The sequence below is a fragment of the Pinus tabuliformis genome, chromosome 2_2, assembly GCF_031772625.1.
Source record: "Pinus tabuliformis cultivar Carrire ecotype Pingquan chromosome 2_2, CPIR1, whole genome shotgun sequence".
Taxonomy (NCBI): domain Eukaryota; kingdom Viridiplantae; phylum Streptophyta; class Pinopsida; order Pinales; family Pinaceae; genus Pinus; species Pinus tabuliformis.
Window position 1 is genome coordinate 947371049 of NC_142300.1, and position 144179 is coordinate 947515227.

A 144179-nucleotide genomic window follows, 5' to 3' on the forward strand; every position below is an offset into this window, starting at 1 on the left:
CCGTTTGGAGGCAGTTGAAGCAGGGAGAAGAAGGGATCCAGAGATAGGTGATGATAGTGAAGAGGAAGTTGTAGTGACAACAAATGGATCAGAGGAAGATGGACCGGAAGTGAGGTTGTTGAGACCGGTCTTATTAGCAAGCAACAAACCCAAACCAGAACTCCCAAACTATGACGGAAGTTTGTCCACAGAGGTTTTGCTGGATTGGATTAGTGAGTTGGATAAGTATTTCAAGTGTGAGGAGGTCAGTGAAGACCGTAGAGTCAGGTTTGTTGCAACAAAGTTGAAAGGATACACAACCCTATGGTGGGACAGTGTCCAAACATAGAGAAGGAGGTTGAACAAGTTTCCGATCAAGAAATGGTCTAGGATGGTGGCCAAATTGAAAGGCAGATTTCTGCCTAAGGATTACCAGATTGCACTACATAAGCAAGTGCATAATCTAAAACAGAAGGGGATGATAGTGAGGGAATACAATGAGGAGTTTTACCGAGTGAACTTAAGGGCCGGTTATACAGAGGATACCCCGGAGAAGACAGCTAGGTATGTAAATGGTTTAAGGTTAGAAATTTTAGATGAAATTAGTATTCTTTCTCCAAAAAACATTGAAGAAGCATATCAGAGTGCTATGAAAGCTGAAGAGAAAATTACTAGAAAGCAAAATGCCAGGAGAGGACGAGGAACCGGCAGAGGAAGAGGTCAGTCCTATGGTAGAGGGTGAACTACTAGCAGTAATGAGGAAGGCAACAGTTCTAAAGCTTCCAGATCACCAGAAAAAGGTGACAAAATGATAGGTGGTAGGCCATATCAGTGAGGCAAGGGAAATGGTCGAGGTAGAGGAGCCGGTTATCAATGTTACAGGTGTCATAAGTGGGGACACAAATCATTTGAGTGTCCTGAGGCAGACCAAGCGAGACAGAGGGGTGCTTATGTTGCACAACTAGAAGAAGCAGTGGCACCTCCCCAAGAAGCAGAAAATGCTCCAAAAACAGGGGAAGCCCTAGTTTTGAACAAGGTGTTGTTAAAACAAGCAAAGAAACCACCGCACAAACTCAGCAGAAAGCTTTGTTTCGGACAGTTTGTAAGTCACATGGTAAGTGTTGTAAGCTAATTATTGACAGCAGAAGTACAGATAACTTGGTGGCCACAGAGATGGTGGAAAAGTTTGGGTTGAAGCGGTTGAAACATCCCAACCCTTACAAAGTTTCATGGTTGCAAAAAGGCCATCAATTGTTGGTAGATGAGCAATGTGAACTGGAGTTTCATATAGGTAGATATAAGGATAAGGTCATTTGTGACATAATTTCGATGGATGTGTTATCACTAGAATCTATAGATCATGTATATGTTAATTATCCATAAGTTTTTATAAAGTCTTGAGATCTTGTAAATAAGTTTGTTAACTTATGTCAATTTCAAATTTTGAAATTCAAGAGTTATGAATGAAATTCGTGTAAAGGCAAGGGCATTAGTCATCTTCCATCATGGTTAGTTATGTCATGTCATGTCATTGGTACTTGCGCAGTTTCGCAGCGCGGGTATGATTTCTTAGGTACTTGCGCAGTTTCGTAGCGCGAGTGTGATTGGTCAGTTCTGCTGCTAAATAATGTTTGCGTGTTTTCGTAGCGGCCCGTTTGCCAGCGATTTCGTAGCGCATTCCTTTAAATTTGAACTGCCCGCGCTACGAAATCGGGGTTTCGGGCTGTTGTCTAGCTTTTTTCCTGGAATGTCTAATCCGAGAAGTGGTGAGTCACGAGTCCGGTTATGATTGTTTCCTCACACCATTTACGTGTCATGATTAGCCATTACTTTGCCATCAGGTCTGATTTCATTGAGTTAGGTGTCAGTTTGGAGGACGTTATAGGAAGTGGTCATTCCATAATGTGTTTTTCATAACATATGAATGTCTTCTACTCTATGAAAAGCGTGAGCTTTATTCTAATCAGACTACTGCAAGCGAGCCTGAGTTCTACAGCCAAAGAGTGTTATCGTGCTGCAAACCACCGTCATTTCCTTGTGTAGAATTGTGCAAAGAAACATGGAAAGAAAGGAGCACCGTTCGGGTAGATGTGTGAGAACAGAGCCGGAGGGATTAGATGTAACCCTCAGGGATGAGGAAGTAGCAAAGGCGTTCACAGGTGCTGGTTGTTGGCGGTTCTGTGAAAAACTCAAAGGTGGACATGCAGAAGTGACCAAGGCATTTGCAGTGAACTTCACGGGATTAAATTCAAAGGTGGCTATGCTGGAGTTTCCGGTTTCCCCTGAAGTCATTTCTACAGTCACAGAAATCCCAAGAGGTGGCCAAGAATGGTTCAAGAATTTCAAGTTTGATATGGGTCCGTGTAAGGAGTTCTTAAAGGCACCATATGTAGACGAAGATCTTACTAAAGCTGTCCCAAGGAGCTATCTTAAGGAGAATTATGCTACATTATTGACATGCATCCAGAAGTACTTGACATGTGAAGGTCGGTACAACAAAGTCTACTCATATCATTTCAAGCTGCTACTACACTTCACTGGTAAGAGCTCAATAGACATCCCTTTTTACTTATTCAGGAGTATTTCTAAGATGTGTGACAAGATTCAGTTGAAAAAGGAAGCTTATGAAACATCTCTTTTCCATCATGGTCTGGTTAAATTATTGGTGTTGGATACTTAATAGAAAAAGTGTGTTGTTTTGGGCCACTGTAAGATCTTTTTTGACAGTAATAGTAAAACAGAGTTATACTCTTCTCAAGATTCTCGAAGGATTGTCATGGTCAAATGAAGTGATGATGTGTTATACCTTATGTTATTTTATGGTTTTGTTGTATGCAATCACTCAGAATTCATACTTATATGCTCTGACTTCCTGTGTATACAGCAAGCTATGTGTGGTGGAATATGTTTGACTTGTAATGCTAAGAGCCTTGATTTCTATGAGTTCACTGTGTTTTTCTGGTTTACTTGATATTATAGACTCCATAGCCCAATGAGATATCTTTTGGTGTGTTTCCAACCAGTTATGCTTACATTAAATCTATTGTACAAGAGTTAGCCCTCTTATCAACATTCAAAATCAATAACCTTTTCTTGAGAGAGCCCTCTCAGGCTAGGGAGGCTAATCCTTAGTCAAAAGCTTGGTCTGAAATAGTTACACAGAGTCTGCCTGATCAGCAGCCCTTCAGTTGTGATTTTGTGATAACAGGATGTATGTTACATACTGCTAGGGAGGCCATGATAGTATGACAGGAAAGTGGTACATGACGGGAAGACGAATTGTTATAAGTTTGTCAAGGATGGGTTCAAGCACACACTTGTGCCCATCAAGGAGGAAGAAACAGAAAGGACAAGTGAGATAAGAGTAGTGTTAATGAGCGGAAAACAGTTTTTGAAACAAGTTGAGGACAACAAGGTGAGCTATGATGTTGTAAGAAGAGAAAAGACGGTGCTGCTACACACAGAGGTGTTAGATTTACCTACAGAAATTCAACAGATGTTGCAGGAGTTTACTGACATAGTAGTGGATGATTTTCCAGATAAACTGCCCCCCAAAAGAAGCATAAGTCACCATATTGACTTCATATCTAGAGCAATCTTGCTGAATAAGGTAGCATATCAGATGAACCCAAAGACAATGAGGAGATTAGAAAGCAGGTGCAGGAACTGCTAGACAAAGGATTGATAAGGGAGAGTTTGAGCCCTTACGCAGTTCCAACGGTTCTCGCTCCCAAGAAAGGAGGAGAATGGCAGATGTGCACAGACTCAAGGGCCATCAACAAAATCAACATCCAGTATAGGTTTCCACTACCACGGATGGACGACATGATGGATTGCCTAAGTGGGGCAGCATATTTTTCTAAGATAGAATTAAAGAGTGGGTATCATCAAATTCAAATTCGAGAGGGGGATGAGTGGAAGACATCCTTCAAGACTAACGAGGGACTGTATGAGTGGCTGGTTATGCCATTCGGACTGAGCAATGCACCCATTACCTTTATGCGATTAATGAAGGAAATGATGAAATAATACATCAGAAAATTTGTGATAGTGTACCTGGACAACATATTAATTTTCAGCAAAACAAGGGAGGAGCACCTTCGACATGTTTGGAAAGTGCTGGAAAAATTGATAAATCTGAAAAGGTGTACTTTTCTATAAAAGGAGTTGATTTATTTGGGCTTCGTAATAGCAGAAAACGAGCTAAATATGGATCCGGAGAAGATTGTAGTGATAGACAATTGGCCATCCCCGAAAAGCTTATTTGAGGTACATATTTTTCATGGGTTGGCGAGTTTTTACCAGAAATTCATAAGAAATTTTAGTAAAATCTGTGCACCTATGTTGGACACTATCAAAAAGGCCAGTCAGCCTTTTCGATGGACTGATGCAGTGGAGAGGAGTTTTCAGCTACTAAAGAAGAAGATCATAGAGAGACCAATCCTGAGATTGCCAGATATTAAAAAGCTCTTTCAGGTTCGATGTGATGCTAGCAGTACGGCTATTGGAGCTATACTCATCCAGGAGGATAAACCTGTTGCATTTTTCAGCGAGAAGTTAAATGAAAGCAGGCAGAAATATTTGTCCTACGACAAGGAATTCTATGCTATCGCCCAAGCACTAAAGCATTGGAGACACTATTTGCTGGGAAATGAATTTGTTTGTTTTCGGATAATTCTACACTGTAGTATGTGATGCAACAACGCAAGATGAATCACAAACATACCAAGTGGGTGGAATATGTTAGCTACCTATACCAATAGGTTTCATATTTCATGATTGGCAAAGAAAGTTCCAAATATGCTCTGCTTTGGTAATGCAAAGATCCCATATTTCCAAAAGAAAACAAAGTGTGTATATAGCTTAATGTTGACTCAATTTTGATGGATGGTCCAACAGCCCAATCTGGATCATGCCATGTTTCAATTTTTTGTTGTAGAATAGAGAAAGAAGTTTGTCCAAACTGTTTAATCTTGGAAGACTAGTAGCTTAGGTAGAGAATTAAGGTTCCCAACTGCTTAATCTGGGACCTTGGTAGCAATAAGGGTAGTTCTAGATAGAAAATCAAAAGAAAAAGCAAAGAAAAAGAAAAGGCAAGTAAGGGTCTGCAAGTCTAAGTGCGCCCTCCATGAAGAAACAAAAAATGCTAGGCAAGTAGATGGGTAGGCAGATGGGGTTGCAGAAATGTCACTCCTTTCAAATGAATCTTGCTGGTCTAAGACAAAGCAAACATCAGTGCATAGAGAAGCTCCTCTTCTCCATCATGTTGCAACAAAGCAAAGGAGCATGACTAACTTCCTTTTCCCCCCTTTCACATTCATTACTAACATCCCTTCATCAGTTGTGTTCATGAAAGAATTTAAGGTTTCATGTTGGTTCTTATTCCTTTAAAAGCCACATTTCTTGTCTAAAGTTCTTTTCATTTTGATCTACTCCCTAAGCCAAGTTGTTTTCATATAAACTTAGTGATATCACTCCTCATTCACTTCTTCCACTCATACTAATCCCTAACTTCCTATTATCTAAATCCCCTATGTTACCCTTTCCATATTATTATAAACACTATGGTGTATAAACCCCAAGCATTCTATAAATATCCCTTCCCCTTGGCATTATAGCCATATGTTCACAATCAGGGATTAGATTGACATCTGGTCAGTTTAACAACCCAAACCCTACCCCTCTTCCCCCTTCAGAAGTTATCTAAACCATTAACCCCTTCATTTGCTAAGGAACCTTGTAAAAAACCCCATTTTCACCCCTAACCCGCTTCATTTGCAAAAACATATGAAAAACCCACTTTTTTCATTTTACCCAAAGTTCGGGCGCTATGCGCGTTTTTATGAAAATACATTGAAAACCATATAAATTTGGCTAAAGTCCTAAGTCTCCGCCGAGCACACTTTTCAACGAAAATATTAAAATATTCTCCGCTTGCTACCGTATGGTCCTGGCACCTTAGCGATCCGTCGACCGTCGGATCTGGCCCTTTTCATCCAACGGCCCACATACATATCGGAGCGGCCCCGACGTCCGAAGGATAGCTTCCGAAATTTGTCAGAGGATGACGTCAGGCCTCTGCCACGCGTCACCCCAAAATCATATCGGAGCACCCTCTGACAATCCCGCTTCCGTATATAAGGCGGTGCGATATTATACCGCTTACCGTTTCCGATTTCTGTGAACCCGCCTTGCAAACATCACTACCACGTCATTACCGCGTCACTGCTACATCACCGTCGCGTCAGTGCCCCTGTCTGCCACTTCTCTGACCTGCCCGCCACCTCACCATCCCCGTGGACTACTCTTAAGCCGCCACGTCACTTGATGACGTCATGCTGACGTCATCCGACCTTGACCCCACCTGATGACGTCATGCTGACGTCATCCAAAAAGGCACCAATGTTCCAAAAAATCCATATTTTGGCCAAAAAACCGTGTTTTTCTCACTTTTTGCAAAAAACGACTGTTTCTCCCCCTACATGCATTTTATGCCCAAACTGTCGCCAACCTGCAGAAATCGACTCGAGGACTGTTGGCGCGCCAAATCCACCTACATTTGTGACTATTGCTGACAGTTTACCAGGTATTTATCCCAGTCAAATCCTCCTGCGCCTGGTTTTGTCTATAAATCTCCAAGAATAGCTTAAAGAGGTAAAAAAACACAGTTTACCAGCAAATCCCCTATGGCTAGCCTCCGTTTTTCAACTGTAAAGTCGAAATTCACCTGCAGAGCCTTGTTTAGCCAAATTCTCACAAGACATACGGTTAGTTCGCGCATTTGTGAACTGAGAACCCAAGATGCTTCAATTTACCATGAAGAGAGTCTTTTTTAGGCCGAGCATTTGCTCTAGTACTCCTCTGTGCAGTATTTCAATTGCTGCTGTTACAATTTACCCTCTCTTCCTTGCAATTCACCTCTACATTGCAAAAAATACTCCTCTTTGTTGCTCTGTTCATCAACACCAGTTCACATACAAACAGAGCCCTAAAGTAACCATGGATGCACCAGTAGCTCCTGTAGCCTTGAATATTGCCCCACTAAATGCCCCTCAGAGATAATTGGAATGGAAACCATTAGCAGACCTGGATTATCAAATATCAGAAGAAATGCTGATGCAAAGCAAGTACCACATTCACTTGCTGAACGAATTGAAGATTAAACACGAGGCTGGAACAGATGTATTGGGCATTTGGGACTCTTACCTCCCTATCTTCAAGCTCCCTCAGGTCAATCAGTTTCCTGACCTAATCCACCTATGTGCTGAATGCTATGACCCCACTCAGAGGGCTGTGATTGACCCTTCAGGCTCAGTTGTTTTCTATGTCACCCCTGAAGCCATCAGAGAGATGCTGCACTTCAAAACTGAGAAGAAATTAGTTCCTCTATCACTGATTGATCTGATAAAGCAAGGAGCTAAATTGACAGATGCTCAGATCACCAAACTAAATCAATTGTACATTGGCTCTGACACCGTGAAGTACCCTCCCATTTCTCATGTTTACCTCAACCAATTGGGCAGGGACCTTGTAGACATGATCAGTCCCATTCTGGGCTATAATTCAATTGAGTTTGTTGATGAAACTGTGCTGGTGATGATGCTCATGTTTGCCCCTGGCAAGTCCCCAGTCTGTTATGACTATGCCACCTACATATCTGATAAAATACATGAGCAGTTGATGAACTTGGCAAGAGAAAGGGTGTTCAGATACACCTCCTACATCTACCACTTAATTTTGTATTATCAACATGAGAAATTTCACTTTGCTATGAAGAGAGTGGATGCACAAGGAAATCCAAGGTCAGTGGTTTATTGGTCCTCTGCCTTTCACTACAGATCTTGTTCTCCATACACTTATTGTGAGTTTATAGACCTCTTCATCCACCCAGCCATGTCTTTGCTTATGAGCTCACCTCCTCCAAGACTAACTGATGAGATGCAGAGAGTCCTTCAGTTATCTAAGGTATACAACATTGGGGATTGGTACTATTACCAAAACCACACAGTTATCAGGATATATGGGTGTGAGTTGCCCCCATACAGATTGCCCAAATATGTGCCCATGAGATTATTTGCCCTTGAATACTTCAGGAAATTTGGGAATGCTGATGTGCTACATTTTTCAGGCAAAGGCAAGAAAGCACAGCTCAAAGTAAGAAACCAATTAGGCCACTTCATTTACAACAAAAGAGAGGAAGGTTGGCAAGAAGCAGACAGAATGCTAGAATCCCTTGGCCTATAGACCAGTTTCCTTTGGAAACCTTATGACCCCAATCACTTCATAACTTTAAGAAGGGTCAAATATAGGCTGTCTGGTTATGACCATGTAAGGTTGCCTCACATAGAAAAGTATGCAAATCAAATAAAGTGGAGGAGAGGAACCTTAGAGGAGGCTGCCACACAAGAAGAATTAAATCAAAGAGCAGTTAAAAATCTCCAAAATATGGCTGACTTGGAGCTTTGTTCACATGTATTTGCTCTTCCAAGCACTCAAGTGGGAGTAGCTGCCTCATCCTCTACAGCACAACAGAAAGCAGCCAAAGCTACTGATCAAACCTCTAGCAAAGGCAAAGAGAAAGAGATGGATCCAGAGCAGCCACCTCATAAAGAGGTGCAGCATGAAGAGGAACAGCGGCAGGAAATGCAGCAACAACAACAGGTACAGCAGCAACAAGAGGGGCAGCAAGAAAAGGAGAAATCAGGGCAGCAAGAAAATACATCACATGCCCCAATTTTCACTGAGCAGCAACCACAACAAATTGTGCCTCCTATGCAGGAGACAACAGTGGAGGCCTCGGTCCTCCAAACCCCACAGAAAGAAGACATAAGTAGAAAGAGGGACAGAGAGACTCCCCTCACAACATCAACAACTCAAGGGGAGAAAAGACACAGGATGAATCCCCTCTCTGAGGAGGAAATGCCTATAGGGCAATCTTTGGGCATGGGCCCACCTAGCATGGAAGCATCTGCAAGTTCCTTCCAGCAAGAACAGGAGAGGATAGTGGGAGGAGAAGTCAGCTCCTCCAGCCAACAAAGAGAAGCTGAAGCAGGCATCAAACAGCAATTCATTGATATCAAAAGGAGGAATGAGCCGCTCAAGATACAGCTCTACAATTACTTGTTGAAGATGGCCCCTACAAACCAACAAAGGCTAATGTCTGCATACGATGTACATGAAGGCAAAATGATCATGAGCCACTTCATGCCAACCGAATTGCAGCCACAGTCCCCTGCAGACTACTTAAGGACCAATCTTGAGGTCCTTGCCAAGGACATCCACCCGATGGATCAGATTGAACTACATAAGCAAACAGGTGAGATGGTGTATGCCTCCTTGGCAGACAAGACATTGGTGAACTACAGGCTAGAAAATAGCCTAAACAACACAACTTCCCAACTTGAGTTGGAAAGAGCATCCTCCCAAGCAAAGGACAATAGAATCAAAGCCTTAGAAGAGATACTCATAGAAATTGGGCATGATCCCAAGGACATCAAGGCCATCCAAGCATTATTGAAATTAAGAGATGCAGATATGGCAGCGTTGAGGAAGATGATCAAAATCCCAGCAACTCTTCATGCTCGAACATAAGAGGTTGCCCAGCTGAGACATGACCAAGATGCAGCAGCTATGCTGGTCTCATTATACAAACAACTGATCCTAACACAGGAGAAATTGGGAGAATCAGAGGCTGCACTGCAGGCAGCATTGCAACAAAAGGAAGGAGGTCAAACATCTCAGCCTCCTCCAGAGATAATCAACCTGGAGGAACCTCCTCAAACTACTGCTCCTCCCACTGAACAGACAACACCGTCTACATTAGCACCAGCACCAACAACAGAGCAGGCTCCAAGCCTGGATATGCAGAAGCTAAGGAGTGAAATCCAAGCCCTGGAAGCCCAAATGACAGAACTAAATGAGGCCAGGGAGAATTTAGCCAAGTTGAATGAAAAATATGATAAATCCAAGCAGACTGTAGATGAGAAAGGAAGAGAGATAAAGGCTCTCAAAGAGAGGATAAAGGAGCTGGAGAAGGAGCTCACCCTCGACAAAGTGATAGCTGAGCTCAAGACAGTCTTATGGGCCAACATTGGCCAATCCATCACTGATCAATGGAAATACGTTGAGACCATTCATGAGCAGATGGAGCTCATAGGGAAAGCACAGAGGGAAATCCAGAGAGCAAAGGCATCTCTAGGCAATATGCCTGAGGTTGCCAATAGAATGATTAATGTGCTTAATAACATAACAAGTGCTCAGCTGGCAGCAATGGGAGTTACAAGCAGAACCGAGACCATCCAGCTGATAAAGAGAGAGCCCTCTCTGATTACAGTTTGGCTAGAAGCTGTAATCCAAAGACTGGTTAGTGGTTACCCCGGTCGTATTCCCTTGGGAGTCAAAGGGAACAACCTGGGTGTTAACATAATTGGCGACTCCACTGGGGAGTTCCTCAGGATTTTCTAATTTCTGTATATTTCTTTAAGCTGCCTCAGTCTATTTTCATGCTAGCTTTAAGATATACACAGTCACTCCAAAATCTTGTCTGGCCCTTGTAGACACAAAAATATTCCAAAAAACATACTCAAAAACAAGTTCAGAAGCTGGCTCCCAAGAAGAATCCGCGATATACAAGGTCAAATCCTGACCCCAATCCACCAACTGTTTTTGAAAATCCTAACACAATCCCTAAGATCATTAGGAAGCAGCAAGGACAGGAAACTCTTGCTGATTTAAGTCCTGAGACAGCTTATCCAAATCCTGTTCCAACTCCAATCAAGGTTCTATTTCGATCTACCCTTGATTCCCCCAGTTCACCATCCACATCTCAAAGCCCTTCTTACACACCTCCATCCACTACACATATTCCCTTGACCAACACTCTAGTTTCTACCGTTCCCACTACCCCTGTTGTACCAGTCGTTCATGTTATCCAAGTTATCCCTGTCAATCCTATAAATCCTGCAAATATGGCTAATAGATATGCACCCCTGCAGTTGTCTGCTAATGCTGCAGCTCTACCTCAGGACTACCAATCCAAGATCTCATATTTTGACTCCACTGGCCCTTTCACAGCAATTCAGCACGCCAAGAGAATGCAAGAACATTTTGAGAACTATGAAATAGATGATGATAGTGTGAGAATGAGAATCTTTGTTCAGAGCTTGACAGGGGATGTAAGAACTTGGTTTAGATCACTGGCTGTAAATACCATCACAACTCCTGATGAGCTTTATCAAGCCTTTACTAACAGATGGGAGAAAAAGAAAGATCCCCTGCACATACTTGGTGAATATGATACAATCAAACGAGGTCCTCAAGAGACCATTTTGGAGTATTGTGTAAGATTCAACAACGTATATAACACAATACCACAGAATTTAAGACCTCCTCCTGATTTAGCCTTGTACAAATTTCCTGATGGTTTTGACCCTGATATGGCATATCAATTGAAGGAAAGAGCCCCTGAAACCCTTGAAGATGCCCAAAAGGTTGCTGTCACAATAGAGGCTAACCTGATTTCCAAAAGAAATAGGGCAAGATTGGAAAAAAGAACCACCTTCAAAGAAGAAACCTCAACCTTTGATCAAAAACTGGATGCAATAATCACTAGTATGAAGAGATTGGGGGATAGAGTAGAATCAGTTGAGAGAAAGTCATCATGGGAAGCACCACAAAATAACCCCATCAGGAATCCCAATTTTAGGAGAAATCAAAACCCAAATGTTGGCAAGGTCGTTTCTGATCCAGACATAAGACCTCCTTTCCAGGAAAACTATACTGAGACATCCACTCCGAATGAGCAAACAGATGACATCCACATTAACCTGATGGGCCTGAATGATGAGCAGCAAGTTTTTCTGAGTCAAGAAGATCATAAGGGTGATAACATAATATTTGCAGAGTTTCACCTTTGTGTTGAAACGCATCAGCGAGCAGGCCAACAAGGTGGTGGATGAATTGAGTAGGAGGGCCTTACTTTTGCAAGAGAGTATTGTACAAGTGCTGGGTTTTGAGCACTTGAAAGATCTATATCAGACTGACACAAATTTTAAGGAGGCTTATGAGGCATGTCAGAATCCCTTGGTGAGAGTTAATAGTCCATGGTTGGACTACAACTTGCAAGAGAAACTGTTGTTTAAACGAGGATAGCTATGCATTCCTGACTGCTCGATGAGAGAGAATATTATTCGAGAAAAGCACGGTGGAGGTCTAGCTGGACATTTCGGCATAGACAAGACACTCGAGCAGCTCAACCATTTCCACTTTTGGCCAAAAATGCGAAGGGATGTACAATGATTTGTGACTAGATGTAAAGTGTGCCAGTTAGCGAAGGGCCACATTCAAGACACGGGACTATATACACCATTGCTTGTTCCAAGCAGACTGTGGGACTCAGTCAGCTTGGACTTCGTCTTGGGTATACCAAGGACACAACGGGGTTATGACTCAGTAATGGTAGTAGTGGATAGGTTATCGAAGATGGTGTAATTCATCCCTTGAAGAAAAACGAGCGATGCCACTCATGTGGTCCACTTGTTCTTTACATAGATTGTCAGGCTACATGGTTTGCCTAAGTCTATTCTTTCTGACAGGGATGTAAAGTTCACAAGGCACTTTTGGTGCACCCTGTGGAAGAAGATGGATACATAGTTTAGTTACAATTTTGCTTATCACCCGCAAACCGACGGACAAACAGAGGTGGTAAACAAAAGTCTTGGGAACCTGCTACGAAGCTTGATTGGTGAGAATTTGCAGATGTGGGATCGAGTGCTTGCCCAGGCAGAGTTCACTTATAATGACTCACCCAATCACAACATGGGTTGCAGTCCTTTTCAGATCATGTACGACATGCATTCTCGCAGAGTACATGATTTGCGAGATCTCAGACAACAAGAAAGGTGAAGCACAGATGGGGAAGATTTCACTAACGCGATGAGAGATTTGCATGAGCAGGTGAAAATTAAATTGCAGGACAACAGCCAAAAGTATAAACAGCAAGCAGATTTGAAAAGAAGGGAAGTGCAGTTAAATGTGGGAGATGAAGTCCTCACGCATTTACACAAGGAACGCTTCCCTAGAGGTGCATACAACAAGCTGAAGTACAACAAGATAGGTCCCTACAAATTCCTCTGGAAATTTTCAGCGAATGCCTATGAGATACAGCTGCCACCAGGGATAGGCATTTCACCCATCTTTAATGTGGCAGACCTGTTTCCTTACACTACCGACATAGAAGAAGAAGACAGAATCACACAGCATACACAGAATACCCAGGATGGAAGTGAAGCTTGGATGAGACAAATGCCTTACGTTTAGCCTCCCAAGATGGAGAGAATCCTCGACACATAGGTGGCCAAACGAACTCAGCGGAAGGAGTATCTGCAATACGTTGTCAAGTGGAAGAACCGTCCTATTGAGGATAGTTTGTGGCTTGATGCCAGGCAAATTGAGCAGGCGGGTTCTTCGGTCGAGAAGCTCATGGACCAGAGTCATGATTTCTTTTTGCCTCGGGAGCCTGATGCAGGAGCATCCAGCTAGGGCACCATGACCGGGTGTTGGTCTCTGCCAAGATGGAAGTTGTATTAGCGTATTAGTTTCTTTATGTTCAGTTTGTCAAGATAGGATGTAGAACTTTGTTTTTTTTTTTTTAATCTCAGTATTAGTTAAGGACAGTTTGGTCGATTAGGGTCACAGTTTTGTTTGTCTTGGAAAAACAATAGGTTAATAACTGTTCTGTCATTTTAAAGGAAAAAGACAAATATGTCTAATGTAAAATCTTGCAGTATAGGCAGAACCGAATACATGAATAGTTATGTAACTAATAAGAATTGCAACTGAAAAAGTAACTACACAGTTCAGGTAACTGTGGACAAAAGACATAAATGTAACATGAAAAATCATTGAAAGGGTTCAACATTTTGCATACAATAATAAGAGACGGAGGGCAAGTTTATTATCCATCCATCTGTGAAAATTTCTTTGTACTATGTATCTAAATTTCTCAACCATTAAATAATTTAGAATGATAAACAAAGTGCAGGCATATAGCTTCATGCATTTCCTCTCTTAAAGAACAGAGTACTGACAGATCAATTGCAGACAAGTTTTTTTTCAAAGACGAGAGTGGACAAATAGTGAAAATCCCGTGGCCGGAAGAATTCAACGCAGCATAACCAACTGAACGAGAAAACAAGAACCTGAACATCAAGTTGACAAACCCTGAACAGAGGTAACCCGTAACAATCTATTTAATACAATTTCTTTTCATTTCCAACGAAACAGAGAAAAATATATGTTTTTTACTACATAACAGTTCAGTATTACATTTCCGAAAAAAGTAGAAGAAACAATGTCCATGAACCAGAGCAAACCCTAGTCGAGGGTTGATATAGTGAAACCCTCGTGTCCAATATATGGTTCAGCGAAAATGAATTACAAACTAGAACTGTAACAGAGGTGAACCCAGGTTGCATAGCAACACAAGCAAAGACCAAACGAATGAACGATGTGGTGCGACCAACATAAATTACGGACCCTAGTCACAACCCTACGAAGACTATGGTGATAAAGCCTACCAAAAAAGGAACTGGAGGGTTTGAGAACCAAAGATTTTGAAGCCATCCACGTCCGAGGTCGAACCCTGACCTGTGAGACCAGAGCAGGAAGAGTCTGTCAGTCTAGCCACGCATAAAAGAAAATGAAGGGAAATACAGTTCAAGCAAAAGAGAGAACAAAACCATACCTGGGGACGCGTTTGCACAAAGAAAATGCAAGCTTTTGAGCCATAGAACACGAAAGCCATCTGAGACAAAGGGGCAAGACATTGTTAGCACTGGAGCCAAACAAAAGTAGAATTGAAGCATGGAAGGGTAAGTTACCTGAGGAATAAGGGTTGAACGAGGCCACCGTGCCTGTAACCTGAGCATACGAAGATGATAACAAAAAAAATTAGTAGCAGAACCATAGTAAAGTAAATAAACAGCAGGACAGTAACAGTTGAGGACCAGACAAGACCAACCAATGATCGATTCCATGCTCGAGCATATAAATTAACAAATAGTGCCCAGAAAACGAATAAATCAACCTCCAGAATGCGTGATAGAGCCGCACAACAAAGAACATAGTCACCAACAGCACAGGCAGAGCCTGTAGCTCAATATTCATTCGTAGACAGAACAAAAAAAGACCATTACCAAAGAAACCCTCCTGGATTTCACCTTGCGGATCATAAAGTCAAAATGACGAAAATGCCAAGGGTTTTGCCAAAATGAACTAGCGGGAAACGAGGATCGAGGTAGGACAGATCAGCTGTCACATTAACACTCCGCCATAACTGATTTCAAAAACCATGGAAAAATATCTTGTGATTAAAAGTGTAATTAGTGCCTAATCATAATCCAAATCCGAGTTAACAATCAACACTGAAAAGACTTTGGTTTAAGTCATATATTGGAGTGTGGGTTGGTCCCATCAAATTTTGAAAAACTATTGATATTTAATTATAGAAAAAACACTCCCCAATTTTATCATCTCTTAAACTAAATTCAAGGCAACCAACTCACATGTTTAGAAAAACACTTGCAAAAAGAATAGCTTGTTTTGTTTTTTGTCTTTGGTTTTTTAAATCAATAAAAAAAATTGCATTCACCTCTTCTTTACACACACATTTCTATGCAATTGCAATACAATTTCTTCATCATTTTTAATTTTACCTAATACCCATTCACATGGACATTGAAAAACTATTCACATTTTCATGACAAAAGAAAAACTTCTAAATTATAACATGTCATAAATTCAAGCGCTACAAACAACTATGTTTTTCTTTTAGAAAAGAAAATCTTTCTGATTTTTCAGGGCTCTATGCCTCATTCATGTCAAATGAATACACCCTTTTCTATGGGACTGCATTACAATTTCATCTAAAAATTTTCATTTTACTTACTTTCTCACATCAATTCACATGGCCTTTGAAAAGACATTAATATTTTCATGATCTAAAGAAACTCTCCATTTTATCATCCCATAAAGTCAAGTTAATACAAACAACTCACATACTTGAAAAATATGGTTAGAAAAATACTTCATTTTTTTAAATTATGTTCCCAATTTATTCTTAACCCTATATCCGATTCATATATATATACACAATTTTCTTTACCACCCTTCATTATATAGCTTCTCTCTTAACCAACATTAATATTTATTTAATTAAAAAACAAAAGTTAAATTAATTATCTCTTCAAATAAATCAATACAAACAATCTATATATATACATACACTACAACTCACTTTCAAAGCAAATACACATAAATAGAAATTAAATACATATATAAATAGAAACAAAAACCTACAACAAAAACAAAAAATTTATTCACTAATAGAAAAATAATGAAAATTGATTAAACTAGTTTGAGTGATGGTAGCTCATCGGTGAGATGTTTCACCCACATGCCTCTTGAACTGTATTACAATGAGCCTCAGAGGACTATTTATTATTGAGAAACAAAAAAAAAACCCTAAACATCCAAAACAATAACCCCAGGTGATGAAGTGCCAAAAGTCCATGAGCCCCATTGGGGTAAATTGGTAAATCAACTTCCAGGGGTCATAATTTTGACATATGATCTATGTTTGAAGTGTGCACTACCTCGTTAGAAATATCTATCCAAAGACTACAACTTTTGACCGTAATCCTTAATTCAAAGGTTAGGTTTGCTCGTTTTCCAAAAAAAATAGTTTAGGACCTCAAAACGGCTTCAGAAGTTCAAACCGCGAAAAACAACCAAAAATAGTGAACTCTTCTACAATTAAGAAAACTAAAAGAAACTGTGTTGGGGGTCCAAGTGGAATAGGACCAAGTAAATGTTGCTAGAATTAAGGAGACTAAAAGAAAAAAAGTTTGTGGTTCTAAGTGGAATAGGTGAGTGGCCATCAATATCCACCTAGATCAATCCACCCCCCTTAGGAAGAAATGATCCCCATTGCATTAAGTGTCTCCATGAGATGGGGAAACATTTGCTGAACTTGGTCCCTCGTGAGCCACTTGCCCTAGTGCAGGATTTGGCCAACTTTGAAAACTTAATACAATTGGATCTTCTATTAGCGAGTCTTATTGATCTATGAGTCCATGATTTGATTAGTTTTAGCATGTTCCATGTAGTTTGGGTTGAGCTCTATTGGTGTTAGTTGTTCTACAATGTTTGATGTGTCTAGCAATGGTGGAACGTATGGCTAAAGGTAGTCCACATTGAACACTGGGTGCAGGCCGAGGAATGGGGGAGGGTTGAGCTCAAAAGATTTGTCTCCCATAACCTTGGAGATGGTCTAAGGATTGTATCAAAGTGGTTAGAGTTTCTAATGGGCTCCAGCAAGGCATTCTTTCTGCAAATGCAACCAAACTTTATCATCCACCTAAAACTTATGTGGCAACTGATGTTGATCATGTCGTTGCCTATAATTTATATTGGGCTTATCCAAGATGTCGTGCACCTACTGTCAAATGTGCTGGATGCATTCAGTAAACCTAGTTTCTTTATCAACCTTAGACTGTATATGTGTGGATTTTGGTTTTGTAGTCGCATGAGGAATGGAAACTTCAATTAGACACAATGGTTGAAATCTTAGACCCACATGAAAGGGAGTGTGACCATTCGAGTTATGGAGAGCATTGGTATAACTATGTTGCACATAAGGAAGGCTCTCATCATAGTTTTTTTTATGCTTGGATTTATACACGCATAACTTGTGCACTATCATCATGTCGATGACCTCTATCTGACCATTTTTCTAAGGATGGAATGTAGTTGAATTGGTGAGCTTGGTGTCCAATAATGTCGAGAGGCTTGACCGAAATGTGCTGAGGAAATGGCTATCCCGATCTAATATAATTTTCTATGGGATCCCAAAATGTACCCACACTTGTTCAAAGAAGATTTTGGTAGTGTCTTCTACTGTGATACTCTTCTTGCAAGACACTAATATGGCCATCTAAGAACATTTTTCTACGACCACATATAAATAGCCATTCCCATGCTTGGTAGAAGGGAGGCTAGACAAATAATCCATGGAGATGGATTCCAAAGGTTGGTTGGAAGTATGGATAGGAGTTTAAGGGCCTTGCTTCTTGATGGTTGGCTTGGTGATGGCACAGAGAGTGCATGATCTGATATATTTTCCAACATCCTATTAGAGTCTTAGCCAATAAAAATACTTTTGTAGTACAACCACAATTTTCACCACACCAAAGTGTCCTACGACCTGACTATAGTGCACCTCCCAAATCAATTTTGAATGCTCACTTGAAGGAACACAAAGGTGGCCCATGTAGCATAATAATACATTCTATAAGTGGAAATTTAGAACTTGCTTTCCATTCACTAGCATTTGGTATTTGGTGGCGAACTCTAAATCATCCTTGTACAGTTTTGTTCATACAGAGGTGTCATAGCCACAAAAATTGAGAATAGAAGTTATTGTTGCAACTGGGGCTGATTGAGGAAATATACAATATGATTGGTATTCCCTTCATGTATTTAATATTCAAGTGGAATTGTTACAGACATGTAGCCACTTTTGATGGTGATTGTTTTGCAACTTCCTTTGTGTCTGTATAAACTAAAGAAGTTGGTGATCTATATGGATGACCATCTTCATCCCCAAAATGTATTGTTTCCATTGTCATGATAGAATACATATATTTATCATAAGTGGGGTACTTGAAAATTGTATCAGAAAGTATCTCACTGTGATAGGCCAGCGGATGCCCTTGCTGGGTGAGGATTGCGTCAATAGCAATAATGTGAGTAAAAGTGTAGACCAAAAGTGATTCTTTAGCTCAACAAACGCCTTTTGTTGGGACTCGGACCAAAATAACTTTGTTTTCGAATCTCCCTTGGTATCCTCACTCAGAGGCCAAGTGATATGGGAGAATCCCAATACGAGCCTTTGATAAAAATTGGCAAGGCCCAAAAATCTATGAAGCTCTGTTAGAGTGGTCGGGGCTGGCCAATCCCAAATGATTTGGATCTTAGCTAGATGCACATGCACACTGTAATGGTGTTTTGTTGCTATGGAGTATTGTAGACACCTTCCTTGGAGTTGGTTGTTACCTACAAGTAAAATACAAGACATTGGTTTTCATTAGTGGACAAACTTAGATAAACAAAGCATTGAAAGTAGTCGAAACAATGCATATATAAACATAAACTAAAAACTACACTAGATAACACATGAATGAAGCTTAATGAAGCTAAAACATCAAGAAAGTAATGGAAAAGGGTTCAGACTGCTAAATGTAGAAGAGATACAATAGATGAATAAAAGACACTTGGAGAGAATTGTTTGAGAAATGGTGCTAAAAAATCCTCAACAAGGAATTTCCTTTCTCAATCTCCTTGCAAGCTTCCTCTCTCTCAAATAAGTATGAAAACTCTCTCAATGATGAAATCCTCTTCTCAATGAAATGCTTGATTGCTAAGGAGAAATTTTGGCAACATTGCTTCTTATTTTTTAGTTCTCATTGAACTTTTATTTATAAATTGTCTTGAACACTCCTCCTCCCCTTGGCTCATCAATGTGGTGGTTCACATCATATATGAAGTGAGTTTATAAGTGGTATGAATTAAAAATAAATTGTTGAGTAAGTACATTGAAAATTATGTGTGGGGTATCAATTCAATACATGATGGCCATTGGTCTTCATGGCAAGAGAAAGTGGAAAAAAAGGGTATGTGGTGTTTATAAGTTTTAAAAAGCAAACGAAATATACTTTGCATGGAAGGTTAACTAATCGTATTTCACTTAAAATTTAAGCGAAAATGATGTATATTCCAAAATGTATATTTATTATTGTATTATATATTAATGCATTTAATTATATTATTAATTAATTATTTCATAATAACTTTGTCGAGGATTGAAATGTTACATAGATATTTGCAAATTTTAAAGTAACAACTAAATGAAAATCAAAATTTATATGGAATAAATAATAGAAATTAATTTATCAGTTAATAATTTTATTTATCATTATGATTTAATTTATATATTTAAAAAAATTTAATAATAATTATTTAACAATAAAATTTTACGAGGTTTAGTTTATAAGTGGAGTATTAACGAGTTAGAAAAAGTAATAAAAAAGTTAACGAGGAGTATTGGATTGTCTTTAACTATAATTGTTACGGGGTGGCTATATCTATATATATATATATCCATATATATATATATATATATATATATATATATATATATATATATATATATTTATAACATAAATTTTAGTTAAAAAATAAAAAATTAATACTTTATTATTTATTAAAATTATATATTTTTATTTTAGATTGTATGTTTCTGTGATTTATGATATAATGTCTAGATTTTCTAGAGAAATCACACAGAGAACAAAGGGTCGACACGTTTCGAATCCAAATCTAGGTTCATCATCTGGACCAAGATGAGGAGTAAGATCAATTGAGCACTAATAAATATATCATAGATGCAACGGTATGTTTCCTTGATGTTCTTATCTCAAGGAAAGTTGATGGCTCTTTCTCCCACCACGTTTTTCGTAAGAAAACCCACAATGAGCAATATCTTCATGCTAATTCTCACCACTTTCCAGCCCAGAAACTAGGGGTTCTCAATACTCTAGCTACTAGCGCTATACGAGTTTCTAATAAGGACCATCTGATGGATGAGAAAGACCATCCCTTGAATGTCTTCAAGAAGAATGGTTATAATAAGTTCCAAGGTTTCTAAGCCTTTTTAAAATCTAATAAAGGGCACAGAACTAAGAAAGAGGTTGAGGTGGCCTCTAATGTCCAACTTCCCTTTATCCAAGGGATGACTTAGAAGATTGCTAGGATTCTGAGGAAACAAAAGATTGGCTCCACCTTTAGGCCTTTAAAAACCATTCGTAGCTCTTTAAGATATGTCAAATACCCTATTCATCCCAAATGCATGAAGGGTGTTTATTTAATTCTATGTTCTTGTGGAACCCCCTACATTGGTGAGACTGGTCGTTCCATTTCACAAAGGATTCAAGATCACGTGGCAGACCTTAGACATTGTAGGACCCGCACCATATTTTCTTAGAGGATTCTAAGGTCCTTACAAAGGTTGATCATTTCCAGAACCGAAAAATTAAGAGAAGCTATTGAAATTGAAAAGAGGAGTAAGACTCTTAATAGGGACGATGAATGGAAGTTAAGCAGCTCGTGGATCCCTTCTCTTTGTTCTTAACCCCTTGTTTTTCCTCGTATTTTTTGGGTTGATGGGAGTTTTGTTCTTTGGCTTGGTTTCCTTCTTCTTTCGTGGTTGATGTGAGTTCTATTCTAAGACCTTGCTTCCTTTATTGGTTTTTATTTTTATTTTTTTAGTATTTTAATATTATTATTATGTTATTATTATTACTTTATTTCTTAGCTTTTTAGTATTAATAATATTTTTATCACATTTTTCCTTTATTAATAGAATAATTTTATAATTTTAAACATCTTTTGTAAAATTAATATAATTTTTAATTGTTAATTCATGTGTATCTTATTAAATTAGATAATTAAATATTAGATAATGTTAGGGTCACATTATAAATTAATTGAAATTGTAAAAGTTTGTATTTTTTAACTGAAAATAAAATAAATTAAACTAAAATTCAAAATTAACGAATAAATAAATTGGTTTTTATTCCTTAACATTCTTTTGTATTAATTTTTCTTGTGACCATTGGAAACTTACCATTGCATCTCTGAGATATTTATTAATGGTCATTTGATCTTGCTCCTCATCTTGGTCCTCATGATGAACCTAAATTTAGGTTCAAAACACATCGACCCTTTATTCTCTATATGATTTCTCCATAAAATCTAAATATTATATACTTTTATTTTCACTATTAAATTTCAACCTAAAAAAATTCATATTAAATATTTTTTTCACTTTATCTATATTTTAAAATTTTATATTTCTAAATTATTTTTGATACACACTTATTCATATGTTATTATCAATTCAACCTAAAAGAAATCATATTCAATTAATCTATATTTTAAAATTTTATATTTCTAAATTATTTTCATACACACTTATTCATATGTTATTATCAATTCACACGCAAAATGTTAATTCACCCGTACAATGCAAGTTAACACATGTATTAACTTAAAAATTATATATTTTAAGAATTTTATACTTTTTAAATGGGATTGTTTTAATTATAAATTTTACCATATATAAGCAATTTGCAATTTTACAATGTGAATTAGTTCATACTTAAATATGTATGTCTTACACACAGGGTATAATATTATTACATTTTAAAATAATTTTAATATTTTTATTTTAAAATAATTTTAATATTTTTTTTACTTTAAAAATAATAATGTCTGAGTGAGATTTTGCATTAAAAATATGTGTTTTTTCAAAGAAATTATAGTTTCAAATTTAAAAGGGGTATAATATGCACACTTTAATAAATTTTAGAAGTCAATTTTTTCGTCCTCTCATATACCAATTTGATGTAAACAAGTAACTACATTAAATAATATCATTTACTTTTTTCTAAAATGGACTCACAACTTTTTAACTCCTAATACTTTTCATTTTACTTACTCATACCAACTTACCATATATTTTGAAAAACCACTAATATTTTCACAACTTTATAACTTTCACCATCCTTCATTTTACTAATTCCCTCATAGCAATTCACATAGAATTTGAAAAATCACTAATATTTTATTTTTATCCAAAAAATCTCCAATTTTATCTTCTCATAAAGTTAATTGTTACAATAAAAATGCCCTCTTTTTCTTCTAATTGAAGATTTATTTTCTTAATTTCTACTTGGCCTTATACTCCATTTTTCCGAAGTCAATATACCAATTTCCTTCCATTTGCATTACAATTTCCTCTGGTATTTTTTCATTTTACCTACTCTCTTATTCCAACTCACATGGAATTTTGAAAAATCATTGATATTTTCATTATCCAAAAAAACCACTTCCCAATTTTATCATCTCTTAAAGTAAAGTCAAGGCAACAAACTCACATGCTTAGAAAAACACTTGTAAAAAGAATAGTCTATTTTGTTTTTTTAATCGATAAAGAAGAAGATCACATTCACATCTTCTTTACACACATTTCTATGCAATTGCAATACAATTTCTTCACCATGTTACCTCTTCTTTACACACATTTCTATGCAATTGCAATACAATTTCTTCATCATTTTTAATTTTACCTAATACCCATTCACATGGAAATTGAGAAACTATTGGCATTTTCATGACAAAAGAAAAATTTCCAAAATTTATTATGTCATAAATTCAAGTCCATACAAACAACTATCATGTTTGGGAAATTATTGGAAGAATAATTTGATTTTCATTTATAAAAGAAAATATCTTTGATTTTGCTTGGCTCTATGCCCCATTCATGTCAAATAAATACATCCATTTCTATGGAAGTGCATTTCAATTTCATCCAAAAAAATTCATTTTACCTATTTTCTCACATCAATTCACATGGTATTTGAAAACACATTGATATTTCCATGAGCTAAAGAAACTCTCCATTTATCATCCCATTAAGTCAAGTTAATATAAACAAATCACATACTTGAAAAATATTGTTAGAAAAATACTCCATTTTTTTCTTAATTTATTAGTTAAAGAAATGTTTCCCCAATTTATTCTTATCCCTATATCCCATTCATATTAAAATTAATATATCTATTTTTATGTAATTTTTTTACAATTTTCTCTACCACCTTTAATTTTACCTATTATCTCTTAACAAACATTAATATTTATTTAATTAAAAACAAAATTTAAATTAATTATCTCTTCAAATAAATCAATAAAATCAACACACACACACACTACACCCCACTTGTCAAAGTAAATATACATAACATCAATTCATTAATAACAAAGTACTGAAAACTGTTTAAACTAGCTCGGGCGATGGTGGGCCTATCTCTAAGAAGAGATGTGGCAACTACATTCCTTCTGAACTATGTTACAATGTGGCTCAGAGGCCTATTTATTACTGAGAAATAGTGAAAATCCCTAAACATCCAAAAACCTAACCTGAGGGAATGAAGCGCTAAAATCTTGTGGGCCTCATTGGGGTAAATTGGTACATAAACTTCATGGGGTCGTAACTTTGACATATGATGTTTGTTTGACATGTACGATACCTCATCAGAAAGATCTATCTGAGGACCACATCTTTCATCTGCAAATCCTATCAAAAAATGGAAATTTTCTCATTTTCCAAAAAAAATCGTTTAGGGCCTCAAAATGGCTTAAGAAGTTCAAGACCCAAAAAACTACCAAAAATAGTAAACTATGCTACAATTAAAGAAACTTAAAGAAATAATGTTGGGGGTCCAATTGGAATATGCGGGTGGCCACTAATATCCATCTGGATTAATCCTCACCCCTTAGGAAGCAATGGTCCCCATTGCGTTCAATGCCTCCATGAGATGGGGAAACTTCTACTGAACTTGGACCTTACTGAGCCACTTGCACTGGTGCTAGATTTAGTCATCTTTAAAATCTTGATCTAGTTGGATTTTCTATTGACAAGCATTCTTGATGTAGAAATTAATGTATAGATTTAAAACTGCTCATGAAATTTACTAAATCATAAGACTAGAAGCTACTCTACTAATATGTGGAAGAAAAATCATGATCGAGAACACAAATCATTAACATGAAAAAGGAAACATCACACATGCACAAATATTTGTCTAGGTGAAAGAAACTACGCAAAACCCCTTACTATCTGTATTGCATTAATCAAAGAATCTAGATGAATACAATTTTCTTGATCAAGCTTGAGCACAACCTACACATGCATCTTCTATACTCTACCTGACTAACTGAACTTGACCAACACTTATCCAATTTTTCAAACCTACAAGATCCTAATTCCTTGTGTTGTTCATTCAAGAAATTAGCCCCTATTAAATAGGAAATTCCCTCATCTGGATTGCACAATTCCTTTAGGTCCTTCCTCTGACTGCATGCACCATATGTACACATTGAAATATGCTACAAATGGTAGTACACTGCCTTGGAATCTCCATCTCAACTGGGTAACTTGAATTCTCTAAATGCATGAGCTAATTTAGGTTGAATGCTTAGTTATCTGGATGATCATTGTGTGTGATTGAAGTTACACTACACAACTTGACCTTCCACTAGTTTCTCCAACAGTTGGAACTAGTTTAACTTACCATAACTCAATTTAACTTAACTAAATTGCTACAACTAAAATTAACTCAACCTAGGCTTCTAAAATTTAGGAACCCACTACACACAACTAAAATTCATGCCCCTAGATCGAATTAACTAAGCTAGAATCCTATTTTTTAGTAATCAACTCAAGTAAGCTAAACTTCAACTCATTAACTCAAATTCAATGTTATTAACTGAGTGACAAGAGCCATGTCACCTTAGTTAACTCCTCCAAGTTATCTGTTGATGTGGAATTTCAAATTTCCTCAATTTTAATTAAGGAAAAATCAAAATTGAGACTTTCTTGCTTCATTTTCAACACTCCCTCTTAGCAAGAAATGGATTATCAACCACCCCTATAATGCACCTATGGAATGTAATGCATGCAACACCTCTCACGTTTTCTACTGCTACTGCAACATCTGCAACTGAGAAGTATTCAAAAAAGCATTTAATAAATTGTGTTGGAAATTGTATACTGGGAAATTGTGCTGCTCCTGACTCTACTATTGAGACTCATGCTTTTTTTTCACCATTCCTCTACACTCCTTAATATTTGACTGACACTAATCCTCCTGCTACTCAATACTCTCAGCCCCCCGTAGTAAGGTAATGACCCATGAGGAGAATGCCTCAATGTACCCTGCCCAAAATTTTGCAATTCTTGGACTAGGGAATGAAATCACCCCTACCTCACACCTGGAGGTATGGGTGCATGTGATCCCTCTACACACTTGGCTCAGACTCTCCCCCTACTAGAGGTATCTTCTTGAGTGGATGTCTCCACTTTACCTCCTATTTGCTTCTCCAAAACTTGTTGAGGCTTCTTCTGAGGTTGCATGTTGAGAGATCTAACATGCTTTGTCTCAACCACCATGTCTCTAGTCTCTGCCTTTATCCTCAAGGATTTGCATGCATCTTCTACCTCAACCGCATATAAGTTCTTTACTCGAGCATTGATCTTCTTCACCTGTTCCATGGCTATGTATCTTAGGAATTCCTTTCCTTTGTTGAAGATCACATTGTACCCATGATCTTCCAAAACTACAATGGAGACAAGATTCTTATTTATACCTGGAACAAACATCACATCCTTGAGTTTGAGAGGGGAGCCATACTCCCTCTAAAAGGTGTCTATGTCAATCCTGGTCACGCTGTACCTTCCATCATCTCCCATATCGATGTGCATCTAGAGATCTTTCTCCTCCAAGTCACTGAAAAATTATTTGTTCCCTGTCATGCGGAACGATGCACCATTGTCCAGATACCACACGCTTCCCATCACTGTGATCATCATGCATGCGATGAGAGTAAAGTTAAGCTCAAACTGTGAACCAAATATTCACTTGCTACTACTATTGCAGGCTCCCTCTTGCTTTCCTTCTTCTGTGGACACTTCGTGGCATAGTGCCCATATTCATGATAATGAAAGCACTTGATTTTGGACAAGTATTTCTTCTTATCTTCTTGGCTAGAATTAGCCTCACCTTTGGGCTTCTTCCCTTTCACCTTTCCTCCTTTGCTAACTAATACGAAGTCCTCTTCCTCTTCCTTGGATGAGGTCCCATCTCTGGTATTATGCCTTATTTCTTCCTACACTAGGTTAGACCATATGCGCTCCCAAATTGGTAGTTTCTCTCTACCATTTACCAAATCTTGATAGTTATGCCAACTATTGGGAAGGCCCAAAAGGGCTAGAGCTACCCAGGGACATTAACACCGACCCCACAAAGCTCATCATGACACTGTGTAAAACTACTCAGATACTGCATAATTGTGTCATTCTTTTGCATCTTGATACTTTGAAGTTTTTCCTTGAGTGCTAGCTTCTTGTGGTCACTATTGTTCTTGAACAAGTCTGTTAGTTTTTTCCACATAGCGAACAAATTCACTTTCTTGTGGAGATTCGAGACAATATGATCCCATACTCCCTCTAATAATATTATCCTCACTTTGGCCACATCCTTCTTCCACTAAGAAATAATCTAGGCATCATATGCTTAGGGTTTTTCACAAATGCCATGATGTATTCTAGCAACCCATTTTCATCCAATATTGCCTCCATGTGAATCTTCCATGCAACAAAATTTGAGGTGCTATCCAAGGCCTACTCGAACCTGAGTCCATTGAAATCCATCTTCTTAGTCCTAAAAAAAACATGTAACACTGATCTTCAAATTCGAGTGTCCTACAATGGCAACTTCAAAATCTCTTCTCCACTGGGAATATAGCTCTAATACCATGTAGAAATTAATGAGTACATTCTAAATTTCTCATGAAATTTACTAAATCACAAGATGAGAAGTTACTCTACTGATCCACGGAAGCAAATTCACAATCAAGAACACAAATCATTAACATGCAAAAGGAAACATCACACATGCACAAAGATTTATCCAGGGGAAAGCAACTTCTCAAAACCCCTTACTATATGTATTGCATTAATCAAAAAATCTAAATGAATACAATATTCTTGCTCAAGCTTGAGCACAACCTGCACCTGTATCTTCTATCCTTTTCCTGACTGACTGAACCTGGGCAACACCTAGCCAATTTTTCAATCCTCCAAGCTCCCAATTATTTGCAATGTTCCTTCAGGAAAGTAGCCCCTATTAAATAGGAAATTCCCTCATTTGGATTGTGCAATTCCTCTAGGTCCTTCCTCTGATTACATGCACCATCTGTACACATTGGAATATGCTACAACTAATAGTACACTGCCTTGGAATCTCCATCTTAACTGGGTAACTTGAATTCTCTGCATGCATGAGCTAATTTAGGCTGATTGATTGGTTATCTGGATGATCACTGTGTGTGATTGAAGTTACACTACACAACTTGACCTTCCACTAGTTTCTCCAACAGTTGGAACTAGTTTAATTGACCATAACTCAATTTCACTGAATTAAATTACTACAACTGAAATTAACTCAACCTAGGCTCCTAAAATTTAGGAACCTACTGCACACACTGAAATTCATGCCCCTACCTCGAATTAACTGAGCTAGACTCCTAATTTTTAGGAATCAACTTAAGTAAGATGAAATTGAACTCATTAACTCTAATTCAATGTTATTAATGAGTGACAAGAGCCATGTCACCTTAGTTAACTCCTCCAAGTTGTCTGTTGATGTGGAATTTCGAATTTCCTCAATTTTAATTAAGGAAAAATTAAAATTAAGACTTTCTTGCTGCATTTTCAGCACTTTATTTGTGTCCATGATCCGATCAATTGTGGCTAGTTCCATGCAGTTTAGGTTGAGCTATGTTGGTGTTAACTATTCTTCAATGTCTGATGTGTCCAACAATAGTGGAAAGTATGGTTGAAGGATGTCCACAATGAACATTAGGTGTAGGTCGAGGAATGGGGGAACATTGAGCTCGAAAGCATTGTCTCCCACAACCTTGGTGATGGTGTCAGGTTCATATTGGAGTGGTCATAGTTTCTGATGGGCTCTGGCAAGGCATTATTTTTGGAAATGAAACCAAACATTTTTGCCTACATGAAAATTATGTGGCACCTAATGTTGATCATGTCTCTCCCTATACTTTGCATTGGAATTATCCAAGATGTCGTGCACCTACTGGAAAATGTGTTGGATGCCTTCAATAAACCTGGTTTCTTTATCAGATTTAGACTACACATGTCCAGATTTTGTCTGTGTAGTCACATTAGGCATGGAAACATCAATCATACACACTGGTTTAAATCTCAAACCCACTTGAAAGGGACTACAGCTACTCAAGCTATGGAGAGCTTTGTTATAACGGTGATACACATAAGTAAGGTTCTCATCCCAGGTTTGTGGCTGCTTGGAGTTGTAGATGTGTAGTATCTGCACTATCATCCTATTGAAGAACTTTGTCTGGCCATCAGTCTAGGGATAGAATGCAGTTGAACCCTCTATCCCAGTTTGATATAATGGTTTACGGGATCCCAAAATGTACCCACACACCTTCAAAGAAGAGTTTGGTAATTTCCTTTGTTGTGATACTCTTCTTGCAAGCTGCCAATATAGCCATCTTAGGAAATATGTCGATGACCATAAATACACAGTCATTCCCATGTTTGGTAGAAGGGGTGTCAGATAAAAAATCCATGGAGATGAATTCCCAGGGCTGGATGGGAGTAGGAAAAGGACTGTACGGGCCTTACTTCTTGATGGTTGGCTTGGTGATGGTACATGCAGTGCATGATCTGATATATTTTCCAACATCCTGTTGGAGTCTTGGCTAATAAAAATACCTATGTAGTACAACAACAATTTTTTCCACGCCAAAGTTTCCTACGACCCGACTGTAGTGTTCCTCCCAAATCAATTTGGAACAATTGCTTAAAGGAACATAAAGGTGGCTTGGGTAGCATAAGAATGCATCCTAGAGGTGGAAATTTGGAACTTTCTTGCCATCCACTAGCATTTTGTATGTGGTGGCGAACTTTGTATCATCCTTGTATAGTTGCGAACATCTAGAGGTCTTGTGGCCATAAGAGTTGAGAACAATAGTTAGTGTTGCAACTGGGGCCCGATTGAGGTCGTCTACAATATGATTGGTGTTGCTCTTTTTGTATTTAATGTTTAAGTAGAATTGTTGCAGATATGTAAACTGCTTCTCATGGGGATCATTTTGCAAGTTCCCTTGTGTATGTATAAACTGAAGAGGTCAGTGATCTATGTGGATAACCATCTCCTTCCCTAGAATGTAATGTTTCCAATGTCGGCAAGCCTACATGACAGAATACATCTCTTTAACATAAGTTGGGTATTTCCAGAGTGTATCGAAAAGTGGGTCATTGTGATAGGCCACCAGATGCCTTTCTTGGGTGAGGATTTTTCCAATAGCATAGTCAAAGGTGTTTGTCTCAATTTCAAATGGTTGTTGCAGGTCTATAAATGCGAGTACAAGTGTAGAACAGAGGTGGTGCTTTAGCTCAATGAACACCTTGAAAATTATTTGTTGAGTAAGTTCGTTGAAAATTATGTGGGGTATCAATTCGCTCATATAGCATCAGGTCCACAGTGTTCATCAGTCTTCGTGGCAAGAGCGAAGTGAAAAAAGATCAAGCCTTATCCTCATCAGTGGTATTTCTCGAAAAGGGTGGTTAATTAATCATATTCCAACTTAAAATTTAATTGAAAATTCTTTGATATAAGGGGATGAGAGAATTTTATATAAGTTTCCTATAAAATATAGTTAAACCATTTGGTCATCATAAATAATAAATCTAAAATGCAGACTTCAACTTGAAAATAGAATTGAAGAAAATGGAATTTAATATAATCCATGACACATAAACACAAGTCATGAACACTTATATTTCTTTTAAGTATCTATTTATTGATTATGAAAAAGGGGCACTCCACCCAAACATAGGCTCCTTGTTGCACCAACTCTCATTGTAATAGAGGCCAACACTTAAGCTAAAACTCTAGATCAATGCCAAAGCCATGTGTCGACGTTGCTTCATTATTTTTTATAACTAAATAATGCAAATACATGCCTAATAATCCTTTGCAGTCGAGCATTCTTAGACAAAAACAACAACTTTATGAACATTATTGAGATTTGCTTGAGGTTAGTATCCCAATCCCAACATATTCCAAGAAGGGTCAATAGGATGGACATGACCATTACATGCAATCAACATTGGTGGTAGAGTCCCTAAATGCTAGAGAGTTAGATTGGAATTTAGATTCTGCAAAAATACCATGTGCATCATTAGTGAATTGTGAACTTGTAGATCTAGCTTATTTAAAATACCAATGGTAATCCAAAATTTTTAAGCTATTCTTGATCAAGGATTTGAACAAACAAGGATTGCATTCAACTTACTTCTTTAAGCCAATAATGATAGATTCTGCAAAAATACCATGTGTATTCTTAGCGAACTGTTAATTTGTAGATCTAGATATAAAATACCAATGGTAATCCAAAAAATTTAAGCTAAGATTAATCAAATATTTGAACAAGGAAGGATAACATTCAACTTACTTCTTAAGCCAATAATGATAACTTTCATGGATGTTTGTCTTTCTCTAGGCTTGCAAATCAAGGATGTCCATTCCATATGCCCATGCACATTGCTCTAGATCAAAATTCTTTGATATAAGGGGATGAGAAAAATTTAGATAAGTTGCTTTTACAATATAATTAAACCATTTGGTCATCATAAATCATAAATTTAAAATGCAGACATAAAATTGCAAATAGAATTGAACAAACTAGAATGTAATATAATCCATGACACATAACCACAAGTTATGAACACTTACATTTCAAGGAAGTATCTACTAACTAATTGTGAAAAAGGGACACTCCACCCAACCATAGGCTCCTTCTTACACCAACTCTCATTATAATAGATTTCAACCTTTATGCTAAAACTATAAATCCACAAAGGTGATTTACCTATGGTTGACTTAAACTCTCTTCATATAGTCCAATTCCTCTATTCATAATCAATTTTCCACCTACAACAACCCCAATCCATAACGTTCTTTCTCGTCTACTTGTAATCCAAGGAATGGGATCGGTTTCACCAATCAACAATCCATTAGGCTAATGCACTTTCCTCCAGGGCTCCAACATATGATGGCCAACAATTTTCACTGTTGGTATTCCAAATATTTTGAATTGTAGATAACTTTCACAATGATAGCAATTTTCATTACAGATAGTCTTCATTACATTCATAAATATTGCACTGTAACTCAACATAATTTCTACATCAATTCTATGGTTGGTTATATAGTCAGTGTGTTGTGTCCTTAAGTGGATAGAGTATATAGACTATCTACACTGACCTTAGGCTATAAAAAACTAGTTTCTTTATCCAAACAATTCTCCAAACCCAAAATTTCTTTTTAAATAGAATAATTCATATTCATAATTTAAATATTCAATTAAATGGCATAACACATACTCTTTCCTATGCTATAGCCTTAAGGTGTTTACTTTGTAACATATGGTGCAATTTCTAGTATTAATATTATTAGATTTAATAGCTTTGAATTAATAATTTGAGGAAATGTTTGTATCCAGATGGATTTGATCCCTCTTCGGGCAAGATAGATCTGCGATTAGATGTATCTAGGTTGGTTTTTAACACAAAAATTATAATTATTTAAAAAGACTATTAATTAATATCTATCACATCATAAAAATATATTAAAATAATAATATTTATAAAAAAGAAAATCATTTCTTTAATAAGAATAATACATATTTATGTAAACCACCAAATTCCAAGTTCAAATCTCTCTAGGCCAAACCAACAAAGAAAGAAAACATTCATAACTCATAAATTTTATATATGTCATTACTTACACACATCAATTAAGCAAGTTTCATATAAAAAAAATTAATTAATCAATTTAATTAAAATGAAAAAAAGAGCATAACTACTTTTGAGATAAATCTCAATCTTTTATTTGTGACTATTAAAATATTTTAAAATATTCCAATAAGGTTTCAAATCTCTATCATCCACCTCCTTATTATTGATAATTAAATTAAAATTTTAGATGCCCTATTCTAAAATAGAAAAATCTCATAAAATCTCCACGTATTCCCTAAAATATGTGAATGGATGGTGGCTGAACTACCAATTACAATAGATATTCTAAAAAAGAAAGTGATTTCTCTTCAAGTTGGGATATCATAAAATGGTAGAATTAGATCTTTTCAATTTATCCCAATTGCCTCTCCTATCACTTAAATTCTCGAACATTACATAACAAAGAACTTTATATCAAATCATTTCCATAATTTTATAAATTTAACCTTGTTATTATTGAAAAATAAAAAGATTAGACTCACTCGAGTTCTTCTTACTAAATCCTGCAAAACATTCCAAAAATACCCTACATCTCTTTAATAGGCAATCCAAAAATATCCTACCTCTCTTTAATACGCAATCCAAGGAATAGAAAAGGGAAAAAAATTAATAATTGTGAATTCAAAAAGAAATTAAATCAATTAAAACTATTTTATTTCTATCTCCTTTATATCATATTAATAAAAAAATTAAACCACGTATATGTTTAATCCCCCTAAATTGTACAATTAATGATTAGATGACGTTGAGTGATGTATGCTTATTGATTCAAGGAGTTAACTGAGTTTAAAACTATACTAGCAATTGCGCCAAATGTTGCAAAGGAAATGTTGTAAGTCGGTAGCATATGAGGAGAGAGCATAGATGAAAAGTGATGTGTTATGATATGTTATCTAAATGCAGCCCAATTTGAAGAAAAGAGAAATTTTAATGTTGTCCTCCCTCTGCCTTGTGTCAAAGGAAACACCGTAAGTGGGTAACATATGGAGGATGAGCATAGATGAACACAAACTTATGCATTGGGAATCCTTAGGTTTGTTTTTGGAAAACTCTGTACCAGATCTAGATTTAGTATCACCTTTTCCAATCTCATTCTCTACAACAAATTTGAGATCCAAGAGTCGACAATAGGCCTTATGTTTTCCAAAATTGATTTCAATTAAATGAGCTCTAATAAAATTACTAGAATTGAGTTTTGTCTCATTCATAAAAAATTGAAAGATAGTCATAAACCCCATGAGGTCCAAACTACAAGTCATTTTAAGTTGTTGACCATTAAGGTGCTCCATTAAACCAAATGGTATTGAAATTCTATAGAGAATTTTTCCAACTTCATTTTCATGGGGATCCCACAATAATCCAAGGGTTGTAGGGGCTTGGTACCAAATTGTAAATGAAGCCGAAGAAGTCATGGAGGCTTACATGAAACTATAGAAAACAAATGTTAGTATTAATGAAGCTATGGCACAATAAGTTGTGGATTTTGAGCATTTGAATGTGGATGTTAAGCATTTGAATGTTGGTTAAGAAGATTGACTCTCAGGGCCTGGTTTCCCTCCCTTATCCAAAAAAAACTTCACACGTACCGATCGAATATGGTTTGATGACTAAGTCAAAAAGAGATTAAAATATATGATATATACTAAAAGAATTAAGAGACATCAATGGATTCAAATAGGTGTAAATTAACAAGAAATGAAGATATATGATATATTTCAAGAACAACAATAGAGGGACAAGTTACAAACCCATTCCTTGAGTTCATCCTATCCAATGTGATCAATAAACTGATGCAACATCCACATAAGATATACCCATATTGACCTAAATTAGCAATATCCATTTGAGTATTATATTGTAATCTAGATAAGGATTACAAACACAACCAACATGATGACAAGAAAATAAGCAATAGTAATTGAAATAAATTGTCTACATGTAGATGGTACAAATAATTGTCATAATGAAGTTTTAACAATTATCTTCAACTCCAAGGACAAGGAAAATGTAATGTAAGAACAAATAGATCAAAACTGCAACAGTTGACGAGAGTCATAAATAGATGATTCAAAAGACCTCAACAACGACACATTAGTAAATTGTTTGCTTCCCCAGTGCACCATGCTAGGTTGATCATGAGAATGATTAGTTTGTGTTTCCAAGGACCTATACATGAGATCTATAGTGCCTTGAATATATTGTGAGCTTGCAGCCTGAGAGCCCTTGAAACTTCTCCCCAGCATGCCAAATATAATTCCTCCAAAGTTTCCCATTTCGCCTGCATTGGAAACAAGTGGCTTACCTTGGTGGTGTTTATCCATAGAATTCACAATAGTTGCAAGGAACCCACTTGTTGCAAGATTAGTAGAGGACTGGGGATACATTTTAATAACTTGTTTGTTGCAAAAAGACCAAAGTTGTGTTGTACTCCTTGCATCAATGATGCTTGGGCCATAAGAGGTTAATCCTGTAGCATAAGTTGATCCATTGTGAGACCTGACCGCATGGTCATATCAATTGAAGTTGGAAGTTGAGAGTTTGAATGTGGGTTAAGAATATTGACTTTTAGAGCTTAGTTTCCTCCCTTCTCCAAAAAAACTTCACACGTAGCCATAGAACATGGTTTGATGACTAAGTTCACAAGAGATGAAAATATATGATATATACTAAAAGAATTAAGAGACATCAATCATGGATATTTTGATGAAATGCTAATATACTAAAAGAATTAAGAGACATCAATCATGATTATTTTGATGAAATGCTAATTCTTTGACAGTGCATTTATTTGTTATATTTATTTGAAGGAAACTGGGGATGAAGGTTCCATACCCTTAGTGTAGTTCTGTTGCAGAGAACCATAGCACGTGGGCACATATTCTACAAACAAGCCACCGTTGACCTTTTCCATCTGTGCTATCGATTTTGGATTGATTTATTTAGATGGCTCACAAGGTACCCGGAAAAATGGACAAAATGGGAACAAAGGGTTGGCCACCTAATTTTGGATCTTATGTTTACACACTGAAACTATATTCAAATACTAATAGCGAACTATATTCTTTTACATTGCACATTGTAGGAGTAATTCAAATGTATGGAAGCAAAACTTGTGCCAGAGTCAAGTGTCCTTGAGGGCTTAATATAGATGATATTAAAAAGGCAGGAGAGTGTCTTGCATTTCAGGATGGATGTGCAAACTTCTTTGAACAAATCCTTACTAAGATGGATGTTTTAAATGTGGGAGTTCTTTTTCATCAAGTGGTTTGGATGGTTTACAAATTCATTCAAATAAACTTACCTTTGTGGAATCAGTCTCGATCGGTGGTATTGATAGGCGTGTTGAGTCCCTAGTTGATAAACATGGCGATCTTTGCTTCATGGCAAGAAGCCTCATGCGTTAACCTAAGGCGTAAGTAGTGCAGAGTAGTAGGAAGAGCATGGTCATGGTGGTTGTGTCTCTTTCAAGATTTTTTTTGAAAGTCCACACTCTTTCCCATGAAATCATGTCATGTTCTATGAAATTATGAAATGATACCTATAACAGGACACCTCCACCATATAGATTTGTTTCAGTGCACAAAAATAATATATGAATATACTCACCATGGCACAAATTAGGGACAAAATCCATACCATTTCACCCACAACAACTACCATCCCCTGTATCGTAAATACAAGTTCATCAATCACAAACAATCACATCCACCATACTCTGGTTAGCAAACAAAAGTATTCCATCTTTATGCTATTAAAGTCCCTAATCTCTGCAAAATGAAAAGGAAGCTTATGAAAAAATTTTGCACATTTGTATCTGTATCTGACCTTGTCTTCTTCACTACTATTGTGAGTGATTTCTTCGGAACTATGCACAACATTTACACTACGAAACATTTATAGTCTCAAAGAACATTAAAACCCGAGAGAGATAGTTAGTTAGTTAATTAAGGAGTTGGGTAACACTTGGTAAAGTGTATCTAAGGGTGGAAAACATTTGAATTGTCTAACATCAGACCTGTATAAGGAATATAGGTAAGACAAGAGGGGCCTTCTGGCTTAATTATAACACATATATTAAATTGTTTAAAACTATATTAACATACATATATATGAAACAATATTGAATTTATGTTAAATATTTTTCTTATTTTCATATTTCTATACCTGATAAATAAATAAATAAAAAAAAATATTTATTAATTAAAGGAAGGTAATTACATAATTTTTAAATCTTTAAAATATATAGTTTAATTTAATTTTAGTTATTAATGTTAAAATAATTTTTTTAACATGCAACATGGACCTAATTTGTCTTTTATTTTTCATTATTTTATGCATGACTCACCACATATTTTTTTCAAATATTTGTTACAATATTAAAATGAAATATATTTAACATAATTAAAGTTCAAAACAGTTATCATTTTCATAAATATAATAATTTTATATTTTAACACTATATGTTTGATTAACTTTAACTTTAACTTTAAATTATACTTTATTATTAATAAATATTTTTTTATGCAATTATAATATTAATAAAAATCAAATATAATTAAACTCGCAGATCCTAAATTTTATTAATATATCAACTTAAGGCACTTGTAATTTAGGTTAAAAGACAATAAACTTACAATAAAATGCAATGTTCCTTACTTTATTTATATTAAAACATAATTCAAATAAATAAAATATTGAAAATTTGATAATTGTAATCTGGATGTCCTAACAAAATTTGCCAACCATGCATCGGCGATAATAATGAAATGCATAAAAAATTTGAGATAATCTCTCGAGTTAAAAGTGATAACATTACTTGTGGATTTATGTGGAAGGATCAATCGTAAAGGACACGTTTTGTTTCGTTAAAAGACTTGGGATTTGATGGACACTGAACTTCTTGGTCCGATTCTCCACTAACTTTGAAATGTCATTTTGGCAAGATTATTAAAAAATGGGGCAGAAATTTTTTAAAATTTGTATGATTAATAAGGAGTAGCGCCCATTATTTCTTACTACTAGATGATAAGTGATAGGTTAAATCTTTGTGTGATGAATTTTTCTATCACTTTAAAAAGAAATATTTAAAAAAATACAAAATTTTATAATATTGTTTTTTCATAAAATTTTATTAAATAAAATAAATTTAATAAAAAAGTTCTTTAAAAATAACATATTAAAATATTGATGATGATGATCGTGGTGGTCGTTAACGTCCATTGAGACCAAAACTTTGGTTTATCGGACCTCAAGAAATGAATTATTTAGTTTGATTTAAGATTTTATTCCTATGCTCAAAAAGCTTGGAGAGAAGCCTCTGAGACCAAAACTTTGGTCTATTGGACCTAAAGAAACAAATTATTTAGCTTGATTTAAGATTTTATTCTTACGCTCAAAAAGCTTTGAGAGAAGCCTCCCGAGCTCACTGTAATTTTGACAACGTAAAAGACTAGGAAGGTCAGTATTGCAACAAAGATTTTGAAACTGAGATCTCATGTGGTTGTACGCGGGGCACTCTAAGAGGAAGTGATTTTCATCCTCGATGTTTGTATTTTCACAAAGATGGGAGAACCTTTCCATCCATGTTGTTTGAGGAACTGCCTAAGGACCCATTTCACTATGGAGCTCATGAGAGTAAAATTAACTAAAACATCATTTATCCATTAAATAAGGCATAAAATCCAACACACACATAACGAAGTAGTGTTGTGTTATATATAATATTAATTTTAAATATATGTTAACATTATATGAATTATATTTAATTATAATTAATAATAATATATTTTTTTTAAATTATAATAAAAATTATTTACTTAGGTAGTTTAATTGGTAAGTGTTGTAGAAATGAAGTCTCACTGAACTTGAAATTTTGTGTTCAAATCTTGTACTATTCCAGATCCGGATGAGAAATTGGACATGATGAAAATATAGTCCTACCAAACTTACAAAAAAATATATATAATACAAATTATATTTAATTTAAAAAAAAAAATTATTGAATATATAAAATCTTACTTAATAATTCTATTTCATATTTAATGATATAAAACTAATGCATATTTAATAATATAAAAATAGTATGCTTTGAAATTTATTAAATTAATAAGCATTTTCGACAATATCAAATATTAAGTAATGGTAGGTCTTATCTCTCGTCACAATTAATAAATTTGGAAAAATTATTTAAAGTTGAGAAATTTATTAATTGTTATATGTATTAATAATCTATAATTTTCATTGTGACTTGATATTGTTATTTTATTTGAAAATAATTTTATTTAAATTTTGGACATTTTTATAAAATAGTAAATTACTTTTTTGTTTGTAAATTACTTTCTGTTTGTTTGATTAGGTTATGTGAGACTTGTGATTACTGGCACATTTAACTTATGACTTGAGTAATCGCAATAAGGGGCAATTAAGCCATTAAAATCACTCAATGATTCTAGCAGATATGGGCCACAATAACCTTTAGCATGGCCACGATAACCCTTAGCATGGCTAGATTTTTGCCCACATTATTTTGAATCAATGAAATTTACACTAGGAAATGCCTTAACAAAAAACCCCATAAAAGTCTACTCTACACCCTATGGGAAAAATAGTAAATTATTAATAAAAAAATAAATTAGTATTTAATTTTCTATTATGTTAATTCTTAATCAATACAAATACATCTATCTACATTAGTTTTAGAATAATTAACAATTGTCAATAAATATAATAACATTCTTGTATTGAAAGAAATTATTAAACTCTATTTTACATTCTTCCACAAAGCTAGATAATTTATGTCAACATCCAAACACCATATTGTTAAGTAACAATACATAGACACATACTAAGAAAACAAGGTATATGAATAAAAAACATTCAAACTATATTATTAGGTGGCATTACATACATTAAAATAGTGATTTATAGAGACAAGTTTATTGAATTGTGTTGGGAATCGGTAGAGGTCATAAAAGGGGTTTCTTATCTTGTTGGGAGGCAAACCAAGTACTCAATACATTGCTTTATCCCAAACATTGAACATAGAAACAACCATCGCAAACCCTATCCCAATTCTCATCTCTAATGCTATCAAAGACATCTTTTCTCAACCATCCTCTCTTGATATTACTTTGACTGCCACTGTCTCCACTAGTTGTCTTCATATATTTTTTATTGTATCTTGGAACAGGATATCCACATAAGCACTTATTCCTTTTAAAAGAAGACTCATTAAGAGTGTAAAATTGTGTCCCTAGTGGAATTGACCCACATAGGTTATTAGATGAAACATCTAGATAAGCCAACATTGATAATTGAGATAGGTCTTCAGGAATTTCTCAATTTAATTGTTCTTGGACAAGTCCAACTGCTCCAAATCAGGTATCTCACTAAAAGATCCTGGTATTTTTCCTTCCAATTGGTTCTGAGAGAAGTTTAATAATCGCAAGCTTCTCATGTTGCCTATGCTTTTAGGGATTTCTCCAATAAGATTATTACTAGAAAAATGAAATATAACGTTTGTAATCAAGACATATGACACATTATACTCAATCCATTTTATGTATTCTTCCATTTGAAAAGAATACTTGATCAAATAAAATTAATATATTGCAAAGCCTCACAGTCCTTGAAGATTATATGGTATTCTTCCATTAAAATCATTGTTGGATAAATCTAACAAAAACAAATTGATAAAATTTGTGATCTATTGGAGAATAATACCTTGAAAATTATTATAACTAATGCTTAAAACTCTCAATTTACTCAAATTTACAAGGGTTGAAGGAAGCTCACCTCTAAATCAACAATTATTTAAATCCAATATTATAAGCTTAGTGCAATTAGCAAATGATGAGGTTAAATTCCAAGAGAAATTGTTAAAATGAGCGGAGAAAATATTTAAAGAAGTGGAATTATAGATGCATATACTAGGAATAGGTCCCTCCAATTTTGTTTTGTGATAAATCTAATGTCTCAAGTGAAACCAGATTATTAATATTATTTGGAATTGTTGTTTGAGAAGTATAAGCATTTAGCCTTCTTTAAATTAGCAAGGGTTTTAGGAATGTGACCTATGAGTTTATTTTGAGACAGCTCTAGGTATGACAGATTAGTCAAATTGAAATGGCTGAAGAATGTGTGAGTTGTGCGTTCTACATGCATCTCTATATATACTCTTGAACTTAAGTCGATTGTAGATTCCTCGAATATTCGGGAATCCGCGAAAGAAATAGGCACAGGTCAATTTTTTTACCACGCCCATGTCTGTCAAATTCCTGAATATTCGTGGAATCTGCAATCAACTTAAAAATGCCCTATACACACGAGTACAAGTCACATTGACGAGTGGCATGGTGTCAAATTGAAAGAAAGTGTTGAACAACTCCTTTGGAAATAATTTGTATGCTATCAATTCACTCGCATTTAGCGTTATCCTCACGGTGGTCGTTTGTCTTCGTGGAACGAGAGAAGGAAAAAAAAGGAGATTCCTTATGAGTAGACATGTACTAGAAAATGAAAGGGGCACGAGAGGTCTTTCTGCAAGTTAAAAGAAAAGAAAATATATATGGAGTTAGTGTGTTTATCAACTCCACTGAAAATGATTTGTGTGGTATGAATTTACACCTATATCGCGTTACCCCCACGGCGGCCGTTGGTCTTCGCCGCACGAGAGAAGAAAAACAAATTAAAGATCCATCCTCTCCGTTTTGACCACAGAGTCTTCCAAAGAAGGTGAGCTGTGTGTTCTTGTCTATATATACACGGTGGCTGTAAAGCCGTGTAAGTCGGGTTGAAGATGGAGAAGGAGTGGGCATCGATTGGTGTGGTATAGCATCCAAACAAATTGTTGAATAACTCCATTCTCTCGTATAACGTCAGCCCCACGGTGGCCTTTGGTCTTTGTGGCACGAGAGAAGTGAAAAAGTCTGCCTTTTTAGAAAAGGGGATAAGTCAAGAGTTTATAAGTTTTAAAAGTAAACAAAATATACCAAGCGTGAATGGTTGATTAATCATGTTTCAATTTAATATATATATATATATATATATATATAGTTAGAAATTGTTTATAAAAGTGCAAAGATACACTCAAAGTATGAAAGATTTGGGAAGATAATCTGGTCAAGATTTGGGAAGATTTGTCTTTCATCATTGTGTTTGAAGTAGCAAGCTTGTCTTATGGTTATGAATATAACATCATAAATGAATTATCCCCAAAATATGTGAATTCTATGTGCAATTGCAAAACCTATCCCAAATTTAAGGATTGGGAGTGTGGTACCCCAAAAATTTGCCACTACACATTTTAACCATGGCTATGTAGGGCCAACAAATAATATTGTTAATGCAATATCAACCTCAAAGCAGAAGTGTAAAAGCCATGCTAATCATGTAACTATTAGAAATGGGATAAAAGAACCATGTGATTGTGAGGACATGAATAGGTCCGTGACTTGGCTCAATGTGGTGGTTCCCCTGAAATGGTCCTGTAGAGAGTGTTGTTGCCCTATCATCATTTGAGGCAATTCATAATTGTCTTTATTTTTCCATGTAAATAGTAACAAACAATTTATTCGAGATATGCCATGAATTTGACAATACTTAAGTTGATACTTACAATTTTCTTTAGATAAAAATAATAGTAAAAGTTTATGAAATTTTATTGCAAATGAGCAAGGATATTTAATGGTTTCCTTTTATAAATGTTATCCATGATTCTTTGCTTTTATTCTATCTGAAATGATTTTTGCCTTAGCATTAGGACATCATTTTTTTTTTCCATAAATAGCAACATGAGTTAAACTCCAAAGCACTCATTATTTTATTATGTTCATGAAAATATGCTTCTGGGATTATCCTGTTCTTATGGCACATGTTAAATTTCCTACTTAGAAGGTTCAAAGAATTTATTAATGTTATATTGCCATTGTAATGGGCTATCAAAGTTATGCAGATAGAAAACAAAGAGCTTTGTATGGATGCTTATGATGGAAAACAACTATTGGTAAAATTGTGAGTGCTTTGTATGGATGCTTATGGTGGGAAACAAATATTGGTAAAATTGTCAGTGATTTTTTTTTCACAACATTATCCCAAAAAATCAACTTTGCGAGCTCTCTTGGTATTACAATGCCAATTTCTAATTGTATAGTGTCCCATACTGTATTTATCCAGTGGTGATTGAATGCATTGACTTGCCGCACAATGGCATTAGTAGGCATTGTGTTATTTGAAAAAGTTCCAAGAAATTAAATATTTAAAATATGGCAATAATTTCAAGATCATAAAAAAAAAATTTTTTACTTGCTAAAAGTATTTGGTTGGTTGGTAAAGCAAGGTGATTATTAGTTTTTTTCCAAGAGAGATAATATTTATAATAGATATTTTCTTTTAAATAATATAAAATACTTTATCTAGTTTTTTGTTGTTTATCCATTTAGGGCATTGAGCCACAACTCACTTTTCATAATATTTCTTTTTTTGTTCTCTGAAGAATATTAGTAGGCACTTGAAATGTTGGTGGAAATGTGTCACCCAATGATTTGGATATTGAGGACTTACTGGGTAAACAAGAGCAAGGAGATATGTATGTCCTTGGTTAATTTTCCTCATTGAACTTGCCTTATTTGAATCTTGCCATTGATTATTCTCTAGCTATGCATGGTCATTATTAGTTTTTTCCAAAGAGAATAATCTTTATATAATATATATTTATTTTAAATAATATAAAATATTTGCTCCATTTTTCTGTTCTTTATTGATTTAGGGTGTGGAGCCACAACTCACTTTTCATAATATTTCTTCTTTTGTTCTTGGCAGAATACTAGTAGGCACTTGGAATGTTGGTGTAAATGTGCCACCCAATGATTTGGATATTGAGGACAAGTTATGTAAACAAGAGAAAGCATATATGTATGTCCTTGGGTAATTTCCCTGATTGAACTTGCCTTATTTGAATTCTACCATTGATTATTCTCTAACTATGCTTTATTTGATTTTTAGTTTGTTATCATCCAAAAGAAAAGAAAATAGGCTATATTGAATGAGAAAATTAATTATAAATGGGGAAAACATCAACCTCTTTGCTGGAATTTCGATTTTCTACTCTTGTTAACTCTTTGTTCATCATTTCAATTTAATGGAAGGCTATCTGTCTCTATTTCTCATGGGGCAAAAGCTTAGAAAATTGAATTATGTAGATTTGTAAATTTGTATGGTTATGAAATTTGCTCAGAGATGAGATATAATTTCGCTGATAAGGCCTCTCTTCTACTTCTGAATTTCCATAACAAGCCTTAGTTATATGTGTTGTAAATGCCTTCTGGTTGTAATAATCCCATAGAAACCCCAGTGTCTGCTAGTTCTCACACATGGCATTTTAGAAACCCTACAGTTTGCTAGTTCTCACTCATTACATTTTTTGTCTGTGTAGTTTCCAAGAGCTAGTTCCTTTGAATGCTAGTAATATTTTTTGGTGCTGAGGATAATAGCCCTGTATCCAAGTGGGAAGCTATCATTCATAGAACATTGAATATGAATCCCTAAGCTAAATCGAAGTGTAAATGCTATAGTGCTTCTCCTTAGACGTCGACGATCAAGGCATCTGATTCTTCTAACACCATTGTAGATGAAATACTATCTCTCGAAAAAAGGCTAGCAATGAAGATGTTAATTTGTTGTCTGAAAGCATTGGAAAAGATACCATCAGAGATTGGCTAGATTCTAGTAATCTATATAACTTCAGTAGAGTCTCCATCTTATGAGGAAGAACATGATCAACCTTGCCATAAGAGTTAATTGATTTCCAGTATTATTACAGATCCATTGTGGTACATCAACCCAAACTTACAAATCAATACTATTAGGGCCCATCAAACCCTAATTCAGTTGTTACGTGCCCTAAATAAGTCAACCATCAATATGCCTAGCTTCCCAAGAAGTTCCATGACTGAAATCATCTAGAAGTTGCCTCTAAGAAGATCAATGTAGGCAGGTATTCATTAGTGTGTGCTGCAGTGTAGTCCAGTACACTGTTAGGGTGCTATGTAGCACACTTGAGCCCTCTTTGGCCTGCGCTGGGCGAATTTGAGAAAAAATGCATTGGAGTTTGGGAATATTCTTATCCATTGGATGCATCTAGAAGTTTCCCAAGTTTATCTACTCCTTTGAGCTCGAATTTGGATGGGATAGGGAGTTAAGAAACATCAATCCATTTATCCCTTCCTCCATGGAATTAAATTCTAAGTTTGGGAGGGAATTTATTATCACCATTTATGGCATAACTTCCTTCATTCACCTATAAAAAGACCACTCATCTAAGTGACCAGGAGCTAGAAATCATTGAATTATAGGGAGATGCTACCAGTATGAGACTTGAGTTGATTTCAAGTATTGTAATGATGTCAAAATGTCTTTCTTGTTATGAGGAGAGGATGGGATTAAACTGGAGGAGTGATGTTGAATCAAGCAAATTGGGTTGTAACTCTTCCTTTTACTAATAAATTGTTCAAAGCTTTTTCCATATGCTTGTGTTATTCATTGATGCTTTCATATATGTATCATGTACTTGATTCCATCATATGTTTAATCAATAGATCATTATCATATGCTTTGATCAGTTTTTGTCTTCTATCTGTGTGCAGGTATTCTTCAAGTGGATTAAGTACGGAAAGGAGTGATAGAATTGGTCAAGGGAGATAAGGAGTAAGTGAAAGCTTCAGGTAGGCTTCTTTACCTCTTATTTAATCTATTGGTCATAGAAAAGGTAGAGAATGCTTTGAACTGTTGTTCTAGACTTAGCTACTAGTCTAGGGGTTTAAACGTTTATCTGTAGACACTAAAACTTCCAAAACAAATTGGCGACTCTGATAGGGATAGATTATCCATCTTAGTATCTTAAACACCTCCTTAGATACCTTGAAATACTTTACTTGTTGAAATTCAGCCTTTTGCATTAAATTTTGGTCAAAGTTTGAGGTTAGATGACTCTTGAGTGGCCTCACAGGAATCAACGCAGGCTAGCCTTAGAGAGTGCATTGCAATGCACCCTCCAGTTAGATACAGTGCATTGTAGTGCAGTCACTCACTCTTTAGCATGCGCTGATCTTCCTAGGGCCAGATTTCCACCCTTGGAATTAAATTTTTTTGCCAAAATTCTTTTGATTGCTTGTTTGCTGATTGTACACGGATGTCATGTCTCAGAAAATAGTTTTCCATCTCCTTTGCCATCCCTAATTTTATTAGATTGATTAATGTTTCTTTAATGTTTTCTTTGTCATTATTAGTCTATAGTCAAAGTTAGAATATATTTGATTGGTCTTTGTCGAGAGAAGGTGTCTTAAAATCGTCTTTTCCTTTGAAAATTGAATTGTCGTAAAGTCTTCATTTGTGAAGATTGATTGATTGATGTGTGAATATGATTAGTATTTTCATTGAAAGTGTCGTAATTCCTCATTTGTTTGAAAACGAAAGTGTCATACAATCTTCCTTTCCTTGAAAAGAAATTGTCGCATAATCATCATTTTTATGAAAAGAGTTTATTGATCGATTGTGCATTAGGTTTCCTTTTCATTCATTCACATTAAGGGAAATATAAAAGAAATATATGCATTTTGCATATTAAAGTTTGTGAATTCTTGATAGGAATAGATAGGGAAATTCCATTAGATATGCTCTTTGCTTTTTGTTAAATATATGATTGCTCTATCCCTACTAGCTAAGGATTTTCATTGTTAAATTGAATGGAAACAATGCTTATCATATTAGTTTCATTTTAGGAATTGCAAACATACATCACGTGGTTAAATTTTAAAGGAAAATTATAAAGAAGATCAACTTAAAATTTATCTGAATTTACCTAATGGAGCATTGTCACCTAATGAAAAACATTTAGAGGTCTAGGCTAGAGACAAGTTTCAGCGTCATAAAACAAAGCAGTTGTCGCTAACTTGTCTACAATACATGCAGAGTGTGATACCTAATTCCACGTATGTGAGTATATCATAGCTTTTCCACATACCTTCAGGTATATATGGCAGTGTTATAGTATATAAAGTATATGGGAATGTTCTCACTGTGCGGTTTTGCATTAGACAACGCTTATACGGATTGGGCCTCCATGTACTTTTGGGTACATATGGGAGGAAAACACTAAGTTGCTATCCATCCTTAGGTAACCGAATCGACGACCTTGTAAATTGTGATACACCGAACACAACATTCGGGGAGATTGCTTGCCCATACTTCTTGGTTTGGCAGGAGGTATTTTGCAGTTCACAATTGCTTGGTAAACCTTTTTCCTAGATTATACCTCTTTTGTTTTGTTATGTTACATTCATTAAAATAAATTAATTGACCACAAATAAAACCCTCCACGCTCACTGCTTATTTGATATTATGTTGAAACATATGGTGACAAATCTGGAGTCCACCGATCAAGGAACTTTAATGGGAATCCTAGTACTTTTCCTCCTTTTGGACATATTGGTGCTCTATATATGGCTACATTGTCCCTTGCGGGATTTACAATTGGCTTTCCAGTATGGTTGTTTTTAACCTCCTTGGTTCCACAATAAAGTACACCTCCAACTAGACAAAAACAACCTTTAGTTGATCCTAAAGTTGACCCTTTGCCTTCTTCCTGGATTGTTTCTTCCTCCCCTTCTTCCTCTTCGTCTTGTGAAAGTATTGGTACTAGTAACCAGGTGGCTAAGAAGAAGAAGAAAGGGAAGAAGAAGAAGAAGAAGAAAATTCAGTTGAGGGTCAACCAAGCAACCATTGCCTTGAATGCAGCATCTGATGAGAAACCACTCGTCAAGCCTCACAAAGTTCGATATCCATGCAAAATGTTGTGAGTTATGATCGAAAATAATATGAGGATAGTTCTTTTACTGAGTCAACCTCGTTAAAAAATGAAACAGGTCCATGAGGATAGTTCCTTATCTTCTGTCAACCTCATTAAAAATGAAACAAAGGGTATGAGGACAGTTCCTTGTCTTGTGTTAACCTCATTAAAAAATGAAACAAAGGGTATGAGGATAGTTCTTTTATTGTGTCAACCTCGCTAAAAAATGAAATAGGTCCACGAGGATAGTTCCTTTTCTTATTTCAACCTTGTTAAAAAATGAAACAAAGGGTATGAGGACAGTTCCTTATCTTGTGTCAACCTCATTAAAAAATGAAACGAAGGATATGAGGATAGTTATTTTACTGTATCAACCTCATTAAAAATTGAAACAAAGGGTACGAAGATAGTTATTTTACTGTATCAGCCTCATAAAAAAATGAAACAGGTCCATGAGCATAGTTCCTTATCTTGTGTCAACCTTGTTAAAAAATGAAACAAAGGGTATGAGGACAATTCCTTGTCTTGTGTCAACCTCGTTTAAAAATGAAACAAAGGGTATGAGGATAGTTCTTTTACTGTGTCAACCTCATTAAAAAATGAAACAAATCCCATGATGATAGTTCCTGGTCTTGTGTCAACCTCATTAAAAAATGAAATAAGCAATTTGAGCAAAGTTCCTTGTCTTGTGTCAAGCTCATTAAAAGATGAAACAAGGTCCCAAGTTCCAAGTCGATTCTTTCAATAGACCTCGTAAAATCCTAGTAGATTCTTTCACTTGATCTTGTAAATGAACCTTCATTTCATCCACCTGATAGCCATGAGCAGTCTACTTAGGTGAATGTAATGAATCTTGGGTGCATGCACTTAGTGGTAAAGTTAAGTTTCCTTGTAGGTTATGTGAAGGGAATCACCTCATTCACCTTTGTCCCTATCTGGACGAAGCTAAAAAGGTGTTGGATAACTATCATGCTTCACCGCAATGACTTCCATCTGGTTACAGGAGACTCTCCTCTCATCATGTAGGGGGCATGTAAACCAATTCAAGCATAGTTTTTTGTTTTAAGCTTGTGTAAAAATGAAACTGAATCCAAGAATAGTTTGTCATTTCAATCTTTTGTAAACCTAAACCTGAACCCAAGCATAGTTCCCTATGGTTCAAGCTTAAATGAACCCATTTCCATTTTTCAACCCTTGTGATTGCCATTTTATCAGCCTCTTCCATAAGATGAGCCTTGGTTATTTTCATCCCATCACCCCGTCCCTTTGGCTGATCATATGCTTTCACTTGGTCGTTTTACCCTTTTTGAGGAATAGTTGCAATGAATGGTCTTATTAGCGAGCCTCTTCACATAAATCAACATGTTTTGAGAAGTTCCAATATCACTGTGTTGATGCCTCGAAATTCGTTGCAACAACATCGGGGAAACCACCCGGTCCGGAACTTAGTGCAGCTCCTTTTCCGTTTGGAATAGTGGCTCCGACTGGGGATAACGGGACCAGTTTCCCAAAGATTATAAGTGAACGGGATGGATGGATGATTTAAGATATGAAATGATAATAAACAAAATAACTAAACTATAAAAGAAATACAAAAACTATAAGCTAATCCCGGGACTTATCAATTCAGACAGTACAGCGTTTAATAAACTATGCTTAATGACAGGCATATAGATGACACTAACAACAAGCATAGATGTTTAATCATTTGAGATTACTCTGCGTAAGTAGTTACGCAGAGCTATAATAGCGAATTACTGTACTCAGTCATTTATATCATTGATACATACATGGGTGAAAGATAACAAATCTCAAAACATTCAATAGTGATATGAAATGAAGACTTATTGTTGTATTGCATACATGTATTCAATAATAGCAAAGTAATAACACAGCAATTCATATAACTGAAAAGAGAACAGATACAGATAATAGTACCATGCAAGCTGTTTGATCAATCCAATGTATCAATCGCTATGTAGCAGTCCTTCCTTCCAACCAGAAAGCATTCCAAGCAAACGACAATAGTGCACAATTTACTTAAACAGCATTCCAAGTAAAATTAAGGACTAGTGGTCGAGTTTCAAAAAGAATATAGACTGAAGCACAATAGTGCAAACTTCAGCCTTTTAGTCTTTTACAAAATTTTACGACCCTTTCCAAAACAATGAAAGGGTCTATAAATACTATTCTAATCTAACTACTAAATATCTAAAAACTGAAAACTAAGAAATCGGCATCAACAAATATCATTTTGCAATTTGGGTGAATCGGCAGTCGGCGGCGATGCTTCAGTCAGCTGTCTCTTTGCCTTTACTCTTTCGCTGACATATCGCCAGCATTGGCTCTACTTCAGGTGGAGTATTGAGGCGAGAAGTCAGCTGTGCATCATATGTGGCATCTTGGAAATCGGCAATCAGGTATTGGAGAGCGTCGGTTAGACAGTTGAGAGCCGACCTTTGAGAATGCGGTTTAATCAAGAAAAGCCAGTATGCATCAGAGGTCAAGGTATTCACTCCAGTAATTAACCGCCCTTGTTCTTCCAGCTTAAGATAATTCTTATGCTCCAGCATATTCGCGGTTGTTATGTTTCCAGGTGTGCATTGTGAAATCATGTTAGCCAGATACAATGTATCATTGACTATATTGATCATGTTCGTGGAAATTGTTTTGCATCTGGATGCTGCCCTCTCTGCCTTCATTACCTGTGTTTCCCATTCCATGAAAAGTATGTTCTTGTATGTTTTACTAATTCGGGCTAAATTAGCAGCTTGTCCTTCTGGAGTATCTTGCCATTCAATATATTCTATTATTTCATCTTCGGCCTGATCCAAGTTAGTCCTGGCTTTCTCGATTTGCTTACATACTGCTGTAGATATATCACAAAGTGACTCAGCCTCAACTAGCTGTTGGCACAAAAGTCTAATCTGAGATATTAAAGCGCCATTTATCAGAGTTGCCTCTGTTCTGAAATCTTCAATACTCTTGGCACCTTTAATACCTTCAAGCTGTGCTGAGAGCTGAACTATTTGATCTTCTTTAGATTTCATTAACAGCTCATTTGATGCTTCCAACTGTGATAATGCCTCTGCTAATTCACGTGCTTTAATGTCACTTTGGTCTATCCTTAGTTTTTCAATTTGCTGGGTTAACAAATGATTCTCTTGTTGTTGAGCCAACAATTGTTCTTCCGCCTGTGTCATTTTATTCTTTGCCTCTATCACTTCTGCTTGCAATGCATATACCTCATGCTCTTTAGTCTTCAAAAGAAGACTCACTTCGGATGCTTTGTCAATGGTTGCTGCTGAATAAGCTCCCGCAAATTGCGACAGCTTTGTTAAATCTTCAGAGGGACTTAATTCTCCCTTCCAGACGACATTGCCCGTGACTGTTTGCTCATTTGAGACAGAAGGTTGATCAAGCCTTCGCCTCTTCCTTGAGCGTCTTACAACGGCTTTATGCTTAGGGCTGTAGAAAATGTCTAGAGGAGGAATTTCCTCTACCTGAAGATCAACTTGATCAGATGGATTCTGAGTAACTTCTTCAACATTCTGTACTGTGGGTGGGCCGCTGGTTCCTTCAAGAACCGGAGAAACAGTAATATCGGGAGTCTTTAAGGCATCTGAGTCTTTGGAGGCTTCTTTACCACTTATAATGGAATCAAATTGGTTCCATTCCTCAATCAATTCAGTATCGACAGAGATTTGCTTACTCTGTTCTTTTTCTTTTTCAATTCTCTGCTGTTCTTCGAATGCCTTCCGTTGTTGCTCCTCTTGTACTCTTCGTTGCTGTTCCTCTAATTCCTTTTTCTGCCTATCTTCCAGTTCTTTCCTTATTTTTTCTTCTTCCTCTCGTTTCCTCTGTTCTTCTATCTCTCTTTGCTTTCTCTGCTCTTCTACCTCCCTTTGTCTTCTCTGCTCTTGTTCAATTTGTGCTTTTTGCTGCCTTTCTGCCTGCAGCTTTCTTTGACTTTCCTCCTGTTCTCTAATTGTAACGGGAGGTAAATTTATTTCTGGCTGATCAGGCTCGCTTGAGGATGAAGTTGGGGTTGTAGATAATAACTTTAGAGGCAAAGTTTGCAACCTTTGCTTTCTAAGTTTATTAAATTCAGTTAATTCCATATCTTCATATCTCATCGCAGCAAGTTGTTTGACTTGGCTTATTGAATCAGCGCCCATGAACAGGTCGTCAAACTGGTCTTCTTGGTGAACAACCTTTGTCAGCTTAGCCTGTTCCAAGGCAATGAAAGCAGCCTTGTTCGGGTCATAGAGTCTGTTGGGAATAGAAACTAGAGATAGCATTTGGAGTTTTGCTGCTTCCTTTTCTGCATGTTTATAATTTAGCAGCGTATAAACTCCAATTCTTAAAGGAAACGATGGCCATCCTCTCTTCTTCTCCTCTTTGAGAGTTTGGGTAACACCTTCAGACATTATCTGATAAGAAATTTCTCGGGCCAACAGTTTGTCTGGGATGTATACGGGAAGAACATGTGGCCTGGCCTTGCTTCCAAAAACTCTGATATAAGAAAAACATTCTTCGCCGAACCAATGGGCTACGGCTGGCAGGTCAAAAGAGGCTTCATAGGAAATCCTAGGGATAGGTCTGTCAAAAATAGAATAGTGAACGGGAACCATAAAACCATTGCAAATTTGGTACAAATGGTCTTTGTGAGAAGGTTTCCACAATTTACGATGATACAAATGAATAGGTGTTGGGTCATGGGTTGTCCATCTCCAACCAAGGACAGGAAACTCAGAATTAAAACAAAGGGCATCCATAATGTATGCAGAGTAATAAAAAGGTGGGATTTTTCTCTCACTGACTCTGGTTTTGGCCCTAAACTCACGAATAGCTAAGACCAACTTATCAGACAGGATAGTGGCCCAATCCATAATTATACTATTAACGGCCGCTTCCATTAAGGGAACCATATCAACATGGATATTTGCAGAATCATGAAATCCCCACAATCTACACATCATAATTCCAGCATAGCAGTAAGGTGAAGCCAGAGAGGCATTGGAGTACTTACCCGACATATCCTGTTTGTGTTTTTTTGGATTTTTCCTCCACTCTCGTAGAGGTTCGGCTGGTGATTCATTCTCTCTGGCAAATTTTTCCACAAATGCTCTGTTATAGACTTGCTCGGAATTGGGAAAATGATACATTTGTCTTAAGTCGTCAGGCTTGAAGGAGCCGAAAATCCTTCTATCCTTAGAAACGAAGGTTCTATTAGTGAGAGGAACTTCTTCAATTGCCCAACGTACCACATCAGTATAAGGCAAGACTTGTTCCCTGGCTGCTATTCTGTGCAGAAAAGAGTCAGCCAAATCTTTAAGAGTTGCCTCAGACTTTCTTAATTCATCCACACTTGCCTCCGTTACTATCACTTCTGGTTGTTCTCCTTCTAGCAAATTGTATGTCCCTTGCCCTGTAGTACCAGTAAGACCAGTGCATGTAGTATCTGAGATTAAGCCCTTCCTTGAAGGTGTAGCAGCTTGGCCTGAGGCGGGTGTCGCAGTAGAACCTGCCATCTTCTTGAACTTTTTTCCCATCATATTCAGACTTCTCTCGTTAGTCGAATTCTACACAAGTGCAAGAGAAATCGTAACAAAGAAATAACAATGACAATCCATAACGGGATAAATATATGATTTGAAGCGTGGCGAGATTATTCCTAAAAGAGGCTGCGGATCTAATGATTTGAGCAGGCACCGTAGATGTAATAATGGTGATTTTACGGCCTGCAGCTTCATAAATGACCATTACTTAAGTTATTAAACCGAATGACCCCTTAAAGCATGTAATAGATTTTTCAAAGGTCTAATCGTAATTGCTCGTTAATTCGAAGGGGCAAAGCTTTAAATACGCATACATTACCTTATCCCTTTACTTAACGGCTTTTTGAAATCTGTGATTTTGTCAAATCGATTTTAAATATAACTTTAATGCTTTGAAATAATCACCTTTTGGAACTGAGGTCATCATTATGCGTCATCATATCGCATCGGAAGTGTGTGTGTGGCGTTATCACTTGGGAAAGTTTTTTAGCGAACGCCGATTGCGATATCGCATTCGGCGCGCGAACATAACCCCCAAATGTGTATCAATTGCTTTTAGCGAATGCCGATAGCCGATATCGCATCGGGCCGGAGTGTTAAAACATTTTCCACACGACATAGTGCCATGCCGATAGCCGATCGCCGATATCGCGTCGCATCGAGGAAAAGGTATGTGCCCTTTTGTGTGTGCATTTGCTATTGCCGATGGCCGATAGCGATATCGCATCGGGAAAAACCAAGATGGCAACCGAACTTGCGATTACTTTTTTGGACTTAACCAAAAATTGCTTATCATTTGCTCAACAAGGGTTTTTTGCATAAATTCATTTGATTATCATACCTTATTTGAACAAGTTTATTAATGCCAATTAAAAATTTTAAAAGGGACCCATTTCATATGTAAATTGTTTGTGATAAAAATGTTATGAAATGGGGGGTTGTTGTAGGGCACAACAATTGGCGATTCGCTGGCAGAACCAGTTATCTCTGATCTAACAATCATATTTACATTTTCTCAAATAGAATCTTTATAAAAGAAAGGAAATTTCTAATATAACTAGATATCTATTGATTCTAAATAAAACAGGTTTCTTCATTAAACTTCCTCTTTTTATAAATGCACTTCGAGTATTAAAATAAGTCCTTATTGGTTTGTAAAAGTAAAAATAGAAAACTTTTCCATATCAGCTTTTAAAATAGACTCCTCTGTCACAGGTAGAGCCTCTGCTGCCAGCAAACGTTCATAGTGTCGGCAGGGTTACCTTTTAACCATGTTCTTGTCCATTGTTCCATTCACCTTAGAGTGTGACTAAACAGAATGAATTCAAAAGATATTCTCGTATTTTTTGAATTTCAATTTCTTTTTTCGTTTAAGATAAAAGCCATTGTCCTGGTTTGGTGGCCAGATAGGTGACAATGCCATTCACGGGTAGTAATTAAACTGAACAAGCTGGCTCGTGATGAGACCCCTTGTCTTGAGATTTCAAGCCATTACCCTGTTTGGTATGCAGTTTTGGTAATGTCAGTTAAATTATTTTCCTATGAACATGGTAAGCAGGCTTGTGATAAGACCTCTTATCTTTAATCTTTTATATTTTAGAATTACACTCTGAGTAATCAAAAACTGTTGGTGAATGGGATGAACAATTATCTTATTAAGAATAAATGGATGACAGGTTTAAGAGTTGAAGATGCTGAAGATGAATTAGCTCCTATTTTCGTATAGATAACCTTTGGGGACTAATTTCAACCACTCAAGATGATTCATAGATCTTTGTTCAGAGTGAAATTTACAAAGATAAGTCTGTAATGCTTAGAATAAAAAGACATCTAATTTCCTAGAAATGATCTCTCTTGGTTCAGGATGCTATTTTTAAAAAGTAAATATTAATATTACTATGGCGAGACAGCTTTTATTTACAGCGAAAGGTCAACGGGAATGTCCCACATTCTTATTCCTACAAATCCTACAAACTATGAAAAACTAATAAGCTAGAAAGAGAAGGGGTTACCTCCTCAGTTAAAGAATTTCTTCAGAATTAGACCATTGACAGGGAGAGAATCTCTCACCCCTGATAGATTTTGAAGTATGAATGTGGACTGGCCTACTTTTTCACAGATTTGAAATGGTCCTAGCCACATTTTTTGGAATTTGGAATGTTTACCTTTGTCTTCATGGGCTTTGTCCCATTTCAGGACTAGATCTCCGACTTCAAATTGTCTAGGGCTGGATGAGGCTAGATCGAAAGCTGCTTTAATGACCTGCTGATGTCTTGCATGTGTAGCCTTGGCTTTATCCCTTTCTTCTTCAAGCTTGAGTATTTGATCATGTCTAAACTGTATAGAAGAAGAAGGAGTTTCGTCTATAAATTGCACTAGGGCTAAAGATGGGAGAAGAAGATTGGTTGGTACAACTGCTTCTTTTCCATAAACAAGATTAAAAGGAGAGGTCCCTATGGAAGCTTTCTGTGTGATTCTATCGGCCCATAATGCAAATACCAAGGATTTATGCCAGTTCTTATGATTTTCTTCAATTGTTCGCTTAATGATTTTGATTAGATTTTTATTAGTTGATTCTGCTAGGCCGTTACCCTGGGGGTAATAGTTGGCAGAATACTTTAATTTGAATCCTCTTTTGATAGCGAAATCAATCATTGCATTGCCTGAGAAGTAAGAAGCATTATCAAAGACAAGAGCGTTTGGAACGCCAAACCTGGTTACGATGAACTGATCTATAAATTCGATGATTGCTTCCGAGTTTGTTGTCTTTAATGGAACTGCTTCTACCCACTTTGTAAAATAATCAGTTGCTGTAAGGATATACTTGTGTTGCTTGGAAGATGAAGGATTTATTTCTCCAATGATGTCCAATCCCCATTGTTCAAAAGGTTGTTCAATGTTGATTGGTTGTAAAGGGAAAGCTGGCTTTCGTTGTCTTCCACTGGCAGTTTGGCACTTAATGCATTTCCTTACATATTCATGAGCATCCTTAAACAAAGTAGGCCAGTAATATCCGGCATGAATTACTTTATGAGCTGTTGTATCAGCTCCAAAATGTCCTCCTGCCGGTCCATCGTGTAGCTCCTGCAAAACCTTTTGAGCTTCAGGTTTCTCAAGGCATCTTAGTAATACAGAATCATAGTTTCTCCTGAAGAGTACATCGTTAATAAGAGAAAAACTCTTAGCTTTCAACCTAATGGCTCTCTTATTTTTGTAGGACAAATTGGTAGGTGCATAACCATTCTTTAAATAAAAGATTAGATCTGAATATTGAGATTCGGAATCCGGTATACTTAGCTGATTGACTTCTTGGTTTTGCTCTGTATCACCTGATTCAGGAATGTTTGATGCTCCTGCTAAGATCCTGCAAAAACCTTGACCTTTAACAAATTTTGCTGGCTTTATTTCTAGATCATATTCTTGGAGAGCTGCAACCCAGTTTGCCCTCTTTTCTCCCAATTCCTTTTGAATTAATAGTTGCCTAACTGCGGAGAAAGGAACTATTACTTTAGTATGGGTTTTAAGAAGAAAGGGTCGATAATGTTTGACTGCTTTAAAGACAGCAAAAGCTTGTTTCTCAATTTCTGAATAATTCAATTCGGCGCCTTGGAAGTTAGAACTGAAGAACGAAATGGGCGCTTCCAAATTGTCGTCATTCAATTGAGTTAGTACTGCTGCGTAAGATAAGTCGGATGCAATAGTATATAATGTAAAATGATTAGAAAGATTTGGAGTATTCAGGGCTGGGACATTGATTATGGATTGTTTAATATCATGAAAAGCTTGCTTTTCTTCTAGTCCCCATCTGAAGGTTGAATTCTTTTTAATCATCTTTTGCAGTGGTAGTACAATCTGTGAAAAATCTGGAACAAATCGCTTAACGAAATTAATTTGTCCTAAAAACGACTGCATCGATTTTTTATTGTGTGGAAAAGGAATTTCAGAAATTTCTGTAATTCGCTCAGGATCTACATAAATGCCATCCTTAGATACAATAAACCCTAAGAGCTTGCCTTGGTTGAGAGCGAAAAAAGATTTTTTCGGGTTAAGAGAGATACCATATGTTTTGCATCGTTGAAAAATCTGATTTAAATCATGCAAGTGATTATATCTCTTTTTAGAATATACAGTAATGTCATCGAGGTAGACAACTACTGTTCGGTTAATTAACCCTCTAAAGGCTGTATCCATAGCTCTTTGAAATGTCGCTCCTGCATTTATGAGTCCGAAAGGCATCTTTTGGTATGCGTAAGTTCCCCATTTTGTTCTGAATGTAGTTTTTAATTGGTCATCAGGGTGGACCAGTACTTGATTGTATCCTGAGAAACCATCAAGAAAAGACATCAATTCAGATCCTGCTACCGATTGAAGGATTTGCTCCATGGTAGGCAGAGGGAAGTTATCTTTTAAGCTTGCCTTATTTAAATTTCTGAAATCAATACAGATTCTGATGTCGCCGTTTTTCTTCCTGACGGGTACCATATTGGAGACCCAGTTTGAGTGTCGGACAGGAAAGATAATCTTAGCTTTTAAAAGCTTATTAAGTTCCGACTTTATCTGGCTCTCCAAATTTGGATGGATTTTTCTTAACTTCTGCTGGACTGGTTTTTGATCGGGAAGCATAGGAATAGTGTGTTGTATGATAGATGTATCATATGTTTTAAGGTCATCATACTTCCAAGCAAAAACTTGTTTGTTTTTTCTTAAAAGTTTGATAAATGCTTCCTTTTCTATTGTAGAAAGTCCTAATCCTAAATTTACATTCTGAGGAGTTTGAGCCGTTCCTAAATTAATCAATTCAAACCTAAGAGTAGAGCTCTGGAGTTTAGCATTGATTACAGGTTTAAACCTATCTTTGATGTCATAAAGGTCTTCAAGCTTTACCACAGGTTTAGGAATAACGTTATCTTGAGATGTTTGCTTCATTTGAGAATCATGCTCATCCTCTTCAATGACTTGATTGTCATAGGACTTTTCAGAGGTCAAAAATTGCAGAATATCCTCGTCATGGTTGAAAACCCTCCAGCTAGTGATGTTATCAGGAACTGAAGGTCTAAAAATTAACTCTACAGAAAATCTATCAAGACTATAGTCTTCGGAAGGGAGAAGTTTGGAAGCTACGTTGGCTAGTAAATCAGCTGCTGAATTTTGCGATCTTGGGATTGATAAAATATTGAATGCTGAGAAATGCGAAGTGAGATCTTGCACTAGCGTTTGATAATGCTTAAGGTGGCTTGAGAGGCAATGGATTGTATTCCTTACCTGTTTAACAATGATCTCACTATCGCCGAATACTTTTAAATATTGGACTTTAAGGTCAATTGCCTTATATAATCCCTGAAGTAGTGCTTCGTATTCGGCTGTATTGTTGGTGCATTCAAATTCTAATCTGCAAGAAAGCATTGTCTTTTCGCCTTTTGGACTAACCAAGATACAACCTGCTCCTGAGCCCTCGCTGGACTTAGAGCCATCAAAATACAAAGACCAAAATAAAGGAGAATCAGAAATATTTACATCCTTTTGATCTACATTAAAGCATTTGGATAAATTTGATTGTGAAAAATTTTCTACTTGAGATGTACAATGATTAACTTGAAAAGGGGAAGATTGGGCAACAAAATTGCCAAAGAATGATTGTGAAGAATAATTTCCCAAAATGTTATTGTTGAAAGCCACCAGCTGATTTTCTTGTTCGAAATCGGTTACTGTATGAGTCATATGCTTCTCACGGTCGATCCTTATTTGATTTGGCTTACCCTTGTAGGGGAGCCACATATGTGACCAATCGGTGGAAATGTATCCATGTAATTTCTCAGACCAGTCTCTGCTCAAAATTAAACCGTAAAATTCAGGTATGTCGGCTATCAAAATGTCTATTCTCTGTACTATTCTGGGATCAGCAGACAACCTGATAGTCACGGAATTAATTTCTCCTATGACCTGTACTTTGGTTCTGTCTAACTGTACAATGTGGATGGCTGACTTCTGGGGTTCTATGTTCAGCTTAGAACAAACTGAAGCTGGCATAATATTGGATGAAGCCCCTGAATCAATTAAACAGTTATGCAGATTTCGATTATAGATTTCATAGGTGAGCAAAAAAGGTGGGGTATGAGAATTGGATCTATCTCCAATCAGAACCGAATCGGTAGCCTCGACCATATCTGGAGGGGGTTGTCCTGAATCATTAGCAGCTTTTGAACTGGGAAGAGGGGAAGAGGGAATAGCGTTAAATTCCCTTAGGAGCAGTTTTTGCTGATGTTTTAATTTACCTAGTTCAAACATAGTTATGTTTGCCTTGGTCTTTTTCATGTCATCGACAATATTATACTCCATATGGTCAGATACCACTAGTGTTTTGGATGTTGAAGGAGAATTAGAAATTGGAGGCTGGTTTTGAGGGGCTGCTACCGGAGATTTCTTTGGAAGAACTTTTTCTTTTGGTGTGGCAGCACCTGCACTCCTCTTTTTTGTTTGAGTAGGTTCAGAAGCGCTTCTACTTCTTGTAGTAACCGGAAAGGCTTCTTCTTCATTCTCAGTATCAGAGTTTGGGAGTATAAAATCCCACATTCCATGGCATTCAACTACTTCTTCTTCATCATCGGTCTGTTCAGTTGTTTCACCTTCCTCTTCTTCTTGGTCTGAGTCTGCATTGGATATAACATTGGGTGGCTTTGACTCAGTTTTCTTGAAAGTTCTAAATGGTCTTTTATTTGAGGTTTCAGCCACCTGTTTCTTGATATCAACCATTTCATTAGACAATGTTTTAAGGACCTTTTGTAAACCCTCCATATCATAGGGGTCCTTTGGGGTTTTCTTCTTGGAATCTTCTTTAAACGAGACTTTTTTAGCTTTTCGGTCTTCAAGAGTAGCTTTCTTCTCAAGAGCATTAATGCGTTTTTCAACAGCAAGTGCTTCTTTCATGTTTTCAGCTAAGGTAGGTTTTTCAGCCCTGTCTACAAAAATAGCTATGTTGGCAGGTAAGGCAGTAATATACCATTCGCTTCTGATTTGTTCACTTGGTTTAGAGTCGGTAGGGATTTTATTCAGGAGTTTATTAAATCTAGCATTAAACTCTTTTATTAGTTCCCTATGCTCTATTCTCAAGTTGGAGAGATCATTTATTAAAGTAGCTAAGGACCTATCATCTCCATACTTGGTAAGAAACTCCTCTTGGCATGTGTTCCAACTGGTAATTAAACCAGAAGGTAAGGAAAAATACCAGGATCCTGCCGATCCTTGTAAAGTGTAGGGAAAAAGTCTGACAACAACATCTTGCTCTGTCACTCCTTTCAAGTTGACTGCTAACATAAAATTGTTAATATGTTCTTCAGCTTGGGTTCCGTTATCTGGATTAAATTTAGGCAACCATTTTTCGGGAGCGTCTGGTAGATCATGTAATGGTCCAGGCATGTTGACTGCACCTGGCCTAGTCCATGGATCTGCCATTGTGCTAGCAACAGTGGTTGGCACTGCTTTCGGGGTTCCAGATGTTTGAGGAAGTATCAAAAATGAAGAGTGAACAGGTTGGGATATTGAGGCTCCTATTCCCTGATGAACAACAATATGTAATGGAGGGGTGGATGGTCGACTTTGCAGATGAGGAGATGAAATGGAGGATGTGGAAGAAAAATCTCCACTATCAGATCCTTCAGTATTTTTCTTTGGCCTTTTCCTTTTGGGTAAAGGAAACTCAGTGGGTTCAATACCAAGTTTTTCGCTCTGAAGTCTGGTGAGAGGATGAGTGAGGTTGAACTGCGAAGTCGCACTGCTTTCTGATATCTCAGATTTCTGTGGTGAGATGGAGAAGCTCTGAAGTTTCTGGATTAGAGACTGGACTTCAGGAGATTCAAGACTTAGTTGTTCTGAAATATTATGGGTGTGAGCAGTGGTGGTTGATTCTTCTTTTCTTTGATCATGTGCTGGTAAACCAGCATGTGATTGAGAAGGAGAAGATGGTTTGGAGGGGAATTACTCTTAGAATGGTTTGTGGGGTTGGACCTACTTGCCATTCACAGTTGATGGCCCTCCTTCTAGCGCCAAAAATGTTGATGCCTCGAAATTCGTTGCAACAACATCGGGGAAACCACCCGGTCCGGAACTTAGTGCAGCTCCTTTTCCGTTTGGAATAGTGGCTCCGACTGGGGATAACGGGACCAGTTTCCCAAAGATTATAAGTGAACGGGATGGATGGATGATTTAAGATATGAAATGATAATAAACAAAATAACTAAACTATAAAAGAAATACAAAAACTATAAGCTAATCCCGGGACTTATCAATTCAGACAGTACAGCGTTTAATAAATTATGCTTAATGACAGGCATATAGATGACACTAACAACAAGCATAGATGTTTAATCATTTGAGATTACTCTGCGTAAGTAGTTACGCAGAGCTATAATAGCGAATTACTGTACTCAGTCATTTATATCATTGATACATACATGGGTGAAAGATAACAAATCTCAAAACATTCAATAGTGATATGAAATGAAGACTTATTGTTGTATTGCATACATGTATTCAATAATAGCAAAGTAATAACACAGCAATTCATATAACTGAAAAGAGAACAGATACAGATAATAGTACCATGCAAGCTGTTTGATCAATCCAATGTATCAATCGCTATGTAGCAGTCCTTCCTTCCAACCAGAAAGCATTCCAAGCAAACGACAATAGTGCACAATTTACTTAAACAGCATTCCAAGTAAAATTAAGGACCAGTGGTCGAGTTTCAAAAAGAATATAGACTGAAGCACAATAGTGCAAACTTCAGCCTTTTAGTCTTTTACAAAATTTTACGACCCTTTCCAAAACAATGAAAGGGTCTATAAATACTATTCTAATCTAACTACTAAATATCTAAAAACTGAAAACTAAGAAATCGGCATCAACAAATATCATTTTGCAATTTGGGTGAATCGGCAGTCGGCGGCGATGCTTCAGTCAGCTGTCTCTTTGCCTTTACTCTTTCGCTGACATATCGCCAGCATTGGCTCTACTTCAGGTGGAGTATTGAGGCGAGAAGTCAGCTGTGCATCATATGTGGCATCTTGGAAATCGGCAATCAGGTATTGGAGAGCGTCGGTTAGACAGTTGAGAGCCGACCTTTGAGAATGCGGTTTAATCAAGAAAAGCCAGTATGCATCAGAGGTCAAGGTATTCACTCCAGTAATTAACCGCCCTTGTTCTTCCAGCTTAAGATAATTCTTATGCTCCAGCATATTCGCGGTTGTTATGTTTCCAGGTGTGCATTGTGAAATCATGTTAGCCAGATACAATGTATCATTGACTATATTGATCATGTTCGTGGAAATTGTTTTGCATCTGGATGCTGCCCTCTCTGCCTTCATTACCTATGTTTCCCATTCCATGAAAAGTATGTTCTTGTATGTTTCACTAATTCGGGCTAAATTAGCAGCTTGTCCTTCTGGAGTATCTTGCCATTCAATATATTCTATTATTTCATCTTCGGCCTGATCCAAGTTAGTCCTGGCTTTCTCGATTTGCTTACATACTGCTGTAGATATATCACAAAGTGACTCAGACTCAACTAGCTGTTGGCACAAAAGTCTAATCTGAGATATTAAAGCGCCATTTATCAGAGTTGCCTCTGTTCTGAAATCTTCAATACTCTTGGCACCTTTAATACCTTCAAGCTGTGCTGAGAGCTGAACTATTTGATCTTCTTTAGATTTCATTAATAGCTCATTTGATGCTTCCAACTGTGATAATGCCTCTGCTAATTCACGTGCTTTAATGTCACTTTGGTCTATCCTTAGTTTTTCAATTTGCTGGGTTAACAAATGATTCTCTTGTTGTTGAGCCAACAATTGTTCTTCCGCCTGTGTCGTTTTATTCTTTGCCTCTATCACTTCTGCTTGCAATGCATATACCTCATGCTCTTTAGTCTTCAAAAGAAGACTCACTTCGGATGCTTTGTCAATGGTTGCTGCTGAATAAGCTCCCGCAAATTGCGACAGCTTTGTTAAATCTTCAGAGGGACTTAATTCTCCCTTCCAGACGACATTGCCCGTGACTGTTTGCTCATTTGAGACAGAAGGTTGATCAAGCCTTCGCCTCTTCCTTGAGCGTCTTACAACGGCTTTATGCTTAGGGCTGTAGAAAATGTCTAGAGGAGGAATTTCCTCTACCTGAAGATCAACTTGATCAGATGGATTCTGAGTAACTTCTTCAACATTCTGTACTGTGGGTGGGCCGCTGGTTCCTTCAAGAACCGGAGAAACAGTAATATCGGGAGTCTTTAAGGCATCTGAGTCTTTGGAGGCTTCTTTACCACTTATAATGGAATCAAATTGGTTCCATTCCTCAATCAATTCAGTATCGACAGAGATTTGCTTACTCTGTTCTTTTTCTTTTTCAATTCTCTGCTGTTCTTCGAATGCCTTCCGCTGTTGCTCCTCTTGTACTCTCCGTTGCTGTTCCTCTAATTCCTTTTTCTGCCTATCTTCCAGTTCTTTCCTTATTTTTTCTTCTTCCTCTCGTTTCCTCTGTTCTTCTATCTCTCTTTGCTTTCTCTGCTCTTCTACCTCCCTTTGTCTTCTCTGCTCTTGTTCAATTTGTGCTTTTTGCTGCCTTTCTGCCTGCAGCTTTCTTTGACTTTCCTCCTGTTCTCTAATTGTAACGGGAGGTAAATTTATTTCTGGCTGATCAGGCTCGCTTGAGGATGAAGTTGGGGTTGTAGATAATAACTTTAGAGGCAAAGTTTGCAACCTTTGCTTTCTAAGTTTATTAAATTCAGTTAATTCCATATCTTCATATCTCATCGCAGCAAGTTGTTTGACTTGGCTTATTGAATCAGCGCCCATGAACAGGTCGTCAAACTGGTCTTCTTGGTGAACAACCTTTGTCAGCTTAGCCTGTTCCAAGGCAATGAAAGCAGCCTTGTTCGGGTCATAGAGTCTGTTGGGAATAGAAACTAGAGATAGCATTTGGAGTTTTGCTGCTTCCTTTTCTGCATGTTTATAATTTAGCAGCGTATAAACTCCAATTCTTAAAGGAAACGATGGCCATCCTCTCTTCTTCTCCTCTTTGAGAGTTTGGGTAACACCTTCAGACATTATCTGATAAGAAATTTCTCGGGCCAACAGTTTGTCTGGGATGTATACGGGAAGAACATGTGGCCTGGCCTTGCTTCCAAAAACTCTGATATAAGAAAAACATTCTTCGCCGAACCAATGGGCTACGGCTGGCAGGTCAAAAGAGGCTTCATAGGAAATCCTAGGGATAGGTCTGTCAAAAATAGAATAGTGAACGGGAACCATAAAACCATTGCAAATTTGGTACAAATGGTCTTTGTGAGAAGGTTTCCACAATTTACGATGATACAAATGAATAGGTGTTGGGTCATGGGTTGTCCATCTCCAACCAAGGACAGGAAACTCAGAATTAAAACAAAGGGCATCCATAATGTATGCAGAGTAATAAAAAGGTGGGATTTTTCTCTCACTGACTCTGGTTTTGGCCCTAAACTCACGAATAGCTAAGACCAACTTATCAGACAGGATAGTGGCCCAATCCATAATTATACTATTAACGGCCGCTTCCATTAAGGGAACCATATCAACATGGATATTTGCAGAATCATGAAATCCCCACAATCTACACATCATAATTCCAGCATAGCAGTAAGGTGAAGCCAGAGAGGCATTGGAGTACTTACCCGACATATCCTGTTTGTGTTTTGCTGGATTTTGCCTCCACTCTCGTAGAGGTTCGGCTGGTGATTCATTCTCTCTGGCAAATTTTTCCACAAATGCTCTGTTATAGACTTGCTCGGAATTGGGCAAATGATACATTTGTCTTAAGTCGTCAGGCTTGAAGGAGCCGAAAATCCTTCTATCCTTAGAAACGAAGGTTCTATTAGTGAGAGGAACTTCTTCAATTGCCCAACGTACCACATCAGTATAAGGCAAGACTTGTTCCCTGGCTGCTATTCTGTGCAGAAAAGAGTCAGCCAAATCTTTAAGAGTTGCCTCAGACTTTCTTAATTCATCCACACTTGCCTCCGTTACTGTCACTTCTGGTTGTTCTCCTTCTAGCAAATTGTATGTCCCTTGCCATGTAGTACCAGTAAGACCAGTGCATGTAGTATCTGAGATTAAGCCCTTCCTTGAAGGTGTAGCAGCTTGGCCTGAGGCGGGTGTCGCAGTAGAACCTGCCATCTTCTTGAACTTTTTTCCCATCATATTCAGACTTCTCTCGTTAGTCGAATTCTACACAAGTGCAAGAGAAATCGTAACAAAGAAATAACAATGACAATCCATAACGGGATAAATATATGATTTGAAGCGTGGCGAGATTATTCCTAAAAGAGGCTGCGGATCTAATGATTTGAGCAGGCACCGTAGATGTAATAATGGTGATTTTACGGCCTGCAGCTTCATAAATGACCATTACTTAAGTTATTAAACCGAATGACCCCTTAAAGCATGTAATAGATTTTTCAAAGGTCTAATCGTAATTGCTCGTTAATTCGAAGGGGCAAAGCTTTAAATACGCATACATTACCTTATCCCTTTACTTAACGGCTTTTTGAAATCTGTGATTTTGTCAAATCGATTTTAAATATAACTTTAATGCTTTGAAATAATCACCTTTTGGAACTGAGGTCATCATTATGCGTCATCATATCGCATCGGAAGTGTGTGTGTGGCGTTATCACTTGGGAAAGTTTTTTAGCGAACGCCGATTGCGATATCGCATTCGGCGCGCGAACATAACCCCCAAATGTGTATCAATTGCTTTTAGCGAATGCCGATAGCCGATATCGCATCGGGCCGGAGTGTTAAAACATTTTCCACACGACATAGTGCCATGCCGATAGCCGATCGCCGATATCGCGTCGCATCGAGGAAAAGGTATGTGCCCTTTTGTGTGTGCATTTGCTATTGCCGATGGCCGATAGCGATATCGCATCGGGAAAAACCAAGATGGCAACCGAACTTGCGATTACTTTTTTGGACTTAACCAAAAATTGCTTATCATTTGCTCAACAAGGGTTTTTTGCATAAATTCATTTGATTATCATACCTTATTTGAACAAGTTTATTAATGCCAATTAAAAATTTTAAAAGGGACCCATTTCATATGTAAATTGTTTGTGATAAAAATGTTATGAAATGGGGGGTTGTTGTAGGGCACAACACACTGAAACCAGTTTCTATCTTAGACACCACTCGTTCCTCAAAATGGAGTCCTCTTTAAGCTCTTTTCAGACTCTCTAAATATGAAAAGATTGACGAGCGCTTGTCCTTTCCAACTCGTTAAAGGATTGGAAACAATATCTCTCTTGTATTATTTTATAATTTTTCGGACTTGAGAGATTATTTACGAAAAAGAACTTGTGGAGTTTTCTTTTTATCCCTTTTCAAACTCTCTAAACATGAAAAGGACCGAGTTCTCTTTGTCATTAAACTCATTAAAAACATCAAATAGCGACAAACTTGTCCATCTAGAAAAGACCAAGTTTCACCTTCACTAGACTCGTTAAAACATAAAATAGCGATGGATTCACCTGAAGGGTGAAATTATACAACAAGCATATATTATCCTCCTCAAGCTTGATTAAAAATAAAAAGATACTGGTCAACAATGACTGGGGAAAATTGGAAAAAGGGCAAAACACTTTTTAGTAGCAAGTCGCTCTTGAACATGACACTTTCACCTCATCACCATGACTATGTGGGTTGGGTCATTCAGCTTGATGGTTATCACACCATTGGTCTATCATACCATCCATTACTTTGTTTTGGGTCAATGATACCAATTCATCTTAGTGTCGTCGACATGTTCAAGAGAAGTCATTCAATCAAACTTCATCCTTTGCAATATCGTAAACCTTCATTTTCATGACTGCCATTCCTAAACCTTCTATCGTCAATCAATTTTTCATCTCCAAAATCATTTACCTCGTTTTGTGTCGCTGATGTGGGATACATCAAGGCCCTCCTGTGATGAGTCGCTTCTTGTCGAAATCAGCACAATATACAAGAAGGGGACTTATAAACACCCCTGCAGTACCTTGAGGCTTGCATACATCTCAATGGTAGGTTTCTCGCTTCCAGTGATAGGTTGGCATCACTGGCCTTTGACCGAAATACTTTGTATGGTGTGTTAGAGCCTAGATTTGTCTCAGGCTGAAAAGACAAGGTTCTAGGTCCACATCAAACCATGCTCAGCCTCGTAGCTAGCCCTACGAGGACAGGAGAGGGCTCTCTACGGGTCAATCTCGGAAAAAGGTAATCGATGAGGCTCGAGATGACTAAATTTGTAACTGATCTTAGGCTAGGTATGAAGTACAAGGAGTTTGAATTTGATTTTTGAGGTTTTTGTTGAATCAAAGGAAAAGGCAATTTTGGGTGCGGGGATGAGACTCAGTTTTTGCAGAGGTCTACTTGTGGCAAGGTAGGCAATTGTCTTGATGCTTTTAAAGAAAATGAATGGCTAGATCTGACTGGTGAGAAGCTAAGGAGAGCAAGAAATTTTCAAGGATTCTCCTTAAACAGAGGAAAACATGGAAAATCAAACAAACTTAAAGGGAGAGCATAACAATCTATGGATTCTACCTTAACACTTCATTTGTTCAATTGAAGAAGATGAGAGAAGGAAAATGATACACATAACAACTTACAATTACTGAAAGAAGCACACCATCAACACATAAAGCCACAAGGATCCCAAACAGTGTTGCAAAACCCTGGTCTTTCCTCTGCCAAAAATGTAGAAGTGAATGTACAATAGAGTGTCAAGCCTTTCCCAAGGGTCCAAACTTGAAAATGACTTGAAAATTACATAATATAGGCAAGCCAACCTCTTCCCTTGCCTCTAGGGTTCGAGCTCATCATTCTAGGAGCTGTTTCAACCAATTCTAAACAAAGCACTACAATCTAGGCAGTCAAAACAACTTGCCTCTATAAGGTAGGAAACTGATTCATTCATTAAATTTTCACTCTTTGGTGAATGAATCTTCTATATCAAGTAACTAAGTGTCAAATTACATCATGTTTCAATCATTACATCAAGAAAAGTCAAAAATTACATCACAAATCAAAACTGGTCAAACTAGCTGAGTTTTTGAGCTGAAGGATGAAAAATAGGGCAAAAAAGCTATATGCGCCGTGCTACTTTTCTACTATTTTTGAGGTAGCTGCAGGAGTCAAAATTGAGCTTAGGTCAGCTTGTTAGAAATCCCTGTCTGTCTACTATCCAACCCAAGTGGAATTTTCAAAATTGGTGTCCATTTGCCCCTCCAAAAGTGCATTCTCCCAAGACTGCTTCCTGTGTGTCCAAATAGGGGCAGTGAGGTCATTTTTTGCATGTTTTTTGACCTTTTGAGGAGCCAAAACTTTCCCAAACTTCTTGTCCAAGTACCAAAATTCATGATTTCTCATGAAAAATCCAAAACTGCAAGCCATTTGTGATTTGGAGCTCCCAATCCTATGGGTCGCGCAAGGTGCGCGACGCATATAGGGAAAAAACCTGTTTTTTAAATGCAAAAATTTCAAAATGACCAAAAATGCCCCAAATCTCTTGAAATTTGGGCTGGAGTTCCTTCATCAAGTGTGATGATGAGCTAAAAAGGCCTCAGCCAAAATTTGAAGACGATCGAGCTCCCTTTGCTTCTTTTTCTTGCGGATTGCCTTCTTTAATTTTGCCTTTAGATTTCTTATCCGAGCCTTGCAAACTTGGTTCAGTGCCCTGTAGTGAATAGCCATATGTCTCAACAATGCATTATCTCTATTGGCTTTGCTCAGCCGCTTCTCCAAGTAAATGTTGACCCTTTCGAGATTAGACTCTCGATCCTCATTGACCTGTCGCTCTAGAGAAGTGAACTGAATCCTCCTATGTCGGGCAGCTTGGCGATTCTCTCGGATGTTCTGTAGCTCCATGATTGCATGTTGATCTTCAAGCTGCTTATTTCTCTATTCTAGATACCTGATGTTCCATTTAGCCATCTCCAACTGGATTTCCAAGGCTTGAATGTTTGTTTCTTTATCTTCAATCATCCTTCTATATCTAGACTTCTCTAAATCCGTAGCTGTCTCAACATCAGGAATGATAAAGAAATCTGATGGCTCACCTGAAGGCCCTTTCTCATGCATGGGCTTCTTACCCTTGTCCTGTACCTGTACCTGTGGTGTTGATATCGGAAGCGAGGCCCCTTCGCCAGGTGGAGATAACACTCGCTTTGCTGCTGCAAACAAAGGTCTGGTACCTTTCGGATAGCCTCTCTGATATGTAATGAAACTAGGCCTAGGCTCATGATGCTCATACTGCTGAGAAGGTTCACCCTCATGTTTCACCTCTAATACTTCTCGTGAAGCTCTGAAGAAATCACGTGAGATAAAGTCATCCCAAGTGATGCCCTGCAAACCAAGCTGCTGAACCACCAAAATCTTTATAAGCGCAAAATGATATACACTGTTAAGTTGCTGCTGAGGGGTTCTACGTTGTATAAAGGTTGTCATCCTCTCTATATTCCGGCAGACGAAATACAGAATGTTCATCATCCGCACCCTGCTGAAAAGCATAAGTAACCTAATGTGATAAGAATAAAGATGAGAGAATCGTCCCTCACAGCTGAAATATTTCATGATCAATCTCATGAGAGGAGCATACTCATCTTTCAGGTACCTGAACGGGAACACTCTTTTGAGCTGCCTCAAGCAATTGGGTTTGATATATGGCTCATAATGTTGCTTGTCAATCTGTTGTTTTTTATGCCATAGTTCACCAATATTTGGTATACCTGTTGCTAGCGAAACAGTTTCTGGTGTGAGTGTAAAGGTGACCCCAGCCAAGGTAGATTGGTCTCCGTGCAAATGCAAAACAAAAAGATGAGCCAACTCATAATGAAACTGGACCTCAGCTACCTTTTGACAAAACTCATAGCATGACTGATGCTCAAAGCACTGCATAGCAAGAGGATAGGCATGCAGTTCTATAAGGGTGACTGGTTCTTCCCTGACATGTTTGCCACTTTTACGAGGCCTCCGGGGTTCTTGTTCACCTACGGGAGAATCACTTTGGGTTTCTGCCTCATATTCCGATGAGTGACCAGATGACATCACTGCTGATATATAAACTGCCTCAAACGAATGCTGATAAGTGAAACTGCTGTTTGCAACTGAATATGCACTGTTCCTTTGATTTAAACAATGCTGTGACCAAGGGGAAACATTGTACAAGGGATATTAGGAAAGGGAAAACATCAGGGAATTGGGGAATTTTGAAATGAAATGTATTTAGGGATATGAGGGGAAATGTAAATATAAGATTAGGGTTTTAGGGTTTGGGATATTAAATAAGATTAAGGAGTTTTCTATAGAGGTGGGAGATTAGGATTTCATGGATTGTAGTGTAGGATTAATGAGGGAATTGATGGAGGGAATTAATGAGGAAATATGATGAGTGGATTTGGGAATGAGGAACAAAGGGAAATGGGAAAAAAACATAACCTTGGCAACAAACTATTTTCAAACCCTAGAGCAATTTTATATTGATAAAGGGATGCTTTCAAAATTCGGTCTCCACAGCAATCATCCATGAACCCATCACATTCACCATTAAAAACAAAGCCAAGGAAATGGAGGCGAGCCTACTTGACAAATTGATCTGAAGAGGAGGCGATTTCATGAAGTTTCAGACAAGTTACGGGCTCCAAACTATAAGCGCCGCGCTCCTTACCCAGTGTGCCGCGCAAGTTATATGCGCTGCGCTGGTTATAATTTACACTGGCCTGGATGTCTGTGTGCGCCGTGCAAGTTATGTGCGCTGCGCAGCCTGTTATATGCGTCGCGCAGGGGAAATGAGTACCAATCCGCTCCAAAATGCTCAAACGCGACTTGCAATTGTTTTCTCCTCCTTTGGCATGCACAAATGACTTGAAACTTCATTGAAAACCCTTATATAGACACCAATTTGATTTTTGCCTCTTTCATAACCCACTTTGTTATGTTTTGCCATTAACACTTTTTCAGGATTAATAAAATTTTGACCTTTTTGTTTCCTCTTTAAATTTGGTTGAAATAATGATTTTCTTTGACAATTTTTTGTAGGGATAGCTATGATATGATCTGGCAAGGAGACCAGGGCTGCGCTGGGACATTTCAAGAACTGAAATTTTTGAAAATTTATTACAAAAATGAAATATTAACTTATCTTCAAAACAGAGTTTTGAAGAGAAGTCATAATCAATCCGTATAATGATAAAAATCTTTGAGATAACAATCTAACAAGGACCTCCCTCTGGCCTGCTGGCTTTATTTAAACTTTATCAAAGACCTTATTGACTTAACCCTGGACCTAATGACCGAAAAACTGTTATGACCCAAAGATTGAAACAGGACTGCAAATGACTGTTTCAAGACTTAATTTTTAAGAATAGACCTAAGCCAACAGTGCCAAACACGAGGGGAATGAGTGACACAAACCTCTCCGTCAGATTTATGGCATGCTTCTAACGAAATGCAACTGATCGAAACTGATGAGACACCTAAACATGAAATGAAAAAAAGAGTTTTGATCTCTGACGGAGGGATAACCAGACCGACTCTAACATGGTGTTCAACATCAAATCATTTATTCACACCATATGAAATGTATTGTAGTACCTTGAGCGTCATTATCATTATCGGTGATTCCTCTCATGTTTATTAATGGATTACATCATTGGCTGGTAATCAGACGATGTCTTTCCATGTTCGACTTCAGATCATCTATTCACATGGTTAGACTTGTACTTGAGCAAAATATTGAATGGGATTGAAGACCCTCGATCTAGTTTCATCCATCCGGCTGTGATATTTTCAGGAGTACTAAATCAAATTTACAATGGCCTAACATTCATGGTCATCCATTCATGGGTCTATATCTATATATGACTATATTTGTATATGTAATGAATGTTTATAAGCTTAGCATGGGTATGTCTTCCCTCAACAAGTTCATGAGAAAAAATGAAATTATCATGATATATGTATTGTAATTGATGCAGGTCACCTTTTGCTTCGAAACCTCCTTTCCACATGATAAAGCATTTCACTCGACATACATATTTACGACTTCATGATTTAGGGGGCAAATGTTACAGATCCATTTGGATACATTAACCCCAACTTACAGATCAGTACAATTAGGGTCCATCAAACCCTAATTCACTTGTTACATGCCCTAAAGAAGTCAACCATTAGAATGCCTAGCTTCCGAAGAAGTTCCATGACTGAAATCATTCAGAAGCTGCCTCTAAGAAGATCAACCCAGGCAGGCCTTTATTAGGGTGCATCGTCGTGTAGTCTAGTACACTGTTAGGGTGCTATGCAGTGCACTTAAGCCCTATTTGGCCTGCGTTGGGCGAATTTGAGCGAAATTGCATTGGGGTTTAGGAATATTCTTATTCATTGGATGCATCTAGAAGTTTCCCAAGTTTATCTATTCCTTTGAGCTTGAATTTGGATGAGATAGGGAGTTAAGCAACATCAATCCCTTTATCCCCTCCTCCATCGAACTAAATTCTAAGTTTGGGAGGGCATTCATTATCACCATTTATGGCATAACTTCCTTCATTCACCTATAAAAAGACCACTCATCGAAGTTATCAGGAGTTGGAAACCATTGAATTATAGGGAGATGTTGTTAGTATGAGACTTTAGTTGATTTCAAGTATTGTAATTATGTCAAAATGTCTTTCTTGTTGTGAGGAGAGGATGGGATTGAATTGGAAGAGTGATGCTGAATCAAGCAAATTGGGTTGTAACTCTTCCTCTTACTAATAAAGTGTTCAAATCTTTTTCCATATGCTTGTGTTATTCATTAATGCTTTCATATGTGTATCATGTACTTGATTCCATGATATGTTTAATCAATGGATCGTTATCATATGCTTTGATCGATTTTTGTCTTCTGCCTGTGTGCAGGTACTCTTCAAGCAAATTAAGTACGGAAAGGAGCAACAGAATTGGTCAAGGAAGATAAGGAGTAAGTGAAAGCTTCAGGTAGGCTTCTTTACCTCTTATTTAATCTATTGGTCATAGAAAAAGTAGCGAATACTTTGCACTGTTGTTATAGACTTAGCTACTAGTCTAGGGGTTTAAGCGTTTATCTGTAGACACTAAAATTTCCCAAAACAAGTATGATATTTAAATCTAGTGTCAATTTAAAAAGGAGCTACAATAGTTCTAGAAGAATTAGAATGAAATGGTTGAAGCCTTTGTAGGATTTCTTGACTTTTAAAATGGATAGTTGGCTTTAAACTCTTCTTGGGATATAATATATATAACACTTTTAATAGAAACTAAATATCCAAGTTGTCACTAGATTGCACCAATTTTGTTTTACTGTAATGAGAGAAGAAAAACATCATAATTAAATTAAAACATTCCTTACATGAAATAAAGCTCTGAAGCATTTAATAGCCTGTCTCTATTACAATAAAGATTAAAAATACATAACAAAAACAACAAGGATAAGAAGTAGCCCAACTCAATCTCACTATCAAGATCAATTGGATCCGTCATCAATGAAAAGTTGTCAATTTTTTTTTAGCAAACACAATTTTAAGAAGGCCAAAAAAAACCTTAAAAAAAGCACAATTTAGAACGGAATACCAACAAAAACATGGGGTTTATTTGCTTTGAGTCCATGAGCTCATGGTCTCATACATTTTATTTTTTTTGTCTTTTTCTTAACCATCAATATTTTACAGAGATGTTTAATTATGGAAATATTGATCAATATTTTAAAGAGATGTTTACCTATGGAGATATGAATATATTCAATAATGTTAATAAATTAAATACACAACAATATAATATAATATATAAAATTAAAAATAAAAAATGTAACTCATGGTCTCATAATTTTTTTTTTTTTTTTTTTTTGTCTTTTTCTTAACCATCAATATTTTACAGAGATGTTTAATTATGGAGATATTGATCAATATTTTAAAGAGATGTTTACCTATGGAGATATGAATATATTCAATAATGTTAATAAATTAAATACACAATAATATAATATATAAAATTAAAAAATTAAAAATATAATTAAATTTTTAAAAATTATAATAATTAAAATTATTGTTAAACATATAAAAAAATCTACGCAGATAAAACAATGAACATCTTTCATAAATAGTTTGGCTTCTTATCTAGCTAATCTTATGGAATGTGACTAGTAATGTACTCGATAAAATAATGAACATCTTACACAATTAGCATGGCTTCTTAGCTGGCTGATCTTATGGAATGTCACTAGTAGTGTACGGCTACTATCGATGTCTTAGTGTATACATTCATTCCAGTGAACTGAACTCAATGAAAAGGATAGAAAATATTTTATGTATATGTACAAACAAAAAAATTAGTGTATACATTCATTTTAGTGAAATGAACTCAATGAAAAGGATAGTAAAGATTTTATGTATATGTATAAAAAAAGTTCAGGTATATCGAAGTTTTTGATATTAAAATGATTTGTGAGTTTAAGGATTTATTTTATACTACATAGCTATATATATCTATAATTATAGGTAGATTTCCTCTTTTATATTTTAAATCTAGGTAGTTCAATAATATACTATATTTAACTTCTTATTGGAATGAAAGCACATGTTTCAAAGTTAATTCATAGTTTAAGTTAGTGTTTAATTATGTTGATGCTTAATCAATGATTTTTTTATAAGTTTATGCCACTAATAATTACATGTCATTAAATGTCATAATAATTTTAATTTACAAATTAAAATATACATAAAATTGTGCAATATCCTTCGATACATGTTAGTTAAAGAGAATTCTAAGTACAATGTATTTGAACTAATAATTACATGGCATTACATGTCATAATAATTTTAATTTACAAATTAAAATATATAGACAATTGTGCAATACTCATAGACAATTCTGAGTACAATGTATCTGAACTAATAATTACATGTCATAATAATTTTAATTTACAAATTAAAATATATAGACAATTGTGCAATAGTTAAAGAGAATTCTGAATACAATGTATCTGAAAGGAACATATAATAATTATACTATAATTAAAATTTCCTAATATTGAAATATTATTTGATGAATCTTGCATTATATTTTATTTTTGTAATTTTCTCTCGATCAATGAATTATAATATCGAATGCTAGACCTCAAATTTAAATTTCCAGCTCTCAAATTTGGGAAGAACAATTCAAGTTGTTGTTTGGCTTGTTGTGCTCAACCATTTTTTTTCCAAACCCTCAGCTAATTGAATTTTATGCAAACAATTAAACCTGAACCTCGAGTAAGTAATAAGTAATATATCAACATAATTATTATTCACAATGTATTGGTAGCATTATTTTCTCCTCTAAATTCACCTATATTTTGGGCTCCAAAACAATAGAACTGATGCAAGTATAAGATAAAATCTCAAAAGAGGCGTCTTCACTATAGACTTCTCATGTTACGCCCTTGAGCAGGTTTAGTTAACTTATGGAAAACAACACCCGTGCAATCCATGGCCTCATGAAGTTTTGAAAGTTGTAATAGATATCATGAGGTTGAAACCTTTAACAACCCCAATAAATTAATTATATTTCATTTTGATAGGTAGTGAATTAAATATAGATACCGTGACCTCTGAGAAGGAAACCTTGTTTCATATATCTCTGTAATTAAAAGAAAGTGATCGACAATAACACTAATATTACAAAACTGAACATAGTCAAGTCTTCTGAAACATGTAACTGTTACCTTAAATGCTCTATGTATGTCAAGGTTATTTGGAAGACCATCCTGCATCCATGGATTGCCAACAATAGTTTGCATCTTTAGCCTTCATGTCGAGATTTCTGGATGAATGATGAGGGGCAGTGTTGTTATTGGCATTAGATGGGTGAAAGTTGCATTTGCCTCTTCACCCTTCCTGAAGGTTGTGGAGGTGGAGGCTATCTGTTGGTCATATGAACAGGCTTCCACACAATTATGCCCATGCTAGTTGAATCTAGATGCACAAAGGTTGTTTTCCAGTATCGAGAAGGAAAGATAGTGTTAGCCGCCTAATTTTCTCTCTTTTTTCCATTTTCCCTTCCTAAATCATAACCATTTACCGTTGTTTTACCTCTCTTATACACCCTCATCTTGCACTAGTCCAAGAATGATGACATGTTTCATATAAACTTTATTTTTCATATTTTTAATTCAACTTAGAAATAATTAATCATTTATTACATGATTTCTTGCTTATAATCACTCTTTGTAACTTATCAATATCTCCAATGTTCATTTGGTAGTCAAAGTACTTACTGTGACCGCTGATCCTAGTGCAAGGTTGGATCTTGCACTGTTGCAAGCACAACAGATCTGAACCTCCTTGATCACCGTCTCATTTGGAGTAGCTTCAGCCACAACATCAATATTGATCTAAAGGTAGCCTAGCTTCAACCACGACAACAAGATCGATCCAAAGGCAACCAAGATCTAATTTATGAAGAACGAATAGCTGGAGATTGGCTATGTCCAATTTTGTTAAACTGTCTAATTTTAAAGGCCTAAAAGCTAAATTCTGTGTCTGGTTATGTAATCAGTTCAATGATCTATTTTGGCCTTTGGCCAAAGATCTATATAATGAAGAATGTAAATAGGACGAGGATAGTTTTGGATAGGAGATTTTTTATAGAACAGAGACACAGCCAGAGAGGCGGTAACAGGTTGTTGTATTTTGTTATCGCCTGAATCTAGGTTGGATGATGTATTAACGCATGTATTTGCCTCAATGAATGAATAAAAAGGGAGCTCTAACTCATGTTTTATAAATATCATTTATGTATTTGAAGCTGATGAATTGATTAAAGTACTGAGCAATGTTTTTGTTTAAGAGGGAAACACGTTGGTTGGCTAGGGCCCAGCCAACCCAAAACGTTTGCCCTATTTCCTGTTTCTTGTAATTTGTGTTTATATTGTCAAGTGTGATTTAATTTCAAGCACATGCATTCCTGTCTGAGTGAAATTGGATTTGTTGTGTGAAGTAGCTAAATTTCCTTTTCTTGCACTTGATTTCAGATTGGTTTTCCCCGCCTGGTCCAAGCAGGAGAAATAAACTTGCACCAGTGCACGTTGGTGTGATATTTCCTTTTCTGTAGTTCTGGTTGGTTGGTTTCCCCCGCCTGGTCCAAGCAGGAGAAATAAACCTGCACCAGTGCACGTTGGTTTGATGCAGCAAGCCCTTGTAGTCTACTTCCCGCAATTTTCTTTCTTTCTTTAAACACTTTATGACAGGATAAATGTATATGGATTTTTTCTTTATTTCTGCACTTTGTCAAGATCAGAAACATTCATTTTTATGTGTATAATAGCACTTGTAGTAACCAAGCACTCATTTTAAGAATTAAATGCTAAGTGCAAGAAGCTCTGATCTATTGCAAGAACTAGTTTCTTGCCACGGGATCTGAGTGCTTTGAACTTGGAAAAGTACAAGCCCTTGCAGGAAGTAAAATGCCTTTAACAAAGACACCATTTATACCTTCTGCATAAATCTCTGTTCCTACACTAGTGCAAGAAGACTGCGATAGTGCAGGACTGATTAGCGCAAGAAGAAAATCTCTAAAGGAGCAGGTTTAAAGGGCCCATCTGATGAGATTACTAAGTGTCTCTGCTAAAGAAAAACACACTCTCAGTAGTTAAACAATAATTAGCTAGAGTGATTTCCCTTTATCTTTAATTCCCTCTTGGGAATGCATTCTTCCTTGTTCGAGTCTTATATTATTTTGATGGTTCAAGTTGCCTTTTTCTCTTCTTAGTTTGATTTTGAAATATTTCCTTTAAAGAAAGTAGGGATTTATATTAGAAAGATTCATACCATCTCTGGAATTGCTTGTGCTTCATCTCTAAGTTTACAGATCCCCCGGGTTGACAAATTAAGTGTTGAGTAGTTTGCTTAAGCGTAATTCCTGCACCCAACAGATAGACCTTGTCCTTGCTCCACTTTCACTTCAAACCCTACGATATTGAACAAGATTTCACATTCTTGTTACTGCTATTGTTTCTAGAGAGACGAGGGTGTAGGTAGTTGACATAGAGGCACCTGAATCTACTGAAGCCGATGACCACATATTTCAACTACCCACTCTGAAGCAAGGCGGTCGATAAGCAATGGCGTCTGCAGATGGCTTCCCAGAGATCCTCGTTGTAGCTGACTTGCTTCCATTTATTTCCCACCCAAGAAAGCCCTCTACCTACTCTCCTTACCCAGTCGAGTGCTTATCCTATCCCTTGAAGCGGAGCCTTAGAATTCAAGGCGGAGCATTTGAGAAACTGAATACGTAAATGAACTCTTTGAATCTCACTGTCTCCCTGTGATATAGATAAGGCCGAGTGACTCTCTCCCATTATCTATAAGAAATTCCCCTTCTCAGTCAAGTTTCTTATAGATAACAACCAACATTCATATTATGTATGTAATAAGGTGACGTGCAATTACTGTCGGAGGGAGCGAGCAACAACCTTCAAGGCACTCGCTAGGTGAGGCATGAAATTGGGCCCACATTGGACCATTCATACATTTATTTCCCACCCAAGAAACCATGACCAGATGGAGCATGGTCAGCGCGTAGTGTGTGGCAACGTGCTTTGACAGATCTAACAGGCAAAAATAAAAAGGTAGACAATGGTAGGGAGTGAGCCAATTCAAAAAGAAACACCTTCGGTGTAATTATATATTATTTATTAATATATTAAATTATATTATATACTCAATATTAAATTTATGATAATTAAATCTAAAAAAATCAATTATGATAATTTCATCTATCATAATAATTATTTGGAGAAAGTTTCTTCATACAAATATTCAAGTATTGACATTTATTAGCTCAACTGGAATTGTAGCATTAACAAAAGGATCATTAAGGATGAAACGTTTATTATTAGCTTGAAACCAGTTGTAAGTCGATTAATCTTTGGGTTGGAGCGACAAATGGTTCCTCTTTGAGACTCTCGTCACCCATATTATTTTATATGGCTGTGAGGTTTGGCGTTGTAGTATATCTAGATAATCATGGAGGAAAATTGAGTTGATCCAAAAACAATTTGTAACCAACAAACTCAAGATGAAAGGAAATACTTCCTATCCTATCCTCTTGATTTAAGCTAGTTTTTCCCCCCATTGAAAGCATGGCCATGGTTAGGTATCTAATGTATAAGAAGAAACTTTACAACATGGATGCCACGAGGTTCCCCAAAACTGCTTCTAGCTCTAGCTAGAACCCCCACCTCCGGGTCAAGCCAGGATGGCACAAGGATGCATGGTCTTGGCTAGACCACTGGGGGATAAAGGAGGAAATCAACTTGGAGAATAAGGATAATATAAAAAATACTATTCTTCCAAATTTAAAGATAAGTTGTGGGATGATAAGGAGCTAGAGGGGAAAATGAAGCTAAGGTATTATAAGGAGGTGATCAACCTCACTCTTGCTAACCAAATTCATCATTATGTCTTCAACAATACTAATAAGAAAATGAACATTGTGAAAATAATAACTAATTCTCATGAGCTCCCAAGTGAAACTCGTAGTTGGTCTATTCCCAAAACACCTTGGGATGAAAGAGGTTGGCACCTTTACAATACTAAGAGGGTTCAACATGATTTTTTTTTCTTGGTTTGTTAGGCTATTATCCATTCTCATTTCCAAAACACACTACCAACTTTCTTGACTTGTTAAGTCAACAAAACTATAGTGACCTAGGAATGCTTCTTTCCCTTCTTTTTGATCATAGAAATAAAAAATAAAAGAGTCTCAATTAGTCTCTTACTTTCTTAAGGTTCCATAGACCAAATTGGTCTTAGTGAATGTTATTCATCAACATCATTATCATGAATTAATTATCTCATAGTAATTTTGACAGGAATTGAAATGTTACAATAATATTTACAAAATTAAAATAATAACTAAAAGAAAATTAATTCAATATGAAAAAAATATTATAGATTATTAATTTATTACGTGTTATTTTTATTTAGCAATATGATTTAATTTATTTATTTTTAAGTCATTTTAATAGAGAAAAAAAAAATTGATAAGGGTGGTTACCCTTCACTAAAATTTTCTTCTTGATGATGAGTATGGAAATTAATAGAGGTTGTTGCAGGTAGAGGGGCAGCATGATGTAGAGAAGCAATAATGATATGACAAATTGAAGACCATTTCTCTCTCTCCCACTAAAATATCTCTAACAACATGTGAGTTGTGTGTTCTACATGCATCTCTATACATACATGGTGGTCTTGATAAAGGTACAAGTCACGTTGAAGATGGAGAACGAGTGGTGTCAAATCAAAAGAAATGGTTGAGTAAATCCATTGAAAATTGTTTGTGTGGTATCAATTGAGATAATGAGATTGTCTTTCAAAATAATCACATCATTGAGATTTGGTCGACCTTTCGAACCAACTAATGTGGTTCATCGGTCATGTCAGATCACTTTTATATTTATAAATATATTATTTATATAAACATAAGTGAATAATTTTAAAAAGGTTTTGATCTATTAAGAAGAGTCATGCATTTCTCACAACATAAAATATTCACAATATCTATTGCTACAATGAAAGAATTTGAAGAAGAAGGCTTTTCATGTGATTATGAGATCACTTTTATATTTATATATAGATTTTTATTTTGTAAGTTTGGTAGGACCTTTCCATTATTTTTCTATCAAAACAACAAGTTACATACACATGTCTTAAGGTTAGGTGGCCTTAACCTACCCTGAGGGAAACCGGGTATGTTGGCCACCTAATAGAAAAATAAGCCATCTAAAAACAAAATAATAAGTCTTTCTAGTCACACTATATATGTGTGAGAGTCTTTGTTTTTCCTACTAGCTAGATACCTATAAACATAATGATAATATGCCTGATAATATGCCTAAAATTTTGAAACTGCTTCATACAAAACTAAAACCAGGGGTGCACTATCACTCTACAAATCATCAGCTGAATCAACAGGAGGAGAGTCCTTCACAGTGGAACCTGGCAACTTCGTGTGGGGAATGCATGGGATGTGTTGCTCAATGCGGTTGAGGCATCCATTTTGCTACTACAATTGAAATTGGATCTTTCGAAACTCTTTATTATAATCCAAGTGCCCATGGGAAGACATATGCATGTTTGGTGGAAACTTCTTTAAGGCTTTATCCAGAAGGATCTTCATCATCCAATATAAGTGGACCGTTTTCTTGTATTGAGTGGAAGGTATGGCCAGGGTCTAGAATAAAATTTTGTCACTCATCCAAATCAATTTCCAAACTTTCCTCTATTTGTTTATTCTCCTCTTCCCAATCTATTATGCACTTCTTGAATGAGTTTGAACTTCCCAAATGATATGTCTGAGTGGCTTCCTGGATAAATCGAGATGTTGATTTACAATCCCCATGGATGAGCTAGGTTGAATGGTCTCGGAAGGGGATTCTTTCCTCTGTTTCTCGTAGTCGCGACCTCCCTGACCATTCCTTCCCTTACTAAAGGCACGAACCATTTTGCTACACCTACAAATCAAATAATGGGTTGTCTCAAAATCTGGAGGTTGGCCCAAACATAATCTAGGCTCAAAAGTAAGACAATTCCGAGGGTCGCTACATCCCTTAATACCTACCAACGAAATTGCATAAGAAACCAACAAAATAAGGATCCAGTTAGAAAACTTGTTATCAACAGGCGACTGCAAGTAGTTACAGTCCCGCATCTACTATTGCTCCACCAATTCGTGAAGTCGGGCCTATACTGACAGACTGAAACATCCACAGGAAAAACACCAGAAGTGGCCACGTGAATCTCATCTGTAATTAATTTGAGCAACAAAATTGTACGTCGGAGAAAGAAAGAACAATTGAGTCATGACCTACCCCTAGACCAGGACCCACACACAACCATGCGCCAAAACCATATACAATATACCATTACCACAGGGACAAGATTGACATAACTTCATTGAAAATGATTTGTGTGGTATCAATTCACTCCTATATAGCATTGGTATCAAGAGATATATGTGGAGTTTATATTTAAATGTGAAATGTGCAAAAATGTTAACACCTTTGAGTTGTGTGTTCTACATGGATCTCTATAGATACAAAATGTTTTGATCAAGGAAGAGTCCTGTGCATAGAAGTCACATTGAGGATGGAGAATGAGTAGGCATTGATTGATCTGGCATGAAATGGAAATAAATTGTTGAATAACAACTCCACTAAAAATGATTTGTGTGGTATCAATTCACTCCTATATCGCGTTACCCCCATGGTGGTCATTGGTCTTCATGGCAAGAGAGAAGGAAAACAAATTAAAGATCCATCCTCTCTGTTTCTGACCACACATTCTTCCAACCACAGAGTATTCCAAAGCACGTGAGCTGTGTGTTCTTGTCTATATACACGACGACTGTAATGAAGAAGTCGTGTAAGTCACGTTGAAGATGGAGAATAAGTGAGAATCCATTCGTGTGGTATCGCATCTAAAGAAATTGTTGTATAACTCCATTCAAAATTATTGGTGTGTTATCAATTCACTCGTATAACGTTATCCCCACGGTGGTCGTTGGTCTTCGTGGCATGAGAGAGGTGAAAAAATTTCAAGTGTCTGCTAACCTTCTAGAAAAGGGTATATGTCGAGTTTATAAGTTTTAAAAAGCAAACAAAATATACCAAGCACAGATGGTTGATTAATCATATTTCAATTTAAAATTTAAATATGTATATTATTATATATTATTTAATAATATATTAAATTATATTATATACTCAATATTAAATATATGATAATTAAATCTAAAAAAATTAATTATGATGATTTCATCTATCATAATAATTATTTGGTGAAAGTTTCTTCATACAAATATTAAAGTATTGACATTTATTAGCTCAACTGGAATTGTAGCATTGACAAAAGGATCATTGAAGGATGAAAAGTTTATTATTATCTTGAAAACAGTTGGAAGTGGAGTGATATTTGGGTTTGGAGCGACAAATGGTTCCTCTTTGAGACCCTCATCACCCCTATTAGTTTATATGGCTATGAGGTTTGGGGTTGTAGTATATCTAGAGAATCATGGAGGAAAATTGAATTGATCCAAAAACAATTTATAACCTACAACCTCAAGATGAAAGGAAATACTTCCTATCCTATCATCTTTATTGAAGTTAGTTTTTCCCCCATTGAAAGCATGGCCATGATTAGGTATCTAATGTATAAGAAGAATCTTTACAACATGGACACCACGAGGTTCGCCAAAACTTCTTCTAGCTCTAGCTAGAGCCCCCACCTCTAGGTCAAGCGGGGATGGCACAAGGATGCCTAGTCTTGGCTCAAACATTGGGGGATAGAGGAGATAATCTTGGAGAATAAAGAGAACATAAAAAATATTATTATTCCAAATTTAAAGATAAGTTGTGGGATGATAAGGAGCTAGAGGGGAAAAGGAAGCCAAGGTATTATAAAGAGGTGATCAACCCACTCTTGCTAACCAAAATTATCCTTTTGTCTTGAGAAATGTTAATAAGAAATGAACATTGTGAAGATAAGAACTAATTCTCATGGTCTCCCAATAGAAACTCGGAGTTGGTCTATTCCCAAAACACCTTGGGATGAAAGAATTTGTCATCTTTATAATACTAAGAGGGTTGAAGATGAAAAACATTTTTTCTTGGATTTCTCAGCTCTTACTCACATCCCTTCTCATTTCCAAAACATTTGCCACCCTACCAACTTTCTTGACTTGTTAAGTCAACATAACTATAGTGACCTATGAATGTTTATTTCCCTTCTTTTTTATCATAGAAATAAAATATGAAGGAGTCTCAATTAATCTCTTACTTTCTTAAGGTTTGATAGATGACATTGATCTTAGTGGATGTTAATCATTAACATCATTATCATATTCATAAATTAATTATTTCATAGTAATATTCATAGAGTTTAAAATGTTACAAAGATATTTACAAAATTAAAATAATAACTAAAAAATAAATCCCCATAAAATAAATATTATAGTTAATTTATTACTTGTTATTTTTATTTACCCATATGATTTAATTTATTTACTTTTAAGTTCTTTTATAACAAAAAAGAAAATTGAATGATAATTAGCGTTCACTAAAATTTTCTTGAGCAATAATGATATTGCAAATTTAAGATCCATTTCTTTATCTCCCACTAACATCTCTCTGACAACGTGTCAGTGGTGTTCTATATGCATCTCTATATATACATGGAGTCCTGATAAATGTACAAGTCACGTTGAAGATGGAGAACCAGTGGGAAATTCACGTTGAAGATGGAGTCCTGATAAATGTACAAGTCACTCATCCAATTATTAGTGGCTTAGTGCATCACACAATGCCATACCATACCATAGGATATATAATTACACATGTCCATACATTTTCAAGCAGTTTTATCACTCTAACTTCCGAGGCTACACGATTTAGTGTAATTAATGCAGATACCGATTATTAACTTCCATGATACCATGTCCATGCAGGCTACTACATGGACCATTCATTTTCTGATAGCTCCATCTTTCCAACGTCATTAGGCCAAACCGATTTGACTTTAACTAGTTTAACGAAATATATTTTGAACTCAACTAGTCAAGCGGGAAATTTCAAAATTTGAAATGAAATACGAGAGGGAGGGAAGCATGAAAATTTAGAAAATCCACAATGAACACCCCTCATATTGTGTTTCAGAAAATTGAAATATGTAAATAAAAATATTTCGACTAACCTTCGCAAGAACAAAAAACTACACGGACAATTGGAATTTGTTGTTTGTTTGTGAATAAAGTTCTGATAGAGGAAAAGCTTCAATAAAGTGAAACATAAAGGATAAAAGTCCCTCGGTACAATGCTAAAGGGCTTAGTGCCTTAAGGCTAAGCTTCCAGTCATAGCACCTAGTCCTATAAGTGGATATTCAATGAGAGCTCAAAACAAAAGGGGCTTGACATAATTAGAGGTCAGTAATGAGTAGTTTCTCAGTGTTGCACCACGATGTAGCACTATGAAGTATTTCCTCCAATAAAGCATAATACAAAGTACTAAAGGGCATATAGAGGAGCGAGTTATGTGAGTAAATGTTGAGCAGATTTTTGGTCTCAGGAATGAAGGTCGATTGTCAAATATCTTTCATACAAGGGAACAAGGAAAGTGGTCCACATAATTTCCATGACTGAAGTACAGAGAAGCCATACTAGAGTTTTTTCAAGCTCTGAGTGCGTTGAAGTGCATGGAGAGTCTCAGTGATGGGAGAGTTGCAGAAAGAGAGGATTGTGCCTACATTGAGTATGCAGGTGGGCTATCCAGTGGCAAACACAACAACAACATGGAGAGACCATGCCTAAGCACAGTGCAAAGTGATGAATGAGGACAGTGTGGCAGCATCAATAGTGTGGAAACATCAACAGTGTGGCAACATTGATAGGGTGGAAACATTGATTGTGTGAATGGAAGAGGAACAAAACTCAAGTGCTCTGATGAGAAAAGCATGGAAATGAAGCATTATTGTGTGATATCCTTAGAGAAAAGTGATTTGTGTGAGTGCACTTATATGAGAGGCTATGTGAGAGCCAATTCGGTGTGTAAAGGCTGAGAGTGCCTAAGCATAAGAAAAAGAGACCTCGAGAGAAGCGAGCTGTGTGTGAAAGGAAAGAGTAGCCTGTGTTGTGTATGAAAGGTTGTGAGTTTCCTGTGTGTTGGGTGAAAGGCTAAAGGAGCCTATGAGCTGTTGTGAGCAAAAGGCAGAGAGTTGAGCTTGTGTTGTGTGAAGCAAGGAAGAGATAAAACTGTGTGTTTTGGAGAACAAAGAGGCCAAGGACTGAGTGACTATTGATGTTAAGCAAATCAGAGGGTTGTTGAAGATTGTTGCAAAGAGTTGAAAAGTGTAGCAGAGTGAGCTGAGAAAAAGAATATGTTATCAGGAAGAGTTGCTGCCAAACAACAAAGAACAACCAGTTCTTATTTGAATGTGGGTTGGTGCCTGCAATACAAGAAGTTGGTGCTTCCATCTCTAGTGGATATTGAGAAGCCTTGGGGGTCGGTGCATCCTACAAGTTGGGATTTTCTTACATCCAAGGAGTTACAAGTTGGTACTTGCAACAAATCCATGAGGTTGGTTCCTCACATGGTTCTTCTAGTAAGCTAGATAGTTGTCTACAAATAGAGAGAGTTGGTGATTCCTGCTAGTTGGTGCTACCAAACAATCAAAGGGAGTTGGTGCTTCCTGTGAGTGGGTGCTCACAAAAAATATTGATGTAATAGAGTAGGAGCTCTTATTTACATGAATAACAACAACAAGATTTGTGGTTTTTTTGCAAAAGGATTTCCACATGAAAAACTTGTGTCTAATGTGTATGATGCTTATGGTTTGTATGCTTGTGTGTTGAGTTAATGTTGTTGCCACATTATATATTGTTGCTGAAATATCGATGGATGTCAAGTTAAAAAGGAAAATTAAATTGGCATAAAGAAGTTAAAATTAGCATAATACTAATTCACCCCACTCCCAGTATTAACATTTTCTTCCAAAAATTGGTATCAGAGCCAGGTTCCTTCATAAATAGATTAATCGCTAGAAGGTAGATCAAACAAAACAAATGGCTAATGATGTTTGACTAGCAGCAGAACATATTCCACTCTTAGACAGATCAATCCATGAGCATTGGTATGAAATCTGGAAGGTTAGAATGGAAGCCTACTTGATGTCCTTGGATGGTGATATATGGCTCTCCCTATTAAATGAAGAAAAGAACAAAAAATGTGTGGGCTAGCTAAGTTAGATGATGATGAGGTAAGCCATTGTGAGTTAGCAACTAAAGTGTTGAACGGACTGCAATGTCTGTCTGGTGGAGATAGCCATGTGCCTCTAGAAGAGTTTGAGTAGCACTGTTGCTCAAGAAATGAATCAGAAATTGGAGAATTTTCTACCCATCGCACTCCTAGTGATGATGAATAAGTCTTAGAAGAGCGACCATGTTGCACAGAAGGTATGATATTTCCTTGTGATAAATGTAAAGATGTGGGTCACTCATTATCTAAATGTTCATGTGAATCACTTGAAGATACAGAAAACCATGCATCTAGTAGTTGTAATGAAGATAGACCCATTCAAGTAGAAATAGAAAATAAGGGATCCTCATATGAAGAAGGAATAACCCTTAGACCTATGGAAGACTCCATGGACACAAAGATGGGCTTAGATCTCTGTGATAACTCATCTATCACCTCTGATAGAGAAGAGAAGGATCTAAATGAAAGGATATTTTCTATAAAGAAGTTGAAATATGCTCTAAAAGAGATCAAGGACCTATCATAGGAAAATCTCAAGCAAGAGGAGCAACTCTAAGTTTATGAGCTTGAGAATGAGAAGTTGAGCAAAACAATAGTTGAAATAATTTCTCAACAAGAAGACATTAACCAACTGACTGGGAGGTAAACCCATCAGTTGAGTATAAAGGAGGCTTGCTGTGAAAGACTACAAACCAAGGTATTATCATTGAGACATTACTTAGAGAATTCAAACAAAGAGTTGTCTCAATATCAGAAGCTTGAGGGTTTCAACAACAACAATAGAAAGGTTGATGGACAACGGTAGCAGTAAGAGAAGAAAAGAGTGCAATAGAATAGGGAAGGGAAACCGCAAGGAAGAGTGCATGACAACAATGGTTGTTGTCGTAAAAGGCATGAGAAGAGCCATAAGAGGACCCCTCCTCCTCATCAAGAGAACCTTCATAGACAATGTAACCTTTGTCATCAAAATCATTTTCATGGATTTTTTTTTTCTTGCAATAAGTTTGGACATAAAGCCATACACTGTAGATGGCATTCAAGTAATCAAAATGTGGTTGGTAGCAGCAAGACAAGGATGCACAATAACGCTAGAAGATGGAAAGTTGACCACAAGAGGAGTTTTGACAAAAGAGTTGTCAAAATGAGTAACTCCTCCACCCCATTCTTAGACCAAATCAAATGGTACGATTGTGGAATATTTGGGTTCAAGAGAGATGGTTGTAGAAATGAGAAGAAACGAAATTATTCTCAACATATGCATGAAAATGTAGCATCGTAGGGTTTGAAGACAACAAGAAAGAATCAAGCGGAAAAATATAGACTTGTCTTTAGAGCTCTACATCAAAAGAGAAAGATGAAAAGAGGAAGAAATCAGAAGAATGGTCCTCCCAATTTTGTGTCAGACCCCTCTAAAATGAAGAAAGGCTTGAAGAGGGTTTGGGTGTAGAAAGAGGAGATGAACGAAAAATTTCCTCTATCCATGTGCAGCTAAGGGAAGACCCAAACAGGGGTAAAGAAGAAGCAAGATGGGAATGATTTTGTCAAGTCTCGACCTTTAAAGGTTTAGAGAAATAAAGGAGATGATCTTCTCAGGGGGAGTAGATCCTTTGTTTCTCTTCAGTGAAGGAAGAGAAGGGCTTCAAGGGAGGCTGGGTAAGTTAGATGCAAGAGGCCATGAAGATGAGCAGTATGGCACATCTGGTTCGTAACGGTGAAGTGAAGCAAACATAAGGAGTACAAAAACATATCTTTTGTTGTGGGAAGAATAAGGGCTGCAATGGAAGTGTGGAATGATAGGAAACTCATGGTCCTGTCAGGTCCACAGGATCAGTCCCCATGCAAAGGCAAGATAGCTTTGCAGGATATCATGGAAAATTCATTCAGGGGGAGCCTCTTTGATAAGAAGTAGCTTGCAACAATGGACAACCTCAGAAAGGAAGATTAATGAGAAAATAAAAGGTTTGCATATTTGGTGAAATACTCTTATTTCATTTAAGTTGTAACTTTGATTATGATCACTAGTCTTGTGTTCATGAAACACAATTGGTGTATTATTTTTCATGTACCTTAACCATCAATTGGTATAGCATTTTCGATTGGTTGTGATGGGCTCATGTTGAATAAACATGTGTGCAAGTGGACATTTATTTTTTAGATAGGAAATGACAAAGTTTTCCTCATACAGTGTTCCACTTGTATCATTTATTTTGATGCAATTGATATGAGATATGAAGCAATCCCCATAGTATGAAAATTATCTCAAGGGGAGAAGTGGAGATGCTCAAGTAAAGTGAGCACAATCTTGGAAGCAACAACAACAATGAATAAGGGCTAGCCAAAATACATCATTATAACTTGGTATTTGCAGTAGCAACAATACCATGCACAACTTAATGGGTATCGATGCAAAAGATGCCTTAGTGGACAAAGTGCTCAACCAATAGCCATAATTTTTCCAACACTGGAAGGAAAAATCAGAGGCAGTATATGTTCAAGGGGAGGATATCACATTTTACCACTGTATGGAGCAGTAGCAGCAAAAGCCTTGGAGGAAAGGTTTGTGAAGCAGGATGCACATCTCAACAACCAAACTCTAGTCCTCACAATTAGTGAGAGCATGGGGAGAGAAAGGCAGCCTGTAGCCCCTTTCCATTTATGTTGAATGGGGAGAAAAGTTGTGTATAATTTGTGATGCCAAGAAGGTCATTGGTGTCTCATTCCATGATATGTGTGGAAGCAACTTGAGGTTTGGCCATCACATGGAGAAAAGGATGGTGTGTTCCCATCAATGCCAAAGTAGGATATTTTTGGACAGTTGGCATTGTGTGCGTGGCCAGTGGCCTTGAGAAGGAATCTGCAAGTGTGTTGGAATTGACGTCAATAATCATCCTGAGGATGTGTTGGGCATTTGGATTTCCTAATAGTTAGTAGGAGTGTTGGCATTGATGTCAACCAGACAAGCTTGGTTACTTGTTGCAACAAATTCTCGTAGTGATGGTTTAGGAGGAATTTCTTTGTAGTTGTGGGCTACATGTAGAGAATAACAATAGTAGCAATATTAATAGAGAAGATATCAAATGATGATTATGGTAATGGCCTAGGATGGAAGTCCATAGGAGCTGCATGCCTCATTCTAAGGATACATTTTGGGTGTGATTCCTAGTTTTCCAGAGATTTTAGGAGAAGAATATTGGAAGTGAGTTTGGAGACATATTTTTAGGTAACATATGGGATCAATGGCTAATCATGCTCCTTCCATTCTGTTGAAGCCCTGAAAATCGGGTCTACAACAAGGGGGATACCCACCTGGTCCAGACCTTGGTTAGCAGCTCCTTTTCTGTTTGGTATAGTGGGTCCGACTGGGGATAGTGGGACCAGTTTCCCAATATGTGTGTGTGTGTTGAGAATTGATATTTCTTAACTAATGATTCCTAAATAAAATTCTTTCTTTATTCTAAATCTAATCCATCAACATGCAATTGTAATCTAATAAACATAAATATCTAATTCTAAACTAACCCGGGATGTAATCTTTCCTTATGCGATCTAAAATGATTTCAAATTACAGTTGGTAATAAAGATCATTCAACTGCTATGAGAAATGAATTCAATAAAGATAAACCATTTCATATAAAAAGTTAGATGAAACAGTTGTGAAAAACATATTGCATAGTAAGCTACTCATATATTAAGCATAAATAAATAGCTATCACTATACAAAAGTGCCAAATGATAACTCAAGCATTTAAGCATTCATATATAAATAACTGAACATGAATATCACCATAACACATAAGCATAAACAGTTAAGAGATAAAAGTACCATTTATAACTAGTTCTACTCATGAGCTCCAGCAATAATGATCTATTTCTTCTTAATCCAACATCCACTAAGAGTACAGAAGTGCAACATCAGTAGTAGATATTAAATGTAGATATCAATAAATCATGTTCCATTCATTCATCAAAACCTCCTCGGAGGGTGCAAAAGTGCATGTTCTGAGGACAATTTTTTGACAAATTTCTGGACCCTTCTCTAAATGCATGAGAAGGGTTTAAATACTACTAACTAATTCTAAAAATAATTTATTACAAAAATGTAGGATGCGGTTTAAATGACCGTCCTCATTTTAGGCAAAGATAAAGCAAAACTAAAACTAAAACTGAATCTAAAACTAAAACTCCTAACTAACTATTTATGTATCTGCTCCTTGAAATCGCATGCGTTCAGCATTTGCTTGAGGAGAGTTGGGTGGCCGACTTCCGATTTTAGTTGTCCTGCAAAAACAGAATCGGTAAGAGCTGGCGCCATCTTCTCGGCAGAATTGATGACACATTTGAGAGTCATACACTGGCTATGTGGTTTTACCAAGTACGCCCAGTAAGAATCCCAATTCAACTTGGTTAACCTTTGGATTGACTCTGCCTTTTCTTGAGCCTTCTGTCTCCAACTTGTTTGTAGATGCTGCAGATTTGGTAGATATCTACATATTGCTTAGTGATATACTTGATAAATATTACTGGTTTTGAGTTCCAATATTACTTTTCTTCTTTAGCGCGTTTTCCTTACAAATTTCTACGCTTACTGGCGACTGAGCAATTTGAGGCTTTCCATCTCGAGGGGTTTTGCCTGAATCGCGCATCGGAAATTGCCTCCGTTTCTAGATCCGGGCTTCCCTAATGTGATTTTCACCTCTTGCGCATTTTGTTTAGAGGATATAGAGCTTAAATTTTGTAGAAAGAATGGTTTTATACATCCTTGGTTTTGAGCTTTGATACATGATATTAGCATTATTTAGTATTCATTTAACCATGTTCGTATACGAGAGAATTTTGGGTCTCGCCGCTATCCTGTGCAAGAATGAACATGCTAGATCTATAATAGACGCCTCAGAATACCCGTGTGAGCATGCAATAGCCGTTACCTCCATTACCTTGGGATCTTCTTCCTCAGGTAACCTATACATGCCTTCCTAAGTAGTGATACTGGCGTCTTTGTTGCAGGCGGTATCTATGTACAAGGGAGCCATCTCTTTGTCTTCAGTACTGGGGGCTTTACCCTTCTTTCCCATAACATCTTGAACTCTGCTCTATATACTTCTCAGTTCTTCGCTCCTGCAATTTACAAATGAGGTGAGAACGATGATAAGAAAAGGTGATGGGAAAGATTTAAATGTGGAAAACATATAAAAGATATCACCTTACGTGAACTGGCTCCTTGATAAGATCAAAACCATATTTCATTAATGATTGCCAACTAACTCATTAATTAACATAAATGCGCATGACCAGGGCTTGGTTTATGGAAAATAATTTCTCAAACAACGAGCCATGCAGATCTGCGATAAGGCGATTTTTCGATTTGCTTCGCAATATTGCATATCGCAGTATCACAGATCGTAGTATCGCAGATCGTAATATCGCAATATCACAATATCACAAATCCTTTACGTGCGACAAGCATCCATTAATGTGTTTTGTGCGAAATGCGATTTGCGAGATGCTCCATCGCATATCGGCGTTTTAAGGAACTTCAGTGTATTTGAGGTTTAAGGCATGCAATGCAATGAGGGTTTTTCATGCGTGATTTTACATCGCAATTTCGTATTTTTAGAATTCCACTTGTGATAAGGTATCCTTTACCCTTTTTGCGATGTGACGTGCTTTTAAGGAGTGATTTCCTTCTAACTTATTATAAAACTTAAGTATTTCTAGATGTTTGAGGGTATTCTCCTAAGTTTATGACAGTAAGTTTTATTGGAAAAGGAAACAGGCATTAATCGATTTTTTTTAATTTTTGAATACGGGTCACCACTTATTTAGTATTAGTGATAAAACTAAATAAGAAGGGGGGTTGTTGCTAGCCACAACAATTGGTGATTCACTTGGAAGAACCAGTTATCTCTACTTTTCTTTTGAATTTCCTAAACTTCCAAAACAGAAAATTTCCTAGAAAATTAAACTTTATTATAAAAAGATAAAAAACACTATGCTTTTTAGCCATCAATGATAGTTTGTTTTGTTTATGTCAACATTGTTTATTTACTTCCTGGAGCTAGTCATTATATTTACATCAGTCACTACTTGGTTTATAAAGATAAAAAAAAAACCTTCTCTGTAAATCAGTTTTAAATATGCTCATTTTTCGTAGGTAGAGCCACTGCTACCAACAGGCGTTTATAGCCTCGACAGGGTTACCTGTTATCTAGCAATGATCCTGTATCCCACTTGGAGAAATATACAATTTTCAAAGAGAAATCCATATCTACACTTATTGATTTTTCAATTTTAATCCTTAAAGAACAATGCCTTGGTTTGATAGCCAAATTATGACAGTGCCACTCACTTCATTTATAGCTTTGCTGAACAAGCTGGCTCGTGATGAGACCCCTTGTCTTTTGATTGCAACAATCTTGAGTCATTGCCCTATTGTGGTATGCAGTTTTGGCAAAGTCGGCAAGTTATAATATCTATGATCATGATAAGTCAGCTCATGATGAGACCTCTTGTTCTTTAAGTTTAAAGTGTATCGTTGGATTATACCTTGAAGCTTGTGATTCCTTAAGTGGGGAGGAAGTCACTGTTTCCTTAAGAATAACTCTGGATGACAATGGTAGAGTTTTTGGAAAGAGTTTTTCTATAGAGAATCTTTGTTTTGTTATTGATGCCTTTCATTGGACTGATATAAACAAATTCCCACTAAAGGTAGCTTTTTATCAAAATTTACAAGGTTGAAACTAGTATCATATTCAGGCTTATAGCTCTTTTGACTGTATCTTTCAATAATAATGACCAACATTCTAGATTAATTCTATTTATATAAGTGAATAAACAAAATCTAAAAGAAATACTTGTCCTTTTCGTGAATTCCAAATGTAACCATTTACAACTGGTTTTATTATGAAAGTACAGAAAAACTAATCTACAAAAATAGAAGAATGATCTCCTATGGAAAGTATTTTTTGAGGCTTTGCCCGTTAATAGGTTAAAATTCTCTTTTTCCTTTTAAATCCTATAACATAAAGGTAGATGGGCCTATGATTTCTGCGATTTGGAAAGGTCCAAGCCACATTCGTTGAAACTTTGTATGTTTGCCCTTTTCCTCATGAGCCTTGTCCCATTTTAAAACTAGATCCCCTATCTAAAAGTCTTTTATGGACATCATGTTTGAGTCAAAAGAAGCTTTTACTAATGCTTGGTGATGAGCATGAGTTATTTTAGCTTTCTTTATTTGCTCTTCTAGCTTAAGGATGTGTAACTGCCTTAGTTGTAAGGAAGAAATTGGTGTTTCATCAATATATTGAACTAAGGCCAAAGAGGGAATTGCTAGATGAGTTGGAAGAACCACTTCTTTCCCATAAACTAAATTAAATGGAGAAGTGCCAATAGAGGCTTTATGTGTTATTCGGTCTGCCCATAAAGCATATATTAAAGACTTGTGCCAATTTTTTTGATTTTGGTCAATGGTTCGCTTAATGATCCTAATAAGAATTTTATTCGTAGATTCAACTAACCCATTCCCCTGTGGGTAATAATTGGCAGAGTACTTAAGTTTAAAACCTATTTTGAGTGCAAATTCAGTCATAGTATTACCAAAAAAATACGATGCATTAACAAACATTAAAGCAGAGGGTAAACCAAACCAGGTGATTATGAACTAATCTATAAATTCGATGTTGTGTTCGGCATTAGCTGTCTTGAGAGGAACTACTTCTACCCATTTAGTAAAATAGTCTATAGCTGTAAGTATATACCTATGTTGTTTAGAAGAGTGTGGAATGATCTCACCTATTATATCCAATCCCCATTGATCAAAAGGTTGTTCAATGTTGACTGGTTGCAAAGGTAATGATGGCTTCTTTTGTCTTCCAGTAGCAGTTTGACAAACTTGGCACTTTCTCACATAGCTATGTGCATCTTTGAATAATGTGGGCCAGTAATAGTCTGTGCGGAGGATTTTATGTGTAGTAGTATCACCAACATAATGTCCACCTGCTAGTCCATCGTGGAGTTCCTGCAAAACCTTTTTAGTTTCAGATTTCTCAAGACATCTAAGGAGAACAGAATCATAATTCATCCTAAAAAGTGCATCATTCACGAGCTGATATTGCTTAGCCTTCAACCTTAAAGCTCTTTTCTTTGTATAATCAAGGTTTGAAGGAGCATATCCATTCTTTAGATAGAATATGATACCAGCGTATAATGAATCAACATCGTTTAGGCTTACCTTGCACATTTGCATCTCTATAGATGGTATTTCGGAAATAAGCGATGCTTCAACCAGCATTTTGCAAAAGCCTTGACCTTTAACAATATTTGCTAGTTTAATCTCAATGTCATATTCTTGTAATGCGGTAACCCAATTGGTTCTTTTCTCACCCACATCTTTCCGTACTAAAAGATTTCTTACCGCTGGAAACGGTACTATGATCTTTGTATGGGTTTTAAGCAAAAAGGGTTTAAAATATTTTATTGCTTTGAAAACAACAAATGCTTGTTTCTCTACGTTTGAATAGTTTAACTCAACCCCTTGTAAATTTGAACTGAAAAAAGCAATTGGGGCTTCTACCTTGTCTTGATTTGGTTGAGTGAGTATTGCAGCGTATGATTTATCAGATGCAAATGTATATAAAATAAAAGGATCAGAAAAATTGGTAGTTGCTAAGGATGGAGCGTTGACAGTTGTTTGTTTGATCAAATTAAATTATTCATATTCGTCTTGGCCCCATTTGAAGTTTGAGTTCTTTTTAATCATTGCCTATAAAGGAGATTCGACTCTTGAAAAATCTGGAACAAATCTCTTTACAAAGTTAATCTGGCCAAGGAAAGATTGCATAGCTTTCTTGTTGTGAGGCAAAGGTATTTCGGAAATCTCCTTGATTCTGTAAGGATCGATATGGATTCCAGATTTTGACACTATGAACCCAAGAAGTTTTCCTTCACTTAATGCAAAAAAGGATTTTTTTGGGTTAAGTGAAATTCCATACCTTTGACACCGTTGGAAGATCTGTTTTAAATCTTTGATATGATTGCCTCGCTTCTTTGAATATACAATTATATCATCCAGGTAGATTACTATCGATTTATTTACTAATCCTTTAAATGTGATGTCCATGGCTCTTTGGAATGTGGCACTAGCATTAATCAGACCAAAGGTATCTTTTGGTAGGCGTAAGTACCCCATTTGGTCCTGAATGTGGTTTTTAATTGATCATTGGGATGGACCAAAACTTGGTTATAGCCAGAGAAACCATCCAAGAAGGACATTAATTCTGATCCTGCAACTCCCTGCAATATTTGCTCCACAGGAGGCAATGGAAAATTATCTTTTTGGCAAGCTTTGTTCAGATTTTGAAATTCAATGCAAATACTAATGTCTCCGTTATTTTTTCTAATGGGAACCATATTCGAAACCCATTGAGAATGTCGTACGGGAAAGATGATTTTCGCTTTCAATAGCTTATTGAGCTCAGATTTGATCTGGTTTTCTAAATTAGGATGTATCTTTCTCAGTTTTTGCTGGACAGGTTTTTCATTGTTTATCATTGGGATAGTATGTTGGATGATAGAAGTGTCATAAGTCTTAAGTTCATCGTAGTTCGAAGAAAAGACACTTTTGTATTGTTTCAAGAGACGAACATATGTTAGTTTTTCTTCAGGAGCCAGGCCAAGACCTAGGTTGATATTTTGTGGCTTGGTATCAGTCACTAGATTCACTAATTCATAGTTCAAAGTTGAACTTTGAAGCTTTGAATTGGTAGATATTTTGAACCAATCTTATAAATCATATAGATCTTCTAATTTGACTATTGATTTTGGCATAACATTATTAGTGCTATCTTGTTGCAATTGTCTATCATGTTGGTCCTCATCAATTATCTGATTAGTATAAGATCCCTCAGAGGTGAGGAAGCTTACAATATCAAGATCATCGTTGAAAATTCTCCAATTTGTAATGTTATCAGGAATTGAGGGTCTAAAAATTAATTCGATTGAAAATATATCAGGGCTAAAGTCTTCTGAGGGAATGAGCTTGGAAGCCACGTTTTCTAAGAGTTTGGCACTAGCATTCTGGATTCTAGGAATTGATGAAATATTAAATGCTATAAAATGTTCAGTCAGATCTTGTACTAAAGATTGGTAATGCTTTAAATGACCTAATAGACAATGTATAGTATTCCGTACCTGTCTGATAACAATTTTAGAATATCCAAATACTTGTAGATATTTGATGTTCAATCTGATTTCTTGTATAATCCTTGGACTAAAGCCTTGTATTCTGCAGTATTATTGGTGCAATCAAACTCAAGTCTACAAGTTAGCATATTTTTGTTTCCTTTTGGGCTAACTAATACACATCCTGCTCCTGCTCCTTCATTAGACTTAGAACCGTCAAAAAATAACTTCCAAAATAAAGATTTATTTACAGGATTATCTATAAAATTAATACATTTAGAGCTATCTGTCTGAGAAAATTTTTCTACTTGAGATAAAGCAGAATGTTCTAAGTAAGGTGAAGTGTGAGCATTGAAATTTCCTAGGAAAGAATCAATAGAATAGCTGCCAATTATATTATTGCTACATGCCACAGGTTTGTTTACTCCTTCTAATTTTGTTACTATGTATTTATGATGGCTTTCTCGACCAACCTTTATATGATTTGGCTTACCATTGTAAGGGAGCCACATATGCGACCAATCGGTTGCAAAGTATACATGAAGCTTTTATGACCAATCCCTACTAATAATTAAGCCATAAAATTCTGGAATATCTGTAACTAAAATATCGATAACTTGAAATACCTTTGGATTCGATGGCAGTCTTATGGTAACCTGATTTAATTCACCGATCACTTCAACTTGCGACCGGTCCAGCTGCACTATGCGCACAACAAATTTTTGAGGTTGAACGTTCAACTTTGCACAAATTGATTTAGGTAAAATATTGGATGAGGCTCCTAAATCCACTAAACAATTATGCAATTTTTTATTAAAAATTTCATAAGTAAGAAGAAATGGTGGAGTATGAGATCTTGACCTTCCTCCAATTAGAGTGATGTCATTTGGATCAACTTTGTTAATCACAGTATTTGGAGATCTTATAATGGCAAGCAATGGTGCAACTGGTACTGCATGCAATTATTTCAAAAGGAGCTTTTGCTAATGTTTTAACTTGATCAATTCATAAAAAGTGATGTTGGCCCTAATCTTCTTCATGTCTTCTATGATGTTATACTCCATTTCATCTAAAACAATCAATGTTTTAGATGGAGTTGGTGAATCTGTTTGGACTGGGCTTGTTTGAGTCACTTTGGATGTCGTTCTCTTGGCTACGACTTTATTCTTAGGTGTTGAGCTTACACTCTTTGGATTAGGAGTAGATTGAGGAGGATTGAGTTGATTTATGCTTTGAGTACTAACTGGCAATGCCTCTTGATCCCCTTCATCGGTAAGGATGAAATCCCACATACCTTGTAATTCTACAACTTCTTCTTCATCGGTAGGTACGTCAGTAGTAATTTCCTCTTCTTCTTCTTCTGATTCAGCAATTGTAATAACGTTAGGAGGCTTTGAATCAGTTGAATGATTTCTTCTATAAGGCTTGTAAGGCTTTTTAGAAGAAGTCTCTGGTACTTGTTTCTTTATATCAACCATTTCGTTAGGCATGGTATTCAAAACTCTTTGCAATCCTTCTAAATCAAATGGGTCTTTGGGCTGTTTTTTCTTTGGATCTTCTTTGAAAGAAACCTTTTTGGATTTACGTTCTTCAATGAAATTTTTCTTTTCTAGAGCTATGATACGTTTCTCTACCGCTATTGCTTCCTTCATATTGTCAGCTAAAGTTGTTTTGTTAGCTCTATCCACAAAGATTGCTATGTTTGATGGTAATGCAGAGATATACCATTCACTTCGCACTTCTTCACTGGGTTTAGAAGTAGTAGGAATTTTGTTCAATAGTTTATTAAAACGCGAGTTAAAATCTTTGATAGGTTCCTTTGACTCAGCTCTAAGGTTAGACAGGTCATTGATTAATGTTGCAGTGGACCTGTCATCACCAAACTTAGTCAAGAATTGTTCTTGGAAGATGTCCCAACTAGTAATAGACCTAGATGGTAATGAGAAATACCATGATCCAGCTGCTCCTTGCAACGTGTAAGGGAAAAGCCGAACGATAACATCTTCATTAGTGACCCCGTTGAGATTTATGGATAACATAAAATTATTTATGTGTTCTTCCACTAGCATGCTTGCTTCAGGATTAAACTTAGGCAGCCATGATTCAGGATGGGTCGGTATTTGACTCAAGGGTGCAGGCATTAAGACTGCCCCTGCGTTATTCCATGGCATTGGGCCATCGCTGAACTGCTAATAGAGGAAAGCGCAGAAGATGATCCTTGCGATTGGGAAGATGAGGATATTACAGTTCCTGATGTTTGAGAAGTAGATGTTGAAGTTCCAGTGGTCTGATGGATGATGATTTGAAGTGGAGGAGTGGATGGTTGACTTCGCAGTGGGGAAGTTAATATGGATGATGATGACCAAAGAGTCTCACTATCAGACCCTTTAGGTGATTTCCTAGCTCCCTTCCTTGTAGGTAGAGGTAACTCAGTTGGCTCAATACCAAACTTTTCCCTCTTTAATCTGGTGATAGGATGAGCAGGATTATATTGTGAAGTGACACTGCCTTGAGATTTATCAGATCTTTGAGGTGATGTTGAAAATCGTGGAAGTTTATGAATCAAATATTCAACTTCAGGAGGTTCAATAGTAAATTTCTCTGAAATATTAGGGTTTGTGCCAGTGGTTGTTGTTCTTTCAACTTCTGGCTCAAGATTTAAAGATTCTAAGTGCGATGGAGAAGTCGAGGGAGATGGTGAGGGTGATTTACTCTCAGAATGGTATTTAGATTTAGAATTACTTGCCATTCAGAGTTCTGGCCCTCCTTCTAGCGCCAAATATGTTGAAGCCCCAAAAATCAGGTCTATAACAAGGGGGATAACCACATGGTCCAGACCTTTGTTAGTTGGTCCTTTTTCGTTTGCTATAGTGGGTCTGACTGGGGATAGCGGGACCAGTTTCCCAATATGTGTGTGTGTGTGTGTGTTGAGAATTGATATTTCTTAACTAATGATTCCTAAGTAAAATTCTTTCTTTATTCTAAATCTAATATATCAACATGCAACTGTAATCTAATAAATAGAAATATCTAATTTTAAACTAACCCGGGATGTAATCTTTCCTTTATGCGATCTAAAATGATTTCAAATGACAGTTGGTAATAAATATCATTCAATTGCTATGAGAAAAGAATTCAATAAAGATAAACCATTTCATATAAAAAGTTAGATGAAACAGTTGTGAAAAACATATCGCATAGTAAGCTACTCATATACTAAGCATAAATAAATATCTATCACCGTACAAAAGTGCCAAATGATAACTCAAGAATTTAAGCATTCATATATAAATAACTGAAAATGAATATCACCATAACACATAAGAAGAAATAGTTAAGAGATAAAAGTACCATTTATAACTAGTTCTACTCATGAGCTCCAACAATAATGATCTATTTCTTCTTAATCCAACATCCACTAAGAGTACAGAAGTGCAACATCAGTAGTAGATATTAAACGTAGATATCAATAAATCTTGTTCCATTCATTCATCAAAACCTCCTCGGAGGGGAAAATGTGCGTGTTCTGAAGACAATTTTTTGACAAATTTCTGGACCCTTCTCTAAATGCATGAGAAGGGTTTAAATACTACTAACTAATTCTAAAAATAATTTATTACAAAAATGTAGGATGCGGTTTAAATGAACGTCCTCATTTCAGGAAAAAATAATGGAAAACTAAAACTAAAACTAAAACTACTAACTAACTATTTATGTATCTACTCCTTGAAATCGCATGCATTCAACATTTGCTTGAGGAGAGTTGGGTGGCCGACTTCTGATTTTAGCTGTCCTGCAAAAACGAAATCGGTAAGAGCTGGCGCCATCTTCTCAGCAGAATTGATGACACATTTGAGAGTCATACACTGGCTATGTGGTTTTACCAAGTACGCCCAGTAAGAATCCCAATTCAACTTGGTTAACCTTTAGATTAACTCTGCCTTTTCTTGAGCCTTTTGTCTCCAACTTGTTTGTAGATGTTGCACCTTTGGTGGATATCTATGTATCGCTTAGTGATATACCTAATAAATATTACTGGTTTTGAGTTCCAATTTTACTTTCCGTCTTTAGCGCTTGTTCCCTACAAATTTCCGCACTGACAGGCGACTGAGCAATTTGAGGCTTTCCATCTCGAGGGGTTTTTCTTGAATCGCGCATCGGAAGCTGCCTTCATTTCTAGATCTGGGCTTCCTTGATGCGATTTTTGCCTCTTGCGCGTTTTGTTTAGAGAATATAAAGCTTAAATTTTGTAGAAAGAATGGTTTTATACATCCTTGGTTCTGAGCTTTGATACGCAATATCAACATTATTTAGTACTCATTTAACCATGTCCGTATACGGGAGAATTTTTGGTCTCGCCAATATCCTGTGCGAGAATTAACATGCTAGATCTGTAATAGACGCCACAGAAGATCCGTGTGAGCCTGCAGTAGCCGTTACCTCCATTACCTTGGGATCTTCTTCCTCAAGTAAACTATACATGCCTTCCTAAGTAGTGATACCGACGTCTTTGTTGCAGGTGGTGTCTGTGTACAAGGGAGCCATCTCTTTGTCTTCAGTACTGGGGGCTTTACCCTTCTTTCCCATAATATCTTGAACTCTACTCTATATACTTCTCAGTTCTTCACTTCTGTAGTTTACAAATGAGGTGAGAACGATGATAAGAAAAGGTGATGGGAAAGATTTAAATGTGGAAAACATATAAAAGATATCACCTTACGTGAACTGGCTCCTTGATAAGATCAAAACCATATTTCATTAATGATTGCCAACTAACTCATTAATTAACATAAATGTGCATGACCAGGCCTCAGTTTATGGAAAAACTTTTCTCGAACAACGGGCCGTGCAGATCTGCGATAAGGTGATTTTGTGATTTGATTCGCAATATCATAGATCGAAGACTTGCATATCGTGGTATCTCAGATCATAATATCACAATATCGCAATATCACAAACCCTTTATGTGTGGCAAGCATCCGTTAATGTGTTTTCCGTGAAATGTGATTTGCGAGATGCACCATCGCATATCGGCGTTTTAAGGCACTTCAGCGTAGGTGAGATTTAAGGCATGCGATGCGATGAGGGTTTTCATGCGTGATTTCACATCGCAATTTTGCATTTTTAGAATTCCGCTTGTGAGAAGGTATCCTTTACCCTTTTTGCGATGTGACGTGCTTTTAAGGAGTGATTTCCTTCTAACTTATCATAAAAATTAAGTCTTTTTAGATGTTTGAGGGTACTCTCCTAAGTTTATGATAGTAAGTTTTATTGAAAAAGGAAATACAGGCATTAATCGATTTTTTAAAATTTTTGAATAAGGGTCCCCGCTTATTTAGTATTAGTGATAAAACTAAATAAGAAGGGGGGTTGTTGCTGGCCACAACACATTCGAAATTTCTCTAGAAGAGCTTTCCAACATTATGTGGAAGTCCAGAAATGGGCTTGTGTTCAAAAGTTATGGCCCACTGAAGTTCAGGGTGATTAAGGTGTTAAGCAGGGAGGAAGATTAGAGATCGAAGGTCCCGAATATTGGAACCCACGCAAATCGAAGATCAAATCATCGTAGGACTCACAGGTCATATTTCAGAGGTTCCAAGAAGCATCACAATGAATGAAAATCTTCAATCAACGATTAGCGATATCGCATGATGGAGGTCCTGACATATTAGCAATTGGAGGATTCAATGTGCAGCACACCAGCCAAGGCAATTCATCGATTAGCGACTTGAGATCCCGCATGTCAGAGGACAAGGCCATATCGGCGATCAACATTCGGCAAATTCATAGGTGACCAACATTAGGAAACAACCGATCAACAAATGTAGATTGAGTTAAATAAGTGGGAACAGTGCATTCTTTGTTAAATCGTCTTGAAGGCCAAAAAATAATTTACAGAGGATTTAGTTAAAAAATAGGGTAAGCGAAGCCTCTTTCTCTCTACTCTAAGAAAGACACATGGAGGCATCTAATTCGGTCTGAAAAGAACAGATGACAGTCTCAGATGAGCTCTGAAGTGGACAAGTGGCAGGATCTGAATGGTTTCGATAAGGGACACATGGCTGCTAACAACAACATGACTTGATGGTATGGAGGGACACATGGTAGGTTGTTTTGGTTTTTTGAGGCAGCTTAATGGGCTATATCTTGGTGACATGTGTCACCACTTAGGGGATGCCATGTGGTGATGATGATGCCACAGTGGCGATCGATGGTTTGTTGTTGCTGGCATCTAGGAAACAAGTTGAAATCCCCAATAAGAAGGCTCTGATAATGTTAAGGGCTGGATTGTAGAATAAACACAAAACTAATTGCATAGTGCTTAACAAAGGAATAATGTTCCCGACACATTGCTAAAATACATAACACAACCCTATTCTCATACTCAAAACAAGTATGACTTTGTTCCTGTACCATAATAGATTTACACTCCACAACTTGCATCCCTTAATCTATAAATCAAAACATTGTGTTGTCAAGCATGAAATTGACAAGTGAAAAAAGGAAAAATTCAACTCAAGAGATAACAAAATAAATCCCAAAATCAAATGCAAATTACCATTCAAGAATATTAATGGTGAAAGTCAAAGGGAAATTTCATTAATCTTAGTTCAAATCGTAAACTCTTGCATTTGAATAAAAGATCACCACTTAAAATATTCTTTAAGTATATCCTCTCTAAAAATTTATCACTGTGTTGAATATATCGTATGTATAAACGAATTCAATCATTAAATAAAAGATCTATCTTATAGTCCCGAATCCGAAAAGTGATAGAAAATGATTCTAGTACTTATACTTTAGTTTACAGATATTTAAAAAAGTAAGGATTACGATTTAAATTTAATCATTTACATAGGAGGACTAACACCACTACATAGTTACAATATATATGATTTGATTATAGTATGCTTGTTGTAAAGAAATAGATCTTTAATAAAAACTTAAATGATCAAACCCTGCAACTCTAACCATTATTCCAAAAATGATTCAAGAGGAAGCTTCTCAGATAAAAGACATATTCTTGTGTTTTAAGAAAGTATACAAAAAATGCTTTAATAGAAATAAAAACACACTCAACACACACAAGCCCTCAGATCTAAGATCACTTGGTGAAAGAAAAATAAACACAAGAGCATTATCAATCCTACACACTCACCATTAAGAAGCAACCTTCACACCACTGACTTCCTGTAATTGTTGGTTGGGCCCTGGCCAACTAGTTCGTTTTCCTTTAATGAAAACACTTAGTCTATGAGAGCAAGATTAACATTACAGGAAATAGACAAAATACATGCATAAACATGGCATTGATGCTTGTTATTAATGTAAATCTCAATCCTTATACATTTAGATATCCATAGTCCAGTTCCAAATTTCTTTGAGGAAGGGGAAGACCACCAACGCTCATCTTAGTAGCATGAGAGTACAAAGAATGGCTTATTGTCCTCCCTACAAAGCCATGATTTGGCTTTTATATAATTTACAATTACATGACAAGCTTTGAACAAGCCAAACCAAGCACAAACTGAATGAGAGGGGATCATAACAACTTCCCATCCAAAGGAGGTCTATTACAACAATTATCTGATAAAGGAGATGCAAATCTGATACGTAATTTCCATTTTTTTGCAAATACGGGCATTTTTTGGAATTCTAGAAAAAAACATCAATTTTTATAAAACTACCTCAAAGATCCTTGTATATATCTTAGACCAACATGAAATTTAGAAAAAAAATTGGAGGAAATCTAATTTTTCATGCTTTCAACAACAACCTCTCCTGGATTTTTCTGAATCAGTTCCATTTTTTAGGAAATCATGCCCGAAGTTGACTGTTTGGCTACTTTTGCAAATCTGGGATTTACGTGATTTTCTACAAATCTACCTCAAAGACCCCTTCAGATCTCCCAAACGGTGGTGAATTTTGGAAAATTGTTCTCCTATTACTCAATTTCCTATACTGGGATAAAAAACCATGTTTCATAATTTTCATATTCGACTTCATTTGCACGCAAATATAGGAGGAAGTTGGTCGTTTGAAAGCTACAATGAATTTGGGGTTGAAGCATTAAGTATTACCTAAAAATCCATATGTACGACTTGGGTGCATTTTGACTAATGTGGAGGTGTTCAAAAAACATTTTGAAAAAAAACCTTTTCCATATTTTCTCGAAAATGTGCCCATTTATGAAAGCCCCAAATTAGTTGCTCTTTAGTGCAAGAACATGTCAATGAAAGACAAGTCTACCTCTAACTGTAAAAAAGAATCCAAGATTATTCCAAATGCGTGTTTGTACTACCAGCTAGCATTTTCCTTTGTGGCAAGCTTGAATGATGAAGTGCTCCACATATACTTGGTGCAGGATCCCTATGTGATGCAAGAACAAGACAATCTACATTAACAACATTTTAATGAGAATTAATCCTAGAAATGCATATAATGAAGGTATTCTTATATAAAATACAACCCAAGCACAAATCTTCGCTATTGCATTAAAAGAATGTAGAAAGAGTTCATAAACGGGTAAAACAAAGGCATCATATGAATAAAAAAGGTGCATTAAGTACAACAATTCTGGGGTCTGACACAACCCTCAGCTCAATAGGAACCATTATCTCTTCTAGCCTCTTCCATAGCGTTTCCCTAGGAGCAATGTTAAAAAAAATTCTAAAGTCAACAAAGCAACATAAGAGATCAATTTTATTATTTGGCATTCCCTTAAGAGTAACCAGATGATCCACAGTTGAGTGATATCTCTTAAACCCAACTTTCCCTTTAGCCTTTTTATCTTGGCTTTAAGCTGAAGGCTAATAATATAATACAATAAATAATATGTCTTATAAATACTATTATTTTACACTAAATTTTTATAAAATTATTGAAAACTATCTATCTATCTATCTATCTATCTATCTATATAAACATTCAATAAATTAAATAGAACTTTTTTTAAAAATCGTCTTGTGCCTTTTTAACTTTATTAATATTTTTTATTTTTTCCAACTTCTTTACAGTAACTTATACAAAATTTGAAAGGATAATATTCTCTTCGTATCATATTTCTTTAAACCATTAAAATATGTCTCTTTTAATATTTTGGTTATATGTAAATACAAAATGTTCAGAAAAAAGTTGAAATAATGGTTCGAATGATAGCTGGAACATTTTGTATTTGTATGTAGGACCTGTTTATTTTTTATGATTTAATAAAAAACTATTTAAAAATAAATGAAAACTTTATTGTTAAAATTTTATAAATTAAAATTTAAAATTACATATCCTTACGTTGAATTTTACAAGTAAACTCATTGATTAGATTAAATACAATAAAAATATTATATCAAAATGTCATACTCTTTTACTTATTAAATAATAATGTATTTAAAGTTAACTAAAACATAGTTTACCATTAATGATAATGCTTATTCAAAATCATAAAATCCCATATGCATTGCACTCAACGAGTTAAAACATAGACATATATCCTTTGTTAATCAAAGTTTTATTTAATTAAAATTTTAAATTAACAATTTTGTGTGTATTAACAAATATAAGAAATCAAAATTAACATTAATTTTAATAATTTATATTGATTTTCTTTTTACATTTATATTTAATTATAATTAATGATAATAAATTTCGATTTTTTTAAATCACATATAAAATCTTATTAATAAAATAATTAATGATATTAATAATTATATTTTATTTTAAATATTTAACTGAATATTAAAATATTCATATTTTATGACATCATCAATATTAATCTAAATTTAAGCATATAGCTTGAATTTAATCATATAATTATATAATTTGAATTTAATCATATAAAACTAGTATGTTTTGAAATTTTCTTTCCTATTATTTAGATGCAATTTAATCAACATTTTCAATAATATCGAATAATTAAATATAGCATATTTTATCTAGAGCACACTTAATAAATAAAATATGGAGAATTTATTAAAATTTAGAGATTTATTAATTATTATATATACTAATCATCCATAGTTTTCATTATCAATCATCCATAGTTTTCATTATCAATTAATTTTGTTATTTTATTATAAAATGATTGTATTAAAAAGCTTTGACATTTAAAAAAAATAGTAAGTTACTAATAAAAAATTAATGTAGATCCATCTACTTTAGTTTTTCAATAATGAACAATAACTTTTAAAAATATAACATAAGCTTAAAATTATTGTCCATTTCAGTCTCACTTTGTTTATATATTAATAATTAACAACAATTGAAAGAAATTATGTGAACTCTATCTTACATTCTTCTACAAAAGTAGGTAATTTTATCCATATTCAAACAACATTATGTCAAGTAATAATACATGGACACTTACTAAAACAACAAGGTATATTGATAAACAACATTCAAACCATATCATTAAGTGGCATTACATATATTAAGATAGTGATGTATAGGGACAAGTTTGATTGAGCTATGTAGGGAATCGATACAAGCCATAAGAGGGTCTTCTTGTGCTGGTGGAAGGCAAACCCACAACCCAATACCTTGCTTTATCCCAAACAATGAACATAGCAATAACTCCTCCAAATCCTATCCCCATTCCTATGGCTAATGCTATCAAAGACATTTTTTCATTTACATAGCTGAGCCATTCTCTTTTAATGTTACTTTGACTGCCATTGTCTCCACTGGGTGTTTTGTATAGTTTTGATTGCATCTTGGTAGAGGATATCCACATAAGCACTTATTCTTTTGAAATGAAGACTCATTAAAGGTGTAAAATTGTGTCCCTATTGGAATTGGCCCACAAAGGTTATTAGATGAAACATCTAGATAAGCCACGATTGATAACTGAGAGAGTTCTTGACGAATTGTTCCACCCAAATTATTTTTGGACAAGTCCAACTGCTCCAAAGTAGATATCTCACTAAAAGATGCAGGTATGTTTCCTTTCAATTGGTTCCCCAGAGAAATTTAGTAACCTCAAGCTTCTCATGTCGCCTATGCTTATGGGGATTTCTCTGGTAAGATTATTCTTAGACAAATCAAGTATAATGTTTGTACTCCAGACCTCTGACACATTATACTCAATCCCTTTTATGTATTCCTCCATGAAAATTGAATACTCCACTGAGATTCATTTACAATATTTACAACAAATCCTTGGAGCCTTTCAAGATCATATGGTATTCTTCCATTAAAATTATTGTTGGATAAATCCAACAAAAACAAGTTGGTGAGGTTTGTGATCCATTGAGGAATACTACCATGAAGATTATTATAACTAATGCTTAAAACTCCCAAGTTACCTAGATTTGCAAGGGTGGAAGGAAGCTCACCTGTAAATCCACACTTCCTTAAATCCAATATTACAAGCTCGATGCAATTAGCAAAAGATGAGGTTAGAGTTCAAGAGAAGTTGTTAGAATGAGCGGAGAAAATAATTGAAGAAGTTGAATTATAAGAACACATAATAGGAATAGGTCCTTCCAAATTGTTTTATGATAAATCTAACATCCAAAGTGAAACTAAGTTGTTAATATTATTAGGATTCTTCCCAATAAAATTGTTTGAACCTAAATATAAGGAAGGAAAGGAATTGTCCCTTTGAAGAGGTGGTTTGAGAAATCTAATTGTTCAAGCTTCTTTAAACGGGCAATGGTTTTAGGAATGGGACTTGTGAATTTATTTTGAGATAGGTATAGTTGGATCAAATTATTCAAATTGAAAATGCCTTTAGGTATGTTATGGCTAAGTTTGTTATCGGAAATATCTAATGCCGTCAAGTTAGATAAATTGGCAATGTCTTCATGTATACGAATGAGGTTGTTTTGAGAAAGATATAATCCCTTTATGTTAACCAGATTGGCAACACCTTCTCGTAAAGTAGTGACGTTGTTTTGAGAAAGATCTAATTACACTAAGTTAACCATATTTAGGCCGATAGGCTTTCCTATGCATCAACTTTTTCGTCAACACTTTTAACCTGCTCCATTTGATCAGGGAAAACATTTTCAACTGTTGATCTTGATCTTTAGACTGATAGGCCTTCCTATGCATCAACTTCTTCGTCAACACTTTTAACCTGCTCCATTTGATCAGGGAAAACATTTTCAACCGTTGATCTCAACCAGAAAAGGAAACAACAGAAAATCAAAAAAACATGGAAAGTCAAGAAAAACTCTCTTAAGAACTGCGAGGTTTTTGTCAGATTATTGGGTATACGACGTACAGATATTATCTTTCCCATTTCGGGCAACTTTGAGCTGCTTTTACCGAATACTCCGATTAAATTTCAGCGTTTTGTGACCTGTCAACATTATGTTGTTTTGAAGAATTTGCCGAAAAATCTTTGGCCAAGCGTCCTTTTGAATGCATCTCGTAGCGTTTTAAGCTCTTCCTCGGTTTTATCATCTTTCATAGCCGGAAATTGAGGTTTGAGGTCCAAATCTCATCAAGCCACTTTTCCTGATGGCTTTAGTGCATTGAGAAAATAAACTGCAAATTTCCTCCATAAAACTGGAAACGCATTCCGGAGCTACTTTGCCGTTTTTAATTTCGTCAGGTTTGGGCCTTTTTATCTTTAAAGTTTGCATAGTAGCCACCTGCAATCTTTTGTAGTGAACGGAGGCAGAAACGTAGACAGAGTTCAAGCAGTTGATGGCATTCTGAATCTCTTTACTAGTTCGGAGCATAAGTAGCAGAAGAATCCCTGGTTCAGATAGGCAGATATACTGAATGGACCGAGAATCCCTTCCTACTGCACGGCTTTTCTTGTTCCTCTTTTTTTTGCTATTAATTTGTCCGATCAGATGTGCATGGAGCGTTGGCACCTACGAAGCGGAGCTCAAAAAATGCATATGCTACAATGATGTACATGGGGACACCGAGAGACTATGAATTCTATGTTGCTGTCAGGGTTATGCTTCGATCGCTCATTCGGCTTAGAGTGAATGCAGACCTTGTTGTTATTGCTTCCAAGGATGTTCCTCAGCAATGGATAAGGTTTGTGTAAGAATCTTGGATCCCTTGTAACCCTTTCCTGTTTTCGGCTTTATTTTGATCCTCCGTACTTGGCTTATAGCGCATTATTCGCATGAGGGCTTAAGGTTTATTTTGAAATTGCTTCATGCAATCTGCATACTTTGTTCTCGATGTTGCGGTGCCTGATTTAAGGCTCTTAATGTTTCCCCTTTGTTCTGCAGACAGTCAGATGGGGTTATAGTTAAACCTGTGGACAATATAGAGAATCCTTACAGAAACCAACCTGGATTCAACAAACGGTTTACTCTAACGCTGAATAAGCTGTATGCGTGGACCCTGGTAGAATATGATCGCATTGTCATGCTTGATGCGGACAATCTTTTCCTGCAGAATGCGGATGAACTTTTTCAGTGTGGGCAATTCTGTGCCGCCTTCATTAATCCCTGTATTTTCCATACGGGGCTTTTTGTGTTACAGGTATGCCATTTCGTTTTGGCTTTCTTTTTATGACAGATGCCTAAATTGGCGAGCTGCTCCCCTGGTTGAAGAACCATCCCGCGAGCATCGGCATCTTGATTACTTGAAAATGAATAGCAAATTGTATTCATGAAACCCTTGTTGGATGTGTTGTCATTTATGTTAAATTGTTATATCTATCGCTGAATGTGGTTTACTTATTGTTTGTTTGCAGCCCTCAGTGGCTGTGTTCCATGATATGATGCATGAACTGAAAACATTAAGAAAAAAGAGAGATGGTGCAGACCAAGGATTTCTGGTTTCTTATTTTAATGACTTGCTAGATAGTCCGATGTTTTTATAGATGCGAACTTGCACCTGTGGCTTGATGGGAACTCTAGCAGTGCAATCATAGGGCAATTGATTGGACACGAGGAGCCGGAGTTGGAGTTGTCTTTCGTCTCAAACTTCAAAGAGCTGGATGGATCATTTCACATCTTTGGCAGTCTCAAACTTCAAAGAGCTGGATGGATCATTTCACACATTTGGCAATAGGAGGATCTCTTCCTCTGGCTGGGTAGAATCCTCTCATGGCAAGCTCATTACTAGATCTCTTCCTCTTGCTGGGTAGAATCCTCTCATGGCAAGCTCATTACTAATACTTCGCAAGAGTTCACGTATGAGAGTTCACTTATGATAATTTAATGACATTTCAAGCACTTGGAGAGTGACAGGTTGTGAACCAAACGATAGCAACCAATAGTAAGGTTATTGTAGAGGCAGCCACAGGAATAGAACAATCCTCTGAAGTTGATGACTTCTTCACTTTATATTTAGATTTCAATGCTCCTATGGCTGTAATAAATGCACTTAATAAAAATACATCCGTTGTTGACTCTAGTGGAATGTTTTTCAGCTCTCTGAATAATAATCAAAATGCAGAGGGAGACGATACGATCACCAGCACCCAACAGACGTACAATTATCAAAGCACTCAAGGTTGCTATTCTAGGCAAGTTAAAGCAATCAACTCAGCACTTGGGATCAAATCCCACAAAGCAATTCTATACCTGCTCTTCAAATTCCTTCAAGCTTTTGAAAGTAAAACCAATGAACTAGCAATATAATTTTACAATAATAAAAAACAATTAGAAGGCCTTTAGCCAGCTCAAATTGCTCATCCGTTAGGCTTGAATCAACATCTCTTCTAGAGAAATTCAACAATTCTAATTTAATAATCTTATCGGCCTCTCTTTGTACCTTTTGGGACAATTGTTAGTCGTAATACAAGTATGGTAGCGAGTTGGTTACGAGAGAGATCCAAGTACCTCAGCTGGGTCAAATTGGTATTAGAGAGATCCAAGTACGTCAGCTGGGTCAAATTGGTAATGCCCTCACATATGTGAGTCAGTCCACATTCAGAAAGGTCCAAGTCAGTTAATTTGGTCAAATTGGCAATGGAATTAGGTATCCTCCCTGTGAGGTTAAAACTAAGAGACAGAGTGGAGAGGGGAAGTCTAAATATTTCAGAGGGAATAGAACCGGAAATACTACGACCAGAAATGGATAGATATGAAAGTTGTGTCAAATTACCCAATTCACATGGAATTCCGCCTGAGAAGTAGTTGCTTTCTAGATCCAGGAACTGTAGCTTCTGTAGCATGCCCAACTCGACTGGAATAGGACCACTGAACATATTGCCACCGAGGTCCAGGTACTTTAGTTTCTGCAGCTTGTGCAACTCGATTGGAATAGGACCGCTGAGCTTATTGTAGTAGAGGTACAGGTACTTTAGTTTCTGTAACAAGCCCAATTCGATTGGAATAGGACCACGGAGCTTATTGTAGCTGAGGTCCAGTGTTTGTAGTGCTTTAAGGTGGCCAAACTCGGCCGGAATTCCTCCAGTGAAATGATTACCAGAAAGATCCACGGTGCGCAGATTATGGAGCTTGCCAAACTCGGCCGGAATTCCTCCAGTGAAATCATTACAAGAAAGATCCACGGTGCGCAGATTATGCAGCAGGCCCAATTCGACAGGAATAGAACCGTTCAGCGAATTGAGGCTGAGGTCAAGAACTCTCAACGCTTTAAGGTGGCCAAACTCAGCCGGAATTCCTCCAGTGAAATCATTATAAGAAAGATGCAGGGTGTGCAGCTTATGCAGCAGGCCCAATTCGACAGGAATAGAACCGTTCAGCGAATTGAAGCTGAGGTCAAGAACTCTCAACGCTTTAAGGTGGCTAAACTCGGCCGGAATTCCTCGGGTGAAAGCATTATCAGAAAGATGCAAGGCGTGCAGCTTACACAGCAGGCCCAATTCGACAGGAATAGAATCGTTCAGCGAATTGAGGCTGAGTTCAAGAACTCTCAACGCTTTAAGGTGGCCAAACTCAGCCGGAATTCCACCAGTGAAAGCATTATAAGAAATATTGAATGTGCGCAATAATGAGAGGTTGCCAACAAACGATGAAACTGTACCTTGCAATGATCCATTAAAGAGGTCAATGGCGGCCACCCTTTTGGTTCGTGGTTTGCAGCGAATACCGAACCAGGAGCACATCTTGTTGGAGTTTTCCGCCGTCCAGTTGGACAGTAGGCCATATGGATCCTCTGTCACGGCATTTCTGAACGACAAGAGGGCATGGAGGTCGCTTTTATCGTGGGCGTCCGTTGAAGATAAATTGAATTCACGTTCCTCCACCATGCGTTCAGAATCAGAATGACCCACCGGAAGCCACGGGAATCCAGCGGCCATGTGCTTATAAGAAGCAGCATCTTCCCGATGCGTTGCTGCAGGCAGAGGGGCAGCCATGACGCAGAGCAGCAATAATAATGATATCACAAGCAGAAGATCCATTTCTCTCGCTGCCACCAAAATCTCTCTCTGAGTTGTATGTTGTACATGCATCTCTATATATACACACGGCGGTTCTGATAATGGAGGATCCGTGTTAAGTCACAGTGAAGATGCGGAGGATCCGTGTTAAGTCACGGTGAAGATGCGGAGGTTCCGGATCCGTAAGTTACAGTGAAAATGCGGAGGATCCGTGCCAAGTCATAGTGAAGATGCGGTTCTGATAATGGAGGATCCGTGCCAAGTCACAGTGAAGATGCGGAGGATCCGGATCCGTAAGTCACAGTGAAAATGCAGAGGATCCGGGTTAAGTCACAGATATATTCACTTTGTTGAGTGCGTGCATTGAAAATTATGTGTGGGGTATCAATTCACTCGTACAGCGACAGCCTCACGGTGGCCATTGGTCTTCCTGGCAAGAGAGGACTGGAAAAAAAAAAAAAAAGCTTATCTTGGAGTTCAGTGATCTTGCAAAAAAGGATTTGTGTGGAGTTCATAAGCTTTAAAAAGCAAATGAAATACCTATCGTTAATTAATAAATCTCACTTAAAATTTAAGCCAAAATTATATATATTTTCAAAAATATTTATTTATTATTAAAATTATTTATATTCAAAAATATTCATTTTTTATTATATTATATATTAATGCATTTAGTTATATTATAATTAATTAACTCATAATAACTTTGTCTGAAATCGTATATAAATATTTCTTAATTTTAAAATAACATCTGAATGAAAATTAAATCTACATTAAATAAATAATAAAAATTAATTTATTATTTAATAATTACATTTATTATTATTATTTAATTTATATATTTAAATTATATATTAAAAAAAAGTTAAGAATAAAATGTTATATAGACGTTTCCAAATTTTAAAGTAACAACTAAATGAAAATTAATTCTACAGGAAATAAATAATAGAAATTAATTTATAATTTAATAATTTTATTTATCACTATCATTTATTTTATATATTTAAATAAATCAAGAATAATTATTTAATTGATTAAAATTTTCTTTATTACAAAATTTTAATAAGTTGATTGTTAACTAATTAGTATCTTTTTTAATAGAAATTATTAGTAAGTTGATTGTTAACTAATTAGTATCTTTTTTAATAGAAATATTAATAAATTAATAATTAAAACTATAGTTATTATTAGATTTTTTTTAATTATATAATTATCATAAAAAATTAAAATAATAATTTATTATTTACTAAAATTTTAAATTTTATATTTAAAGTTTTATTTTAACTTAAAAAATTATATTAAATATTTTTTTCTCATTATCTGTATTTTAAAATTTTATATTTCTGGACTATTTTCATACATCGTTATTTGTATGTTATTATCCATTCACTTAGTAACGTTAATTCACCCGTTAATTCACCCGTCCAATGCAACTTACACATGTATTATCTTAAAAATTAAAAATTATATATTTTAAGAATTTCATATTTTTTAAATTGGATTGTTTTAATTATACATTTTACCTTACTTACATAGAAGAGCTTTCTGTAATTTCTCAATGTGCATTAGTTCGTAAAAAATTCTATATTTAAGAATTTTATATTTTTTAAATTGGATTGTTTTAGTTATTTATTTTATATTCCATATATAAGAGAGCTCTCTACAATTTCACAAGGTGAATAAGCTCAGACTTAAATATGTATAGTTAAATCTTTCAGATAAACATATAATACTTTATAGTTTTTTTAAATTGTTTGGTATAAAGTGAATTATCAGATTTTAAGATAATTTTAATATTTTTTATTAGAAAAAGTAATGTTTGAGTGGGATTTATTATTAAAAATATGTGTTTTTTAAAAGAAGTTATAGTTTCAAATTAAAAGAGCTATATATTTTTATAAATTTTAGAAGTCAATTTTTGCGCCTGCATCTCATACACTAATTCGATGTAAATCAATTTGATCTAAACAATTAAGTCAATTGAATAATATTATTTATTTTTTTCTAGAAATTATTCACAATTTTTTAACTAATTAAGCAAAATCTTTCAGTAGAAATATCGCCCGGAACTCATACACCAATTTGATGTAAACAAGTACATTGAATAATATCATTTACCTTTTTTTTGACAATTTTTGTAGACCACTGGAAAGACATAAATAAATTTCAATTTATAATATTTAAATTATTATATTAATTTATTAATATATTATTTAAATTATTATATTAATTTATTAATAAATTAAAAATAAATATTATTAAATAATGATTAATTTTTGAAAACTAGTATTTAAATAATGATATTAGTTTATTAATTTATTAAAAAATATTAATATATTAAATAACTAGTTTTTGAAAAATTATATTTAAATTATGATATTAGTTTAATAATTTATTAAAAACAAATATTAATATATTAATATTAATATATAAAGGTATACTGTCCATTTGTGCAGTCTCATCAGTTTTTTTTATGTTAATATATTTATATTAATGATGATGATGATCATGATGGTGGTGGTTAATGTCTATTGAGACTAAACATTGGTCTATGAGAACACGCGCGATAGTTGGTCTTCATGACACGGAAAGAGAAAAAAAAAAAGATTCTTTATGAGTAGACGTGTACTAGAAAATGAAAATGAAAAGAGCAAAAGAGAGGAGAAAAAATGCAGCAGTATCGGTGGCCTTTCTGCAAGTAACAGTGCGCCAGACGAAAAAATGCAGCGGTCTTGACTCTTCCTACAACGTAAAAGAAAAGGATATATGAGATGTTTATAAGATTTTAAAAGCCAAATAAAATATCCTTTGCTCAGATGCTTGATGATATATTAAACTTCAAATTTTATATCCATTTATATCCTAAAAAATTAAGAAAGGAGTTGTTTTAAAATTTTAAAGTAAAGACCAAACGAGAATTGAACCCTAGTGGAATATATATATATATATTCAATGTTAGTGATATAAATTTAAATGTCAGTGATTTGATTTCATATTTTTGTATTAATTTTTTAAAATATAAATTTTACATTAAACAAATAAACACCAATCATTTATTATTCAAACATGTTTTGAAATCATATAATTGTGCTTATATGAAAATAATTATTTTAAAATAAAAATAATTATATTATTTTTGCCAACTATATATATTTTTAATTCTTCTTACACACCTTTATAGATAAAGGAAGAGCCGCGTGCGTAGAAGTCACGTTGAGGATGGAGAATGAGTGGTATGAAATGGTTGAACAACAACTCCACTTAAAATGATTTGTGTTGCCCCCATAGTGGTCGTTGGTCTTCGCGGCACGAGAGAAGGAAAACAAATTAAAGATTCATCTTCCGTTTCGGACAACAGAGTTTTCCAAAGCAAGTGAGCTGTGTGTTCTCGTCTATATATACACAGCGGTTGCAATGAAGAAGCCGTGTAAGTGACGTTGAGGATGGAGAAGGAGTGGGCATTCATTGGTGTTGGTCTTCCTAACATGAGAGAAGTGAAAAAATATGGCCTTTTAGAAAAGGGTATATTTTGAGTTTATAAATTTTAAAAAGTAAACATAGTGTCAATAACCAAGACTTCCCATGTGGTCAGTTTAACTGTAGTTTTCACTCTTTTCAATTAAGTATTGGGGTTTTCTCAGTGCATTATATTAGATGTCATTTTGAAATTCAAGCCTGCAGGCTAACATGGTTTTCTCTCATTGCAGGCTGATTAAGATACATCCAGCACCTGCACCATTTTCAAAATTGGAACCATCAAAATAAAGAGTCCAGAATAATAAATTATTTACAAGTTTATCAACTACATCTATACACTTGGAAGCCTCTCCTTGCAAAAAGTTTTCTATCTTAGACACTACAACATTATCCGGAAAGGGAGATTTTTGTACATTAAAAGATCCCAAGAATGACTCACCTGAGTAATTTCCAATGATATTATTGGTGAAAGCTACAGGTTCAGGAAATCTTTGTGCACTAAAAGATGCCAATAATGACTCACCTGAGTAATTTCCAATGATATTATTGGTGAAAGCTACAGGTTCAGGAAATCTTTGTGCACTAAAAGATGCCAATAATGACTCACCTGAGTAATTTCCAATGATATTATTGGTGAAAGCTACAAGTTCATTGCTTCCCTCAAGATCAGTGACTGTGTATTTCATGAATTTCTCACGGTCTACTCTGATTTGGTGCGGCTTACCATTGTATGGTAACCACATGTGAGACCAATCAGTTGCAAAGTATCCATGTAATTTTTCGGACCAATCCCTACTCATAATTAAACCATAAAATTTAGGGATATCAGATACTAAAATATCAATTATCTGTGAAACTTTTGGATTAGAGGAAAGCCTGATTGAAATTGATATCATTTCTCCAAGTACTTCTACTTTGGTCCTGTCCAGTTGAACTATGTGTACAACAGATTTTTGAGGTGTAATATTCAATTTGGTGCACACAGTTCTTGGCATGATGTTTGAGGAGGCCCCTGAATCAACAAGGAAATTATGGACATTTCTATTGAAAATCTCATAAGTAAGAAGAAATGGAGGAGTATGAGAAATAGATCTGTCACCTATCGAGACTAGGTCTGTGGGATTTACTTTGATTGAAGATGAATGAGGTTTTCTCATATCTTTTGCAGCTTGAGTTACTACAGCAGATGATAAAGGAGCTATAGGAACGACTTTTAATTCTCTAAGTAATATTTTCTGTTGTCGATTGAGCTTAGTCAATTCATGCAATAAAATATTTGCTCTCTTCTTTCTCATATCTTTGACTATATTATATTCCACTATATCCCAGATTACTAAAGTTTTGAAAGCAGTTGGAGAATCTAATGGAATACAATCAATTTGAGTAGTCTTAGATTTCTTACTTATTGTCTTCTCCTTTACAGGAGTAGCTATTTTCTATTTCTGATTTTTTGTAGCTGTATCAGTAGATTTTTTACTTCTTGTAGTTACTGGTATAGCTTGTGCTTCCTCTTCAGTTGGAAGAATGAAGTCCGACATCCCACTTAACTCAACTTCTTCTTCAGTTTCTGCTTCTTCTTTAGTTGTTGAGTCCTCTTCTCGTTCTTGATCAGATTCAACATTTGAAATAGTATTTGGTGGTTGGGATGTAGAAGAAGGATTTCTCTTGAATGGGAGAAGAGATTTCTTAGGAGCAGATGATTCTGCAACTTGTTTCTTGATTTCGACCATTTCATTTGACATGGTTTTTCACACCCTTTGAAAGCCTTCAAGGTCAAAAGGGTCCTTTGGAGCTTTCTTTTCTGAATCTTCCTTGAATGTCACTTTATTTTATTTCCTTTCTTCTATCTATGACCTCTTTTCTAAGGCAATAATTCTTCTTTCTACAGACAACACTTCTTTCATGTTTTCTACGAGGGTAACCTTATTGTCTCTATCTACAAAAAATGTGATATTAGAGGGAAGGAAGGATATGTACCATTCAATTTTCACATCTACTGCAGGTCTAGAGGTAGCTAGGATTTTGTTTAGCAACTTGTTAAACCTAGAGTTTAAGTCTTTGATTCTTTCATCTGAACTTTCTTTTAGGTTGGAAATATCATTGATTAAAGATGCCACGGTTCTATCATCACCAATTTTTTCGAGAAATATTTCTTCAAAAGTGTCCCAGTTTCTTATTGAGCCTGCTGGAAGGAAAAAATACCAGGATCTTGTAGATCCCTTCAAAGTATAAGGAAACAATCTGATAGCAACATCTTCATGTGAAACTCCATTAAGATTCATGGCTAACATAAAATTATTTAGATGTTCTTCAGCAGGAAGACCATCATCAGGATTATACTTGGGTAACCATTTTTCTAGGTTTGCTTGGAGAGCATTTGGATTAGCAACCAGTACAGCACCAGTGTTTGCCCAAGGTTGAGCAAGTTGGTTGGCCATAACTTGTGTTGAAGGTTGTGAAGATGAGGAAGCACATCTAGAAGTAGATGGTGATGGTGAAGAACTTACTACTGGACTAGTACTACTAGTAGCAGCATTAATTGTCTGAGTCGAAAAAATGGATTATTGAGAAGAGGCAGATTGAGTAGAAGTGAATGGGGAAGTAAATGGAGGGAAAGGTGATGTTATCTCACTAGTATTTGGTTACTCCAAGATTTTCACTTTGTAGTCGAGTTAATACACTAGTATCGCGTAATAGGGAACTGACACTTTCTTCAGAAGCTTCGAGCTTTTCAGGTTTCTTCGCAGAAATGGATATCTATTCCAATTTCTGTATTAAGGAGTGAAATTCAGGAGACTCTTGAGTGTAATATGAAGAAAGTGGTTTTCATAATACTTCAGGAGACAAGGGAGATGTTTCTACAACTTCAGATTTCTGATCCAGAGATTTTGAACAAGATCTAGAAGAGGTAGAAGTTTTGGAGGGGTTTTGACTCTTATGAACGTTTTTCAATTGATATTTAGATTTATATGTCATTGATAGTTGGATGGCCCTCCTTCTAGCGCCAAAATGTTGAAGTCTCAGAATTCTGCTACTCCAACTTGGGGGATAACCACACGGTCTGGACCTTAAAGACAACTCATCTTCCATTTGATGTGGTGGATTCGACTAGGGATGATGGGACCAGACTGGGTTTGAAAATGAGAATGGGTATTTTTCAAGCAAATATAATAATAATAATGATAACTAAATGACCTACTCTAGCATGCAAATCTCTAGCTAACTTAATATAATATAAACATTATGTGTGATATGCGATCTAAAAAGATATATGTTTGGCATGTGATAATAAAGATCATTCACGTATTAAACAGAGATGATAACATGTAAAGATACTTTCTTTGACTAAATAGTTAGTCAAAGAAATTTATAAACTATATCACATATATTTAATGAACATCTATGAAAATAAATACTTTCAGCTAGGATCATACACAAGTGCAATTAACACATAACAGAAAGAACATACTCCATATATAATTCATGAAAATGAAATGTTATCACTAATTAAACAAAACAAAACTAATCATACAAGATAAAAATACCATATGTGTGAGGTTCTGCTCATTTGACTAATGACATAGATCAGCTCCTTTCTTCAAATCAAATTATTCTCCAAGCATACAATAGTGCATCAACAAAGGAAAGTAGTTTGATATTCAAAAGTAATGACCATGTTCCATAATTTCATCAAGGCATTCACAAACTTACACAAGTGCATTCTTTGCAAATGTTTTTGATAAAATTATGGACCCTTCTCTAAATGCATGAGAAGGGTATAAATACTATCTAACTAAAGTTCAAAAATAGATTATACAAAATATCTTGAGGAGGTTTCAAACAACCTTCCTCTTAACTAGCAATTAACTCTAAAAATAAAAGTGATTTGATGACTAGAGGTTATAAAGATGTATTGCTTTCTGCCAGCTTTTCCTTTAGGTTGCATATATCGGCCATTGGTTTCACTTGAGGAGGTGACCCGAATTGCGTCATAACATGTCCTGCGAAGATGGCATCTGTGAGAGGTGGAAACATCCTTTGTGTTGAATTGAGTGAACAATTCAACATCATAATTTGACTGTGAGGTTTGACAAGTAATTTCCAATATGCCTCCCAGTTAGTCTTTGATAATTTTGTGATCACCTGTTGTTGGGGGGAAAAGTATCTAATGCAGAATGCCTCTATCCCACTCTAAGGGTGATAGTACCTCAGCAACAACTGAATGCAAAGCTATTCAAGAATTCTTCTTTATGAGATGAGAGAGGGAAGAATAAGATGATCTACTAACCGTTATCTTGCGCTAATAGTCGATCCAGTCTTCACTCCTTGCCGCTTGCTCCTAGCTCCTTGCCCTTTCACCGGCCCAGCTACACACAGATCCTGTAAAAGCACAAGAAAAGGAAACTACAAGAAGCATGCATCCATAATCGATCTAAGGATTAGCATAAACCAAATATACAAGCATCAATTCATCATCAAGATACATGCATATAGAAGAACCTCAAAGCTTTATGAATAATAGAAGTAAAGTTCTGAGAGAGTTACAACCATAATAGGTCCCAATCCAGCAACACCTCCCAGCTGAAAGAAATCTCCTCTTCACCTCCTTCAAGCAAGACACCCAATAGCTCTGTACTCAAACCAACATCACTTCCTTACTTGCACAAAATTCCCGCCTCCCTAGACCTCATGAGAGATATCTATATATAGGGTTTTGGAGAAAGGATGAGTCATCTTGAGACTGGCCTGACGCTGACTTGTGTCCTCTCCCACTTTAGTTAATCTTCAGTTCTTGAGTCCACTTGGAGAATCTTGCTTCCACTTGGAGATCAAGACCCTCTTACTCATCACTAGGCGAATTCCTTGACCCAAGTGTCAGTTTGGAAGCTTCCTGGGCAGTTGACACCTTGCAGAATGACTGTGCCACTTGGCCAATCTCGCCCAGCGCAGGTAGCCTTCATCAGTTTTGACCTTCAGCGCAGGTACAAGGAGGAGCAGTTGACATTCAGCGTAGATGCTCAGTGGAGCAGCTGACATGATCCAGAAATAGCCTGTTTTTGAGTGTTTTCAGGTGGAGAACTTATTTTTAGTGCTGTGGTTTGCAGACCTTGTTCCTCTAAGGGTAAGAACAACATGTTTAGGGACTTTGGATCCCTCAGATTATTGACATTTCATGCTCCATGCTGTTAGGCACAAAAATGTCTATAACAGTTGCCCCCTAAAGTATGAGGTCGTTTATCGGGTGAAATGCTTTATTAGGAGGATCCGAAGTTCATTCAATCGCTGAGAGGTGCCCTGCAATAAAATACAATACAATACATTATTTTTCATTCTGCTTTCATGATCTAGCTGAGGCGGGCATTCCCATGCTCAGCTTTATAAATTCATTTTGGTACATAGAACAGACGATCGTCTGATGGTAGACTGATAATTCTCTGCTGAAATTATCATCCTTTGAGTAGGATGATCATCTGCTGCAATAATGTACATATCAAATGTCTTTATATTTCCTGAATATATATCGCAGCCCGGATGGATGAAACTAGATCCGGGGTCTTCAATCTCGTTCGATCTTCACTCTAAGTACAAGTCGATCCATGTGAGAATTGCGTTGAAGTCGAACATGGAAAGACATCGCTTGATTACCGGTCAATAATGTAAACCGTTAACAAGCGCGAGAGGAATCACCAATAATGACAATGACCCTCAAGGTACTGCAGTACAATTCACGTGGTGTGAATAAAGGACTTGGCGTCGAACACCACGCAATCTTCTGGTCGAAGGTCATTGATGTATACCTGTCGCCGGAAGTGAGAAACTTGCCATTGAGGCATGCAAGCTTCAAAGTACTGGGGGGGGTTGTTCCTAGATCAACTTCTTGGATAATGAGCTGAAGTCGACAAGAAGCGATCCGTCAAAGGAGGGCCTTAATGAATCCCACATCAATGACACGGAACGGAGCTAATGATTTTAGTGGAGGTGAAAACAAACTGTGAAATATGATTTAGGGTGGCGATCATGGGTGGATGAAGGATAATGTATGGCAGTGGATGGGACACGGTTGACTCTTTCTGAACACATCTCGTGAACATATAACGACACTGATGTGATGGATCGGTAGCATTACCCCAAGTGTGGATGGTTTGGCGAGGACCATGGTGATGAGACCGGTGAATGAAACAACCCAACCCGATGTGATACAAAGGACAAAGTGTCATGTTCAAGAGCGACTTGCTACCATTATAGCTTTGAGGTTCTCCCAATTTTTCCCCAGTCATTTCTGACCAGTACCTCTTTATTTTTGTCAAGCTTGAGGAGGATAACATATGCTTGTTCTATAACCTGCCCTTCGGGCAAGCCCATCGCTATGTTTTAACGAGCCTAGCGATAGGGAAACTCGTTCTCGTCTAAAGACAAGTTTGTCGCTATTTAATCATTTTAACGAGTCTAACGACAAGGAAAACTTGGTCCTTTTCATTTTTAGAGAGTCTGAAAAGGTACAGAAAGTTAACTCCAAAATTCCTTTTTCGTCATCTAATCCCTTAAGTCCGAAAAAAGTATAAAACAATACAGAAGGGATGAGTTTTTGATAGTTTTAATGAGCCGAACAAAACAAGCGCTCGATCTTTTTGTGTAATAATCCCTCGGGTCCAAAAAGATTAAAATCTAGAGGAGGGATAGCTCGTCCGGTCATTTTAACGAGCTGGAAGGCCAAAACTCAGAAAACTTTTCATATTTTACGAGTCAGGAGAAAAGAGCTCAAAGAAGACTCGTCTTTTGAGGAACGAGTGATAAACAGGGATAGCAGCAGATTCCAGGTACAGGTTGGAATTTTCCAATCACGGCAGTGTCACAAGGATGGCTAAGTGAGATCACTCTTCGCAGCTGTTCCTCAAAATGGGTAAACAATCATATGGAGGTAAACGATCGGCCAAATGAACGGTGGAGGTGATGGCTGCAGCAAAACACGACCAAGGTGTTTTTATGGTTGATCAGGGTACATTCTTAATGGTCATTTACCGGGAAGTTAATTTTTTAACGAGCTTAAACTTGCTCAAAAGCTTATGTTTAATTTTTAACGAGCATGAACTATGACGCTAAAACTGCTCGGATCTCGCTTTTCTATTTTTTAACGAGCATAAATTCCGCGGTAAAACTGCTCGATCCTTGCGTTTATTTTTTAACGAGCATGAACTTTGTGCTAAAACTGCTCGATTATACCAGTCATAAGATAAGAATGTCTCCTGAAAGATTCCATTTTTTATAGAGCTTGCGCCTTACCAAAGCTATGCTCCCTCTCATCCTTTCTTTATGCAAGTTCGGAAACGGCTAATCCTACGAGTTTAAAGGGTTAGACCTACAGGTTTAAAGGGAGGACCTAAAAATTTAAAAAATAAATAGTCGTCCCTTGCTTGCATTCCAAAAGGTTGCATGCCCCCAGGTATAAAGTACAATTTCAAGGCTGCCCCTACTTATCCGAAAAACATTTGTTTTAAGGGTGAGGCTTGCCTCTTTCTGGTTACCCAAAGATTGTTTTGTTAACACCATCAAACGAAAACATTCCTTGGCACTGTCTCCCATAGTAGACAATGGTGGATGACTAAAACTCGTCAAACACATAACCTTGACAAAAAAACCTTATTCCAGAACAACCCCTCTTCCAAATACGGACGGGGTACGGACTAGTCATATTCTTTCGCGGAAATTTTACCCTATACCCAAGGTTTCCTCTGCCCGAAGCAGACCAGGATGCATGCCCCCTGGGTTCCAGTCCCCTCTTTCCGAATCACTCGCATTCATCGGGAAGGAGAACTGGGGGTGGAGACATTTCTTGGGTAAATAGACCATTGAGGATTGGTATTTGACTATTTGCAATGCGTGATCCTGGAAATGAAAGTTGGTCTACGAGCTTGACCACTCTTCCTTCGTGTGGAAAACACATTACTCTAAAGAGTGAGGAGACTATAGCTCCCATGCAATATATATAGTCACGTCCAAGGAGAAGGTTATAATACAAGGGTCCTTGAACGACCATCACGTTCAAATTAACGGTCTTCCCTTTCAATGTAACAGGCACATTGGGGAGGATCCCTAATGGTCGACTGGTTCCTTTATCAAAGCCCGAGAGATTTCTTATCTCAGGCAAAAGCGTCGGGGAACCCAGTGCTTTCCAAGCAACAGAGGAAAGGATACTCACAGATGTCCCTTCATCAATGATAGTTCCAGCCATCACCATTCTATAAATTTGGACTATGATTCTGAATGGTATACTGGCTAGTAACCGGGGTCTGCCCAGTTGGTTCCAATCAAAGGACACAACCAGGTTGCTTTGTGGTGGGACCGAATACACGGCCGGATACGATCCTGACGATGTTCCTTCCTGCGATAAAGGAATGGGCGCATTGCCCTGATGCTCATCAGAATCTATGTTGATGAAAAGAATCTGGATGGTGTCATCCTTATTCTCTTCCGTGAGGGTGTCATTTGAAGATGAATCTTCAGTGACGGTGTCATTTGAGGATGAAACCTATGAAGGAAGAACCGGGTCAACTGCCGTATCGACCTTTAGACTTTCGTCTGGTCTGGATTCAGTAGGTTCATTTTCAATGAATGACGCTTCAGCTGACCACTTGAGCGGGCCAGCTGTATTTTCAACCAACGAAGGACTTGGCACAAGTTTTTTGTATCCAGGAGGAAGTACTACCGGAGAAACCGAACGATCTTCCAAAACTCTCTTCGCTTCATCTAAGAAGGGACAACGGTTGATGGCGTGACCGCCTTCACACAGTTTGCAGGGGGATCTTGCTCCCCCTCTTTGTCTTGAACCTTCACTTTCGCTGGTTGACGGAAAGCAATCAACATGGCTATCAGAGGTTGATGCTCCCGAATTGTGCAGACGAGGGGACCAGTCCCTTAGTATCCGGGGAATACAGGGACAATCTCTGTGGAAGTGGTCTCCTCTACATATGACACATGGCGATTTAGGCCCGGTCTGTGCTGTGTGTGGGTTTTTGTCAGATGTCTTTTGCTTGCCCCCAGTCGCCTTAGGCTCCTTCTTCTTCTTTTCTTTCTTCTCCATGGGAGCTTGGCTTTTGCCCGCCCTACCTTTTGAAGATGAAGGATTGGAGGAAGGGTTAGAGGAAGTAGAAGGCTGGTGGGAGGCTCTAGACTCATCTAACTGTTGACTCGACTGCTCAGGAACCATGGTGTTCTGAACTACACTAGTTGAGAATAGCCAAACAGGCAGGCCAATCGTCAGTCCTGGAAGCGACAATGTGGCCATGTGGGGCGCACCAACTTCTCCCCAAGAGGAGAAAGGACCAGGATTTCCATCATGTGGAGTTCCTTGGTTGGGGCGTTCCATGTTCTCAACTTAAAGATCAACGCGGGAATAGGAGGTGATTATGTTCCGTTTAAAATAAATTTTATAACGACGCTTCGACACAACTTGCTTTTTCACTTTTTAAGAGTCGAGAAAAAGCTAAAGATGACTCTAGTCTCCTTCGATGTATTAACGAGCCCGAAGTGACAAATGCTCGGATGGACTTTTTCAGTTATAGAGTTTGAAAAAGGCCAAAAGAAACTGCTCTGGAGTTCTAGGCAAAGGGTGTGCCAAACCTTTCGCAAAACCACAGAATACGTTTTACGGTACGAGTGGTCGATCTTCGTGAATGCTGTGTTCACTGCATTGCGATCAGTAGGGCGGCCGACACGATTTCCTATTGGATAAAGGCTTTGTTCCTATAGGGGTCTCCCAATATATACGCGACGGTACGTGGGAGCACAAGTCCGTATTGATACTTATCGCTTCACCGTGGAGGAATTACCCAACCACTCAACGCTAAGATATCACGTTTAATGACGCCAGAACACGTATCTAGCTTAGACCTCTAGATGTTTGCGTTATGTTTCAATGCGTTGTTATGTAAATTCAATTTATTTTAAGGTTGATCTTGTTTAGCAGTTTGCCTTTATGGATCACCACGAGATGTATAGAAACACTCCTGAATGCAATCTAAGATGATAAGCAAGCTTTTCAATCTTTCAACTTTGAAAACCTTAACTACTGAGGGAGAACGAAGATAACACCTTTTCACACAGATCATAGAGCACACACTAATGCACTTTCCTAAATCAACATGCAAACTGTAATAATGCACATGCACAATGCAAGTATTTATTTTCTCTTTCTTAATGTTGATGAAATGCAAAAAGAAAGCTGTTGTATAACTTTGAATTCAATTTCAAGCGAAAGCAAACAAGTTTGTCCAAAATCGAAAGACACCTTACGATTCACTTGTTTCGAAACTTAGAAATATATAAATCCAAACCATATAACGAAAGCGACAAACTCAATCAGCTATGAACAGCAAATAAACTAACTCTTGAGATCAGAACGACACTTAATCACAGGTCTAGATCTAAGAGGTCAATGCAAGACTGGTTCACTTTCGTTATGGGAAACTGTAAATGACACAAGAAATGTTGGGTTGTGTTATATTCTTTCCACGACTAACTCACGTAGTTGTGTTGTGTTGGACCCTATATTAGGTTGGGCGAACCTACCTATGGTTTTGTGCATGTTTTTCGCACATGGTATTGGACGCAATGGTTTTTCGGTCCATGGTATTGGATGCTTCGGCATGTATAAATATGTATTGTAACATTGAAAGGAACATAATGAAAAATCAAGCTGGTAGTCCCGGTTTTGGGATCCAGGGAAAAATATCTGTGCATATGTGTTTTATGGGTTATGCTCTCGCATTGTTTATTTTATTTGTTTAAGAATTCGTATGCAGGTAATTTCTGTACAGGGTTAAAACCTACATTTGGTATCAGAGTTGTTTTGGCTTCAAGGGGACGCCTTTGTTGCTGAGGGGTTTCGCTCGGGCCTGTGGTAGACCCTGTTCAGTGGGAGATCTGCGAGATCGATTCTGGTGGTGAAAGAGGATGGCGAGCAGTGGAAAGATCGAGATTGAGAAGTTCAATGGTCAGAGTTTTGAGTTGTGGAAACTCAAGATGGAGGATCTGTTGGTCGATAAAGATCAGTGGATCGCGGTAGATCCGGGTACTAAACCATCGAGAGTGACTGATGAAGAATGGAAGAAATTGGATCGGAAGGCAAAGAGCACAATACGATTGTGTGTCTCAGATTCAATATTGTTGAATGTATCAGGGGAAGCTACGGCAAAGGCTTTGTGGGTCAAGTTAGGGACTTTGTACCAATCTAAGTCTCTGGTGAATAAACTGTTCCTGCGGAAAAAGCTGTATAACCTGAGGATGAAAGATGGAGACTCGGTGACAGAGCATCTGAATGCATTTAATACTGTGGTAAGTCAATTATTATCTGTTGATATTAAAATTTCAGATGAAGATAAGTGCATCAGTCTATTGTGTTCTCTACCAGATTCGTGGGATAGTCTGGTTATTGCAATAGGTAGCAATGCAACTGCTTTGCAGTTTGATGAAATAGTCTCAGCCTTGCTGACGGAGGAGATGAGACGGAAGAATATGGACAACCAGAATGGTGATGCCTTGTCTGTACGAGGACGGTCCCAGAACAGAAACAAAAATAAGTCATCGAGTGGGAGATCTAAATCTAGAGGGAGATCTAAATCTCCAGGAAAACCTACAAAGGTGGTGTGCTGGAAATGCGGAAAGGAAGGGCACTTCAGAAGGGATTGTAAATCTAAAGCTCCTGATAAAGGAAAGGGATCTGATGATGCTCCTTCTGCAGAGGTGAAAACAACCTCAGATGAAGGTGGGGATGTGTACTTGGCTTCTTCAAGTACACATGTAGATCATGAGGCATGGTTGATTGACTCAGGTGCATCCTTTCACTTCACTCCCCATAGAGAGTGGTTCTGCGAGTATGAGAAATACGATGGTGGTGATGTCTTCTTAGGAGATGATAGGAAGGCTAGAATCATTGGTCGGGGAAAAGTAAAGTTGAAGTTGCAAGGTGGAAGGGTTAGAACACTTCCGGGTGTTCTACATATTCCTGCATTGGCCAGAAATCTGATTTCTGTAAGCAAGTTGGATGATGCAGGTGTAAAGACGGTGTTCAAGAAAGATACCTGCAAGATGGTTCGAGGAGCACTGATATTGATGCGGGGAGTTCGGGCTGGAACTCTGTACAAACTGCAAGGTAGCACTGTTGTTGATGGGTGCAATAGTTCTATGGTTCCTGAAAATGGAGTAGAAAATCTAGTGGTCTCTGGAGAGAAGACCATGTTGTGGCATCAAAGGCTTGGACATATTGGAGAGAAGGGCCTTCGAATACTTCATGGTAAAGGTATGGTAGAAGGTATGAATGATATCTCTCTGGATTTTGATTTCTGTGAAAATTGTGTGTATGGGAAGCAGAATCGAGTGAGTTTCCCCTCTGGTGGTAAGAGGATGAAACATATATTAGAGCTTCTGCACAGTGATGTGTTTGGACCTGTGAAGGTTCCATCACTGGGTAAGTCTGTGTACTATGTATCATTCATAGATGACTTCTCAAGGAATACATGGATATATTTCCTTAAGAAGAAATCTGAAGTCTTTGACAGGTTTAAAGAATTTAAGGCTCTGGTGGAAAATCAGACAGAGAAGAAGATAAAGGTGCTGAGGACAGATAATGGTGGAGAATTTTGCAGCAAGGAATTTGAAGAATTTTGTAAGAAGTGTGGTATAGCACGGCAGAAGACTACTCCATATACACCTCAGCAAAATGGATTCGCAGAAAGAATGAACAAGACATTGATGGAAAGGGCAAGAAGCATGCTCAGTGGTGCCGGGTTAGGACAGGAATTCTGGGCAGAGGCGGTGGATACTGCACGTTACCTGATCAACAGATCACCCTCATCAGCATTGGAGGATAAGACTCCACAAGAAGTATGGACTGGTAAGAAACCCTCTCTTTCACATCTGAGGGTATTTGGATGTGATGCATATGTACATGTTCCAAAGGAGAAACGAACCAAGTTGGATAGTAAATCTGAAAAGTGCATCTTTATTGGGTATAAGGATGGTTTAAAGGGTTATAAGCTTTGGAACCCGGTCACACGGAAGGTTGTGTACAGCCGAGATGTGGTGTTCAGAGAGGTAAAAGATGTTATTCAATCTGAAGTCCAACCAAAGGAACCTGAGAAGATAGAGTTTGAGCCAAAGGAGGAAGAATCAGACTCTGCAGTAGAGGAGGAATCAGAAGATGAAGAGCCACAAACTCCGGCTGTGAGAAGATCAGGTCGAGAAAGAAGGCAGCCAGAAAGGTATAGTCCAGCTGCTTTCAGTTCAAATTTTGCTTTGTCTATTACTGATGATGATCCCAGAACTGTGAAGGAAGCAGTGGATTCAGAGGATGGAAAACTCTGGAAAGAGGCCATGGTTGATGAAATGGCATCTTTGCACAAAAATGAGGCTTGGGATCTGGTAGAGTTGCCGGCTGGAAGGAAACCCATTGGCAGCAAATGGGTGTTCAAGAAGAAGACTAATGCAGAAGGAAAGGTGGAGAAATACAAAGCTCGGTTGGTAGCAAAAGGTTATTCCCAGGTGCTGGGAATTGATTTTGGTGATATTTTTTCTCCTGTTGCCAAGGTAGCTTCTATTAGATTACTTTTATCTGTTGCTGTTGCTTTTGATTTTGAGGTAGAACAGATGGATGTGAAGACATCATTTCTTCACGGGGATTTGGAAGAGGAAATCTACATGAGGGAACCTGAAGGCTTTGCGGTGAAGGGTAAGAAAGAACTGGTATGCAAGTTAAAGAAGTCTCTGTATGGGTTAAAACAGTCACCAAGGATGTGGTATCAGAAATTTGATACATTTATACGGGGACTTGGCTTCACCAGAAGCAAAGCAGATCATTGTTTGTATTTTAAATTAATTGGTGACCGTGTTATTTATCTGGTCTTGTATGTGGATGATATGTTGCTGGTTGGAAATGACAAAGAAATTATCCAGGATTTGAAGACCCAATTGTCCTCCAAATTTGACATGAAAGATCTTGGTGCTGCAAACTATATTTTGGGCATGGAAATTAAAAGAGATCGGGCAAAGAGGAAGCTCTGGTTAAACCAGAGGAAGTATGTCGAGACAATACTGCAGAGGTTTAATATGCAGGATAGTAAACCGGTGAAGGTTCCTATTCCTGTAGGTGTGCGGTTATCTGCTGAACAGTGTCCCAAGACACAAGAAGAGGAAGAGGACATGTCCTGTGTTCCATATGCAAGTGCAGTCGGTAGCCTGATGTATGCAATGGTCTGTACTAGACCAGACATTGCACATGCAGTGGGAGTATTGAGCAGGTTTATGTCAAAACCTGGGAAGGAGCACTGGACAGCAGTGAAGCGGGTTTTCAGGTATTTGCGTGGAACTAGTGATTATGGTTTGTGCTACCAAGGAAGACCAGGATTGGACAGAGTGTTGGATATTCATGGTTTTGTTGATGCAGACTGGGCTGGAGATCTGGATCAGAGAAGATCTACAAGTGGGTATGTGTTTAACCTATTTGGAGGTGCAGTCAGTTGGATGAGTAAGAAACAATCTGTAGTGGCACTATCAACTACAGAGGCAGAATACATGGCAGCCACTCATGCAAGCAAGGAAGCAGTTTGGTTGCAGAGATTGTGTTCAAGTATGGGGTTAGTACAGGGAGCTATAAGAATAGACTGTGACAGCCAAAGTGCAATTTTCTTGGCAAAGAACCCTGCTTATCATTCAAAGACAAAGCACATTGATGTTCAGTATCACTTTGTGAGGGATATGATAGAAGACAAAAAGGTGTTGCTGGTAAAGGTGGACACTTTGAAGAATACTGCAGATGCATTGACAAAATCTGTGAGCTCTGAGAAGTTCTCTTGGTGTAGAGAAACAATGGGTGTTTCAGGGCTGGAAAAATGACTAAAATCTCCTGTGGCCCCCTGTGGAAAGAAAACAACAAGTGGGAGATTGTTGGGTTGTGTTATATTCTTTCCACGACTAACCGACGTAGTTAAACGGGGGGTTAGAGGGGGGCGGTAGCCCCCCTTCGTTGCGCCGATTGCGCATCGGGGGGGTCACAGGGGGGGCGACAGCCCCCCTGTCTGGGGGGTTTGAGGGGGGCGGGTAGCCCCCCTCTACGGGGTCCGGGGCAGCGCCCCGAGAAATTTTTTTTTGGACCCTATATTAGGTTGGGCGAACCTACCTATGGTTTTGTGCATGTTTTTCGCACATGGTATTGGACGCGATGGTTTTTCGGTCCATGGTATTGGATGCTTCGGCATGTATAAATATGTATTGTAACATTGAAAGGAACATAATGAAAAATCAAGCTGGTAGTCTCGGTTTTGGGATCCAGGGAAAAATCTCTGTGCATATGTGTTTTATGGGTTATGCTCTCGCATTGTTTATTTTCTTTGTTTAAGAATTCGTATGCAGGTAATTTCTGTACAGGGTTAAAACCTACAAGAAATACAAAAGAACAAACACAGTTTCCTTATACAACTGAGGCAGAATAATGACAAAGGAAGATGGTTTCAGATAGGCCCATTGACTGGCAACAAACAGCAAAAACAAGAGTGAAAACAAGGCAAGACACAGCAGGAAACCCCAGTAGCTCAAGCCAAGACTGGTCCAGCGAAGGTGTAACACTGCCTGTTTGACCTTCAGCGCAGGTAGCCCCTTCGGGAACTGCGCTGAAATGCAGACTGCCTTTGTACAGCCTGCACTGAAGAACGAGACTTTCGTCCGTCTTGGTTTCCGGGTCACAGATTGCTCAAAAATTCACAGTTTTTGCTCAAATCAGAAGGTATCAGTCAAGGACACACTAAGGGATGTAAAGGAGGATGAAAAGCTATCACTAAGAGCTTATTAGAGTCCTTGTGGATCAGCTCTTCAAATCATAAACTTGCCCAGAAAACTGAGCTAGAGTAGCTGCCCTCTACTTTGTATTTGATAGATTCAAACACAGTTCGATTCGGTACTCCCTCTGTTTATGAAATGAATAGCAAGAAGCACAAACAACCAACAAGAAGATACGATCCCCAGCGGAGTCACCAATTTGTTGGGGGGGAAAGTATCTAATGCAGAATGCCTCTATCCCACTCTAAGGGTGATAGTACCTCAGCAACAACTGAATGCAAAGCTATTCAAGAATTCTTCTTTATGAGATGAGAGAGGGAAGAATAAGATGATCTACTAACCGTTATCTTGCGCTAATAGTCGATCCAGTCTTCACTCCTTGCCGCTTGCTCCTAGCTCCTTGCCCTTTCACCGGCCCAGCTACACACAGATCCTGTAAAAGCACAAGAAAAGGAAACTACAAGAAGCATGCATCCATAATCGATCTAAGGATTAGCATAAACCAAATATACAAGCATCAATTCATCATCAAGATACATGCATATAGAAGAACCTCAAAGCTTTATTAATAATAGAAGTAAAGTTCTGAGAGAGTTACAACCATAATAGGTCCCAATCCAGCAACACCTCCGAGCTGAAAGAAATCTCCTCTTCACCTCCTTCAAGCAAGACACCCAATAGCTCTGTACTCAAACCAACAGCACTTCCTTACTTGCACAAAATTCCCGCCTCCCTAGACCTCATGAGAGAGATCTATATATAGTGTTTTGGAGAAAGGATGAGTCATCTTGAGACTGGCCTGAAGCTGACTTGTGTCCTCTCCCACTTTAGTTAATCTTCAGTTCTTGAGTCCACTTGGAAAATCTTGCTTCCACTTGGAGATCAAGACCCTCTTACTCATCACTAGGCGAATTCCTTGACCCAAGTGTCAGTTTGGAAGCTTCCTGGGCAGTTGACACCTTGCAGAATGACTGTGCCACTTGGCCAATCTCGCCCAGCGCAGGTAGCCTTCATCAGTTTTGACCTTCAGCGCAGGTACAAGGAGGAGCAGTTGACATTCAGCGCAGATGCTCAGTGGAGCAGCTGACATGATCCAGAAATAGCCTGTTTTTGAGTGTTTTCAGGTGGAGAACTGATTTTCAGTGCTGTGGTTTGCAGACCTTGTTCCTCTAAGGGTAAGAACAACATGTTTAGGGACTTTGGATCCCTCAGATTATTGACATTTCATGCTCCATGCTGTTAGGCACAAAAATGTCTATAACACCTGCCTTTAGATTTTCGCCTTTGCCTTCTAGCTTTTATCCAACTCATTCAAATCTGGAAGTGACTTTGGGTTACCTTCTTTTATCAAATCGGTGGTGTGCAAAGTGTGATTGACTACTTTTATTATATTTTTAGCCACTCCTACTACTCTTGCTACCAAGGAAAATTTTAAGGATGGAAAATTTTCTTGAAGTTTAAAATATTGGCGAATCTCACTAATCCCTAATATGCAAATTATAAATGTTTATTGATATATTTGTAAAATTAATCAAATTTATAATTATTTTATATATAGTCTCTATATAATGTTGGCGATTTTTAAGGTAAAATAATTTTATATTCTAAAATTTGGGCGAATCGTCTTTTATAAAATTGGAAATTGGCGAATCTTTTTTGTGGAAAAATCATGGAAAATTAGCCCACTGGGCGAACATTAGCCCCTAAAATTTTCCTTGCTTGCTACTGCCAATTCTTCTTGCTTGATCTGCGCATCCCAATATGTGAACAATATATCTTTGTGTGTTTCTTCAATTTCTGGCAGATTAACGCTTCTTCCTTCTTCAGATTCTTGCCATTCAATGTAGTGAGAGATATTAGTATTTAAATCATTAAATTTGGTTCTCTGATCAATTGCCTTATCTATTAATTGGTCACTAGTAATCAGATAAGGGGTGATATGGGACATTCTCTGGTAGAATAGATCTTGTTGTTTTGTCAGAATGGATTTTAGCTCCAATGCCTCTTTGATGAATTCATCAACAGTAGGGACATCTTCATATTTTTCCATGGCCTCTTGCAACTCTTGGATTTGCATGTTCTTTGCATAAATGTTTGCTTTGTGGCTTATCTTTAGTACTTCCATGCTCTGTTGCAATTGGACTATTTGTTCAGCGGCCTGCTTGTTCACATTTGCTTTCTCTATCTCCAACTGTTGCTCGAGCTGTGCTATCCTTTCTTCCCTTTCCCTTAACAAAATAGATACCTCTGTGGCTTTATCCATGGTTGGAGTAGCATATTCCCTTGTAAATTACGATAGCCTGGTTAAATTTTTAGCCGGGTTTGAAGGAATATCCCTCGAGACTATATCCATTGGCTCATTCACTGGTGGGATTTCAGGTGTTTCTACTATCTTTCTTTTCCTCTCCCTTCTTACTACATCCTTATGTAGTGGGTTGTAAAATACATCTAAATGGGGTATCTCTGTAACCTTTAAAATAATTTCAGATGTCGGAAATGTAGGGATGATTTATGTATTCTACAAACTTGTCCCTTGTTCATTGATTGGCTCTGAATCTAAAATTTTCTGAGTTTGCTATGGAGTATGATATTCTGTGGTTTCTCAGACATCTATTGTCTTGGGAGTATCTTGGACCTTTTTATTAAATTGGTCCCATTCCTCCTCCAAATCACTTCTTTTTCCTTCGAGACCGATATCCTTAGTTAGGTCACTTACGACCTGTTTTTCGGCTGACCTTTTGCTGGATTCTATTGTAGTCTCTATCTCTGGTGTCTTCCCTATATCCTAGGATGTGTTCACCTGAGATTCTATATGAGAATTTGGCCCTTCGTTATTAATAGTTACATTGGGCATAGGCTTTTCATCAGCTCTTAACAAATGCAATGGGATTGTTTCGAGCCTCTGATTTCTAAATTCCTGAAACGTTTCAAAGTCATTAGGATTCAAATTCGCCTTTTCCCAATCGAATGCTTGTTCGAATGTTTCAGCTGATTGTAAAAGATATTCAAATTCCTAAGCTTCATGGACATAGGGTTTGAGCTTTAGTGCTGTAGTAACAGTTTGTGCTACTTTTTCTAGGTCGAATTTACTTTTTGGTAGAGTATGGAGCCTGAGGCTCTCTAAGTTTAGTAACTCTTTATTTGCATGGTTGAAATTTTCCAACGAAAAAGAACCACACCGGATAGGAAAGGGTGGCCATAATGATTTTTTGCTATCTTTCAAGGTCTTGGTCAAGCCCTTCCCAACAATTTGGTGAGCTATTTCTTTGCTTAAGAGCTTGTCAAAGGCATACAAAGGGAGTACATGCAGGTCTTTTGTACTACCATAATTTCTGATATATGTGAACCATTGTTTAGCAAAATACTTACCTACTATGAGAAGGAATATAGCGGCTTATTTAGAAAATATGGGGGCTTTCTTGTCAAAAATCAGTTAATGTAATGGTAAAATTACACCATGTCATATTTTGTAAAAATGGGGATTAAAATGGGATTCCCACATCTGTTTGTGACTGGGATGGATGGGGTAGGGGTCTTGCAAAGTCAATTTCCAACCCATGATTGGAAACTTAGTACAGAAACATATGACATCCATGATATAGGCACTGTAATAAAATGGAGGAAGGTTCTCTGTGGAGGTGGATCTCTTTTGGCAATATTCGAAAATAGTAGTAGCTAGGTTATTAGATAGGATAGTGGCCCAATTGATTATATGGGAATTGACACAAGCGTCAATTAAAGGGACCCATTCTATAGACAACTTGGTGTTATTAGGAAATCAATATAATCTACATAACATAGAAGCTACATAGTTATGGGTATTTTCCAAAGAAGATATGGGGTACATACACATCTTATCATATTTGAACTTGTTCTCTAGGACTCTCCAGCCCTGAATCATCTTGAATGGTTCTTCATTCTGCTTTGAGAACTTGGCCAGGAATGATTTGTCATATATGTCATGAGGGTCAGGAAGATGATACATTTGTTTCAAATATTCAGCTTTGAATGAACCCATTAGCTTCATCTTTGAGTTCCTGAATTGTTTGCCTTCAATATTGAGATTTTCCACCACCCATTTAATCATATCAGTGTATGGGAGTATCTTGGCTCTTGCTCCTATTCTGTGAAGAAAGGAGCAACCAACATATTTTAATTGAACTTCGGGGGGTTTGATTTAGTCCGTTTTTGCCTTGGTGATAGTAATTTTAGGCCTCTGATCTTCAAGTCTGTTGTAGATGACTTCCCATGCCATTGCTCCTCCATCAACACTGCAAATTGTATCAGCAAATACGGGCGACATTTCTGAAACCTCAGACTCTGAAATTCTTTGTTGCTTCTGCTTTTGCATTACCTTTCATAATGACATCTCTTTCGAAGCTTTCCTAAAACGAAAGAAATATATCAACGCACACAATAGAGGGAAATTAAGGACGAGATCTCTTTGAAATGACTTTGAATCATGGGAAGATTTTGAATGTGATTTCTGTGTTAACTAGCCATAACTTGAAAACATCAATTTCTCTCCTTGAGCTACTAAAAATTAATTACTCTATCAAACCACTTAATATTTCATCAAAACTCATTAAATTACCACGCTTCATGCATTATTTGTTGCATCACAGTTTTCAAACTTTGCCATATAACGTTGCTCAGAGATAATGCGAAATGCGATTGCGAAAATCGCAATATCGCATTTCGAAAATTTTTAAGGGGTGACACAATGGCATGCTTTATTAATTTGCGACTTGCGAAGTGCAATTGCATGACCTTAAAGTGTTTTGATCGGAAAATCGTAGCGTGGGCTTTATCGCATATAGCATTTCATGATTTTCTTTAGGATGTTTAAAATTTGTGAGAGATTTTTCGGCGAAAATCACATGGAATACCATTTGTCGACGCGTTTCGAACCAACTAGTGTGGTTCATCGTCATGACAAGTTGAAGAAACAGATCCAGCCTAGCATGTTAAATTGTCTGAACAGAGCCTCCAACGGCTAACTTGACCAACGACTAGTTTGACTCTAGGACCGGGGTTAAAATTATTTTATTAATTTAATTAGTAAACTATGCGATCAATATATAAAAATATATAAAATTTTAATGGGTATTTAGTTCAAAAAATATTATAAAAATTATAAGTTAATTAGTATTTAAAGGAAATCTAGTTAAATAAAGGACCTTATAATATATGAATAAATTGAATAAATATATAAAATAATTTTATTTAAAAGTATTATTAAAAATTATAATTTAATTAATAATTAAATGGAAAATTAGTTACATAAAGGGGCATTATAATATCTGAATAAAATAAAGTAATATCAAAAGGATGTTAGGTTAGTTAGAAAATTATTTAAAAAGTATAAGTTGATTAGAATTTAATTGGAAAATTAGTTATGTAAAGGACCTTATAATAAATTATATGCATAAATATAAATATATAAAAATAATTGAAAAGGGTGAATATTTAGAAGAATTATTAAAATTAAAAGAAAGTTAGTACCAAAGGACCTTATAAGTTATAAGAAATGAGAAAATTAACACTTTAAAAAAAATAAAAATAAAAAAATAAAAATAAATAAATAAAAAATAAAAATAAATAAATAAAATAAAAAAAATAAAAATAAAAATAACAAAAAAAAATTAAAAAAAATAAAAATAAAAATACAAATAAAAATTAAAAAGAAATAAAAATACAAATAAAAATAAATTAAAATAAACTGTTTCTTCAACTTGTCGTGACGATGAACCACACTAGTTGGTTCGAAACGCGTCGACAGATGGTATTCCATGTGATTTTCGCCGAAAAATCTCTCACAAATTTGATATGGATCACAGAAGCCTGAACTCTATAATGTTTAAAAATTGTCACATAGAAAACTGTGAAATGCGATTTGCGATAAAATTTCTAAGTATGGGCTATACTATAAAGGTTTTAAGGAAATTTCTAGAGTTAGCATTTATTTTCAAAGGCTAAAAATTTAAAAGGGTCCCCATTTATATGTCAAATATTATCTCTTACTCCATATAAATGGGGGGGTTGTTACATAGTACAACAAGGAGCTGCTTTGATAAGAAGTAGCAGGCAACAATGGAAAACCTCAGAAAGGAAGATTGTTGAGCAAATAAAAAGTTTGCATATTTGGTGAAATACACTTATTTCATTTAAGTTGTAACTTTGATTATGATTAGCAGTCTTGTGTTCATGGAATACAATTGGTGTATTCTTTTTCATGTCCCTTAACCCTCTATTGGTATAGCTATGCCAATTGGTTATGATGGGCTCAGGTTGAGTAACCATGTGTACAAGTGGACATTTCTTTTTTAGATAGGAAATAACATAGTTTTCCTGGTACAATGTTCCACTTGCATCATTTCTTTTGATGCAATTGTTATGAGATGTGAAGCAGTCCCCATAGTATGAAATGATCTCAAGGGGAGAAGTGGAGATGCTCAAGTAAAGTGAGAAAAGTCTCGGAAGCAGCAACAACAACGAATAAGGGCTAGCCAAAAACACATCATTATAACTTGGTATTTGTAGCAACAACAATACCATGCAAAATTTAATGGGTATCAATATTTTTATAGAAAAAACGCATTAGTGGACAAAGTGCTCAACCAATAGCCATAATTTTTCCAACACTGGAAGGAAACATCAGAGGCATTATATGTTCAAAGGGATCATATCAAATTTTCCCAGTTTATGGAGCAGTAGCAGCAACAACCCTGGAAGAGAGGTCTACGAGGCATGATGCACGTCTCTACTGGTAGACTCTAGTCCTCATAATCGGTGAGAGCATGGGGAGAGAAAGGTAGCTTGTAGCCCCTTGCCATTAATGTCAAAGGGGGAGAAAAGTTGTGTAGAATTTGTGATGCCAAGAAGGTCATTAGTGTCTCATGCCATGAGATGTGTGGAAGTAGCCTGAGGTTTGGCCATCACTTGGAGAAAAGGATGGTGTGTTTTCTTTAATGCTAAAGGGGGGAATTTTTGGACAGTTGGCATTATGTTCATGGCCAGTAGCCTTGAGAAGTCATATGAAAGTGTGTTGCCATTGATATCAACAATCATCCTGAGGAATTATGTTGGTCATTTGGCTTTCCTAACAATTGGTAGGAGTGTTGGCATTGATGTTAACGAGACAAGTTTGGTTGCTTGTTGCAACAAATTTTGGTAATTCTGGTTCAAGAGGAATCTCTTGGTAGTTGCAGGCTTCACGTAGAGAATAATCGCAGTAGCAAGCTTATAAGAGAATATATAAAATTATTATTACATTAATGGCCTAGGATGGAAGTCCATAGGTGCTGCAAGCCTCATGTTAAGGACACATTGTAGGTGTGATTCCTAGTTTTCTAGAGATTTTAGGAGCAGAATATTGGAAGTGAGTTTGGAACCATATTTTTAGGTAACATATGGGCTCAATGGATAATCAAACTCCTTACATTTGAAATTTCTCTGGAAGAGCTTTCTAGCGATATGCAGAAGTAAAAAAATGGGCTTGTGGTTCAAGGTTATGGCCTGATGAAGTTCAAGGTGATTAAAGCCTTAAGCAGGGAGGAAGATCGGAGATCGGAGTTCTCGAATATCGGAGCCCCCGTAAATCGGAGATCTAAGCATCATAGGACTTTCAAGTCAGATTTCAAAGGTTCTAAGGAGCAACACACAACAAATGAAAATCTTCGATTAGCGATTAGTGATATCACATGATGGAGGCCCCGACATATCAACAATTGGAGGATTCAAGGTGTGGCGCAATAGCTAAGGAAATTCGTCGATTAAAATCTTGCGATCCTGCATGTCGGAGGAAAAGGCCATATCAGTGATCAACGTTCGATAGTTTCATAGGTGACCAACATTGGGAAATAGTCGATTAGCGAACGTCAATTGAGTTAAATAAGCTGGGACAGTGCATTCTTTGTTAAATCATCGGGAAGGCCAAAAAGGAATTTACAAAGGAATTCGCTTAAAAAATAGGGTATGTGAGTCCTCTTTCTCTCTCCTCTAGGAAAGACACATGGAGGCATCCAGTTGAGTCCGATAAGGACAAATCGCAGTCTTAGATGACCTCCGATGTGGATAAGTGCTAGGATCTTATTGGTTCCGATAAGGGACACGTGGCTATTAACATCAACATGACATGATGGTACAGAGGGACATGTGGTAGGAAGTTTTGGTTTATTGAGGTGGCCTAATGGGCCATATCCTGGTTACATGTGTCACCACTCAGGAGACACCATGTGGTGATGATGACGTCACATCAGTGATCGACATTTTGTTGTTGTTGGCATATAGGAAACAATTGGAAAGCCCCGATAAGAAGGCTCCAATATTGTTAAGCGCTTTATTGTGGAATAAACACAAACCAATTGCATAGTGCTTAACAAAGGAAAAAGGATCCAAGCACAATGTTGAAAGACTTAACACCTCGGGTCATGGAACTCGGTCACCGCCCTTGGTCTTGTGAAGTGAAATGCAAAAAGGGGATAGAACAAAAAGGGCCAAGGACAATCAGAATTCATTATTTGTTTGTCAATAAAGTTTTGATAGAGGAAAAGCTCCGATAAAGCACAATACAAAGGAGAAAATTCCCCCGACACAATGTTATAGGGCTTAATGCCTTAAGGCTAAGCTTCTCGTCACAACATCGAGTTGTATAAGTGGGCATTTGATGAGGGTTGAAGACAAAAGGGGCTTGAAATAATTGGAGGTCTACAATCAATAATTTATTGGTGTTGCACCACAATATAACACTATGAATTATTTCCTCTGATAAAGCATGGTACAAGGTCCTGAAGGGCATATAGAGCAACGAGCTATGTGAGTAAATGTTGAACATATGTTTGGTCTTAGGAATGAAGGTCGACTGTCAAATATCTCTGATACAAGGAAACAAGGAAAATGGTCCACTGAATGTCCATGCCTGCAGTACAAAGAAGCCATGTTGGAGTGTTGTCAATCTCTGTGAGCTTTGAAGTGCATGGAGAATCTCAGTGATGGGAGAGATGTAAATAGAGAGGAATTTGCCTAGGTTGAGTACGCAGGTGAACTAACCAGTGGTAGATGCAAGTAAAGTGTGCAGTGATGAATGAGGATAGTGTGGAAACATCGATAGTGTGGTAGCATTGACAATGTCGCAACATTGACATGGTGGCAACATCAATTGTGTGAATGGCAGAGGAACAAAACTCAGGTGTTCTGATGCGAACACAAGGGGAATAAAGAATTTTTGCATGAGAGACTTAGAGAAAAGTTGTCTGTGTGAGTGCACTATTGTAAGAGGATGTATAAGAGACAGTTTTGTGTGTAAACATTGATTGTGCCTAAGATGAAGAAAAAGAGACCCCTAGAGTAGTGTGTTATGTGTGAAAGGAAAGAGTAGCTTGTGTTTTGTATGAAATGTTGTGAGATGCCTTTGTGGTGTGTGGAAGGACGAAGAAGCCTATGAGCAAAAGCCAGAGAGTTGAGCTTCTGTTGTGTGAAGCAAGGCCCAGAGTAAATTGTGTTTGTGGAGAATAGAGAGGCCAAGAGCTGAGTGACTGTTGATGTTAAGGAAACAAGAGGGCTACTGAAGATTGTTACAAAGATTTGAAAAGTGCAGCAAAGTGAGCTAAGAACAAAATATTTTATCATGCAGAGTTACTACCAAACTACAAAGAACAACCAGTTATTTTTGAATGTGGGTTGGTTCCTGCAATACAAGTAGTTAGTTTTTCCATCTCTAGTTGAGCCTGTTAAGGCTTTGGGGTCGGTGCCTCCTACAAGTTGGGACTTGCTTAAATACAAGGAGCTACAAGTTCGTACTTACAACAAACCCATGACGTTGGTGCCTCACATGGTTCTTCTAGTAAGTTGGACAAGTGTCTACAAATATAGAGAGTTGGTGCTTCCTGCTATTCAAAGCTACCAAACAATGGAAGGGAGTTGGTGCTTCTTGTGAGTGGGTGCTCACAAGCCAGATTGATGTAATAGAGTAGGAGCTCTTATTTACATCAATGGCAACAAAAAGCTTTGTGGTTTTTTCCCGAAATGGTTTCCACATGAAAAAATTGTGTTTAATGTGTATGATGCTTATGGTTTGTGTGCTTGTGTGTTGATTTAATTTTGCTGCCACATTATATATTGTTTCTCGATATATGGATGGATGTCAAGTTAAAAAGGAAAAGTAAATTGGCATAAAGAAGTTAAAACTAACCATAATACTAGTTCACGCCCCTATTAGTATTAACATTTTTTCCAACAATAATATCTTAGTTTCTTTTCTCCCTCTAACTCTTTATCACCCCACAACTTCTTCTTAAATTTGGAAGTAATAATATTTTTAATATTATCCTTATCCTTCAAGATTATCTCCTCCTTTTCCCCCAATGGTCTAGCCAAGACTAGGCATCCTTATGCCATCATCACTTGAGTTGAATGTGGGGGTTTTGGCTAGAGTTGGAGGATATTTTAGGAAATCTCTTCGCTTCCATGTTGAATAACTTATTTTTCTACATGAGATACCTAGTTATAGTAATGCTTTCAATGGGGAAAAGGCTATCTTCAGTTAAGAGGATAGGGTAGGGACTATTTCCTTTAATCTAAATGTTGTAGGTTGTAAATTGTTTTTACGTCTACTCAATCTTCCTCCACGAATCTCTAGATATACAGAAACCCCAAACCTTGCATCCATATAAAATTGCAAGGGTGACAATCCTCTCAAAGAGTTTTTTTAATTACAAATCCAAAAATATGTTGAATTACAATTGTTTTCAAGCCCATAGTAAGTTTTCCATTCTCCATTGATCATTTTCTCAATTCTATAATTTGAATTAAATTGTTGATGGATGTCAATTCCCTAATATTTGTATGAAGGAACATTTTCTAGGTAGTTATTATCATAAATGAAATTATCATAGGTGATCTTTTTGGATATAATTATCATGACATTAGACTTGTCATTATTGACAATCATACCCATCTTGGAGCAAAAAAATGGATGATTCTTAGTTGCTTCATGATATCATCATGGCTTCTTTCCAAAAGAAAAATATCATTAGCATTAAGGAGAAAAGTTTTGACCATACCAGTGATGGTGGGGCCATCATTCCTTGCATCTTCCAAACATTCTTCTAGCTTATCAATGTATATGCCAAAAAAGGTAGGGAATAAGGGACACCCTTGCTTGACTCCAGTATTGCATTTAATTTCTTCCAACCAACCATTGATGGTCTCAAGATTGGAAATAAAATTCTCATAAATCTGATTCATAACAACCTATTGGGTGCAATATAGGGAATATTAATAGACCAACATTTAATTTTCAATCTGGGAGTGCGTAAACTTTGAGGCTCAACACTGGAAATTATAGAGAGAGCCACTAGCAACCTGCAAATCAAATTTGATTCTAATTTGTGCATCAATCCCAACAAATTAAATTGAATCTTGCACTTCAAAGAAAACTTGAGAAAGCACAAACACCAATCTTGCAATCTATCAACAATTGTAAGTAAACGTTAGTGATAGAATAGCAAACCATAATTATTGATTGACTTAAAACAAGCCCAACATTTTGAAAATTTAAAGAGAAAACCATTCTATTAAATCAATATGAAAACCAATGCATAAAATGCCAACTCAATTTCTAA

The 144179-nt window shown here is 36.7% G+C and overlaps 1 protein-coding gene and 1 pseudogene across 1 annotated transcript; one reads left to right on the plus strand and one right to left on the minus strand.

Moving 5' to 3' along the window:
* Positions 1–34593: 34593 nt before the first annotated feature.
* LOC149196321 (uncharacterized) lies at positions 34594–35078 on the minus strand (annotated as a pseudogene).
* Positions 35079–35929: 851 nt separating this feature from the next.
* LOC149196322 (putative glucuronosyltransferase PGSIP8) lies at positions 35930–110781 on the plus strand. Its single transcript, XM_089408254.1, has 4 exons — positions 35930–35978; positions 109790–109988; positions 110183–110438; positions 110653–110781. The coding sequence occupies exons 1-4, from the start codon at positions 35930–35932 to the stop codon at positions 110779–110781; spliced, it is 633 nt and encodes a 210-aa protein (XP_089264380.1).
* Positions 110782–144179: the final 33398 nt, after the last annotated feature.

Excerpts from the sequence above, each read along its gene's own strand:
- LOC149196322 (XM_089408254.1), top strand. The coding sequence starts at position 35,930 with ATGGCGATCTTTGCTTCATGGCAAGAAGCCTCATGCGTTAACCTAAGG. Across the intron at positions 35,979-109,789 it reads CTCATGCGTTAACCTAAGGC|ATGTGCATGGAGCGTTGGCA; the intron begins GTAAGTAGTGCA and ends TTGTCCGATCAG. Across the intron at positions 110,439-110,652 it reads CGGGGCTTTTTGTGTTACAG|CCCTCAGTGGCTGTGTTCCA; the intron begins GTATGCCATTTC and ends GTTTGTTTGCAG.